We start from the raw sequence: 144,179 nt of genomic DNA on the forward strand, positions 1-144,179 counted from the left end.
AGAGAGGATAGGAGCTATCTGCCAGGATACTCCTCGCCTTCTTCCTCACCCTTACTGTAAAAAGTTGAGTTAAGGGCTTGTGGGGTTTGCCAACTATTTTGCTTGCCATTGACACAATTCTAGAAAGTTTGTTCTTAAATGTACAATTTAGGTGACCATACCAGGCAGGAAGATGAGAAGTTAAAACACTCTCAACAATAGTTTTGTACACTGGTTCTAAGAACACAGAGGCCGCTAAGTTTTCTGAGAAGACAGAGTCGTTCCAAGCATCTCTTGAAAATATACTCTGTAATTTCAGAGAACCTCACCTGGGAGTCCAGAATTGTGCCAAGGTATTTAAAGTTTTCCACAATTCCAACATGTTGGCCATCAAGTGAAACTGGCTGAGTTTTCAGATCTTGTTTTGTGCAGATAATTAGTTCTTTTGTCTTGGCAACATTTATTTCCAGCTGGCTAAGGCGACACCATGTTTCAAGGGCCTTAGTGTGAGCCAAATAGGCAGCTTCATCTAGAGGGTCTGATTTCTCTAGGAGGCCAACTAAGGCCATGTTGTCAGCTATACTTAAACATACTTAAACAGTCTAAAGTGTTTCTCCTTGATCATAAATTCACTGGTAAGAAGGAGAATAGCACAGGGGAAAGAACACAGCCTTGTGGGCAGCCTGTGCTCACAGTGAGCACATATGACATGCTCCCTCTGACACAGACCCTCTGTGGGCGGCAGGAAAGAAAGTTTCTGATCCAGAGGACTAACCCCGTATTGATGTTGAGATCAATGGGCCTTTTCAGGAGAATATGTGTCTTCACTGAATTAAAAGCTGAGCTAAAATCCACGAATAGAACCCTGGCATATATTTTACATCTATTACATTGCATCTGTTACATGACCCTCCTCACATATAAAATTCTGTGTTGACCTGACAGGTTTTGACACTCTACTACATTCTCCAAATATAAAGACTTACCTGTCAGTGCTCAAATGTCACCATAGTGAAGACAGTGCATTACAGCTAATACTACATGCAGTATATTCACCAAGAACCAACCTTGCAATTTGCATCACTTGAATGGCATTTACAGTGCTGCTCCTAGGCAGTGGGGGGATTGTGTTGTGCAAGGTGGTTGGCCGCAGTGAAAAACCAAACCAGTGTTTTACCCTGTACTTCAACCAGTAGACCTTCTAGCTAGGCATATTAAGCTAAGGCCACCACAGGCAGCCCCCTCTTTACACAGGAAGTAAGGCTGGGTGGCTTAGAGAGCATTTCAAAGGAAACGCCATCTCTCAAATCCAGCCTCAGTGGAGGAGATTTAGCATCTCCAAGAGGGTCCTGGGAGAGACAAGGTCAAGGTACATGATCTAAAGGGATCGTCCTTTAGAAGGGAAGGGAGAGGTGACAGCCTAAGGACATCTACCCTGGTCAGATTCCCGTATTCTGATTGGTCGGATTTAATGCCCTTTTTTTCCAACCTCCTTCAACCCTTACCCATGACATTTCCTCCCAGCTTCAGAGATCTTAGGCATGCAACCTTATCATATTCTGTGTATGAAATGTGAGTTTATACATTTATCTTAAACTTATAAAGGGTGATGGATGAGTATAAATGAGAGCTGTTTATGTATTTTTGGTTGTTTCCTCAATTTCCTTTTTAGATCACATGCAGCGAGTACAGGAATGCTGCAATGGTTATTTCATTTCTGTTCAAGAAATGTTTGCTAACTGTACAAACTGTAGATGATTTATTGTCATAAATTGATGCTGGTTTGTGTTGTGGAAATGGAATATACTTCAAATAATAAAATGACAATTTAATATGCCTTTGGATTCACCTTGTAAGGGTAGATCAAAATGACATAAATGGCCTCCTTTCAGCTATCCTCTTCTGCACTTGACTACTCTATTCTGGAAGAAAGATATATTTGTTCACTCAGTCCACCATGAGAATGCAAATTGATTGTTTAGATCTGTTTCAGTACATCTTTTCCTGTCTATATTTAAGACTGATGATCTCATATCAACACCCACATATTTGTCCACATATATGCTCACATCACCAAGAGCAGTTGCAGCAGCAATCTTATGCTTGTCCACTAATGACAATGGAAGGGTGACTGAGATCTAAAACTACCTTGTGCTATATTAACAGTGTGGTATCCCAACTGGCTGGGGCAGTTATGTAATTGGTATATAATAATGATGTGGAGAAATTAAACCAAAAGATGGTGCTCACATCTGAAAGCAAATACATGTGTGTAAAGCAGGTAACTGATATCAAATTGAATGACACCTAATTCCTTACTTCATGGCTGAAGCAGAGTCACAGTTGACTTAAACAGTCACCAAGAACCTCTCTTTTCCTCTTGTTTTACCTCAAATCCTCTTTTCCTGTTAAGTGCTACCATATGTAATTTCTCAAGGGACAGCACCATGCAAAAGAAAATGTAATACTTGATTCCCCACTGTGAATGTAAATCACTACATCAAAAATGGTCCAAAATAAACATGCCATTTGTGAGCAGAACATGCTCAGTGACAACAGACCTCTGTTAAGTGTGAAAAATACATGACCAATTATACTCACACTTTCTTTTCTCAAGTAAGGTTGCTGTATAGTACATTCAGTCTGTTTCAGTCCTCTCCTAGAGCCCTGTCACCAGCATACACCAGTCTGTCTGTTTTCCAGTGTCCCATTACCCATTTGCAAATACTGTAATTTCATCTGAATTATTTCATCTGAAATATTCTGTGATACTTAGAAGGTTATACAAGGGCATTTAATGTCTGACATGTAAGTGGTAAGTATTAGCACATTGAGTGTTTACCATTGCATCATACCCTCCACATATCCAGGCACTCTGTGGCATAACAACCACATATCCCAGCTAGTCTCCACACAATAGATATCACATTCTGAGCTGCAAGTCCATTCTAAACTCTATAATTATGCTATATCAGACACATTTTTTCTGGAATGTATTTACTGCATAAATAAATCAGAGAATAGAATCATTTACATTAATAAATATACAAATATATTTTGTACATAAATATGTAAAATAACAAAAAAAAAACAAAGACAGATTGAGATGCCTGTCATCTTACAACATCCAATAAAATCAGGTGTTTAAAATTCCTTCTTTTATGCTTCTGCTGAGAAAATGTTAATGTAGAAGAAAAAGAGAAGGCTAACATAATTATTAGTCTACACACAAGACTCTTGGGTTTTGCACCAGGCTGCCCTTGCACAAGTGAGAGGAAACTGTAACCACATGAAAATGTGTCAGAAAAACAAGTCAACAAAAAGACCTTCAATTGAATGTCATTATCGTAACCTTCTGTGTGAGTAAGGAGGAAGTACGTGGAACTTTGCACAGTTTGGTTCGTTGAGTTCATGTAGAATGGGGAAGGTGAGTATTACCACTTTGTATGTTGTCGGTTTGCAATTTACTTCAACTTTTAAAAACAAGGAAGATTGTTCTTTGGCTATGACTTGTTTTCCTGACAGTTGTATCACGTAAAATATGATTCTACATGACAAATTTTTAGAGGTATACACAAAGACACAAAGGTTTCCTCCTTGCCTGTCAGTATCGTATCACTGGACATTTATCTATATTTTATACCTTATAAAGTAACATGGGCAATTCTTCATTGGACGTTTCTGTCTTCTTTCAGATTTACATCACCTGAACATGTTATACTGTTTATCCAGGACAGCTGTGACATCATTTACTGTTTATTACTGTATGCATTCTCAGACATTCATACACACACCGTAGGGTTTGTATTCACATTCTGCATTTTTCATTTTTCTTTGGCATAGTCACAGCCCTGGTCCTCCTGGGTGCTGAGCACTTTGAAGGTGACTGTGCTGGGACTGCTTGCAGGTACTGGTCCTCTTCATGAGGTTGTGATGTAATTTCATTCCCCTGAAACATGCATTAAACACTTATTGATATTCAGTACTGATTAAGTTAAACTGACACAACTACCAGTACGTTGGTGGGATGAATCAAATTCTTTTCCATGCCTGGTTCCAGCCTCTTGTCTGTCTCTTTCTCCGTGAGATTTTTACTCGGAGAAGAGAAAGAGTCTGATGCAATAAAGGTACAAGGAGATGATTAAAATGGCAAACGTCTTGACAAACGTCTTTGTGCGCTAATTCACATCTTGCAACACTAACTAAATACCACAGAATCAATCACACGTGCAGACCCTGCTGACCTCAATACTGTAGCACAGGAGTTTCCGCACTGATCACATTCTGGGGCACGTCAGTTGCTCTGTGGGCTTTATGTACCTGCACTGTGCACTGTATGTAGAATCATGTGTTAAGTAGTGTAGTAGTGTGTTAAGTAGTAGTACCTAAATACTAAAATAGTATTATGATTCAGTATATTGTTAAATAAACTTTAAGTTGCTTGTGCCATAAGACAAGAGAAGCTAATGGAAATCATCATGTCTGTAATGCTGACAATACTGTAGTGCAGAGATGCAAAACAAATGCATATTTGGCGCACAGAAGATGCCAAAAAATCAAGATGCAAAACTGCCATTTTGCAGAATAGAAAACTGCAAATACATTCAACAAAAGCATTTATTGCCTTCAAAACTTTTAGTAGAGACACAAAAATCTGGAATCAAAATGAGAAAATAAATTTCTTTTTCATTATATCAAATTAAAATTAAATTATTAAATTGTGAAAAACTAAATAAAGCTAAAAAGGTCTATTGGACTACATCTGTTTAGTAATTCATGCCTGGGTTTTTTCAATTTTCATTCACATAAAAAAAAAAAACTTGACCAGACAGCATGAAAAATGCCTTGTGCACCAGATCCATGCCTGGTAGGCCTCAGCATTGATACCATCATATCTCTTCCATGGCCTAAAGGAGGGCAGCTTGCATGTAGGGATGATGGTCTTAAGCCTTCCTCCACTAAGCAGAGAGTAATTCCTCAGTCCCATTTAGGAGAGGTGAATATGGTGCAGAGAACACCATTAGTATGTGTGGCTTTGCTTCAAATCATTCCCATATGCATGTGAAGGAGACTCATATGATGTCCCACATGATGATAAAGTTTCTCATCCTCTACTTATGTGAGCTGCTCAGAATGTCCATACAGACTCACCAAGAGATGGTCCCAATTGTAGGACCCTAAAACTGCATGGCAATATTTAAACATACTTTGCTGAATGGCTGTGCATATTGTGACGTTAACACCATATTATCCTTGGACTTCAGGTTGTCTGATAAAGTTTTTACCATTGTAATGAGAGACTGTGTGAGGGAAGGGAAGAGTGTAACACCACAGAAGACCAAAGCCCCCAGAGCTTGATTTTAGAGCTTTTCGGTGTGTCACATACACCCTGCCCTACTCTTTCAGCTTCTTCTGTGTTTTCAAGTTGGCTTTAAAAAGCCATCTTACTGTTCTTCTTGTTATTTCTTCTTCTTCTTCCATCTGATCTTCTGTGCATAACTCCTCCCACAGATTTTTAGCTACACTTAAGAAATTTGGCCAAAACCTTCAACTAATATGGCATTGTGTTGTTTGTGTGTTTTTGTGTCATATTTTGTGATAGTTATGATTTTACATTTAAAACATTTCCCATTGACTAATGCGGATAGAACATTCAGAAGCTGAACATTCTAACCCGTGCAGCTGATGTCACAATGGGCTGGCTACAGCGGCCACAGACACAGACCATCTCTTGAGCAAAGGTTGCACCAATTAGCAGCTACCATGCTAGGTTTTTTCAAACCAGCTTAAAGCTTGTCCTCAGACTTTCCTTTCTAGTTTTTTGCTCTCCCTCTCCTCTCTCAGCTGACTTAAACACCTGCAGGTGTGCTTCTCCCGATAGCCACAAGGAACAGGAGTCATTTTCTGCTGAAGTTCCCCATGCTGCCACCAGATGGAGACAAAGCTCACACACCACACCATCTCTTCTCTGTTTTGACAAAAATATACATGGGGGTTATCACTGGAATCTAGCTCCTTGGTCCTCTGCAGATAGATAGAATATGTTACAATACTGTAGACTGTAGACTGTGTAATGATGGATACAGGTTTGTATCATAGAACACATTTTACTGTATTCAACATAATATGACGCAGCTAGTGTGAAGCTAATTATTATTGTATTTGCACACTAAGCTGTCACAACATGTCTTCTATTAACAAAGAGGGGAAAAAATGTATATTCATTTTCACAAGGGCAAAAAAGGAGCAGAAAATGAGCAAAAGCAAAGAAATTTAAAGCTTACAGAATCAGGAAAGTCTGACTGTTAGCTCTCTTACTGTGAGAATAGAGTGGCATGAAACCAAGAACTGTTGCATCCCAAAGGATCAATACCTGAAAACGTATTTAAGGAGAGGGGGTATAATTGAGTTTTCTGTCTGTCTTGAACTTTTTCATTAAAACTGGCATCTTCTTCTTTTACAGCAGTGAAGACCATTTCCACCTCATCAGAGGAGCCTCATGTGATCAGAGCTCTGAGGGGAGATACAGTGATGATCCACTGCCCCTATTCTTCCAAAGACACTGAAAGTATTAGTGTAACTTTAAAGAAGAAATATGTAGCATGCCGTAAATGGCAAATTGACCATAAATGGATGGGCCAACCATGTAAGGAGCGCTTCAAATTGTTGTGGGAAAATGAGAAACAAAAAATCTCTTTCACACTGGCAGAGCTTCAGATAAGTGACTCTGATATTTATACCTGTGAGGTGGAGAGACTGACACCAGCACCAACAAAAATTTTAAATCAGAGCAAAACACATCTTTATGTAACAGGTAAGTAAGAATCATGTTTGTTGACAACAAATTCTTTTTCCATAACTTCAAAGGAATACTGCACCAAGTGACATATTGGTGAAATATTCCCTCTGATGTTTCAAAAATAGCTTAGATTCAGTATTACTAATATAATTATGCTTTATATTGGTGGAATACAGTGTGTGTAATCTGCCCTGGCTGCACATTAACTCTTTCATGCCCAGTGCTGTGTATCTCTGTTCTGTGTGTGCAGCCCGCCCCACAGTGTCCGTGTCCCGTGTGGAGGGGCCCAGTGGAGCCCCCCTGCTGATCTGCTCCTCTCAGCACTTTTACCCAGAGGCAATAGAGCAGGTGTGGCTCTGTGACGGACAGCCCCTCAATGCCACGCCCACACACAGAGACAGCACTGTCAACACAGACGGCTCCTTCACTCTCAACAGCACCCTGTCTCTGCCTTCAGAGCACACTGAGGGTGTGCTGTACTCCTGCTGGGTCAACCACTCTGCTCTCAGCCTGCCTGTCATTGTCAACTATACTTTTTCTTCTAATGGTGGCAGTGGAGGTCTACTCAAAGGTCTGTTCAGTTCAGTAACTTGGTCAGAAGCACTTGTGAAAAAAACAAGTTTAAGACTAAATTATCTGAGCAACATCAAATTAATTATGGGGTTTTGGCTTATTGTTTTTGTTTCCATGTTTACCAAGAGTGCTACGCTTAAAATGTGTAATGTTTGAATGTAATGGTTATAAGCTAAATATGAATACAGAGAATTAGTGCCTGAGCTGTAGTAATATACTGTAAATATCAAATTAAAGTTTAGTGAAAATGTTTGACTGCTTAGTGAATATAGTGGATCCTTGTTATGAAATAGTGGATCAGATGTTGAAATATAAATGTTTAACACTTTAACATCTTTGCAGGTATAACTATTGCAATGGGAGGTGCAGTGATCTTCACTTTGTTGGTCATTACTATTGCACTTATCATTTTTATCCAGTGTACAGACTTCAGTAAGTCCTTTGTTTTTCTGGTTCTTAAATAGGAACATAGATTCATCTGATATCACGTTTTTTAAAACAAACCATACATGAAGAATCTCAATCAAATTATTGTATGCCTACTAAGTTTTGTGATTTCGTAACATCGGTGCTGGAATTCATGTCTGAATAACAAACTGTTTCTATTTTTGTTGCTTTTTTTTCTTAACAATATGTTACATTATTTTATTATGCACTGATGTACTGTGCAGTACTGAAGGAGACACTGATTTGTTTTGATATTTGCCATTATTAGATATCTGATTATTTTTGCAGTAAAAACCCATGCTTTCGCTCCCAACAGCAACAATGAACTGTTCATAAAAACATTAGTCAATCATCCAAGGTTTAGTCTTACTTTCAAAATGGTAAATATTTTCAAATTTGCTATTAAATTTGAGTATAATTCTGACATTAATCATATAGTTCTGATTGGATAAGAGCAGGGGTACAGTGACAGACCCATAAAATTCTTTTTTTATATATATATACTTTTCAGAGAAAGTTCTTCACTGTGCTCCAGTAGGTGCAGCTCACACACCTGCTCAATCAACAGAGATCCAAATCTACTCAACGCTGGGGAACCACCGACCAGTCCAATGCCGTACCATCCAGCCAAACATAACCCCACTCTAAGACACCGGTGACACCCATGGAAAAAAGCAGCATTCAATCCAAGTTAATGGAAATTGACTGCCATTCTACCTGCTGGATCTTCCATGCAAGCAGGATGGTTTCTCAAATAAAGCAGCATATCCCTCAGCTTTTACACTTCAAAACAACATAAAACTTAACACTATGCTATGTCAAGACTGTCACACCAACCTATAACCCTATTACATGTATTAAATATTTCCTGGCGTTACATCAAAACTGTTAGACAAATTTTGTTAGGCAAAATACTTTTAGAGCACATGACTTACGGCAGAGGACAGGGTATCTTGCATGTTGCAGCCAATTTGTTGCTCAGTGATGCAGAATCTGGAGCTACTTTGTGTTCAGAAGCAGACATCTAGTTCAGACATCTATGCGCCCTTTGCTTGTAAGTATTCTTTAAGTGGCGAAATGTTACTTTAATTACTCTGACCCAAACTTTACTGGAAGTAAGAGGAACACATGGCATTTGAGTCTAGTGACATCAAAGTGTCCCATCCAGAAGGTTACAAAAAGACAGTCAACATGACGTTCTTGCATTCCATCCTACACAGGTAACCCTTCAAATATTTTTTTTTAATCAAAATGTTTTTATGTTTTTATTACTGTTGTTACCTTTATGCGACAAATAAACTGTGTCTATGGAAGTGTTGCCATTTATTCCTGGTTACTGAGTGAATTTTGTCATATCTGTACCTAATTGGCAAATACATTAGGTATCAACTTCACATATTTTGTCTACACTCTTCTGCATGTCTTTTGATAGATGTGTCTTAATCTGCTTGCCATTTAAACATATTTTTCTTGCCTGGCTTCTCCCTTCTGTAAAGCTTGGAGTACTCCCGGCTCTTACATCCAAGTTCCGCTTGTGTGAAAATATGACAGAGAAACTTTACTGCGATAAATAGTGAACTGACTCTTCTGTATAGAAGCTAATATAATCTGTTTCCTGTTTTTATTTCATTATCTCCACAGTAATTTCAGTTCTCTTGTCCAACCAGAGGATATTGACAATTTGCATTAAGTCCTCAAAATATGTCAGAGGGAAAGCTTTGAATATCTTCTTGCCACACATTGTCTTTGCTCTGTGTCAATGTAGTCTTAAAGAACACCAGCAGTTGTTGGGAGTTCTTAAATTCCCTTTCACCCGCGTTTTCCTTCCGAACGCATTTCGGCGGTGGACCAATGCATAATTCTCCTACCTGTTTTAACTGCAAGTTTATTTTTACTATTCCATATTTCCAGTTTTAGTTTATCACTTATATGTCTTAAAGGGTTGTATTGTTTTGTATATATTCAATGAAGTGCGCTGCTTAGATGAACTTTAAAAACAAACAAGTCCTTTCTCAATGGAGAGGCGGAACCTCCGTACATTAAATTGATGGTTGTATCGGCGGTCATTTACTGGAGCTCTTTATCCCTGGACTGTTTATAGAAACGCTTTTGAATCAGCATCAACGTGTGTATACAAAACAAAAAGAAGGTATGTTTTGCTTTTTAGTCGCTGTCGTGTGTGATATAAATTCAGCTTTTGATATAATGCTGTCATGTATAAAATAGCTCGTTTATTAAATTACACGGGATTTTGAAGTGTAGATTTCTTGCTGTTGATCTAGTCTAGACTAGCCACCAGCTAGCTAAACTAGTTAAATCGAAAGTTAGAGAGCCAGCCATTTAGCTAGCTAGTAAGAGGAAGGTTAGGGGTAGTATGGGCCAGCCACGCTGTTTGTCAGTAATTAGGCTAGCTAGCTAATGTGAAAACGTACGTTTGCATATTGACACTATTTTTGAGTTAGCCAGATAGCTAGCACTGAAAACAGCGGAGTCAGCAGCTGCACGTTCGTGTGTGGCTAGTAGCCACTTCTGTCATTGTGGGTTTATAGATACTCTCTGTCATTCACCAATATTAGCATCTAATGACAATTATGTGGTTAGCTGAATGCTGTCCAGTTTGTCAGCCATGATGTCCCATGGATTTAAAAGTAGTAAGCAAGACTTCACATTTGGACCATGGAAAGTTACTGCTGCAAAAACCCACATCATGAAATCTAAAGACATTGAACGGTAAGAATCCCCGCAACTGCTTATTGTCATCATTTTGAACTTGTACAGATTATGCTTAGCAAGCAGCAGAGGGAATACACTTTGTTCGTTTATTGTCTATACCTTTCTTCCAAATGATTTTTTTTCATGCAAACTCAGTTATGGGATTTGCATTATTTAACCACCTGCATGAGATTTGATTGCATTTTTGTCTGTCTGTAACATGCCAAATGTGTGCATCTACACAGGATAAAATCTTAATTATTACTTTCATCACAGCCTAGCTGAGGAGATGCACATGCCATCCCTCCCTGAGATGTTGTTTGGGGACAATGTGCTGTGCATTCAGCACACAGATGGCTTCGGGATCGAGTTCAATGCCATCGATGCCCTGAAGCGTGTCAACAACATGCAAGACTCTGTAAAAGTGGCTTGCGCACAAGAGTGGCAGGAAAGCCGGTAAGGTCCTGCTGCAGGCTACCAGGAGTTGAATAATGTACAGTAGTGGGTACTGCCAGAGGGTGAATAATGTACAGTAGTGGGTACTGCCAGAGGGTGAATGATGTACAGCAGTGGGTACTACCAGAGGGTGAATGATGTACAGCAGTGGGTATTACCAGAGGGTGAATGATGTACAGTAGTGGGTATTACCAGAGGGTGAATGATGTACAGCAGTGGGTACTACCAGAGGGTGAATGATGTACAGTAGTGGGTATTACCAGAGGGTGAATGATGTACAGTAGTGGGTATTACCAGAGGGTGAATGATGTACAGCAGTGGGTATTACCAGAGAGTGAATGATGTACAGTAGTGGGTAGTACCAGAGGGTGAATGATGTACAGTAGTGGGTAGTACCAGAGAGTGAATGATGTACAGCAGTGGGTATTACCAGAGGGTGAATGATGTACAGCAGTGGGTATTACCAGAGGGTGAATGATGTACAGCGGTGGGTATTACCAGAGGGTGAATGATGTACAGCAGTGGGTACTGCAGGGGTTTAATGATTGTACTGTTACCCTCCATATAATAATCAGTTCCACATCAACATGGCTCCTCTTTTTGTGGAATTTACAGTGCTGATTCAGAACACTCCAAAGAGGTGGTCAAACGCTATGACTGGACGTACACCACAGATTACAGAGGCACCTTGTTAGGTGACGACTTGAAGATAAAGGTAATTCCTGCTTTTCCACCTTCTGACTGATTTCATAAGCACCTTCTAATGGTAACAGGCAGTCACATTATGCGCATCGTTATGAAGGGAGGAAAGCTGCAGTTTTCATGTGTCGCTCTGCTGTGCGTTCTCTTGTTTTGTCTTGCACTACACCCTTTTTACCTCACATGTTCAGGCGACACCCACGACAGAGCGCATTGACATGGAGAAGCTGAAAGCACGAGAGCAGATCATGTTCTTCGAGGATGTTCTGCTGTTTGAGGACGAGCTCCACGACCACGGGGTCTCCATGATCAGCGTGAAGATTGTGAGTGACGGGAGTGGCTGTCGCTCCACAGACATCCAAAGCATCGCTTAACCCATGGGAGGCTCAGAGCACATTCAGTATCTCAAAATATTCTTTAATTCTGTTTAGAAGGTCAAGGCTACCTTCAGACGGTAGGGTGAGAGTGATTTGCTAGATTCAAACACCACCTCTTTTTCCTGTTTTCTCTGATACAGAGGGTGATGCCCACCAGTTTCTTTGTACTGCTGCGGTTCTTCTTACGAGTGGATGGAGTTCTGATCCGAATCAATGATACTCGGGTGTATCATGAGGCAAGCGCACCCCGCAACAGCAGTGCTTTTCTGTGTGATGAAATGAGTTTTATCTATCCTGTAGAAGTTCTGTACTGTTGTAAGTTAGAATTGTTTCACAAATGGCTGTATCATATGGATGTATTTGAGATGTCATTATGTAATATGTATAATGTAACAATAATTTATTTATTATCTTATTTTGCCTGCAGGCTGGTAAGGATTACATGCTGAGAGAGTTCACTACTCGAGAAAGCAAAATTTCAGGACTACAGGTAAAATATGCTAAATCTTATGTAAAAAGTAATTGAGGTTGGATTTCAGTATTTCACTAAAGCCGTTTTCACTGCAAGTGAAGTTTCATGAACACCGGACAAGGTCCGGAGAATAGTGTTCGGAACTTGGCCAGAATTGCCCTTTCACACATGTAGCACACAACAGGAGATTGTCCATGACAGACGCGTTCTCACCTACAGGAAATACTCTGGTTTGGTTTAGGTGAGGGGCGGCGCCTGGGCAGAGTGTGCAGGAGGCAGGACATGACGCAAAAACTACGCTGCAGAAATCACATTGGCTGTATTCGAAACTGCCTACTGCATACTGTGTACTGTGTACTACACAAGTATATACTGTATACTACATGCTATTTTTCAGTGTAGTACCCAGTATGCGACCATTAATAATTACATTTGTAGTATGTTACATACGCTTGAAATCATTGCGAGTTTAGAAACGTCCTGATTTACTTGCATTCTCACAAGTGTTGACAAGTTCATGAAAAGCATTCGCGAGTGTGTGTTTTCTTTTCAATATCTTACCTTTCGGTGGTACGGGCACATAATGTGGCACGGAGGAGGAGAATGCGAACATAGCTATTGTACTTTTGGGTAGCCTATAAAAAAATCACACATAGCCATACAAATGGTGCTACCGGTACACATAATTTATTATTAATTATACATTTATTATAACAGGAAGGTAAGTTTTTGTTGTTCACTATGTAATGTTAGGTTCGCGTGAGTCGCATGACAGAAACGTTATCAACACGCCCACTCGCTCACGGTGGTTTCTCCGGAACATTGCCTTCTGTATTCACACATGGGCTCACTCCGACATGAGGCAGACTTTTTACTAGGGAGCTGGCAGAACGAAGTCCGTCACATGTCCAGTCCGACTGATTCGGACATTTGCGTTCTCACATACAGCTCCTCCGGCTAAGGGCCGGATAGGTTCTGGCATCCAATGCATGTGTGAAAGGGGCTTAAGGCTGTGTTTTTGTATTGAACAACAACAAAACAGATCATCTAGACAAACCGCATGTCAGAAACTGTGAAGGAGGGCCTTCACCACCTCTTTCTTGGACTAAATGTCAATTGTCAATTACTTGTTAATTGTGTCATAATTCATTTGTTAGTTGTGCACTTGTGTTAATTTGTTTAGGGAGCCAGCCTATTCGGCCCATCTGGCTAAGGGCCGGATATGTTCCGGCGTCCAGTGCATGTGTGAAAGGGGCTTAAGTATTACCTCTGTCCTACACATGGTGTTGGATAAATGTGAGAGGTACCAGACCTCAAACTACACACGGACAGACTGTTGGAATTACATCGGGGTTGACTGGTAAAATGGTACAGACGGTAATTTGATTGCTTCGGGTTCTACTTTTTAAAATCCAGTCTGCTGTGCTGCAGACTTGGTCTTTCGGCAGAGTAACAAACTGTATGCCTGCTGACAGAAGCTGCATGCTACAAAAGGATTGTACAGAAGTTCTACAGGACAGAACTTCTACAGATTGTACAGACCATCTACAGAAGGGTACTCTTAACCACAGATCCTTATTCACAAAACAAAATGTGGAAGACACACCAGACTACCTGGCTCTTTTTGGCCTCTTGGATCAAAGGCATAACTAAAGGCACTTTCATTTGGCCCGCTGCCTTGCCACTGCTGCATTTTAAATAAGGATATTCAGCTGAAGATGCACGTGTGCAAAATATTTTACTATAGTGTGCTTTGGGGAAGTGATTAGTGTAAGCATTTATAGCTTATTCACTAATTGTACCAATTTAGGCATGACAGTTGTTTTGAACAATAAGCAGCATACACACACGAGGCCTAGGAAATGAGATGAACACAACACACTTCAGGGAGAAGTGTGTCGTGCTCCAGAAATTAAAATGGCTCCGGTTTACCACTCTTTTCCTGTAGCATGTTCCACCTGCTCTGTTCACCGACCCCAACGAGATCTCCCAGCACTTACCCCTAAAGCTGACGGAGTGCGAGAAGCTGGAGTTTCCTGAGACAGGGTCCACGGACGCGCCACAGTGACGGACGCAGCGATCCGGACAGGCAAAGCAGGGGGAGGAGGAGGTGTGAGTCCAAAGCTCAGTGGCTTCATCCAGACTCTTCAGCGTGGCCGTGGGGAGATCTAGGCAGAGTTGCCCCACTCTTGAATGACTTCAGCACCTCAGACATGGAAGAGCCACAAAAGACTTTCTGAAACACAAGAAACTCCAAACCAAGCCCCTCTCCAAAAACCCAAGAGTAGACGGAACTTCACGTTAGCGTAGTCAAGGGTCTTTTGTTTGAGATTTGCGAAACACTTGCGTCATGAGCACTTGTAAAAGAAATGTCCTCGTTATTTGTACTTAATCAAATGTAAAAGAATGATACATATTGATCTGCATTTTTCTGAGGAAATCCAGTAACTTGGGGTAAAGACTTTATAAATCACAAAATTGATCTTGGCATTTTGAAGTGGAAGTCTTTTTATTTCCATGTATTGATCCTTATGATATAACATGCAGGTAGTGGATGCCTACTCAAACTACTGGTAATCTGGGTCATTCGTGCATACTGTAAAATTGATGTATACAATTATCAGCCGTCACAAAATTAAATACAGTACAATTAGGTTGTATTTTTTTAAACACAAACATGATTGACTACTGCAATTTATTGCTCATTGTGGTAAAATTAAAATACATTGATGTGGTAGTACATATAAATAATCACTGCCACATTTGACCATTTTTTTATCAATAAATTATGTTGTGTTGATAATTGGCCTATTATTTGTGAAATACTGTCTACTGAAACTTTCATTTCATGTATGTAGTAATGTGACTTTTTTCATTGTATTTGGGAGCAGAGAAGATAACCATTGTGAGTAAAAGTCAATATCGTTAGTATAATCCTGTGTTCTTATTGAATGCATTAATCTCAGATGTGGAGACATTTCATGCATTACCACAGAAAACATTTTTACTTTTACTTTTAAAAAGGGCTTTGCACACAAATCTAGACATTGAATTTAATCTATTTGGCTATATATTGGCTAAATATATTTGGCTATATCTATCTATTTGGCTAAATATATTTCCCAAATATATTTCTTCAATACAAAATAATGTATTTCAATTTTGACAATAACTGTAACTTTAGTATTGAATTGTTTATTTCTATTGATTGGATCTCTCAGCAGTTTACATTAAATTTTCATTGCCAGTGGCAGATTTATATAATTTAAGTGCAGTTTTAGCATGGCAACGAGCATTTTAGGAAATACTTTCAGAAGCGATTCATAACACCTCCTTGTCACACTAAAACTGGACCACTAACTTAAACCGAAATGGAGAAGGTTTTATTGAGAGATCGTCACAGTACTGCATTGTTGCACGAAGAAGGGAAAACAGAGTGAAATACCTCTCATCACATTTTCAAGGTGGGGTAACTGAAGCACAAAATATGTATATAGTATAGCGAAACGCATAAAATCGATGAATAGATTCCCGGAAGCTGTCTAAAACGGATGAGGAAAACATAAAGATCATATCTTTAAGTAGGGTAACCACGCGTTCTCTTTTTCCCGGACATGTCCTCGCTTCGGGACCTAAAACATGCGTCCCAAAAAGAGGACATGTCCGGGAAAAAGAGGACGTATGGTCACCCTACTTTAAGCCGTATAAACAAGACAAGCATTCAAACGCCAAACGAACTGGCATAAGGTTGAAGTTTTGTCCATCCACCATCCATCAGAACTGAGATGTGTTGTAGTAAGAAAATCTGTTAGTAGGGGGAGCAATGTTTCTCTATAGCAGGCACATCGGAGCATAAAAACGCAAAACGTCTAAGACTTTAAGACAGCAGTCCGTTTAATTAATGGATTGGACAAAAATAACTTATAAGCATCGCAAGTGAGCACCCCTGTTTCTCGTTGCAAGCTGAATTACACCTTAAATGCATCGCGGAACCTTCTATGACAAGATTTGTTTTCGGTCGGACAATATTCATTGTAGTAGCGTGCACATCGTACCGGTCACATGCGCTTTGTGGGTTGATTTTGTGCTACGAAGAAGCAAGTTAGGTACTGTAAGTTTCTATTTTCACGCGTTGACAGTCTTCAGCGAATAACTCTCTGTAATTTGACATTGATATTTGAGGTTAAGAAATTCCAATAAAATTCTGACATTGCTTTATTTAATAGGTATATGTAGCTAACTGAAGCTAATGTTAGAAAACTGGAATTCGCCCTTATTTTGTTAGTAAAGTAGCTGGTATAAATGGTAATACCTAACTTTAAGTTATATCATTAGCTGTCATTGGTGTAAGTTCTAAGCTGTTTCTGTTTAGACTTAAGCATTTTCCTAACTGGCTCATAGCTAGCTAAATTGCTATATTACGCGTTTATTATTATGCTTTGCCGTATTTTGTTTCATGCGACTTAGGCAACTTGGCATGTTAGGAGACATCCACAGGTAGCAGCAGCCAGCTGCCTTTCTGGGTTTGTCCGATTCACTGTATAGATCTGATTGATGTTCTAATTTATTTAGAAGTATCTATTATGCTGATGGTTAAATGTGTCGGAGCAGCTACGTGTTTTACCGATCAATCACGTAAAGCAACTAAACTGTCTTTCAGCCACTGATGCCTAAGAAAGCAAAATCAGCTGCAACAGTAGCCTGTGAGGAGGAGGAAGTCGTCCCCTCCAAACAGAGAAAGACAGTCCCCAATGGCGTTCCCTCCCCCCTCAGTTTTGACAGCCCGGCCGGCCTTTTCCAGAGCCTGATTGCTCCCCTGGGCGTAACAGAGTTCTTCCAGGAGTACTGGGAAAAGAAACCCCTGCTCCTCCAGAGGTCGGACCCTGGCCTGGCCACCTACTACCGTTCCCTCTTCCAGCTCTCTGACCTGAAGGAGCTTTGCAGCCAGGGGATTGAGTACGACAGGGATGTCATCCTTTGCCGCTGTGTCAACGGCAAGAAGAAAGTGTTAAGCAAACAGGGTAGGGTGAACCACAGCCAACTCAAGAGGGACTTCGACCAGAAAAGAGTTACTATACAGTTCCACCAGCCGCAGAGGTTTAAGGTGAGAAGTGAAACCCTGATGAACTCTTTTGTCCCCTTTTTGGCGTAAAATAAAGTCTGTCAGTGACGTGCCATGAAGGCTCACAGAGCAGTTGGATGGCTTGAACTCCCTTGTCTTTATTGTCCTTAATGGGAAACCTTAGTCAGTGTGTTCTTTGCCATGTCCAGGATGAGTTGTGGCGGATTCAGGAGCAGCTGGAATGTTTCTTCGGCGCCCTGGTTGGCTCGAACGTGTACATCACCCCACAAGAGTCTCAGGGGCTGCCCCCACATTGTGACGATGTTGAGGTGCGTCGTGGGATGGGGGACGTGGGGGATCTCACTCTTCAAGGAGTTTGTCTTGCAGCTTTGAGACGGTGGTCCCTCGCTTTCTACAGGTGTTCATTCTGCAGCTGGAGGGGGAGAAACACTGGCGACTGTATGAGCCCACGGTACCCCTGGCCCGCGAGTACAGCCTGGAGCCAGAGGAGCGCATCGGCAGCCCCACTTATGACATCATACTGAAGGTACAGCTCAGGCCTGGGCCCGGTTTGTGCAGATATCTGTTATATCTCAACAAGTGTACTCAGTTGGAAAGATCACAACACCTACAGCAGTCATAAAGGCTTCAGCTCAGAGATCAAGTATACACTAGCAGTGGATAAGTCAGGGTAAGCTGCTCCTGCCAGATCTCATAATTGCTGTTGTTTCTATCCTTTTGAGCGGTAGGATATGGATACATATTGGTAAATAATGTCCCGTAACCTGAAAATCCCCTGGAAACTTGATGTTTGTTTGCTTCTTTATCTCCACAGGCAGGTGATTTGCTGTATTTTCCGCGTGGAACGATTCACCAGGCAGACACTCCGGTGGGGGTGGATCACTCCACCCACCTCACCATCAGCACCTACCAGAAGATGTACGTGGGTCCCGCTAGTCATCCATAGCATATCCCTGAAACCGCACAAGGAGGCTCCCGCACTTTCACTAGCACAGTAAAACCAGGGTTATAGAAGGTTCAGCATGAAGTCAAGGACACTAAGGCAGCAGGTTTTATCCATAATTTAGGGTGCTAATTTGAGTGATACAGCAATTATCCAGCTGTAAAAATCAACTATATGTAACATATTAAGTGTCTCTGGATAAGACACCTGCTAAGCAATTAAGTATTGTTAAAAAGTGAAATTCAGTAAACCCCACCACATCTGTTAGGGCCTAAATCAAATGTAGTTAAGCAAATGAAGTCTCAGTTTTATCAAGCATGTAACTCTGTCACGTGTTGACCTATGTTGAAGGGGCCACAAACTGTTTTTCCACATTACTCCAATAAGAACAACTATTGAACCATTTGCCAGACCCATTCATATGAATGCAATGCAAAAACACACACTCTTAACTGGTTGTGTGGCTACCCAAGCACAAAAGAGCACCCCTGAACTGAACTGTAATGCATCTGATTAATGATTCACTGCAGGGAAACCTTGCTCTTCATGTCCATGTTATTTTTTTTTTCTTTATATTCACCTCTCTATCACTGTGTCCCAGGTCCTGGGGGGACTTCCTGCTGGATGTGTTTCCCAGCTTCCTGTTTGATTCAATGAAGAGTGATGTCACCATGCGAGCGGGCCTGCCCAGGAAGCTCCTAACGGTCAGCCGGCCCTCAACAGCCCCTGCCACCTGTGTGCTGTTTTCGCTGGCCCTCTGCAATAACACAGCAATCAAAGCAGCAACACAATGCTTGGCTGCGGAGTTAACCGCGGGGAAAACCGACCTGGACGGAAGTCCCCCCTCGCTTATTTGCTTCTCAAACAATTGAGATTCCGTCGAAAACCTAAAAAACAGTCACTACTGAAAACAAGGACTTTATAAACAAGTACTTCATATATTTTGATAGCTTGTTGCTGATGAAATAACCAACAGTATGTGGGAACATTGCCATAATGCCTGGAATCCATCTTTCCTGTTTTTTTCCCCACCAGCTTTCCTAGCCTGCTTTAACTGTACAGCTTGTGCATTTCAGTGCCAAGTCATGTTTGTGCAGAAGGTACTGAAGCATGCCCAGACAGGCTTTATATTATCACTTGCATATGTTTGGCATTTGGATTCAGAGATCACTCCAGGATAGAAACTGGTTGGTTATGCGCATTATACACAGTCTCAGAGGTGTCCATCTCTTTAGCAACAAACTGTTTCCATTCGTAGAATTCACGAGCCATGGCTGTGTGAGAATGGCAGCGATTTACCCTTATATTATTTTCTACTAAAAGCACTTCTGACAGCAGTTATTTCCTAAAGATACCTCATGTCATGTCTCTAAAAGCTTTCAGGTGAGTAGAAGAAATGTAATGGTTTGTCCTGTCTGGATGTGTTTCCTTGAAATAGGATGCCAGCCCGGATCCAGGCGCTGCCAGGCAGCTGTCCTCGTTTCTGAGGGAGCTGGCAGACAGGATGGAACAGGGGCAGCAGGGGCAGCAGGGGCAGCAGGAGCTGAGGTCCACGGGTATGAAGAGGGACTTCGTGTCCAATAGACTGCCCCCGTACCTGCAGGACGACTCCGCCATCATGCCAGGTTAGAGAAGGGTGGTCACTCTGTGGGATCGTTGCACGTCTCGATCTAGTGATAAGAGCGTGGTGATGGACTCCTCTTTGTGTGTGTGTGTGTCTGTGTGCGTCTCTCACAGCTGGGAAGATGCCTGCGCTGGAAGACACAGTATTTATGCGGTTTCTAGACCACATCCTTGTGACAGTGGAACCCAGTGAGGAGAGAACAGTAAGTGTGCTTTGACAGCAGGATCAAATGATGTATTGTTACCCAAGAGCTGCGCTAGGAGCTTTTTCTCTGCTTGAGCACTGACAGATGTGTGTTTCTGTTTGTGTTTGTGCGTGTGTTTAGGATGAGGCTATGGAGCTGGCAGTTTTCGTACTACACTCTCTCAGGAACAAGAGGGAGACGCACATGATGGGAGTTAGTGGCGATGAGGAGGAGGAGGAGGAAGAGGTAGGCCATTTCCCATTTCCATCCTCTTGAACATGAACAGGCATGAAACCGAATGATTTATCAAGAGAAACCAACTTCTCGAGGGCAAAACAGTAGGCATAGCTCCACATCAAAGGAAGAATATTAACGATGTTAAGATCACATGATTTGCTCCCTAGACAGGAATTTTAAAATATAATTTTTATCTTATCATAAATTTTTACATGCACATCTAATCTGATGCAGGGTAAAAATGGACATCATTGGAAAGTGGTACTTTTATTCTTACATTAAGAGGTGGATGATGAGCCACAGATCTGAGTTGCTTTTGTTGTCTCTCTCAGAGTCAAGGTCTGCGCTTCCCCCTCTCTCACCTCCCGGCCATCAGACAGCTGCAGAGTGGAGAGCGCCTCCTTGTGGACAAGCTACCACTGGAGCAAGACTCAGACAGACTCAACCTGGCCCTGTCTCTTTGGAGTGAGGGACTGCTGGTGGTGTGTTAGCTGAAGGCTCACAGCCAACTCTTGTTTACAATTTGTAAATTATTAAAAGCTATCACCGTCTGGCCAATCTTCTGCGTGGTGTTATTTCCAGAGTGTTGCTGTTTGCACGTCTCTATTCATAAATATAGGATTGAAGGGCTGCCCTGTGCCATCTGTCAGGGAAACTAATACAATACTGAAGAATTTTGAGCTGGTTCCCGTTCCCAAAGGTATGGCTTTAAAATTGTTTTAAATTGTAAATGAGTGGTAAAACTTCATATGTCTGTTTCTGTAAGTGGTACTCAGCACTCATCTTCAGAGATATCAGGGAGTGTGGTGCAGAACAGTACGGTAATCCTGTCCAACAGAACAGCCAATAGCCAAGTATGACGGTCTGGGGAGGATTGGTTGCTAAACTCTTTCAGTGACGGATGGAAACGTGATTACAGTTCTGCACTGATGAAGTCCTGAGACCTCACTTGATTCCCCTGAGCTCTTCCTGGCGTGAAAGCATTCCAGCTGGACCATGTGTGTTATGCGACCCCTGTGAACAGCAGCAAGTTAGAATCTTACCCACCGTGCCATGGAAGCTCTGCCCGCTGGACCTCAGTCACGCTGAACATAATGTGAAATGATCTGGGAATACCTGTGGCATCGACAGTATGACTAACGAACAGGCACATGATTGTCTAGGCACTATAAGAGATATGGGAGAGAACACAAGACAGCACCTGCAAAAAGGTGAAAAGCATGTAGCCAATGTGCACTACAACTGGAACTGCTTCCAATGGTTGGCACACGTGCAGATGCACACACAGACACACAAGCTTCCAGTGAGGTTTTGGATACTAAGGCATATATGTTGGATACTGAGGCAAAGAGCATAACCAATATGTATATTATTATTTAACCTAATTCATCCCAGTCATTCCTTATGCGTATCTGTACCCACACACATGGGTGTTAAGCAGGTGTGCCCATTTTATGTCTGTTTAATGTTGATGTCATGGAAGATATTACCAACACGCAGTCATAGTGGAGTCCTGAGCCACATCACACTGTAGTACACACATTTCCAAGACAAAGAAATTATCATTATGTCACTCTTTAATAATATTAATTATTTTAAAAACAGTGCTCTTAATTACATAATATATTGACAGCTTCTCTTTACTGTACATATTACCATTTAAAATCTACAGGCACCCATCGTTTCAAAATATTTCCAATGCATCCGTTCCTGAATATTAGTGTTTGGTTTTCAATCCAGTGAAATGACCCTTATTCCCTGAAAAACACATCTACCGTATATTTCATTTGCCGGGGAGACACCATCTTGGGTGGTTATTTATCATGGACTGCTGCACTCTTCTAAAGACTAGAATCGCTAGTAGGAGCAACTTCCTGCATATCACTGAAACAGAGCTATATTAAGTTTTAGCCGTGATATTTTTAGTTAAAATCACCCCTTGCAGCTGACGGCTCGCTCTAGACATTGTCACACAGTTTCATCCTTTAAAGTGAACATTGTCCTGCTAGTGCAAATTTGCTTTTGTAATTCCAATTCTGAACAATCAATCAAAACAATCAATGTTTAAAATAATGTTTACTCACTTGGAAAGTGAGTGGCCATGTTCGCATCCATGATGTTCTTTTTAAAGGTAACAGATTGCCATTTAAGTCCCAGCGTTGAGTCGTTCAACAATGAGGTGCTAACACAGATTTGTTTTGGCTGTGACATCTCTCTCTGGGTCAGGATTAGATTTGGGTGACCTCTCTCACTTGACAGAATAAATACGGGGTTTTTGTTGTCTGTCTGTTTTGGTGCTGGCAGCACACTCCACAGGTGACTGCCGTAGGGTTTCTGGAACCTGAGATTAAACTAAGAGGAGAGATGAACGATTTACAGCAAAGCAGCTTCTTCTTCCCAGCTCATGAGCAAACGCTACCTCTCCGCAGCGCCGGTTGGCCTTTTGCCAGGAACTCTGAAGACCCGGGTCTGACGAGCAGTTCTGCACCCTGCTTTCTGCTGAGGGTGCCCTTAGTGTCACCGGGATGGCCCTTCTCGCCCCGGCCGCTCCACCTGGAGCTCCTGGGCAGGATCTCTACATCTCAATGTCCCAGTACTGCGTTATCTGATCGGCTGTGAACTCGCGGATGACCAAGTGGTCCTTGTCAAAGCCCGTCCCACCTAAAAACACACACAGCAAACAACCCCCAATTTAGTGCATATTTGCTCTAGCGCTGTTGTAATTCTGTTGAAGGGCAATGCAACTTCATGTGTCATTTTGACACCATACTTAAATAAAACGCAGGAATGATCTACTACCAATGCCACTGAGCCAGTTGCTCCTGTGATCTTTAATTGCTTCTCATTAAAAAACTGTTGACCCTGTTTCCCTGAATTGAAAGAGGCACGTAAATATAGTTTAATTCTGTGTTCAATTTGAAATGAACATGAGCTGTGGAATATCTCAAAGGAGGATGAACTCAAACTTGCAACTATTTGTATTGCAGTTTGAGTTCATTTTGCACAGTAAGCTGGGCATTATGTTGAATGGTACTACATAAAGTAGGCAAGCCTGACCTGGTTTTTGGTTTAATTTTGGAGCGATGCTGAACAGCGCTACAAGTTTGCACCTGCACACAAAGTCAGCCATGTTCAATCAAACAGGGTCGGTGAGAACTTTTTTTCAGAAATATGGCGTAGGGCTCACCGTTGACGTCCAGCACGAGTTTGTGGCTGAGGTGAGACGAGATTGTCCCGTTCTCATTCAGGCTCCATTTCTGGTGCGTGCGCCCGTGCTCAGGCCAAAGGGCCACCCGGGCCCCTGGAATCGCCTTCCCTCCAATCACCGACAGACACGCCTTGCTGGCCTTCACAGACGGAGCACACACAGCTCACATACTATTCCTCTATAAAAGTCCTTAAAAGCATTTCAATCTAAAACCTGATCTGTTACACTGACAGTATTTAAACATTTCATTCTTAAAAGTAAGTCAAGCCTGAAGTACATTCTACCTGTACATAATCTTGTACGTATACTTTTTTTAGATAAAGTTAAAAACACATATTCAGGTACAAGGTGCATGCAGTGCTATAAACCTGTTAAGACACTTCTGAATTTTGTGTTTTGTGCACTACAGAAAGAAACAAACATTGCTGTTTTTTGTCAGCTCAACAACAACTCTGAATGACAAGACAATCATGAGAATCTCTCTGGTATCGAATGCAGTTTTAAGCATCACCTTGAGGTAGAGGGCAACATTTGCTTCAACTTTCAAAATGTAGTTTGGTACCTGGCTCATAGATGTGTACCCTCCCCCTCCAATTCTGAGACCAGGACCCTCACCTTGCACTTCAGGAGTCCTCCAGTGAAGATCCAGTGTTGGGTGTCGAGACCTTGGTCAGGACTAAGGGACACCTTGGCAGGTGGTGAGCTGTCCTTTATCATGTCCGCTGTCAGCACAGAGCCCTGGGCACGGCTTTTCAACTGGATGTACACCTTAGGCTGGGGAGACATATAGAACCATGTTATGCTGATGTTAATATATTTACCATGCATATCTCACTCACACACACATAATATATGTGCTCTGAAGAGAGATATATATATGTATACACACACACACACATACGCATATATGCAGTAGTGACTAGTTAAGATATTTTTTCACCATAAAATATATGTGCATATATATGTATAATATCTAGAGAGATAAAAATGAAGCATAGAAGCATGATGTGTTCTATATAACCAATAAAAAAAAAGAGGCCATAATATTACACAATGGCTTTACTCAAATCTGCTTTAATGCAAAGTAAGTGTAAATCACTGTGACCTCATTTAGGCAGCATTTGTCTTGCTGAGGGAAAAAAAAAAAATCTGAACAGGCTCCAACAGCGCGAGTCGCTGCGAGTGCTATTTATTTTGTCTCCGACAAGTATAAATATCTTTCTAGGAACTCCTGTTTTATCGGGGCCATCCAGGCCCCTGCTCAAAGTCCCCAGCAAGCCGCACTCTCCCTGATCTGAGCCGCAACAACAAACGGGGCCTCGTGCTCCTGGTCGGAGCCGAGGGCTGCGAGAGACAGATAAGGTGGCGATGATTTCGTCTGTGGATTCAAAAACCCGAACAAAAATAAAAAAAAAAAAAACAACCAAAAAAAAACCCCAGCCTGCCCTTTCGGGTTAACAGCGGCGGCCTACGCGGTAATCGAGCGCCTGGCTTCTTGGCGCTAATCTCCTGCAGCTCAGCCTGCTCCTACCGCGGGCGGCAAAATGCGAAGCGTGCAAGACGATAACGTGAGCCGACCGCGGCGCTTTGACGTCTCGGCTTTGGCTTTACGCTTGCGCCGCACAGCGGCATAAAGACGTTCCGGGGAAAGGTTTAACAAGCGCAGCCCAGTCTGTTCCCCGCTTTCCCTTTCCAGAATAATCTCCTCAAGGCAACACTCCTTGATATTAAAAAGTGGAGCATTCAAATTGGCACATCCCTGAGGAACATGTGCCAGGGAACAAGCAGCCCAAACAGCAAAACTGTTAGCTAAAGAGGCAAACTCACCTATTCACAGACAGTCGACTGACTCGGTTATAGGCAATATTTTAACTCCACTGTGTTCCATGTTCTACACTGTGTTAACATGTACCGTCCCTAATATGGCCTGTCTTGGTCTTACCTGTCTCAGAGGATGCAGAGAGCCGATGGTGTCCCAGCCGCTGCGATCACCCCACGCCGGGAAATCTCCAGGGTGCAAAAGCATCTGACACCCCTTAAAGTGTGCATATTCATACACAACCCACCTAGGGGAAAGCAATCAGACACATGAGTATTCTTCTCCAAGCCACTACTGTATTTAAAGCTTCCCAAACGGAGCAGGGAGTGCTGAGAAAGGCAAAGTGGTCGTTGCCTTTTTGGTCCAATGAATCTGACCGCTGACATGTATTTGGACTTTGGAGTTACCGCGCTGCACGGCTTTGGATAAATGCGTCAGCCATAAAACCGGGAGGAGTGACAACGAGGACTCACAGCCCACTGTTGACTCTGAGCGACTGAGTGAAGAAGTTGTTCATGGTTTCCATGGGTGTCACGGCAACAGTCTCCAGGCCTTCAAATGACTGCAGTGAAAACAGGCTGATCGAGGGGTCTGAGAAACTCTGCAGGAGAGACGCAACGTGGCGATCAACTTCAGAGCAGTATCAGCCTAGATCAGCCTTCAGCTGAAACGAGCTGAAGGTGTGCAGCGCACTGCTGTCATGCAGAATAAGGCAAAATAAAGGTATTCGTTTCTCTCTGGTTTGTAAACTCGATTTAGAAAGAATCGATTTAGAAAGCAGCTCATGTAGCAAGATGGCTGACTTACATATGGAATGGGCTTCAGGGACCTGATGGATGTCGTCACACAGCCACAGGAAATGAGGTCAGGGTAAAGTCCCTCCCCCAGGACAAACTGGTTTCCAGCACAACCTTCCTCATCAAATAGGAGCCAGCTGAACAAAATGCATAGCGCAGAGTCACCGTCACAGGCAGAAAGCAAACAGGCAAGTCATACAGAAGGGAGGGCAAGTCAGGCAGGCGCCCAGTATGGACTGGCGAGCCATCACCACGTCAGCAATTCCTGTTCGTAGCTGTCGTGGCACGATGTGGAGACTCACCTTCCCCGGATCACCTTGAAGGACTTGGGAAGGATGGAGCCACAGTCTGATACCTCTGTCTCGTACTCCTCACTGCTGCCCTGGTAGTGAGGCTGGCTATAGGCCCGGAGCTGCGGGAGAAGGACTGTCTCTCATTCACTGTAGGAAGTGCAGCTGCGGCATTGCCCCATGCAGCTTTAACATCATTTTTGGGTTGTTGATCTACACAGACCAAGGGTCTCGAGTAGGGTAGACCGAAGGTAGCCATCTTCCTGTAGCTTATCTGTATTTTTCTCCTCAGTTTTTCATTTATAATTTCACTTTCCAGTTCACAGTACATCTAGGCTTACTTTCAATTAGGCATGCTTCATTAGCATTTGAACATCAGCAGCACAGAAACAGTGCACTGTCACTCTACTGACATTGTAACAGGGATAAACTGTGAACCTGTTATTACGTCCTGGTTAATTAAGCTGAAACATCGTTCAGCGGTATAGTATTGTGAAGGATGAATTCTGTCTCGGTTCATTTCCTAAGTGCTTCTTGTCAACAAAAAATGGTTAACTGTGAATAATACCCTTCTCAAAGACAGGCTTGGTATTGTTTTTTTTTTCCCCAAGCAAAAACACATACCAAAAATTTAGGCTCTCCACTGCCCCACAGATCCTGCATAAAAAACACAGAACAATGGAATGTCACCTTGAGGTAAACAGAAATTCCTTAATAATAAATCAGCTGGTATACCTTGGCGTGAGTCATGCAAATAAAGAACTGCAGGAACAATCCCTTGAGAAACTCTGCTGCCGTATAAATATTTGTCTCGAAAGGCGGCTGTGAGCAAGTTAATATCACTGTATGAAAAAAAGGCTGACGCTGATCCGAATCCCTCGCGTGCCGAGCCCTGGCGCAGGCCTTCCTCAGTCGCGGCCCCGTTTCCTGACCTGGATCAGCCCGCTGGCTCCCCTTCCTCGCGTGCCGGTGGCCGCGGGTGAGCCGGGCTCCTGTGTCACTCACCAGACGGACCGGCCTGAGGGATGCCGCCGGGCCGCGGCAGTCGCTCCACTCCAGGTCACCGGGGTGTGTGCCCTTTTCCAGGATGTGCTGCTGCCCGCAGAAGGACGGCTCGCTGTACGCCACCCACCTGCAAGAGAGGAGGCCAAGACGCGCCCTTTTCACTGTGCGCTCCACTGTCTGCTGCCCGTGGGAAGGAACGCTTAGTTTACAGCTAACAGCTACAGATCCTTCTCAGCCCTGCCCGCTGTCTTTAAAGCGAAATCAAAGCCCAACAATGACAGGTTTGTGGCAGTGAATGCTGTTCAGGCACATCAGCTCTGGGACAAACTTGACAGCGAAGGAACATGCAGTCTGCAGATGTTATATGAAAAGGCACTATGGAATTAAGAGAGATTTAGGCAGACTTGTTCAGCTGAGAGCCCAGGCACAATAAGGACTGTTAACATACGGCAAAGTAAGGGGCAGGACTTTGATAGGTGGAAAAAAAGTGGATGCATGCAAAACTGTGGTGTGTGGAGTTAGTAGATAAGGAGAGAACAAAAGAGCACCGGTGAGGCCATTTTGGACCTGTCAGCCCACGTCCTGAAACCCGCGTCAGTGTCCCATACTCACACGCCATTCTTCACGCGGATGGAGGCGGTCCCCCCGGTGGGTCTGATCCGGCCCAATTCCGGGACATCAGAGTCAACGATGTCCGTCTCTGCAGCGTCGGGTGAATCTGGTCCCCCCAGCAGCGAGACTGAGGGCTCCATGAAGTCCTGTAGACAGCGGTCAAACAGGGCAGACATAGCTGTGAACACACTTTACAGAATCCGCTTTTCAAAGAGCCTCTCTTTCAGGGTCTCAGCTTACTAGCAAAGCTCTATTAATGCACTGTTCAAGGACGGCAGCAAACTGTCTTCGGTTTATAAAGAGAATCATTAGCCTATAACCTTATTTCTTTATAAATATCACATAATCAGTATTCTCTTCGCTCTCCTTTACTCCATTTCTAAATCCTTTCCTTCAACCAGAACATCTATTTTTGGATGTTTAAATTAGCTGAGAAAAACCTTCACCATGTTTATATGAACCATGACCATGAACTTGAATGCAAGACTTGTTAAATCAGAGATTGTATTGTTAGTAGTTAGTAAGAGGAGTCTGAGAAATGGCTGCTGGCACCATTCCACTCCTGGCCAGCAGCTGATCAAAGCAGCCGGTTACAGGAGACCGTCTGGGGACAGGCAGCAATGAGGAAGGAATAACAATAAGGGTAGCAAGGTAAGTATAAAGCAATTATCGTCACCAGATTAATCCCATTAGAGACAAGACCGGGGCAGGAGCTTCCTGAAGTAAACACAGACAATGCAGCCGCAAGCTCCTTCCTGCAGCAAGTCACTCGTCCTGCCACGTCTTATTTTCGGGACTACTTTAAGCTGCGGCAGAACCGGCCGGTCTCTCTGCGCTGTGGAGCATCTGCCTAAGCGCGTCTCACGCGACCCTGCTTGCCTGCTGTCGACAGACTAGGCAACGGAGTAGGATGACGATGAGCCAGCCCGCTTTTGCGCCTTCTCAGGCACGCGCAAACACAAGCGTAAACACGCTAACTCTTCCCCGCTGCCAGGCACGTCACATGCGACCAGCGCCAGCGAGCGCAGCCTGGGGCTGGCTTTGTAACCCCTTATTCCCCGCCCTCAGTGACGCCCGGGCGTACTCACTGCCTGGAGGTAGCGGAACGAGAGGAGGACCCGGTCTGACCCGCCCAGCTGCAAACAGTCCCCGTATTCACCCTCCTCCAGCAAATACTGCCGTCCTTTGTAGCCCTCTCTGGAATAGCCCACCCAGCTGTGGAAAAACAATGGGTCATGGTTCACATGTGGCTTAACGTCAACCTGCACTCGTAGGATACAGCCCTGTGAACACAGCGCTGCAGATAAGAGCAGGATTTTCAGGAACAGAAGCGGCCAACTGAGGGAAGTAGTGGCAAACAGACAAAGTATCATAACTAAGATCTTAACATCAGAAACACCACAACCAAACTACAGGAGGGTCGTATGCCGGTTTAAGTTCCAACCAGTTGCAATCTGTCTTAAAAGGTGTATATATTCAACTTGCTGCATCTATTTCTCTGTATGTATTCCCCAAAATATACATTAGGACATTTTTTTAAGAACATGGCAATTTTGTCTTATTTTCTGAAATGAGTAAATAATTGGGTTAATTAAGTAATCCAGGGTGGAGGCTGGAGCAATAACCAACATACACATGGCCCTCCAACACACACACACACACACACACACACACACACACACACTTCCTGTTACACTTGGCTCTTGTTTGCAGAGGGAGGTGAGATTTTTTTCTGCTGTATACTGTTTAGAGTGCCACGGGCTGGAGTAGCATTCCAGAGTAATCACATGACTGTGAGATTTCTGCACGGTTGCACCTGAGAACAAACAGACACGCCTTAGAAACCTCCACTTCAAGTATGTCGCAAGGCCTAACCCACACGCGCAGCCAAGGCGCTGGCGAGACTGATCCCCCACGCGGGCAGAAGCTCTGCTCGCTCTCAGTCTAACAGCATTACAGAAAGGAGATTGTGGGCTGAGCCCTGAATGAGGAACATCTTCATTAATCAGATCCGCGGCGAGCCAGCGCACATCTGTCACTGTCAGCTGCCGTGACAGAGGGACGTGGATGCGGTGACGCTGACTCACACTCCACCCAGCACTCGCAGCGACGCGGCCCCCCGCAGGCCCTGCAGAGCCCCGAGGCTCGGCGTGTTGTCCCCCAGCTGGCTGCTCTGTCCGCCGAAGGACGGCTCCTCGTACACCTCCATCTAGAGGAGGGGGGGGTGGACACACACACACACACACGAATCTCAATAAACCAGTCCATGATAGCACTCCCACCAGGAATTCCTGCTATTTTAGAACTGCAGTGCTAGCTAGTGCAGGCGACAAGCCCTTACCCTGGGATCCAACGGCCTCTGTACTTTCAGCCCACCCTGTGAGGGGAACAAACACAGATGAGACCCGCTTCAGCAGCTCTGACAGCATGCCACGCCTTTAATTACTGCCTGACCCCGAGAGAGGAGCCACCACCGAATACCCAGCCCCTGCGTATTTCACATCATCTGCTATAAATCCGCCACAGCCCAAGGTCCTGCCCCTCTCCCCGACAGCACAGAGAGCCGTGCTTATGGGGGTAAAAAGACATTCCTTATTACTCTGGACAGAGAGAGAAAAGGAATGACGTACAAGTTTAAGCGCAGATCAATCCATCCACGGAATAATTATCATAATAGCATTACACAAAGTATGCGAGTTGATGTCAGTCAATTTATGATTGTTCATATTCAGCTACATGCACTGCTATATAAAGGCTGGGAAAACTGCTTGCCACAGAGACTGTATCCAAGATCAGAACGTACGAGCGGGTATTGTATACAGTACACAGCACAAACTCTAAAGGGACGCTTGCCCTCCGCGTGCTCCCACACCACCGTGCTGAAGGCTCACCATTACTAGGGGACGCAGTGACCTCACGCACACGACAGGGGCACCGCCCGGGCCTAGCGTCTGGCTGCCATCCGCTTCCAGCACAGTGTAGTTCCCACGGAAACCTGCGCTGTCATAGGCCACCCAGCTGCGGAAGGAAACAGGTCACCATAAGCAGACGAAATTGACAAGCCACCGCATCCAAAGCTACACAAGTGCATTTTCACAATTCTGGACCACTACTCGACATCCTGGAGGTTTCTCACAATCCCATGCAGTGCAGTGTATTTAAGACAGCATCCCCACCTGATTAGCCTCCCCATTGAAAACCTGATCGAAAAAATATGGTAAATAAGAACTGATTTGCAGAAAGAAGGTGAATTTTATAGCAAGATAAGTCTAGCACAGACTAAAGGTAATAAATGCAATAACTTCTTATAAGTTACAAGTAAATATTCCAAAAAAACGATCAGGAAGGGAAATGACTCCATCGTTAAATGAACCCTTTCAGCCAAGATGTCATAAGAACACTACAAAATAATTATTATCACTCATTACAATTATGTGTATAATTCAATGAATGCCCTTTCATTCATTTCAGTCAGACTCATTAATTTCAGCTAATAAGACCAAATGGACTTCAGAAGCAAGACTATCAATTTCATAAAATGAGAAAGAAAGCTAGCAGTGAAAAGCTGGTAAATGGTATTCAAATGTTTTTTTCAATAAATAGAAAACAAACACGCATCCATTGTGTTCCAGTTGCTGGGCAGAGAGCTGGATGGTGCCTCTGAACGGTTTTTAACTCTGATTGAATTCTTTCGACAAAGAGAAGCCCCGCTGGGGAGAAGAGTGTACTGTCCATTAAGCTCTCAAAGCACAACAAAAACACGGGCACACAGAGAGCACAGAGCTTACCTTGAATCTCATTTTTTAAGAACTCCCCAGAGCAGTATTCAAAAGAAAGCGTAACAGTGAGGGGGTTATATTGGCAAGGGCAGATCTGAACCCTTCTCAGTGATACTGCTCTCTCAATGAAACCCCTCACGGGAACTGCAGATGGGCACTACTTTTCTTTAAAATCCCAGATCATCAACCACCAGATCTTCACTTGTGGGTGATTGTTAAACATCAAACACTACAAATGTGACACCAACACTCAGAATGGGATGTATAATACCCAAAACAGATACAATAGTTTTTCTCATCACTAATTAATGAGGCTGAGTGGTAGCAATTATCCTTCAGGTGCATCAGATGCTTTTAAAAAGATGTGCTTGTGCTATGACCTTGTTTTGACAAAAACCATAGCTACATTGAAACCCTGGTCCTTTGACTGATTTGCAAAGATGAATCTTTTTGGAACCAGACAAAAGGCATGAATTTAATTCCTCTTTACTGAAATATTCATGTTTACTGAATTTTCATGTTACGTTACCAAAAGCAGGGCCTAATTACCTTAGATACAACTACTGAATAACATGAAAACAGAATTCTGGAACTAAGACAGCACAGTAAAGATTTTATGACAGAAGCAGAAAAAAAGTGAGGACTTTGATATAAGAGTTATGAAAGACAGATGTGTTTTGTGAGCAAGTCTGACAGGTACTGAATTCCACCCAGAGGTACTAATTTCTGTTGAGAAGCAGCCCACTGGAACTCCAGGTTAGAGAAATTCATTCACCAGCTTGAAGCCTCAGAGTCAAGTCGACATACCAATACAGTGACCTGCGCTTATGACTTAATTATATATTAGCAGTTGTTATAAAACAGCAAACTGATATATAAACTATGGCCATACAAATCTACTTTTAGAAATTTTATTTACTTAAGCCTTGCTGTACCAAGTAATCCTGTGTATAAACTAGACCTGTATCTCTTCAGTAGTCTGGAAGTCTCAATTTTTACAACTTCTATAAAAGGCTAATGACCAGTCAGAGGCCAGGCCTGGCAAATGGCAGCTCTATATTTAGAGCTTTATTGCCTTCACACTAAAGGAGTTTCTTCACTGAGTGAGTCAGCGAGAAACCACATTACAATGCTTTTATACCAACAGGCAGGGAGTGGGCAGCAAGTCACTTAGGACAGCCAACAGACTACTCCCACAAGCATTCCTGCACACAGGGTTTGTGCCATGAAAAGGCAACCTAAGGAACAGCTGAGCAGGAAATGGCCATTCCTGGCATGTGTCCACTCATATGAGGAAGAACTGTGACTCAGCACACACGCCCATCGGTAGTTATCGAGTGGAAATGCAATCAAATAATGGACTGCTGTCCAGTTGGCTTTGATATGTGCACAGATGGAAGCATTTGAGATCAAGCTAAATGCTGTCAATGCACCGGCCAAGGCCACTCTACTTGTTTTTGCTTTTACTCCTTCCCCACATCACTCATTTCAGACTCCCAACACCATGTCTGGCTCCAGCGCTGCTTAACAAAACAAACCCTGTTCTATTTTCTCGCGGTTCCCTCCTCGCGTGCGATGCGCTTGCCAGCGGATGCTGCTGCTCTCTGTCAGAGTCCTCCTCCCAAAAAAATCAATCCTCTTACCATCCAGACTTGACGGAGAGAGATGGCAAGTGGACAGCTCCGCGGGCCTCCAGGCCGTCGACCGCCGAGCCGAGGTGCTCCAGAGTCCCCCCCTGCGCGCCCCTCCGGTGGATCTGGATTTCTGGAGGACCATTATCCTGACAGAGAGAAACAAGTCCCCCAGTGCTTGGAACAACTCCAAAGGCTGCTGCGAGACTGATTCTACACGAATCCCCGATCTAATGGCGGCAACCCTTGGGGGAGGGAAAGAGGCTCGAACGGAAAATCGGGCCCAATTGTCAGGACGGGATCCATCTCAGTTGCGCCTGTGCTACTGCTGCGTTTCCTCAGAATGCCTTACAACGAGCAGCTCATGCCTGACAATATCTCACTACGGCCCCAACGGACACATCGAACCTACACACAATGTAAAGCAAGACACTGCTGCCAAAACAAACAAACAGAAAGGTTTCAGTAGGAGGTGTTCTTTGTGTGTATTATGCAGGGGCATTAGTAACAGAGAGACATTTGTTGTGCTTACATGTATGATCTGTAAAGTAGTGGTTTATATGCCTATATGGGCTGGACATTTTCTGGGTTTAAGAGTCTGGAATAAAATCAAATCAGTCAAGAAAAAAAATCAATCGATCAGTACAACTTCCTGCTGGCACAACAGACAGGATGTTTGCTGCATTTAGTTTTGCAATGAGGGAATGTTTCTAGAATAAGCAGATGGAGAAATACCTTGACTGCTCTTCTGATGGATCCAATTTTGATGGCACTGGAGCTGCTTCCTGGGTGGCCAAGGTCTCCAGCATGGGACAGGACCTTCTCCCCCTCCTCTAGAACCACGCAGGGCCCCCTAAATCCTGGCTCCCGGTACAGCAGCCAGCTGCGACATACACACAGAGTTCCCACATCCATGTCACACACACAGAGCGCAGTTACAGCGCCAAGGCAACCTGGCCACACCCCCCTCAACACACAACACAGGCTGAGAGGAGCATGGAATAAAGAGGACTTTTCCTTGTCACTATAACAAAGGTATGGGTGGGGAGGGGGGGGTAGGGGTTCGGGTCAGACTACTGCGATAAAAATAAATGGAAATCGATCCCATCCTCTACCTCTTGCTCACACTTCCTGCACATACATTAAGCCACTCACTCAAGCCTCTTAACAACAAACACAGAACATAAAACAGGAAGCTCAGAGAGCCCAACAGCAAGCGCTCTGTTGCCTGTGGAGTTTAATACGTGAGAGGCTCAGCTGGAATGAAGCTCTTTATCTGGGGAGAAGGTTACTAAGAATGAGCAAACATCAAGGGCACTCGATGCCTGCTCTGTGTATATGCACAACAGAGGCGATCTGTAAATGCTATGCAAACAGTCTTCTGGGTGTATGAGCTGGGCTTGCTCTTAAACCAGTCATTTTCAGGGAGTCTCTGCAGGTTAATCATTGTCTCCTTTCATAAATAATCGATCAGGACCATTGAGGACTCCTTTGAACCAGTAGGAGTCTGTCTACTGGCTCAGGGAGCAGAGTGTCTCTCAAACGGCTCGTGGTCGGCTTTTACCGATTTTATTTCAACCCGCACTGTGACAGAATCAATACCTCCCATTAGGATCAGCCTTGAAATAACGCATGAGAAAAACGACTGCATCAAGCGGCTTAGTTTGCTGGTTATGTAAGTGGTGATATAGCATGTCCAAAAAAAACCCCACCTCCAACTGAACTGGAATCAGGAGCCTAACGCATGGGGACACCAGCCCAGCCGATTCCACTTTCCTGAGCGGACTCCCGTTCACCTGCAGCCCACTTCACACACTCAGCAAAGCATCCCATTCCGGCGCTCAACATGAGAAGCGGGCGGGTGACGGCAAATGGTTAACAGCACGACGACGTAACTCCGGTCCTCCCCAAGTCGTGCTCACAAGGGGTCAGCGCCTCGCTCGCCTTCCCCACTATTTTGTTGTGGGAAGTGAAAACGTGGGCCTGAGATGAAGCCTGGCGTGAATAATGCAACAGAAGTGGGGCTCTGGGGCAAAGTCTTTGGACGGAAATGGAAGGTGGGCATCCATTAAGCATGAGGTGCTGCACGGGTCCCAAAATGCACAGGGCAAAACACAGAGCGGAGGGAGCCGAGCCTTGTACGGCGAGCCGTGGAAAGAGAACAGCAAAAACGCAGCGCTCAAAATGCACATAATAAAAGTTGTGCAGAGAGTTCAAACTTCACAAAAGTTACACACGAATTCTGCATTTTCAACACTGGCCCTCTGCTACCGAACGCCAACCTCTGCCAACCTCTGCTACTGTAAATCTTCTCCCCCTTTGAGAAACAACAGGAAATCCTTAAACCTGTAATTCCTTTGGCCACTAAACAAATTCCATTTTCCCCCACTAACCATCACATGATACTCCGTTCTGAGCAAACGATGACTCTGTCTGCATTATGTCTGCATTTACTCCTGGAAAGGAAAATGAAGCACTGCTTATTTTAGAAATGGTTCCAAAAGCTCTCTGTCAGAAGTGGGATGGCTGGCTGCGAGGCCATCGGAGGCGTGCCCGGTGTGTGAGCTGTATGAGGGACCCCCAGGTTAGGTTGACCCTGGTGTGAAGGACCCTAGAGATGGGTGAAGCACGGTGTGAGGGACCCCAGAGACGGGTGAAGCACTGGTGAGTGGGGCACCCTGGGATGGGAGAAATATGGCAAGAGAATGCGTGAGGGACGCCATGGTGCGTGAAGCGCATGGGCGCGCTTCCCGAAGGGGAGGGCAGTGTGACGGAGTGCCGTCACTACGGTTGAGTATGTGCTCTGACTGCCATACCAACGAGCCTGGCTCTTTGCCGTCGCGGTCAAAGTTGCATGTTTGGTACCCCGTAGACCCGGGTTCAAGGCCGGGCGGGGCGAAGGGCTGCTCTCGCCCTTCGCTACACTCTCCCAAACATATAATTACAAAAAAACTCTTCTTCACCCTGATCAAAGTTTTCGATTAGCACCCCCGCAGTCGAACACTTAAACAATAGCTGAATATTCATCATTATAACTTTATAAAGCAGAGAATACTCTGAGCATCATAACTTAAAAAAAAAAACATAGAGGGATGCTAAGAAATAAAACTTTATCTGTGGCCCTAAACCCGATTGGCACACATGTTTGTGGAGCTCACGCACTTCTGTGATTCATAAGGATCCCAGCTGCTGAGGCCCCAGCACAGAACAGTTTCTGTCGTGATCTAATGTTCAGCACATTAACGGTGCCGACAAGGAGAAATTAATCTTTGGTGGCGCGGAGAGGAGAGGCATTTTAAGCATGGGGAGAGCTGTAAGGCCGAACACCCCAACACTGTCATTACCATCTCAGGAGATTTGCACTGACTCACCGGCCCGCAGGACCATCACCAGAGAGAAAGTTTTGCTAATGCACAGAGTGGGCTGATGAAAAAAACGCAGATGCCACGGCTCTCTGGGTCAGATTACACCGGGGGCACAGCCGTCATCTTAAATGTCATGTAACAAACCTGATGAGACTTCACAGGACAACATTCCCCTTTACATGATGATGCGTGACACAGCAACCCCCCCCCCTTTCACAGAGAATGCTCTAAACTGCATTACTGGGAGTCTGACTGGGTGGGTGGGGGAGGGGGGGGGGTCAATCTGTAAGGTGCAAGTGTGAAGCAGGTGGGGCGGGTGTGGTACACTGTGAAACGTCTGTCCGCACGCGGCCTCTTACCATCCTCTCAGCACTCGGACTGAGGCCCCGTTCGGGAAGGCCATCCCCGTTGCATCCTCCACGTCCGCATGGATCTCCCGTCGTTCCCCGGAGAACGTCACGCCTTCGTAGATGTGCATCTGCCAGGGCACAGATCGGAAGAGGCTCGGCCATTAATAAGACATCGCATCTTACTCTGTGCGCTCGCTAAAGGACCACAGCCTATAAATCAACAACATGGCCTGTATGAATAGATGATGAGGCAGCAACCCATTAAAAAAAAAAAAAAAACATGGAGCCACAAGGCTAAACAACTCAGCCGTATAACATCCCTGCCATCCCTGACATCTTTGTAACAATCGCTAGCTTGGCTGCACTCCATAGAATATTGACAGAAACAAAGAAATGCACATCTGCGAGAAGTAAAGGGTTAATGTGAAAACATAAAGAAGGAGAGAGAGCCGCCTGGCAGGAGCAGTGGATTTACGGAGCTTGCGAGGACAATGCATGGCTTGGTTTTATGAGACGGGCGGGAGCAGGGCGGTGGCGTGGCACGAAAAAGTCAAGCAAAGGCTCGTGGGCCTTATACCGAGCAGCGGCAATCTGACGGAACCCGCAGGCACCTCCACTCCAGTTTAAGCTCTGAGCATATGTGTGAGTGGGTGTGTGTGTGTGTGTGTGTGTGTGTGTGTGTACGCGGGGGAGGGGGAGGGACTCCAAATCGCAGAACCAGCCACAGCACAGCCCCAAGCTGTCATTACTGAGCCCTGCTTCTTCTATTATTAAGCACGGTGTTTTTTTTCCCCCCGTTCTTAATCTTCCAGAAAACAGGGCCCTTTCTTAAGTAGTTTAGGACTTGTTTTTGTCAAAAGGTTTTTGCTGGTGAAAAACAAACGGAGCGCTGTGCAAGCGGGTCAGAGGAAAGAAAAAAAAAAAAAGAGTCTGTGTTTGTTATCGCTGAGGCCATGCCATTCCAGCGCGGAGGACATTTACTGTATTGCGGAGCAGCACAATCTATGCAAAGTGCAAGAAGTCAGTGCTTTGTTCATCAGCCAGAATGGATTGTTTGGACCACATGTGAGGGAGTGCGCGGAGGCTGGGGGTTCCCTTTATGCATTGTGAGCAGGAGCTGGATAGTTTATGCAAAATAACGAATCATTTGTTTGTTTGGCAACCATGTCTTCACTACTTTACCAGTGCTGTTCATGTGCAATCAAAACACTAAAGCAACTGTGTTTCATGTTCCTGGCTCACATTTGCATTTTGGTTTCAGGGGTCATGGAGGGACAATGGTGGCCGGCACTCGTGTTTCATCCGAGAAACAGAGACTGAAGTACCCTGACGTGTACTGATTCAAGAACTACGATCCTCTAAAGGGGAGAGGACACCAATCACCCTCGCTAGGCCACTGTGTAATGAAAATCTAATTTACATCTGCGGCAGGCTTTTGTAGAGATTAATACTCTCGGAAGAGAGTTGCCCTAGTTTCTCCAGCCCAAGGTATCATTACAAAAAGAAAAGACACTGCATGTCTGGCTAAAAGACAGTGGCTTCACAGCTGTATTTCATGTAGTTATTTGGAGACAAACCGACCTTGAGATGAAAACAACAGGATAGATTCGGAAGAGACTGATGATTGACTAACAGTTACCAATTAAGAAAAAAGCACTGATAACAGTCTTACCTGTGAGGGCCTTGGGCTGACTTTTCCTGAGCTCTTACCAATAACATTCTGCAAAGAAAGGAGAATCAGTAGAGTACCCTATAACAATACCCTGTGTAAAATAAGCTTGCATATATTTCCAGAACTGAACCTTACTGTTTGAGTCAGGACTGCGGTGCCACCGCTTTGGCACAGGTTGGCCTGAGAATGAGGCTGTTTATTGTCAGTATCAAGCGCAGGCAAGGATGATCTCGCAGATTTCAAATATTCATAGAATGGTGTGCTTGAGACAGCTGTGGAGTCAGGTACAGTTGAAGGCACCTGGTCATCTTCCAAGAGCAGACAAGCAACTCGTGTTGAGCCAGCGGGATGGTCAGATGAGCTGAAGGAACCAGCTTCATCAGTAACGGCCAGGTGTTCCGGTGACCCTTCCTGATTGTCGTTCTGTTGGTGTGCCAGCGTGCTTCGGTCTTTGTCGTCTGCATAACCGTCTTCTTCTGCTTGGTCTGAAAGGCAGCCCCACAGGGGCGGGCGCAGTGGGGGAGAGAGGTCCTCGGACGAGTCCTCGTAGGCGTCAGCAAAGGCACTGGACTGCAGGCGTTCGCTGACGGACTGCAGGAGGGAGAGGATGGAGGACGCCTGCTGCTCCACGCTCCTCAGGTCCTCCTCCGTCACTGGCGGCTCTTGGAGGTCCTCCATGGATGCCTCCTCCCTGCCGCACTCCTCCTCGAAAATGGGGGACAGGGAGAAGGGGTAAATCTTGCCCCTCCGTGTCGTCGGGCTGAGCATCGTCCCTGTGTCGTTGATGAACACCGCGTCTGCCTCCTCTTCCTCGTTGATGATGGCGAAGTCCAGCTCGTGGAAGCGGTGGAGGTGCGGGCCCGGCGGCTCGCCCCGGCCCACGTTGAGTGGCAGGTCGGGGTGCACTTTCTTGCCAGGGGCGGCGAGACCGGGCGCCCGGCTGCTCACGTCGTCATGAACGGCTGCGCCCACCACACGCCGCAGTGCCTCAGAGGTGCGGGGCTCCTCAGCAAGGACGTGGCAGCGGTACGCCTTCACTGCGCTCCACTGCTGCGTGTCGGGGTCCAGGGCTAACGTTAGCGTGCGGTGCACAGGCTTCTCCGAGTCCTCGGGATGTTCCCCTTTGCTGTTTGTATGAACGCTTCCTGGCTCAATATGTCCATTGTCTTCTTCGCCTCCTGAATCGTCCTCAATGACAGTGGCTAAATAGCCCTCAACAAGTGCAAAACTCTGGTCTCCTGCACCTGTTGTTTCCAACAATGCCGGCACATCTCCGGTTCCGTTTTGGTCTGTCTGGCAGATCTTTCTGTCATGGCTGTTCACCCCTGCTTCAGAGCTGTCCTGCAGGACTTCATTTCCACCTGTTGGACCCACCCCACTTTCATCCTTTGTGATTCCTAGTTTTACCGGTACTTCTGGTACTTCCTCTGAGTTTTGGAAAGGTTCTGATAGGTTTGACTGGATGCGATCCTCATCAATTTTTTTCATGTGCTGAGCTCTGCTAGGTTGGACAGCATCTGTAATCTGTGTTTCTCTATGAAATGTTGTGGCATCCACTGCGTTTCCTTCAACTTGCATGAAAGATGGGTTTCCATTATTTATTCCATTGAAATTATTAGGCTTTTCAAGGTCAGCTTTGAGTTTCATTGTGTCACTCTGAAATGTATCCTGCTGTTGAGACGCCACAGTGCTCCTAGAAGAACTATTTAAACTTTGACTCTGTCTATTGCTTTCAGTTGTGTCTTTGGCTAAATTGAGACTTTTGCTCATTGCTTGTCCTCTGGCTTCTAAAGATATTTCCATGGAAAACTGGTTTTCACCTTCAATGTGATCTACCTGTGTGTCATCTTTGTTCACTGCAACAGACTCCAACAGTTTAGACACATCATTTGATTTTTGAACTACCTCGTCACCATCTGCCTCCATACTCCCTCCACTCAGGGTAACTGATTTGTTCTTCTGAGTCGTGATGCATGACTTAGTATTACTGTTTAATGCTGGATCCATTTCCTGTTTGTAACAACTAGTCCAGTCACCTCTAGAGGAGCTATGGATTTCTGAAGGGAGAAAGGCCTGTGGCCTCTCTGTGGAGCACTGCTCATCCTGCCCCTGATCTGAAAGGCTGATTGGAGTACTCAGAGAACTAGGATCCGTGTTAAAACCAGGATTGTTTCTGATGTCAGTGTCTGAGCCAACGATGGACTCATATCCTGAGGACAGGGTGGATCTGTTCCCTTCCATCAGGGTTCCGCTGAGGCCTTGTGTCTGCTCCACAGCTAAGTAACAGCCCTCCCCTTGTTCTGTCAAACTCTCCTGCTGTCGGTACGCTGGGTTAAGGTAGCTGTCCGTGTTGTTGTCTTTTTCAGGTAAGACAGGACTACTTGCCTCCTTGGCATTTGGGAATGTCCCGTTTTCTCGTTCGAAGCTCTCAATTTTCTGGAGGGCGGCGAGCGCACTTTTCAGGATGTTGTCCACCATCAGCTTTGACTCGTATTGCAAGGCCTCCTCATCAGGACCCGTGTCCTCTACAGGGTCTCCCTCAGCCTCGATCCACTCGCCCTCCCCTTCGCCTTCCCCGGCAGCCGGGACATATTCTTGCACACCCACAGCCCACTCTCCTGGCATGGGGCCCTCGCTGTCCTCGGCCTCCTGCATGGCTGACGGTGAAATACTACACCGGGCGGACTGGCAGCCATGGCGACGAGACAAAGCGGCAGCCCCGCTGGGGGCGGCGGGCTGGTGTGCGCCTGCGGTCCCCCGGGCGCACCCCACCGCGCTGAGCGTCACATCGCCAGTCTCTGAAGGTGACCCCGCTGAGCCCTCTCGTGGAGATAGGGTTTCCGCCGGCTCAGCCCCTGCTTTTGTGTCCTTGGTGACAGTCTCAGCCATTGCCTGTGTGGCTTTCTCTGCTGAGCTCCCTGAGGGACTCTGCCCAGCCTCACCGCCTCCCTCTGCAGGGACCGTCTGCTTATCAGAAGAGTCCTGTTCAGCAGCAGAGAGGAAGGACGCAGCTGAAACGGCTCCAGGGTGAGAGTCTGTAGTCTGGCTTCCTGTGGACGCCAGGTCTGGCTCCTGCTCTTGGGGTAAGGCACTTTGGCTCTGGCCGTTCTCCGACGCTATAATTACTGGAATGCTACCAAGTCCCGGCCTGGTGGGAGCAACAAAATCTCCGTCCCTGACTGAAGCCTGGGCTCCTTTCTGATTACAGCTCGCACATTCTGAGACAGAGAGCGCAGCTGCTCCCTGGCAGTCTGCAGCCCGAACGTCAGTCCGAGCGCCTTGTCCCGGGGGCGAGTTCACGTCCACGACGTCGCCGGCGCTCTGCTGTACCTCCTCCCCCTCCAAAATGGGAGAGTCCACCTGCACCCGATTCCTCCTCCTCATCTTCTTGATCTCCCTCAGGCCGCGGTACGTCCCGTAGGTGACGACGGGGGGACAGGAGAGTGCCAGGCGGCGCCGCTGCTCCTCACTGGCCTCTCCCTCGGCCTGCTCATCGGCTGCGCCCGCTCCGCACGCTATGTCACCCTCCTCACCGGCTGCTTCATTCAGGACACTGTCCAAAGACACAGAGGCGGAGCAGAATCAGCCACAGCAATTTAGCAGCACTTCAGTTTCTACCCCCTCTGCTGTCCTACTAAGGACCTTCCCAAGTAACAAACATCACCTTCTAGCAGCCACTTGTACAAAAGTTCAAGAATGCATTCATGAAAAGTTTACAATCGACAACTAATAATAGATTCTCCTGCTATGCAGGATCTGTATGGGGTTAAATCTACTACACATGTGAATGTTGAATATGAAAAGGAAAGAGGCTTTTGACGGCCCCACCCCCAGGAGGTCTAATCCTAAAGTCGTGCGGTATACTTAGCAGAGCTCACATAATGTTCCAGAAAACCTGGCCAGTCGCTGTTGAAAAAAAAAAATGAAAATACTGGCAGCAATTAGGTGCTCCACTGCCTATTGAATTCAATGGTGCTCAGGGTGTTTTCAATAAAAGCCCAGCACTCCATTCCTGGCAGTATGCACTGACTATGAAGTAATTACATCCAATTCGACAACCCCTACACCCAGGGCACCCCTGTAGATTTACATTTGAACATTTCAACTTTTGACAAGACCTTTCCTCTCACCTATGTTTGCTGCCTGCCTGCTGTCACTCAGGTATGTATGGAAAAACTGATTCTGAAACCATGACAAGCACCCTTCAGGTTCTGCTTCATTTCAAAGGATGTAGTTCTTCATAGAGATACCAAAGAAGGAGACAGAGCTCAGTGGTTTCTGCCTAAACCTGCAAAGATTGTTATATCTGTCTGAAAACCATTAATCCAATGTACAGTCTAAGCAGAAATACACTGAAATAAATTGTATAAACCTTACCATGCCTTATTTGTTGTGTGGTTGAACTAAGCATCTCATATTCTGTGCAACCTCTCTCTCAATGAGCCAGATAATTACAAATCCTTAATAATGTAAAATAAAAACTTTGTAAAACTTTTGAACAATCCAGCTGATTTACTGCAGTTAACTTGAGCCACAACAAATAAGAGATGTCTGGAGAAATATGATTTTGTTTGCTCGTGGTTCTCCATTTCTGGAACACCTTTAAATTTTTATGTCACGAATACTCACAAAGCCCACAAAATTACTTACAGTACAACAAGCGAGCTGCAACGTTTTCAGTAATAACACACTTCCGGTAGCATTTAAATAATTTAACCAGCTTCAGCGCTGATAACATGAAAAGAAGCAATCGTGGCATTTGCAGCAACCTGAACCAAACAGAGAGCTTTAGCATGACGGTGATAAGGAGAAAATCCTGTGAGGGGTGGGGGGGTGGCATACTTCATGACAGAGTATGAATAAATATGTAGAAGACACTAAAAATAAACCTGAATTAAAAGCAGGAAGTTAATTCTGGCTGTGTAGGTGGCATCAAAAAGGATGACTGTCAGTCTGTCAGGCTATGCAGCTCCCCGTGGCAGTGCTGCCTCGTGACTACTCCCCACTGCGTGCCCAGATCCTGGCAGCTGTGGATGTCTGTGCACATGTTTAAGCGCTAATGCGTGTGTGAGGGCACGGACCGGGGTCTATGCTATACTGTGTGCATGAGTGTGTGTGTGTGTGTGTGTGTGTGTGTGTGTGTGTGTGTGTGCATGCACTGCTGCTCTATTGTGTTTCTGTGCCTGAACGTTCCATGCGTAGGTATGGAGTGGCTTTTGCGTGTTCGTGCATGTGTGTGTGTGCGCGCGCGTGTGTGCGTGTGCGTGCATGCATGTGTGCATGCAGTTGGTTGTCCTGTTCTGTGTGCAGGTGTATGCGTGTGTGTCTATGGAATTGAATGTGTTGCTGTGTGCATGCAGTTGGTTGTCCTGTTCTGTGTGCAGGTGTGTGTGTGTGTGTGTGTGTGTGTCTATGGAATTGAATGTGTTGCTGTGTGCATGCAGTTGGTTGTCCTGTTCTGTGTGCAGGTGTATGCGTGTGTGTCTATGGAACTGAATGTGCTGCTGTGTGCGTGCAGGTGCGCGTGCATGGAGCCACCCGTGCTGCTCAGTGCGTGTCCACACGGAGCTCACAATGCTGCTCGTTCCGGTAACTCGCACTCTAACCCCACTCCCCCTCACTGCTAAAGCCATTCAGGCCAGTAATGCTCTTCCTGTCTGCGTCTGGGACGCAGTGGGAGGAACCTGCGCGAGGCTTTTCCACTCTCGGCCCCGACAGCCTGAGTGAGTAATTGCTTCCCTGGCTGGAGAGGGGCGGCTGAATGGGGGGGACTGTAGCGTGAGATCGGTCCTGTCTGCGTCTGGATCAGCGGCGCACATGCCTCACTTTCAACGAATCCGATCCCGCTCCCGCCCCACCCACAATTACGCAACTGCCAGCGTCGCCTGGCTACACAGAGGTCCCTTCCCAACACGCTGGGCCACACCCTGCGCTGTGCAATTATCCGCGATCACAGACATCCTCTGCACACACTCATCGGCTTGGCTCCACTGTGCTGCGTGGAAGACTCCAGCAAAACGCGTGCACGCACTTTGGGTCCCACCTGCAGGCACACGCCCATATGGTGAAGACTTCTCTTCTGGAACGATGGCGCTTTTTAGGATTTCGGACGCTCACAGTTAACGCTCTGAAATGCACGCAAAACAATGCTTTCGCCTGATTAGTTCCTACATGCTACACGCTACACACTAGCAATGCTTTGGTCTTTTAAGAATTTACGTACCTGCCGAGAACCGAGAGCAAACCTGCGACCTCCACTCCCACCCCCGAGGAGTTCGAGAACCACTGAGCAGGTACATATTCTCAGCGCTCACCTCCTACATCAGCTCTCTCATGACTGCCGTTCCTCTTATCTGTGATGGGCTGCGGGCTCCCAGAATCATCCCTGGCGCGTCTCTGGAGCACGCTGTCTCTGCCGCGCTCTCTCTCTCTCTCTCCTTGATTCTATTTCGAGACCGTGGTCAATGCGGCTGTATTGTCGGGGACCCACCAGTGTTCGGTATTTTTAACAGACGCGAGGATGCCAGCCGCATGAAGCACTGCCTCCTGTCCAATCTCGCAAGATCAGATTCTGTCCAGTTATCTAGTTGTTGTTGCATTCAAAACCCACCCCCCCAACTCCTTGCCATATCCCTCCAGCGTGTTACTGCCACCAACATTTCAATTAATTCTGGTTTCTCAACGGGGCCCCCCTGTTTGTCGTTCTCAGAGTGGCCACTCCGCTCTCCTGTAGTTAATTGCAGAGCTATGAATAGAACGCTTATTGGCCTACTTCTCCCAGCATGAAAAAAGAGGGTCTCACCTTTGCTGGCAGATCTGTCGCTTACTCATCTATCAGAGCCCTGTGGCGTATTCTGTCATTGCTCCTCAAAGAGCCCTGGCTCCCGCAGAATCAAGGCAACGCGCTCGGCTGCTGTAACACCGCCTCACAGAAGTCTCTAACCTTGCCCCGCAAACACACCTCATCGCAAAGAAATCCATTATCCTTGCTCTATTCACTCAGCTCCATTCAATGAATAATGTGGAATTCTGCACCCAGCTATTCAGAATTCTCTGTCCACTTATTAAGCCAGTTAACTTGACTGAGGTCCGATCAGGCAAACTGCTCTCCCAAGGACAAATCAGAGAAACAATGAGATTCGAGCCTTGATTCTATCAGGCAATTTCTGTCAACAAAAACTTGCAGTCTAACCACGAGAGGTTTCTTGGAGACAGAGATACTGTCTCTACGAGGTTAGTCACCAGACTGGAGCCGATCCAGCACTGACTGGTTTATTTTGCTTTCACACAGATTTGTCACAACGGGGGCTGGACTCCAGCAGAGATGAAAGATGAAGTGATATGCACTATCATTAGTGTAGCCTGGTAACACAACTGAGCAGAAATGGCTTAAACAGCTGCAGAATGTATTTCACTTCTGCACTTGGGGATGGCGAAGAGTAAGGCAGATCAGATCAATTTTTGCCTGTGTGTGTACGGACCACTTATCCCACACAGGACTACGACAGGGGCATGTCACACCGGCACATTGATCATTACTTGACAAAACACCCCCTTGGCAGACACCCACAGCCCCTGGGAACACAGGAAGACCACATGTGAGCACTGTCACCTGCGACAAATCATTTACGATAGATGCAACTTTCACCTTGCATGTCTACGCCCAAATAGAGCAGCTCACATGATTTTGTCATGAGTCTGCGGGTCAGACCGCAAGACCACTTAAAGAAATTTCTGAGCAACAACAGAGGAATTGCACCAACCTGGCTGACAGCACAGAGACGACAGTGACTACAATGGAATGCTATTGTGCTTTTTGTTGTTGGTGTGGAAGGCATGTTAAATCTCAACATTTTTCCCAGTCCTTTGTGGTGGGCGGGCCTGCCCACCAACTTTAGAACTGCTCTGGCTAATCGTTCTTCATCACGTCCTGAAGACAAAACTACGCAAACAACATTAATGCTGTTTTAACTTTATTTAATACTTTCAGTTTGACTGTTTGTTTCCCTCCTGTGCTCTTTCCCATGCATTTTGCGACAAGCAGCGGTAAACTATTTGTATCAATTAGGTGTGGTGTGATGTCAAACGAGCTCCGTGAATTTGGTGTATAAGCTGCAACAGCTACAGCCATCATTACATGCACAGTTGCAGACAAGCTTTAGATTGGGACACACACAATGGAGCAATTTTCATATCTGCCGTTTTGAAAGAGAAGAGGAGTAGAGCAGACCACTGGGTTAATCGTGATCAGATGTGGAGATTGTCGCCTGTTTCGGAGAGCACCACGGTGGTTAGGAGCGGATGACATAACAGCAGCGGCCACATGGTGACAGCGAGGGAATTTCAGAACCGGCTCCGTCTGTCTCCCACCTCCCTGAATGAACTTCTTCAATAGCACTACGACTTAAACATAATGATGCTATCATGTTACTTATCTACGTGTATAACCCAAACACTTGGCACCATCAGTTACCTTATATAACTCTGATAAACACCGGCCTTAAACACCTCTGGATCTGATAAGCACTGATAACACTGATAATGACATAGTTTTTACTGAGACAAACGAAAGATTCCAAAAGCCTTCTTCCTGTAGGACCAAGTCAGGTAACACAGGCTTCTTTGCGCAGAGATTTCACGCATTTCAAAGCCCGCCGATTTCACCCTCATCTTCACGGGTGGAACCGGAACTGCTGGAACGTCAGTTCAAGCCAGGGAACAAGCCCGGCACTGATAGCACAATTGACAATATTTAAGAAAGTTCTGGAAAGCGTCATTGTAAAAAAAAGGAGCATTCATTTCCAACAGAAGTCTTTTTGCTACGAGTCAAGCCTCTGCCAGGGAACTTGTGTGAGCACCCTCTCATGGGTACTAGCCTATGGGGCTTGTTTGTCCTGCAATCAGATGATGCAGGGGACTGTTAACCCACACCACACCCTTACCCTCGCCCATGCCCAGGGGTATTTTAACTCTCAGCTACAGTCTCGCCCCTGCTCCTCTAGCTCTTGCTTGACGCTAATTAGGAGAAAGTCCCCTTTATTCCTTTTGAAGTTTTTACCTCAAGTTAATACTACAATGCTAGCATTGTTGTGTGTGCGTTTGTGTGTGTGTGTGTGTGTGTGTGTGTGTGTGTGTGTGTGTGTGTGTGTGTGTGTGTGTGTGTGTGTGTGTGTGTGTAAAAATGTGTACACACGCCCACACACACATGCAAGCGTGCACACCCACACGCACACTCAGACACACACGAAAATATAGTATGACCTTTATTATTATTCAATTATGTCATTATCACAAAGCTCACTTCCGTAACCTCAGGGTGAGACCAAAATGCTTTGAAGTCCTTCTTAAAATGACTGCAGACCATCAGAGTTACAAACAAATACACAGCTAGGATCACATTCTATCACTCACTATAACTGGCTTGCAGGATTAGGTGTGAGGGAGATAAGGACAGCTGTGGGCAGTAATACTCTTGATTGCATGTATACCTCTCTTGGAACACCCGCACACATGCACATGCAGACACACACACAAACACACAAACACACACACACAGACTGGAAATAAAAGGAGCAATATACTTACAGGTGCTGCGGTCCCTGGAGGTCTGGGTGTGCGTGTTCCTCTGGGGTCTGCGCTCCGCTCACTGACTCCGGATCAGCCGGCATGTGAGGCAGCTCTCCAGACTCGCTCTCGCCTCCCCTCCCTCCCTCCCCCTGTTCCGCGTCCGTCCCCCGCCCCTCCTGACGCGGGCGGTCAGCGTCCGCCTCTCCCAGTCGCCTCCCGGACAGGTCACAGGGCTCCCGGCTCCCCTCCGGCACCCGTGTCATTCCCGTGGGGTCGGGGTGCGGGACCGGAGCCGCCGCCTCCGCCTGCTGGAGCTCCTCACTTGCTGGCTCTGCCTTTGATGACAAGTGGAACAGGCTCCCCAGCCTCCTGAAGAAGGCATCTAGAGGTGCTGTGGGCGTGCCGGGCCCCGGGGCTGCAGGCGACCGAGGGGGCGAGCTGGAGGGCGGCGGCAGAGGAAACCCGCCCGCATCGCCGAGCACGCTGCACGCCTCTCCCTCCTCTTCCCCCACTTCCGCTCTCTCCCGCTCTCCTTCCGAGCCGTGGAACGTCTGAGAGAGAGAGAGAGAGAGCAACAGCAGAGGGGGTGAGGGACGCGGATGAGCGCGTTAACTTTCTCACCCTCCCCCCCGAGTGGCAAACCGCAGAAAGGGCTGAGCAGGGAAGAGCTGGGAAACTTGCACTCTCCCCTGCCCGCTCTCACTCTCTCGCTCACCGGCTTGCCTTTTACAGAAAGGGCAGCTATCTGATGCAAATGTGTCTGAGAGGCAGAGAGCTCCCCTTCCCCCTCCCCCACATCCCCCTCCCCCCAGCCCGCCCCAATCTGCTCTTAACTCTTTCACTCCCGCACAGCCTCCACGCTAGGACACCGCATAGATAAGGCTGGCAGAGGGGGGGTTTAAGTTTCATCCAGACACCCTCTCCACTGGACACATCAATCAAACACAGCCTAAGCCGCCACACAGATTATGAGCTCCTATTTTCACCTCGTTCTCATAGTGCTCTTCACGGGGGTTGCAGAGTTCATGGGGAGATAAAATTAATTGCTAACCCGTCTGTCTGTATTCAGTTTCACACAATCACAATCACACACACACATATTTATTTATCCAACTATACATACATATATATGCATATATAGATAAATTATGTATATATACATATATTTGTATATCGATATACCTATATATATTGTGTGTGTTTATGTGCATATGTGTGTCTCTGCGTGATAAATAATATAGCTACACACACAAACGTACATTTACACTTACACACACCTACACACACATACACACACAAATATCTTAAATTTTATGTGTGCTTACTTCTCCCAGGTCAAAAAAAGATTACAGAAGCCTTTCCTTTGCTAACGATACCCCCAAGCAGCCACACACCATTTTGAGATCAGACGAGATTTAAAGATTACGATCTGACCAGGGTGGCAGAATTGGGGGCACCTAGTACACAGCTGTTGTCCAGACACAAAGGGATACATGCTACAGCGCACACATGTCTAAGTCTGTCCTAAAGTGGACTGGCTCCCACTGGTAGATACCTACCTATGGTTGAATCTGGCCCCAAAGCACTGAGCACAAGGCAGGCCTAGATTTTATTTTATGAATGACCTGAAGCCAAAAATACCTCCGATTAATGCAGTTTACTAAGGCTGCACATGCACTCACAAGCAGGGCTTCCCTTACCATTGTATATGGTGAGTCACACTCCTGGTAAAAAGACCCCGCTGTCTAGAGAACAGAACTTGGGAGGATATCACCAGTCAATAAGATAAATGGCACTTATGGTCCACATCACTGTTAGAAAAGCAAAGACGCAATATCCACTCTCACGGGTAAGTCAACATTCATTCAATACAACTAAAAAGCAGCAAAGAGAAAGTAATGTGGTTAGTGGCAGAAACCTGAGACGCCATCTTTTATTTCTGAAATCACGTTTGTTTCTGTAAAACCTCAACTCTCTGCACAATCATACGCAGAGTGTGCAATTCGGTCCACAGGGAGGTGCCCTGAGTGCTGGCCCAGAATGCGCAAATCCTTAACCATTATGGGCTACCAAACCAAACCCATCCTGGAACAGCAAGGCCCAGTGATGCTCTCAGACATGACTGCCCACATCATGAATGCTTTAATGCTGAAACTAAACAAATTAATCACTCCAAAGACAATCCTCTTAATGAAGAAAACTTGCAAATCTTCAGAGATTCAAAAGTTTTATTTATTTATATGTTTATCAGCACTAAAACCTAGAGATTGCAACCACGTAATTTAAATCAAGAGACATGTTTGGTATTTTTTTATATTCATTTATTTAATAAACTCTAATTGATATGGACTTTTGAATAGCTAAAATTAACATTATTGCTCATAGATAGAAAATGCTTACATTATTCAGATATTAAAATAGCTATAACCAACACAATGTAGTATATAGATTGCAAACATTAATTTGTTAATTCTGTGTTTGCTGGGATAATGAAAAATCCAGCAACAGGAAAAAAAAAACGCTGCTCTTACGAAATTAAAACAATACAGTACTGAGACAGCAGAATAAGCCCACTCAAGAACATCAACATCAGAGATCTTTCTAGAAACTACAGGGCATAGTGACATTCTGCCAGGTCTTCTGCCTGTTTACTTATACTGTCCTGCCCATCAACTAGATTTGAAACGGTACCTAGCTAACTGATTTGTCCCCTCAGTATAGGTAGATTTGAAATCTCCCTGTGATTAATACATTTCATGAACATAAAGTATGACAGTAAACCAATTAGATCTGAATATTAAACATATACATTATATTATTATCTGACATGGTCGTAGCTGGCCAATGAAAACAACAAGGGGAAATGCAGCATACCTCCAACATCCTTGCAGAAATAACTGTTAAAAAATAATGGGCTAACCTACAAAGATACAGATCACAGGCTGTGGAATGTCTACTTCCTGGTCCTTTTTTGAAGTAGCACGCCATTTCAATGTTACAATCGAACGTGTGAACATTTTGTAGATTATGTGCAGGACTTCTCATCAGGTGTGGACTCAGCGCAGTGTATTTGTAGCTCCATGAACATGGCACTGGTGAACCCCATCTTTGCTCCATCCTCCAGTACCAATCCCAGCAATGGCTGAGACTTCAGGCACAAGATGTTTAAGGAGAAACTTTAAGGAGGGGGAAGGGGAAAACAGAGAGGAAGAAAAAGAAGAAGAAGAAAATTGCAATTATTGGATCTCAACACACTTTAGAGAGAAAGCAGGGTGTTGTTCTATCTATGCTGTCACTTGGTAAAATGCCCTCGATACTCAAGATAAGCATTTGAGGTGGAGAGGGACAGACCAATTCAGCCAATCAGAATGGGAGCTGGTAAGATGGCCAGAGTGAGGATTCTCCCTACACACTGGGGAGCCCATTTAGTTTCCATGATAGGTACTACAGTAGCATGTTATAGTACTGCATGTCACGTCCTCAGCCGTCACAGCCTCAGATAAATAACTATCACATGCCTCTGTCCTCATGCGGGGTCCATACAGACTGATCCAGCTGGCCCGGTGGGCGAATCGAGCAGCACTGTTTAGACTTGCTGCGCGACTGTTCTCCACATTCCATTCTCTATAAACAAAAGTGACAACGGCAGCATTGGAAACGAGGTGAGAGGGAATGCTCCGCAGCTCCCTGACGAAGCACGAGAGGGTGGCGAATTAACACACGCCGAGCCCCTTCCCGACCCGAGCCTCCTTGGCCTCTCGCGCAAACCCGCCGCTCCTCCTCGCTCCCTGCGACACGAGGGGCAGGAAGCACACACGGGGACGTGAACACGCGGAGGCAGAGCAGCAGGCCCCTTTGCAGCAGATTTTGATGAGCGTGTTCCTTCCTCACGCAGCCTCGACAAAGCCAACAATTCAGAGGGAGACCAACCTTAAATGCCTTCTTGCTGCTGACCTACTTTATTTTCCATACGCAGCCTTTACCACAGCATAATGACACAGGTTTCACCATGACCCTGGGAGCCTGTGGAACAAAAGCTTTGCCCAGGTAAAACTCACGGATCACTGCCTCGGTTGCTGCGTGTTGTGTGCTGTCTTGGGAAGTGCAACACAAATGCTGTTCTTGTTCTAAGCAAAACGATGCAATCTCAATACATAGTTATTTCCCTCAGTTTTCTACATGGTTATGTATACGCTTCACATTTTGTTTTTCAAGGCAAACACTTCCTCTCTTTGGTTTCGCAATGAATAGCGCGGTGCTTCTACACACACAACATCTACTTAGGGTACAGTACAAGCTTGCACTACCTCTGCCAGAACAGCAGTTAAAGTTGCAACTAAAATAATCATATTCTTGCCCTGAAGGACATGCATCTCATTCAGATTTCAAGCTACACTGGAAAACATCAGGTTTCCTTAAGGCTCTTACTTCCATCCCTCTCAGCAACACCTTGATCACATGAACGAACAAGCCAACAGAATGCCCACGGCAAAGCTGTGTCTGCAAGCCCAGGCACACATGGTATATGTACTATCATCTGGTCTTCATTTAAAAAATATGGAGGAAATTACTGCATGTTCAATGTTTTCAGGCATACACATGCATAAAGAAAATTCCTTCGCCAGCAACAGGGTCAGCAAACATCAGCTGAAGATATGCTATTTATTCCTGCCACTGATGCAATTGATGTCAGGTCCGTTTCACTTCCTTGTTAATGAAACAGACTTGGGTCTCCTGTGTATGCACTCGTGAATTAAATTTCCACTGGCAGCCTGTAGGTCATCTTGTGCATTTTATGATCATTTTCCTTATTTTCATTATTAGTCTGCCAGTTACACAAAATGTCCCCAAATCCTATAGCATTTGTTTGGTTTTTACAAAACTGGACAGGTTTGTTGCAGGCCATGGAACTTCTGTTCATAGCCAATGTTCACATTTGCACCCATTTGTTGAATTTTGTGGTAGATGAATTGATGCTTGGCATCTAGAATTTCATTTAAAAATTCTCAATATTCATCAGCAAAGTTATTTGCAGGTAATTATGCCATATATAAATGCACAAACATGTGGTGCACAATTGAGGTGTAAAGTAATAACTGTTAGATCTGTCAGCATGAAATCTGGTATACATGTATTTATTTCAGATAACAACATAACTAAATTTCATATAGGGTGAGAACTATCCTTGCACTGTCCCTAGAATTTTAATCATTTCTGCAATTAAATATCTTCTGAAGAACCACTGGTAGGACTAACCTAAAACTTGGCACATTGCATAAATGTTACTCATAAAAATGTGCAACATGTAACAATATGGATTCCATGATAATTTGAAATATTAATTTTACAAATAGAAAGAGTCCTCTCATCAAATTTGGTGTCACAAGTCAGCCAACTTAAAAAAACAAGAAATCTGACTTCCTTGCGAGGAGATCTGTGATTTAAAAAGTAAACGATAAACAAGATTTTAAAAAATTGAGAAGATGGGCTTATTTTTTTATTCATACTCTGAGTGGCTATTTAAGATTCAGGTGGAGGGTCTCAGCCAGTAAGAATCGAGCAAAGTGATTGCTGAGGGTGTAGGTGTTCTATAGCAAAGCAAGACACCTATTGGCTCTGCATCGCTTTGCATGGCTTTACATTTCACACTGCTGCCAGTTTGTACATTTACAATAAGTGAGAGAATATCAAATGTTTGCAATGACCTGTCTGACCTCTGAGTCCCTATATCTGTTCTGTGATTCTTCCTCAGATGAAAAGAATCTGCATCTCAGTTACAGAGCAATGAAGAAGCAGCCACCGTACAGCGTTATAGAGCGGTGGAAACAGCACATTCTGAATTCACGTTGCAAGCTAGTTTAAAATTATGAAGTAAGTCATACTATGGCCAAAGCTTCCCTTGGTTCTCACAAGATTTAAATGTGAAGGGAAATTCATTCCTGATTTCTACTCTAGTATTTTCAAAACATGCAGAATGAGGATACCGTGTGTATAATACAGGTAACTACATTTACATACTGATCTCAATCCCTTCATTTCCAGCACTACAACCCCAACAAGTAGCAGAAAAGCCCTGCAGCTTCTATAGAAAAGCATGATATGCCTTCTGCAGACGCTGGTAACCTGACTTTGGGATTGTCGTGGCAGGTTTCTCCATGGGGATTGCATCACACACAGAATCAGGCAGCACATCCAAAGCAGGCATTTCAGAACACCTCGTCTTTGTGTGGAATCAACAATGGACTAAAATACCATAATTTGCTGTACTCATAACTCAAGCTCAATGAATGAAAAGCTGTAGATTGAAGTACCTGTATTTTTTGAGAAAAAAAATGTTTTTAGACTAATGTCATCCTCATGGATATTTTGTAGCTTGTGCAAGATCTTTAAACAGCCTGTCAAACAAGGCACAGCGTGCAAGCAAACCTGCATATAAACTTAAAAGTATGTAAATTATGCATATTAATTTGCTTAAAAGGCTTCTTGCCCTCAAGTACTCCTTAACATTACAACCTTAGCTAACCTGTCTTCAGTTAACACTGAAAAACATTTCAGTGTTGGGTTGCCTTTTTCAGTTTCTTGCAACTTATTAGTTTTCTTCTCATTGCTGACAGATGAAGGGAATGTCAATTTAGTCCAAGATCATGATGTGCGTCATGCAAGTAGTGATCTGCTTTGGGAGCCACATCTTCACTGCAGAGGACTGCAGAAACTCAACTAGATAGACTAGATTACACCATTAATCAATCTATTAACAAAATACCATATTTAGAACAGCCAAAAAAGGACAACCTGAAACTCCCCACTCAGCAACACCCACATCATGTGCTTATTCATCAGGGTTCATTCATCAAGCCAAACTCTTCTGCTTGTAGCTTGGCAAAACAAATTCTACACTGACATCTTTCCACAACTCTAGGGGGGTAAATCAAAAGATTCCAAAGACTGAATATAATACTGCCTTGTCTTACATATTTGCAGGTCTGCTCCCCTAAACTAGACTGAAACTCATTTCAAACAGCACCACACCACCACCTATGCAATAGCTTTAAAAGCCCTGTGATTCAGAAAAGGGTGACAGAAAGCAATGCAGGGCTGCAGTGTTTCCCCTTAATCTGGCCATTTCACTCTGTACCCTACGGCACTATCCATCCTGTACCTTCTGCAACCGTCTTCAGCGGATCCCCGCAGGGGACTGAGTGCTCTTTAAGTGCTCCTGATATAGCTCTTCCTTGTCATGACCCCACACCCCCACAGGCGCTCAAACATACACAGACACACACGCACACACACGTGCGCAGGGGGTGCGCACCCCTGCGCACACAAACGTACACACACATACACACCACCTCAACAATGCGCTCAGCCACTAGCTTGTGCACACCACCACACTGTCAGGCAGCGGGGGGTGCCGCAATATAAAGCCTGCACCTACGGAGGGCCCCGTAAACACAAGGGGGCTTTCAAAGCAATCATAAACCCAATAAGAATGTAGAAACTGGGACACAATAAACCAGGACAGCTTTGTTCATGGAAGAGTCTCTGTATGTAGACTTTGTCCTTGACTAAAAACACTGTAACTTTCCATTCAGATGGGGAAAATGGCATTATCTGGGAAAATGGGAACTCTGAAAAGAAGGTCTGCTTCAGCAGATTTTAACTGTTTCTGCAGGCAGTACACAAACCAAGAGATAATGTCCTATCCTAAGTCTTTTGAAAGACACATCAGAAATAGCTGTGGCACAGGCACAGGAATATCAGCTGTGATGTACACAGTCATTAGAATGGCAGAGTTTTAACAGAACTCTATTAGCACGGTCACTGCAGTGTTTGTTGACATGACAGCCTCTAGCTAGAAGCAAGCCTTCCCAAGCACACCAACAACTACCTTATGCCGCGGCTTGTTTGTCATCATCATGATGTATATAGGGGGGCCGTTCTGAACTTACGATCATAGAGCTAGTGTTGTTCATAGTTTCCTTTAATCTAACCTGAGAGAGACTAGCAACTAGGAATATTTTCTGTTGGAGAATGGTGGCAAATGGAATCTAAGGTAGTGATATCTGCATGATATCATCATGGTACCAGAACTTTGTATGTAAGCAACAGATATGGATTACATTATCAGTTTGTTTATATTTTTTATTCTTTTATGTTCCTAACATTGTCTGGAGCAGGTCTCTTTTGATTGAAGACTTTAAAGACTAAGATCAAAAGTTTCCAGCACCTGCATGATGTTATCTGGATTACAAATGCAGAATGCCTGCAATGAAATAAATATGCACCCCTTAAAATGTCCTGACTGAAGTTAAGATTCCTCCCTGCATCAATGCAATTCAGAAATCCATGCACTGCCCCAAACCAGGCCACAAAGAGAGCCCCAGGCCACTTCTTATGCAACAAGCCTCATACAAATTTAAGTGTGCATTCTGTGTGCACCAAATGTAACATTGTGCTTTCCATCACAGGACAGCTTTACAAGAAAACCTTTTTTCCACACACCATCAATAAAATGTACAAACCCAATATTTAGAGTGGAAATGTCATGGTAAGCATTTTGTGTTACAAATTGTGCCTCAAAATTAACCACTCGCAATATCAGGTCTACCAATACCAGTCAGCTAAATTCTGTATTTGTTTCACGGGCCCAACTCTTCAGAGTTACACAGGACATACCTTTGATAATTCAAGGACAAGTTCCTGCTGGGGACTGCCTTCTCCCGACTCAGCACAAGGGCTTTTGGGCTCATCATCTTTGACATGCGAGCTGAAAACAAAGCACCAGAAATAAACAAAAACAAATGGACATGCAAAGCCAAGATCAGGAGACAGACGGCCCAAAGCTAGCAGAGATCTCATATCAGCCTGGTGCTCCAACTGTTTCCACAGTATCAGGTTTATATATGTCTCCAGGGAGGCGAGGGGTTGGGGGGGGGGGGGGGGGGGGGTCCAGTCAAAAGAAGAACCTGTATTCCAAGCATAGGTAGTATTAACACAGTGATCTGCCCAACAATTGTGAATGACACACCTGGTGGTTTGACTGTCAGAGAGTAACAGGCACGGTCTGAGCTGTGGAGAATGAGCTGGGTGTGACCATATAACACCTTAGGCCGTCATAAGTATAGCTTATGATCAGACATAGTTGAGGGGAAAAGCATTTTTTTCCAATTCATATAATTAGGCCTACTACTCCCCCTAACAAATGAACCTTACAGCACTGCATTCAGTACAATCATCTTGCTAGGTCATAATCCTCTTTAAAAGTGCCCTGGTAAGATGTTTTATGATTACTATTATACCGGAAAATCATATCTGTAGGGCACAATGTTAATTTTGACGACTTCTGTAACTAAACAATGCCCTTAGTCTACTTAGAGTGGTGTCTGATGTCTTTAAACCGGCTGTGCCTGGCACAGTAATTCACTGACTTTCGCAAATAGGACGCAAATAATGATAAATTAAACGCTGCTTTGCACTTCTCAACATTCTTAAACAGTTGTGTAGTGTGGAGCTGTCAGTCATGAAAAAGCAGTTGTCTCTCCATTCGCCGCACCGAGCTTATCAAATTGATTCTTTTTTACCTCGCGTATAATATCTCGACAGCGCTTTGAGCCGATGAGAGCATACGAAACTATGAAGCTAGCTACTTCTTGAGCCGATTAATATTCAGTTACAAGACCGCGTGTGTGACGAGCTTCGTACCTGATATCGCTTCCTTCGATCCCTGTTTTCTGTGGTTCTTGTGATTTGCTTCTTAAAAATAGTCTCGAAAAGTTTCTGGCGATGTCTTCCTGCCATGAACTTTGTCTTTTCATACTTGACATTCTGGTACTGAAGCATCGGTTCGCATCTGGACACTGACTGAAATGTCTCGATGGAAACTGCAAATGCTTATCTTAAAGCGCTGTCAATTACTTCATACTTCGTACTTACAGACCAGCAAAATACCACCGCACTAAACTCTTCCCGTTCACTTGAACGCCTATACCCAGTGGGAAGGCAGAAAAGGCGGAGTCAGTTAGCTCGCTCAATGACCAGTGTTACCATCAGTAAGGTTTGAACTGCAAGAGTCTGTTTTTGTTTTTTTATGATCCCCGAATTGCTTGTGAAGTGTGCATTGTATACATCAACACTGGAAGATACCTATGCGTTAAAAGACAAACAAGGGAACAAACTATCTGTGTGGACCTTTAGCTGTAGCCTAATGCAAAAGATGGTGGCAATTAGGTTACAATTTCCTTATTTTGCTGTGGTTCTTCATAAACGCATCATAAACCAAGTGACGACAGTCGATCATAAATATTGAAACTAGGGATTATGTGAATAAGCCTTCCCCTGTGCGCGGGGAGGTTTTGGACTCCGATCACAGCCTAACATGTCCAACGTGGTCAAAATGCAACATTATTCCTAGTGACGTTGTTACAAATCGCCCTGCCTTCCTAAGGGGCAGTACAGGGTTGCACGAGCGGATAGTGGGGGCGTTCGTCCATTTGAGGGCTCCGGAAGAGGGAGGGAGGCGGCAGTGATTACAGACGTTTCCTAATATATCTGGACTGCTGCCCGGGACCATAGATCTGTGCTCTGGAGTGTGGAGCCGAAAAGCAATCGCAACTGGGGGGCGCTTCCTGTTAATATCTGTAACGGAGCGACTTTCCCGAAAGCTGGGTGGCAGAAACAAATGCAAGGATTCATAGCTAAGAGCGATGATGAATGGCTGCCTCCCCCAGAGAGTGACTTTTAAACTTTGCTTTCGCGGGCGAATCGATTTCGTTTCCTCTGAAGTTTTGCCATTTTCTACAAATAATAATTAGTGGGGTTATATCAACCGGATTTTTAAAAACCGTAGTATTGTATACTATCATAATATCGCACAATATAATATAATGTGTATAATATAATATAATGGAAGTAGACTAGATTCCACTTTAATTTGAGTACATGCCAGAGCCTCAGGTACAAGAAAATTCAATTCGAATGGCTTCATTAGCAAGACAAACATGAAATCTGGGTTGTTAAATTATTTTAAGTATAAATTTTACAGAAAATAAATGAAATTGTAGCACAAATGTGACCCTTTGCGCACAAGAGCAGAAAAGCGTAGATACATTACGTGAGGCTTATAAAAATCTGTGACCTTTAATGCAAGTATTTCCAACAGCAATAATACAGTATATGTCACATATGTGTGCTTATGTGATAATATGCAGTACGTAGTACATTTTACTTTCTCCCCCATTGGATTAGTAGTTAATCCAAGTCTACCTTAATTTATTGTGGACATATGTGTGAATTTCACATTTTGTAATTAAGTAGCATTAGGACTACTTCATGGCATGACCACGGCTGTCTCTGGCAGGGCAGGGCTGCTCGTTTAGGAAGGTATATACAGCACCCAGTTGTTAAGTGCAGAATTCCACATGTTCCTGCTAGACTATTTTCATCATATTCTTTTGTGTTTTTATTACAGCATTTTAATGAGACTGATAGCCGTGTTAACTAGGGGGTTTCTATGTTTAAAAACTTCTTGTGGCACAGCACTGTGGATCCAAGAGAGTAGCTGGAGGGGAATGATAACAGTGCTGGGAGGAGGTGTTGCCAGAGCTAGGCTATTGAGTGAGCCTGATCACGTGGACATCACCTTTGTTGTCTGTCTTTTGTCCCGAGATTCAGGTTAGCTGACAAAGTCTGAAAACAGAGGCAGAGAGCGAGAGAAATGAATTTTCCTTTGTTGAAGCAGACTGCCCAGAGATCAGATCAAGTCACACGTGGGAGCGATTTTCAGCCAGGACAATGCTAGTGTCACAGGCACTGCCACCTCCAGAAGCCTGCCAACAAGCGCTTCTTGAACACAGAAAGGCAGCTGTGCTTTCCTTGTTAACCTAATAACGGGCACCTGCAGCTGTATGGCTGTACGCATAGTGCGTACCATGAGATTCCTGATTTATGAGTGCTCCACGAGAGAGACAGAGAGAGAGATGTATGTATGTGTATATTTGTCATGCCAATAAAGCTGTTTGGAATTGAAATTTGAAATAGAAAATTGAGAGAAAGAGAGAGAGTCTGTCAGAGACATTAAAAAAGGAGGAGACAGAACACTCGTTGAAATATGAATGGCAATGGCTGTAATGTTCAATGTGGCGGTTGCATTAAGGGAAGTCCTGCTTTTACACCAAACAGCCTTATATAGGTTTACTGCTTAGCTATTTAAGTTATTTCACTTCTAACATAAAATAAACTCCTTAATACTTGAGTTGCTACTACAGGCAGTACTGTGCTTTTTAAAAAATTATTGTTGATAATGTAAACTAAATAATAATGCCTACAAATGACTAGATAATAATCACAATAATGAGTGGGGGAGCTGGGTTTTCTCTGGAGAGAGCTTACTTAATAACCTTATCTCTTTGTGGTATAGGTCCAAATACACTTACCAGTATAACTGCTTCGTCTTTTACGGAAGCATGATTGTGGATCCACCCACTTTGCCTGCTTGCTGTCAAACCTCTCCAGCCTTTTTTGCAACCTCACTTTATGAGGCTGGAGGGTCTTCTGTGTGCGGTACAGCGGTATGTGGCATGAAATGCACTTTCTAAGGACACTTCCTTTACCACATGCCACTGCTTGAACAACAAAGAGAGAGAAATTGCCTAATCAGTGCATGAGAATTGAGAGATCCATGATATTATAAAAGCAGATTTGTAACTTATAAGTCATAGTTTTACATGTCGATATTCATAATTTAAGTGACATAAGATATTATAAGATTCTTTTACATTGAAATACAGTGTATGAGTGTGACAGCCTAAATACATTTTTTGCACAACATGTCAACTACTATTAACCAAACTTTATCAAAGTTTCAGAACAGGAACCAAATGAACCAACAACCTACTTGGGTAATTCTAGGGACGGCCCAAAAGACAGAATAGAATAGCTAGCTTACACTACATGTCAGATTCAGAATTAGCTTGTTAGCTGCACACATGCTAGCTGCACATTTGGCAACACTGTAGTCAGTCAAGTATGGTCAAGTCTTAGCTATTTAGCTAGCTAACAAGCTACACTATATGGACAAAAGTATTCGGATGCCTGAGATTACATTGTACTGACACTGTATTCAAATACATATACTTTAATATGGAGTTGGTCCCCCTTTTGCAGCTATAACAGCTTCCACTCTTCTTGGAAGGCTTTCCACAAGATTTTGGGGTGTTTCTGTGGGAATTTGTGCCCATTCATTCTGTAGAGCATTTATGAGGTCAGGCACTGATGTTGGACGAGAAGGCCTGGCTCGCAATCTCCGTATCAGTTCATCCCAAATGTGCTGGATGGGGTTGAGGTCAGGGCTGTGCGGGCCAGTCAAGTTCTTCCACACCAAACTCATCAAACCATGTCTTTATAGTCCTTGCTTTGTGCACTGGGGCACAGTCATGTTGGAATAGAAAAGGGTCTTCCCCAAACTGTTACCACAAAGTTGGAAGCATAGCATTGTCCAAAATGTCTTGGTATGCTGAAACATTAAGATTGCCCTTCACTGGAGATAAGGGGCCTAGCCCAAACCCTGAAAAACAGGTGTGGCCAAATACTTTTGTCCATATAATGTACCTGGAATAAACCTATCTATCACTATAGGTAACTATTTGTAGCTATAGCAAGTACAGCTGAGAGGAAAGGGTTGGGGAAGCTGCTGTTAAAATAGCCCGTTGTATCTTTTAAAGTAGCTAACCTTCCTAACCATAACTGTTTAGTTATTAGGTATTTAGCTAGCTAACGCTCGCTAGCTCCCTACCAAGCTTTAAATAGTAAGCCAGTTAGCTATTTAGCTATTAGCTCCCTACCAGGCTTAAACTAAGCACAAATAAATCTATGAAATGTGGATGACAAAACGTTTTTTTAATTACAAGGGAAACACGTGTATTGACAGTAGAGTATGACAGATGGTAATTTCGGTTTAACCATATCAATAACTATTTAAAGTTATGAAGCGGGAAGAAATTCTTACCTCTGTATAAGAAAAGCGCGGAGTGGAGTGAATGACCTGTGTTTCCCGGGTCCGACGGACTCACTTGTAATTAGCCACTCGTAATTGTATCACTGGCTTTCTGATTGGCCTACTTGCTGTAGCTTCATATAGTTACCTATAGTGATGGATAGGTTTATTTCAGGTAGCCTGTTAGCTAGCTAAATAGCTAAGACTTGACCATACTTGACTGACTGCAGTGTTGCCAAATGTGACGCTAGCAAGCTAACTAATGCAAAATCTGACATGTAGGCTAGTTCAAGTAAGGTAGCTATTCTAAAGTCTGCATCCAGGTAATAAGACTGGAGGAAACGTTTCTTGTTGCTGCGTTGCATTGATTTTTTGTGTATGTGTGCATTGTGATAAATGATGGGATTCAGTGGGATTCTGATATGTGGAGTGAACTATATGCTGTGTTTCTTCTCTGGTGAAACGGAATTAAATTGTTTTTACAAGATGCATCATAGCCTATGTTGGCCAAGCTGACTTCTGATTCACAGTCTTGATTAGTTTTTTCTTCTCCTCTAACAGCTTTTATCAATTCCAAGGCACCCACCTCGTCTTCTATTTCTCTATTTGTCCTGCCATTTCCTGTCTATTTGTGTGTTCTTTTGTGTGGCAATGACCACAGCAAAGGGCAAAAATAAGGAAGGGTGACCATCCTGCAGGTCACTCTCCCAGTGCCCAAACATGGGAAGGCAAGGGGGAAGGAGGAGAGGACGACATACAGCCTCAGCTACTGGTAATAAGCTAATACTTATCTGAATTCTTGTGGTTAATTGATTAATTTGTTATAGCACTGAGTGTTACTACAAATTAAAATGTTGTCCATTCTTTGATATTAGATCCACCACCTCAAACTCTGTGTTCCCTGCCTTCACATCCCTTTGATTCAACTCCTACTCCCACCTCAGAGCCAGAGCTGACTCTCCAAGTGCAATTTGGTAAATAAACAGCAATGACTGTATTTGTAATTATTTGGTTTCAGGTTCAGTTTAATCACTCAAAATAAATCTTTTGAAAATATCTTCTTTCACAGATGTAACTAATATTTTCTTTACAGAAAACAACATGGCAAGGCTGTCTTGCCTTTTTACAACATGAGGAGCTTCAGAAACCTTCATGATCCTCATTATCGTGGTCTGTACGCCAGAAAAAGTCTACAGACTGCTGGAGGGAGTCCAGACCACAGCATGTTATGTGGCTTATTGATGGAGAGGCCACTGGTCATCAGTCGTGTGACCACTGTGAACAGCCTGCAGTGATAAGGTTTAATCATCTTAAATAAAATTTGAAGTTTCATTTAACAGGATACTGAATATCTTACAATTCCTCAGTTGTTGAATATACTTCTCCACTTTACTGTAAATTGCCCATAAGTGTCTTGAATGTCTCCCAGAACAGTGTCTGTGTGGAGATTGTGATGTACTGCATCACAGAAAAAGACCACTCCACAACAGGGAGAGCATGATATATGGTAAAGTCAATGTAATAATCTGGTTTACAATAACCCCCTGTTTTAGCAAATATTCCTAGAGTAAACAAATATTGATTAATAAGCATGTTTTCTTTTGACAGACTGCATTTTGCCTACTATTAGGCCAACTATGTGTACCTGCATGGGCACTGAGAAGGCAGTTGAGGCTAAGGACCCTGTAATATTAGTTACAATGAATGATAAAAATAAAAGATTATTGTGCTGTGTTTGCATTATTTAGGAGCAGTATCCTGTGACGTGAGATAACGACCATACTCCTAGGATTTTGGTTTTGATTTTTTTGACAGGAGGAAGTGTTTCTGACAAGAGATGTCCGAGAGAAATTCGGTGATCTTTGATCGCAGTTTTGGAACATTAAGCCACGTTAAGTATTTTAGAATGTCCCCATATTTCTCCTCCAGCTAAATGCTTTTCAATAAGGCTATGTGATCAAAGGTCTGTGAGGAAGTACTCAAACAATTCGATGCGACTGGGAGAAACTTCAACTAGGTAGGCCAGATTTAAATATTCATTAATCAGTCAGTGGTGTTTCTCTCTGCGTACGTGGTCAGGTTTCTGTGCGTACCCTGAGATGAAATCCTGCAGGCGCCCCTGAACATAATAACTGTAGACTGAATCAAGTATTGGAGAAAAGATGCTATCAGATATCCAGTGTAGTATACAATTTGGAGAACCTACATGATATGTGTGATTAAGTTGGCTAGTAAAAGAACTGAAATAGGCAAGGGATAGAATAAGATGCCTTGCCTGAGTAAGCCCTCTTATCATTGTCAGATGCTGAAACACTTGTGTATGCTTTTATTTCAATGCAATGATGTCTCTGCTAAAATCTGAATCAAGCTACCATATGGTCAAATATGGTGCTGCCAGTGTTTTAACACACACAGTCCTAAGAGAATGCATTATCCTTGTACTTTGTAAATTATACTGTATGAACCACAGGGGATTTCAAGACCCACCTCATCTTTAAGGTTCTCTGTGGTTGCCAGCACACCTGCTGTCAGTCTCTACTTCTCTAGGTCCACCTCTCTGCAACCTCCTCAAGCAGGAGGCACATTACTAATTATTGTTACTGCTGTTGTATCGTGCAATCATAAGACTGCTACAGATTTGAATTAGTGCACAGCCAGAGAACTCCTTTTGTCCGTTCAGTGCATTTAACGCCTGACTTAACCTGTTAGCTATCTATTATCCAAACATCATAGAGATATTTTGCTCGTTCTTTGCTGATCTTTCAAGCGCTCGATCCTCATTTAACCTTTTGGGGAGTAGTGCCACCTCCTGCTTACTTTGGAAACGTCATTTTTGTTAGTAATCCTAAATATAGTAGTTCTTACTCCACCCCGCTCCCAATGGAGTGTGTGTGTGTGTGTGTGTGTGTGTATATATATATATATATATATTTAAGTAATGTAATTGCGGAAATAATTTATATGCGTCACAGAGTTAACTTATCTAATGGCTTCAACTTTACATTAAATAGACGAACACAAAGCACTCAGATCGTTGCGAACTGGAGAGTGATGCTTGAATCACTAAAGTTTCTTTGAAATTTCAGTTTTTGACATTCGATTTTAACACGTCAAGCACTTACTGAAGGAGACACAAATACAAATAGTACTTAGCTGCCAAATTATAATAGCGAGATCATACAAATGCAATACGTTTGTTTGTTTGAGTTGGACGTATAATTACTGATGACGTTATCACGAGAAGTTTCAAATGAACTGGAACAAAGATCAGTAATCAGAGTAGAGTACTTCCAAGTTTAATCGATAGGGGTCGCATTCGACTCATTTTTCCTGTGAGGTTTGTCTTCAAAGGCTTTACGTTAAGGGAATGTTGAACGTGTACGTTTGGTACACGACTGTAACTATCCAAGTTCGCTACTTTTATAGATGCAAAGATGCAGATGTTTGCAGGGTTACTTAGGCATTGCTTCTAAATGCTGTTGGTAAGCAGAAAAATTGGAGAACTATGAAAGTATATAGTAATCCTTCAAAAAAAAGTGCTGTGCATGGTAAACTCAGCCTTTTTCCTTTCTGTCCCGATCCCCCACCCCACCTATGGTGGTGGAATGGGTTTTCTACTACTTTTAAATCTGCAGAATCACTCAGCATCTTCCCAACCCCAACCAAAAACACACCTGTTAAGAGAACATCAACCCCCTTACACCCAGTATAAGATAACCCAATAAGTGTAATGTTGTACAGCATATTCCTCTATCAGTTCATTTTAATGACTGTATGAATATGACAGTATGACATTACCATTGATCCCCTGAATCCCTGTTTGTTACCATGTGAATGTGATATAGGGTATGTAAGTTGATCTCGTGGGTCATTGTTAAGAATAATGTGCTTGATCCTGGAGTGAGAAAAACCATGCATATATATTGGTCATAAGGATAAATGTTAAGGAAGCATGCATATGCTGAAACAATACTGTTGTGTTTATTTAAAGATTGATGCTTATTTAACGTATTCCTGGATGTTCTGTACCTATGTTACTGCTGCCTCTGTTGTATTTAATATCCTGGTAGTCTTGTGACTGCCATTATTATTATTATTATTATTATTATTGTTTCTGTTTTTGCTTTGTTGTTATTGATAAATTCATTTCCATTTTAACCGTCAATATATAATATTTGCATTACATTTACATTTACATTACATTTTTACATATGCAGAAAGATAATGCACTCAGTTATAAATATTTAGAATATATGCAAACAATATACAGTATAACATTATTGTGTGTGCATGTGTGCAAAGGGTTCATATACATTTTCTGATTGGATCATAAGGCTGCTTATTCTTCAAGAGTTGAGTGTAAAATGTTCTTCTTTAAGCTTTTTTGCTGCATACATTTTAAAAGGTAGAGCAATTGGAGTGAGCTCAGCAGTAAGCAAAGGAACACTGTTGATTTTAAATGCAGATAATAACAGTAATTTTTGCTGACATTTTGTAAAACAAAACATGGGTGTGGAATCTAACAAAAAAAGTATGTAATCTTGGAACAAGTAAGGATTTAATTGAATCCACATTTATTAATACGAACCAGAAAATGAGTCTGACAGCTACGTCGCTCCTCTTAAGGGTATAGGAAACAGAACTCGTGTAGTTTAATTATCTGTTTATTTTAACCTTAATAAATCTTAATAGCTAGGCCTGCGCTCGTAGCTGTGAGGAACAGCGGTGGGCATAGTGTGTTTATTGTAAGTGTCCGACACAGCTCAATTAGAGAGAGGCAGTCCAGTCCCTGTGTGATGAGGTGGAGAGCTGGCAGGCCCACAGCTGACTTGTTATTGTTATCTTTACCTGTTGGGGGTCTGTCTGTTTTAATGCAAATTGTCCATCTGGTCTTTGCGTTTGGGTCCTGTGCAAATAGTGGATTGAATGTTGGAGCAGAGCACACATGTCTCCCGTCTACCGTTCCTCTTCCCACGAAAAGCCACAGGCCACATCTACAGGGGCCAAAATTACCCCAAAATTACCCCAACCTGACGAGAAACACCTTGGAGGGGGGGGAATCATAGGGTGATCCTCGCACTGAGCCATTGTATTCACTGTTTTTTTCCCTCCTTTTCAGGATTAGCACAAAGTTAAAAAGCAGAGAGTCATTATTCATTCCGCAGTACAATGTATCATTTACAATAGCCATGTCATCCTTGCTTCATGAGAACCCACAGCACAGAAACTGTATGAATGATGGGAGCCATGTCAGTGTTACTTTAACACTATTACAACAGACAATTCTAATTCAGCGCAGGCAACATTTTCTCACATTTTTCTTTTGGGGATAGGTAGCCATTTAAGAAAAGTACATCTTGCTAATGAGTCCTTAAAGTTTGAACAGCTGAGACAATCTCTCTGGTAGTCCCACTCAAAGCATCTTTCCGCTCCTGCAGAGGCCCAGATTCTGTCAGTGTGAGGCTGAAAACACTCTGTCTATCTGTCCACTGCAGGTCTCTATAAAAACAGACTCCTCTCTCCTTTCTCTCTTTCTCTCAAACACACACATACAGATCACTTGTTGCACGTCCCACCTCTCACGGGAAAAATAATAATGATAATTAGACTAGCAGTCTGCTAATAATGAAGTATGTGATGGAGGCAGGGTAGTAAGGAACTGCAGGATTCCAGGCAGAGGTCTTGTACACCACTTCTCTCAGCAGTTCACTCTCAATGAATTGCTTTGGCCAGACTTCTGTAATGTAACTGGAGGCATTGAGGGTGCTGTGTAACTGTAAGGGCAAGCCACAGCTCAAGGATTTTTTTTTTTTTTACAAAGTGGTGTGTGCATCAGTGTATGCTAGCAATTGTCTGTAGTACAGTATATATAGCTTAACATCTGCATCAGTGTGTGCTAGCATGTGTTTGCACTGTATATGGCTTAGCATTTGCAAGACTGCACTTGTGCATATCTGTGTGTATGTGTTTGCATTTGTGTGTGCATGTATGTGTTTGTAGAGAGGATAACAAATGAGGCTTTACCCAGCACTGACATGTGTTGTACAACACACACAAAGCCGGAAGCCATATGTCTGCCATCAGACGGAGAGCAGGGTCTTGGGGCCACCTAACTGACTAAGAACTATTAGTCCCCTGGGTTTCCAGGCTTCGGGATAAAAGGGAGGCCGGAATATTATAGATGCAGAACTACATTTTCCAGAGCAAATCTTCCATCCCGTGGAGTATTGATCCTTAGGCCTGCATCTCATCAAATGTAATACCTCTGCTTTCTGGGGAGAGTGGAGCACTTGTAAAATATTATTCCAGTGACAATGAGATATTGTTTCTCTTGAGTAATCAGTCTGTGTGTGTGGCATAGCTAATGAAAACATTCTTAAATTCCAGGGTTCTGGATTTTCCTTTTCCTGCTTTTTTTTTCCTCCACTAATTCAAGTAAAAGAAGAAAAAAAAAACAGAACGATTTATTCAGCCGTTGTTGCAGTCATCTTCTCTGCTTGGACTCCGTTTTGCACCCGCTCCTGGCCCGTGCGTATGCTCATTTGTGAAAATACACCTCGCCTCTGCAGGGTTAAGTAAGGCTAATTAAATGGAGGGCTCTGGTTTGTGGTGGGTGTGGGTCACAGGCAAAGGGTCAACACAGACATAGGATTTCCAGTGGACCCAGCTCCAAATATGTTCCACATGCTGGTGTGATTGGGTCCTCCACACAAGCTGCCACTTCAAACAGGGCTGGAGTGAGATCCCCCCCACCCCCCGGATGTGGAGCCCTGTGAGGTACGGTGCGGTCCAGGAGCTGTGTGTCGATGTATCATGTATGACCTGCTTGATTCTCCAAGATCCCTGTCTGCCTGTGGCAGTGGGGGTGTAGGTGGAAACATGTGGATTGCACACACCAAACAGAAGTACACACAAGTCACCTGTCAGCACATGGGCTGAGCACAGAGCCCACACAAACAAGAGAATGCATTCTATGAATTCTACTGTATGTCTTGAATTAAGGCTCCACAGGTGCAAGGTCTAAACTGACCACCATTCATTAAGTCATCTGTATTTTACCCTTCTCCACAGAAGGAATAACTCGCTGGTGCACAGTTGGAGGAATATCAATCGCTTGGAAAAACAAGCGCGGCAAACGGTTATCGGTCACGATGGCGCGCTTTGCCACATTTGAGCGGAGCACTTAAGGCTCATCAAGTGGCCCTAAATGACCAGTTTAGATGGTTTTAAAACAAACTGAGATCACTTGTATGACTGCATAAACAGCTAGTGGGACTCTTACTGCTTTGCCATTGGAATAAATGACAGGGTCCATTAGGGAGTCATTAGAATTAATAGATGGATAAATGCGTCACTGACGGGGCTATACATTTGCAGGTGATTAACCACTTTTGCCGCGCAATGTTTTGCTTACTTTACACCCCTGCTGCAGCCATGTGCTGTGGAATCTTGGGGATTGCAAAAGCAACATGGCGACTGCCAGAACGACAAAACCATTAGGGCTTCTCAGCCGTGCCAAGAGTAAAACAGCACCTAATGCAACAAGACACAACAGCTGGAGTTGGACCCCCCCACTGCAAACGCAGACATTTGTAATCAAACAAGATGAAAGCGAGTTTAATTGCAATCAGTCGATATTGCTCGATGCATGACTCACCAAAGCATTTCCCAAATAGTGTATCTATGCAGCAAAATATCCGCTATGTCCCGTTGGAAGTGCATCTAGCAAATGGTTTGAGCTTGAAAAGTTTGACATCCTAATACACAAGAGAAATTTTTCACATACAAATGGAACATCACAGTATCATTTGGTATGGATTCATTGGAACCGATTCCATTTTGGCCTGGAAGACCCAATTCCTTTCAGTCCATCGGCGTCGGCATTTTATTTGATTTCCTCATGATAAGACAACAGTTTTCTGGCGTCTTTTTCCGTGGTAATGTCTGTCATTTATTTATGACAAACCCGATTAAAGTATAAAAGCTGTGCAGGAGAGTATCAATGGAGAGAAGTCGTACACTTGTTCTCGTCGTTGCATCATAGCCACTAGAGGATGCTAGAGCAGCAGGTATTGGCTGAAGCGATATTTGTAACTCCATAAGAATATGTAACTGTTCTGAGACCATGAATTGGATATCGCGTAGGCTCCTCGGAGGTGTGAAAGAGAGAAACGGGGGTCATGTATTGTCATCAAAACAAAAATACCCATTTCAAAAAACTACTCTCAATTTCACAGTGTTTGACAAAGGCACCTGCTATTTTTTGTCTGTGTTCCTTGCCTTTTAAAATTGAAGTAAATTTTTCTAACCAGACTACATGCTGGGAGCAGGAATGTTCAGTCAGAGAATCACAGCATTAATAATTACAGTCTTGTAATGGTTTCGTGTTATGTTTACAAGAATATGACTTAAATGTATGTACATTTGCATTGAGCTGTGCTAACTCTATTACCACATACACGTCACATGAAATGTTCTTACTGTGTTGCAGACTTATGGTGTATACTGTCTATACCCGCTGATGTATTCGTTCTCTTAGTTATTGTTAACACAGACTGCAGTCAACTCTAATGTGAGATTTAATCACATTTGGAAAATATATTCAATAAATTATTATTAATAATAATAATAATAATAATAATAATAACTATTATTGGTATTAGTAGAAGAAAATTCCTAATCATTCACAATAATACCATTTAACCTTATAATAATAGTTACAATAACTGTTTCTTGAAAGGTGAACAACAGTAATATAATACCCGCTGTTGGATATAAGCATGAAGTTAATTCAGCCGACTTCTCACTGAGTCCGACAATAAATATGTTTCCATTTATTTTTAGAAGGACTTCAATCTGTTCGATTACACATAAGCATGTATCAAATTAAAATAGTGATCTAAAGCTGGTGACTTCAATAACTCGAATTAACCGAGTTTTCAGAAATGACCTTCTTTGACATTACGACTTCGTTAGTTGATGACAACCCTGAACATAACTTCCTAAATTACGGGTTACAGTCAAATTAAACATTGTTAGTAGTTCATTGTCGTCTGAAGAATTGATCACATTTTGTTGTTGCTCAACAGGATTTAAAAATATATAGAAGTAAATATCAATGAAGCCACGATTTCACCAATTAGGCAGTGATGCCAGATAAATAGCCTACTTCGTTAACATATCTTAAATTCAAGTAATCTAGACAAGTATCATCATCATTATTATTATTATTATTATTATTATTATTATTATTCGGTTTTTTTATGTTTACGATGGCAAACAATGGCACAATCACGGTGTAATCCTAACACGAAAGACAAGTGAAATAAGTCAACCTATTATTTACTAATAGCTCTTTTTACATACTACGCACGCGCACAGGGATGATGCGTGAAAAGGGGGTTAAAGGTAATTAATTTCTGTTAGTATACCGTGCAACCATGATAGCATTGCTTGCTTTTCGTCTGCCGTTTAAAATGTTAGAGTATGTTTTTTTTCCCTTCCAGTGTGCTTCTACAAAGAATAGAGTTATCTGAAATATGATTGTTAATATCCCCCCTTACCAGAAATCATTCAGAATCTCATTTATGAGTATCTTTAGCAATATCAAAATGGAACATGTAATGAGCTCTGACAACCTCTCGCTTTAGTTCCTTGGGTAATGTAAACATATTAATAGGGAGAACATATTCCACGGCATGTTTGCCCTATGTATCGCGTTACCTGGTACGTGTTTCTGCCCGCAAGTTAAAAACCAAAGAAGAATGGGATTAAAATTATGATATATAGGGAAAATTATGTTCTAACAGTTTATTTATTTATTAGTGTGACTTTTTTTAGTATTTAGCTCAAGTTCGACTGAGGTCAAGGATCACGTTATTGATTCAGCAAGGCCTCGGAAAATATTAGCCGCCATGACAAAATAACCACGTAATGCGGTATTGCTTTAGGCAGAGGAGTGGAATATCCAGACAAAATGTGGACTTCCGTGTCCCAGTCTTTTTTTTTTTTTTTTTTTTCAAGTAGCATGGAGAATTTGGTAGTGATGTCAAATAAAAGCAAGAGGGACCGACGCGCATGTGCCGGAGAAGTTATATTTAATTACCTCTTTGTTTCAAAACCAAACGAGCTATTTTACTTGTTTAATGAAGTTACAGTATCAGCAATAACCAGCACAATCGATAACGACGTAGGTATAATTGCAAACATGAAATTGTGTTAATAGTGTTGAATTTTGGTGTGTTTTACAGTGGATAACGCATGGGTTCATGCAGTGGGGCCCTAAATCATCTGAGGTAGAAAGTGGCAGTCCAATAATTTATGAATCATTTTAAATTATGAATTCAATTCATTTTCAATTTGTGCACTGCATATTATAATATTGTCATTTAATTTGTTACGGAAATGGATGGAAAACGTGTTTAATTATAGGTAAGTTGAATTTCATTACGCTGGAAATAGGACTGTAGGTCTAAAATCTTTCATGCTTACTTTTAATCAGCAGACAGGTTATAGGGACAAGAAACATATAGGCCCAGAGAGGACATGGAAGAGATATAATACTACCATGGTGATCTGTCCCCTGTGTGAACTGGGCGTCAAACCCAGTGTGTCCATACAGGTGTGCAAAGGCACTGTCACTTGATTAGATAAAAACAACAAAGACCACAATCTCTTAGCACCACTGAAATACCTCACCCTTAGTTTCCTGAAACTAATGCATTCCATCACTTGTGTACAAAACACAAATGTAAATTAAGTGAAGTGACCTGCAATGAGTGAATATAAAAGTATATATTTACCTAAAAATATTTAAATGGGAGTGCAATAACTTCAGAGGATTTTGAAAATGATAACCGCAAAATGAGACAAAAGTTCATTTGTAAACCAAATCACAATAGTGAAAAAATATCTTTGCAGTGATGCGGTAAATCGATCCATTCACCAACAGAAAAGTGATTATAGTTCTCCAATAACTGTGTTTACTGGACAGATTAGCCTCTCTGTTCTTTTATATGAGCTTCAAGCTCTTTTATACAAGAATCCCTCTCTAAAGCTGGGACTGCAGCTGCCCCATCAGTCGGCTTTAGCTCTTTTTCCAAAGGCTTTAATAGTGCTACCCAGGGGACCTGTGTGTGTCTGAGTGTGCGTGTGTGTGTGTGTGTGTGTGTGTGTGTGTGTGTGTGTGTGTGCGTGTGTGTGTGAAAAACAAAAAAATTTAAATTACACTCTCAACGAATAATGTAGGGAAGGAAAAATATTTTTAAACAACAGCAAAGACACTTTTTTTAGCTATGGTTGTCCAAAGTGACACTTTAAACCAAGACTGACAAATACATCACTTTTCCAAGATTAAGGGATATTTGAATATTCAGTCCAACTACTTTGACATGTAATTGGAAGATTCTTTTATTCTTTGTCATCTTCACATGTTCTTACTCAGTACATTGTGTAAAAATTGGAAAAAAAATGTAATACTTTTTAAAATGTGTTAGTCAGAATCAATTGCCATAGCAGGCAGTTAAAATGCATTATTGATCTTCAAAAGGATTTTAAAAAGAAATAATTCAGAATCCTCATGCCATTATCAGTTTAAGCCAGTCTTGCCTTGATGACAAAGCTCTACATGCTTCATATCCAGTACAGCACAATTCCATAGTTCCCATCTCTAAAACGTGTGATGAATCACAGTAAGTTCAACATCAACTTTGGAGAAAACAGTTTCAAGCTTGATTGTGTTGAAGCTGCACCAATTCAGAAATGGATTGTGAACTTTTTTTTTTTTTGCATATGGGGCCAGAGATTTAGAGGTGTTAGAGCTGATTATAGAAAACTGTATATCAAGATCTATGATATTCCAGCGCATGTGACCAGGAAACTCCCTAAAAACTGTGGATGGTCAATTACTTGTCTATGTGTCTGATGCACACGTGTATGATACTGTAAATATCCATGCTAAAGTGCTACAGTTTGTGGTTTGAGGATAGGACACTTACGTTAGGGTATGGGGGTGTATCAGATGAAGCACAAATTGGTTTTAGTCAGACTTTGAAATTAGGGCAGTGTCACTCTCTGAAAGTAACAAAGCTTCACATTGGTTATTGAAATGTAAGGCCTAGCCTCTTCATTTGGCCTAGGTCTCATCGCTGAGGGGTGGGTGTGTGCTTGCTTCTGTCAGGACTGTGCAGCACACTTCTTTTCAAAGGGCCCCGGGGGAGGCCTCCGTATGACCCCCATTCAACCGACGAGGCCATCGCGTACAGGGCAAAAGCAGGTCCATCATGGCGTGGTCCAGAGGAAACAGCAGAAACAGAGGGGAATGAACACAGTCTGAATCGCCTGCTCGAAGGCACGGGTGCGTATGACAATGCGCAAACCGCACGCAGTATGTTTCAACAGTCACCTGTCAAAACAGATACAGTTACCAACACTGCCCTTCCTCACCACCTGTGGAGGAGGGGATGATTGTTTGCATAGAGCTGAGCAAATTTCTCTCTTCTGTGGAGGCTATTCTGTGTGCGCTCGCCCCCTCCTCTTCAGAAGTGATAAGCTTAACACACTGATATTTAGGGAATAGCAAGCACCTGAGTTTATTTAGCAGTGATACCACAGCCTTCGCATGAAGGAAACTGATTTGAGTCTATTCTGATGTGTGAGAGGAAATATTTACTTAGCTTTTCAGTCTTTGTGAGTGCATAGTTCCCTGGTAGTCAGCGCCAGATAGTACATCATGGGTCTGGTGTGTCTGGAACCAGACTGGGGCAACACACCAACTGGAAATGAGGCTCCAGTGGAGAACCCATCATTACCAGGCCCAGTCTGGTGAATGTATTTTTCTCTGACAAAATGTCTAAAGCATGATAAAGATGCATTTACAAGTGTTATAGCCCTGCTAATGCTAAATCTACAGAGCCCACCTGCACACCTTGGTGTGTGTAGTTGACACCATGCAGGGGTGTACTGGGAAAGAAATTCAGACCTGGACTTATCCACTAGGACTGGCCCGGGGGGGGGGGTGCTCGGGAATTAAAGTCAAGTTCTGTCTACTACAACTGAGACTACCTCTTAATTAGTTAATGTGCATGGACTTTACAAACAATTATATTCTTCTGAATATACGTCACGTAGCAAGTTTTATATCATCGTGTATCATATGCAGCTAGCTAGCTAGGTACAACTAGGACATCAGCGGTCCTGAAGTTCCCTTTAACCCACTAGGCAGCTAGCTTGCTTGCCTTGAAAACAGCACAGAGGTAACATTGAAAACTTGTCTCGTTTTATTTAGTGTTAATTAAAAAAACAGCAGTGACAAATGACAATGCAATATCTTACTTGGGTTAGATCAGCACGTTGTTGGTAAACTACGCAACTAAGCTCTGAACCAGTCGTGACTTGACTTTGTCAATGTCAAAGTACAGGATTAAATACGAACTTGTGTCATTAAAACTGCTGTGCAACATGCCTTAACAGTGAAAGCAGTCATGAAATTATAGTATCTTGTTATTGAAATAAACGTTCATTTCTCAGTCCTCCCAACTGAACCGTTTCATCAGATGATAGGCACACAGAGAGGGCCAGTAAAGAGACAGACAGGGCCGGTAAAAACTTTATGGATATTTGGCGGTCCCCCGGCCCACCGATGTGGCAGCCCACCCGGATTTGTCCCGGTATGCCCGATGGCTAGTACACCACTGACACCGGGTCAGGAAAGATGCTAAGTGTGCCCATGCGTTCTGTGGTTTCACCTTGCGCCCAGATCGAGGATATACTTCCTTTAAAAGGTTCATCTTTCCAGGAGTGACTTGCAGCAATGTGTTGCTTGCTCTATGTAACATTAAGAAATCCTGTCTCTGGCCTCCTCTTTAAAGGTGCGTGGCGGAGAGATCGTTCTCTTTTCCATTCAGCAGCTCTGGGTAATTGGTCCTGCCGCGTGCAGAGGGAGAAGCCTCGGGCCTAAGGCTTGAGCTCCAGGCCAACGGATACTCAGACTCAGCAGCTGGGCTTCCTCTGGGAAATCTGACACACAGGCAGCTATCCCCAGACCTCCAGGTAATAACGTGCTACTGATAAATGCCACATACGGGAGGAGGTCGACCAGGAAAAGAAAAAAAAAATAAAATAAATAAATAAATAACATGAAAACTCTAAAAAGAGTCTTTGTCAAAAATGAGTCCTGTTCAGTTTTTTTTTTTTTTTTTTAAAGAAAGGGAAAACTTGAATAAGAGTGAAACTACCTACAGTGGAGTGTCTGCAGATGCCTGGATGTGTGTGCAGATGTGATGGGTGTCTGTGCAAGAGTCTTGCTCACACCCTACGAATGGGTCTCGCAAATTGCCCTACAGATGATGCCTGCTTCCTCTAGGCTGACGGAACAGCCAAGCCTCTTCCCCTGGTTATTAGTGAAGACCCTCCTCTTGTAAAACAGTAACAGGCCATACTTCAACATCACATCAGCATGCGTGCTTTTTCAAAGCTTCAGTCCACTGCATGGGAGTATGCGTTTGGAATGGGGTAAATGCGACAGATGCTTCCAAAATGTCATCCATAACAATTTCACATCCCTCAGGAGGTTTTCTAATACTGTATAATTTTCAAATATTTTTTCAAAGTGAATCAGTCAAAGCATCCAAGATACATGTCTTTTACAACTGTTGAGCAATGATGACATATAGACAGAACAAAGCCAAAGTAACAGAACGCAAACTAGATGACAAAGATTGGCCAGTATGACAGCATAAGCGTGGAAAATAATAATCAGTTTGAAAGTTGTATTGACCTTTTGTAAAAAAGGGCCTTTTTAAAGGGCATATTTTGAGATGAGGGCTTTCTGTCACAAATTATAATATGAGCAGAATACAATTCCAAGTGTGTGCAAAGTTTTTAACCCTTGTTTGCATATCAAAATTTTAACTGTAAACACAACCACCTCTAAACACTGTAGAAATAGCAAGGACTGAATCCCACTCTGGATTTCAGGTTAGGCAACTTCCTTGGAACTGGTTAGAGTAGTTTATGTATTTTAGCAAGCTGACTTCAGACAGGCAACTAGAGCCTGAAATGTTTGTAATGGCAAATTCAACAGTATTAAAACAAAGAGTATATTATTATTGCACTTCTGTGGCGCACAGCTCCCCAGAATGCATGCAGGAATAGGACAGGGAAATAAATATCGGACACATCTGCTTTTAAAATTATTTGAATATCTCTAACTGGGAGGCAGGACTTTATTATTTTGGTTGGCACAGGGAGCCGGAAATGCTCTGCACCCTCTTGGTCTTTTCTGATCTTCCAAAGGCAATAAGGGTATAGCAAGTTAAGCTTGGTGTCTAGTGTGTCTCATGGCTAGGCCAGGAGTAAAACACTATGACATTGAGCAAGCACTGGAATAGAAATCAGTGTTTCTCACTACATACAGTAGGTCAGTCTTTATAAAATGACAGAATTACATTACAAAATCATAAGTAGAATTTATATTTATTTTGAACTGAAATGGAAATGTTTAGACAAGTGCTGAAAAACACTTATCTATTATTTTGCCTTTGTGAGGAAAAGTGCACATAAATACGCGGTAAATTCCTTGCGTTATCCTCCACAGCGGCATCTGCCGAATAAACTTTGGTGTGTGTTTTTTTTTTTTCATAAGTCAGGATAATCCTTTTTTATCCTCTGCTCTGATCAGATCAAATCTTCATCCAGCCACTTTATGGCAGGTTATGGGGGCAGTTAAATGTTGAGCTCTGTGTTGGAGAGAACCCAGACGCCTCACACATGCAAAGACAATCCATCCTGAATATCAGGTTTGTAGTCAGTAAGTATCACGATGACTAAAGGTTTGATTTAATCCCTATATTTTATGAATTATATCTTTATGTTTTATTTGGAGGAAAGTTGGATATTCCAGACATGTTTAAAATGAGAAACGACCAGCGATGGTGTTACCCGAATCAGTACCTAGCAGCATGCACAGCTTCATAGTTACAGCATAGCACTGTGACCAGCCCTCAATGTGTCCAGTGTCTCCTGTCTGTTGCCCAGTCTATTTGGAAGAACCCCATTTTAAAGACCACAGTATGGTTCAGCGTGTAATTATTTCAAATGGTCACATGGACCATGTGCAAAGTTGTTGCAAGATAAGCATAACAGGAAACAGAGTGTTGATGGGAGGAGACTGATATCCAGATGTTAATTTGGGCATTAAACCCAGTCATGAATCATTAATCATCTCTCCCTCTGACGTCTCGTATATTTTCGTTTTTCAAACAAATTGTAGTATGATTTTGGAGAAGTACTGATTTAATTAGGCATGTACATATTTGCCCTTTCTTTTCTGGTAGTTATTAAGCTGTAGTCGACCCATTTCTGTGGCTGCACAAAATGAATATACATGAGTTGGAACTTAGAGCATGATAATACTGTTTATAAGTAAATGGCTTTTTCTTTTTTAATGTATCTTTTCCCTTAGCTAATAATTCTGTAACTCTTAGACTTGAAATGCTTGCTCTTTAAGCAGAATCTCTCTGGCAGTTAATTATTGAGCATGTTATTTGTATGTTAACTGTTGTGTGTCTGTGGCACTACCTGAATGAATGCTTACAGTAGTGCACTTTACATACCATTTAGTACTCCTAAACGATTGTTGCACTCAGAGGTTTGAAACGTACGGGCAAATGTTGGATTGTGGGAAACAGTTGTGGAAAATGGATATATGTTGATATAATTTGCATACAGTTTTGGACTTTTTCCCCATTTCCTACTAACCTTTTTGGTTTATTTTTATTCACCATTACTAGCTATTTCCCTGTGATTCCCTCCTACACTGAATTATGTCAAAAACAAATACATTCCTTCCCAATTAATATAAAAACAAATAAAATAAATCTTTGCACATGTAAGCTTTTAAGAGAATTCTTTTAAGTTTGGTTGGATCCTCCAGAACAAACTTTCCCTCGTATAAATTGTATGATATCAAATGATGGAAGTAAAATAAATAAAAAGTACTATTTGTATTGATTTGGATACTTGCAGGTTTATTTATGAAAGACCACTGCAGCTGTTACATTTTTGCTGGGCAAGGGTAGCAGTTCCAAAGGAAGAACTTACCACTCTTCAGCTTGGGGACCTCTCTTCACCTAAGGTACAGCCACACTGGACCAGTGACCTCATTGAGATCCACACACCTGGAAGTGTGAAAGTTTAATTAGTGTATAAATTCCACTAACAGGGGTTAATAAGGTGTTAAGCTATTCACCATCTCTGTGCTGTTTCACACACACACACACACACGCGCGCACACACACACACACACACAAAGCTGGAGAAAGAGGTCAATTGTCATTAAGAAGGAGCATGTTCAAAACCACACCAGCCTCGTTAAAACAGGAAGCAAGCTTTCGAGGTGAGTTCTGGCAAATGGAAGTACAACTGGAAACGGACCACGTAGGCCTAATATGATTAGATGCTTTGTGAAGAAGGACGTTGAATGTTAAGAGCTCATACGATGTAAGGCCGGCAGTCTCGGAGACACTGACAGTTTTTAATATCCAAAGAAATCCATACAGTCCGAAGCAAAAAACTAAAATGTAATTTATTAGAGAGAGTTGAAATGGGTGGGCGTGTTAGGAAACCACAGGCTTTGGCGAGCGAAGAGTAGGATTCAGCACCAGGATTTTCCATATCGGGGTTTCACTGTGTTAATCCATCAGCGGTGACAGCCGCGTAGAAAACGATAGCCTGAGTATCACAGCCAGCGTTGAAACATAAATAAATGAACTGATTACACTCTTTAAAAGGCTGCCCTTCAGCTCGCAAAGGACTTCGAAATTTTCTCGAGGGCAATTATCCATCTCAGATATTTTGCGTGCCACAGCCTATGTGGAATCGGGCAAGATTCTCAACTGAAACGTGTTTTAGAGAGTTTTATGAGGAAATGTTAAAGTGTTCTTGCTGTAAAAATAATGTTGTATCAAACATCGTGCATAATTAACGGTGTAGTTCTGAACTACACCAACTGTCTCGTTCATACTCGTACTAATTTCACAGAGTATTCCTGAGCGCGCAGTTATGCGCACGATTAAAGAGCTGAGTTGTGTCAGAGCAGTGACCTCATGCCTCCTTCATGCGAGAACTATTTTGAGAGGACACCCCTCTCCCCCATCATTTCTTTCTTTATCTCTCTCTTTCCTTCTCTCTCATGTCACACTTCTTCTCCAGGGGAGACTGTGAGTGCTTGCTGTCGGCAGTCTCCATTTTCGATGACGCTCCTCAGAACCCGGCTTTCATTCGGGGGAAGGTGCTGACTGTAGAGCTGCTGCTTGTTGACAGCTAGCTGCTTCCTGTAGTGTCATTGCCGCTGCTGGCAAACAGGTGATGTACACACGGACATCGCACGGAAGGTATTTTTCTACCTTTTAAAAACCTTGTTAATATCATGGGTCACCCTTACGATGTTAATTCAAATGAATAATTAAAATTTGTTTCAGTCAGCACGAAATGCCACGTAATTTTATTTAATGCTTAGGACCATTTATGTGGCAGTTGAAGTCAAGTTTATTGCAGAAGAATGTCTAAACAATGATAAGAAAAATGACACAACGTGAATGCTCATTTCCATTTTGTTTTATTAATTAGCGTTATGGCTTTGTTGCTGGGGGACTACTACTGAGTCTGATGTCAAACCAAAAAGCTATAGTCATGCTTATAAACACCTTGACCTTTTTAGACTTACACGACACATTTTTTTTTCTTTATGGGATAGTAAAATTTGTGGTAGCAAGTAAATTGAATTGTATTGATTTTCCTTTATTTTGGTGAGTAGACCCTTCAGCACTAGTTCACACCACAGTTTACCAATATAGATGTATACTGAATAAGGGAGAAAACTGACCGCCAGTCCATGATTTGAAGTTCTTAAAATTTACATTTTATGCTTTTGCAGTTGAAGATGGCAGTGCACACTTGCTTTTTAGTCTCATAAAATTATTTAAAAATCATTTAGTCATTCCGACATCAAACTGACTGGCATTTATCCTATTTTAGGCCATAATTTGCGTAGCATTTTTTAAATAATTTGAGACTAAACGAAAAATGCTCAATGCCACAGAACTCCGTCTCTACAGTCTACAACTTGTTCAAATGTTATTCACGGGCACAGGCATCTTGTGTGTATGTGTTTATATATATATACGTGTGGTACAGACACATTAATACAATTTGAAAATTATCCTGAACAAAGACTTTAATGTTACTAAAGCACTAAAGCGTTTGCCTCCCGGTTTACCTACCAGACCCAAGCGTTCAGGGCTAAAATAAACGGGATTATTGTTCACAATCACAAATGTAGTTTTTTTTTTTTAAATAGGCCTACTAAGCAAAGCCGTACTGTTAACCCAATGACATATGCGTATACTTTGGTCTTTTTGCATTACTGATCTTTCAAATGCGCCGAAGATCCATTAGTGGATTCACTTGATCCGTTGCATATTTAATTCGTTTGAACAGTAAAGAGTAGACGGCTTGACGTTAGACTGAATGGAAAGCAGCCTAATTAAGAAAACAAAAGCGGTCTTCGTTTAGTAAACTGAGTTAATTTGTGATGGGGTCTTGTTAGCATATTAATCACTTTATACTAAGAAAAAATAATTTAAAATTTCAGTCAATTTTCCAGTTAAGCAATACAAGATACCAATAACAAATTAATAATTGAGGTAACATGTGCATGTGCTCCGGGTGACGCATGATGTCTTAATTTACCTTTGTCTTGCATGACAGTGAAATGAGAAACTGCAAATCTAAAAAGAAAGCTCTTAGAAAGTATGCCAACGATGCAAAACGTCTGATTTCAGGAACGAGAGTGAAATATAATATAAATTATGACTCTCAGCAGATGTGCATCTGCATACATGGCCATCAATTAAGGAAGTAAAGAGCAAGTCTTGGGCCATCAAATCAATTTGAATACTGAACATACAAATGAATTATGTAAAGGCCAAAACTAGGGAGGTATCATTCAAAGCACACCGTATTCAAATTGTAATATTGATTCCTCCAGTTTGGCTCTACGAAGATGAGTTTAGTTCGTCCGAATTAAAATATTATGCGATTGCATTCAAGACTAGATCCCGTTGATTATTGACTAGGATTCAACAGGCCCATGACAACATGAAAAAGATTAATTAAAATAATTGCAACAAAATACTTTAACTTAAACTAAAAATATATCCAAAATTTTCACAATTAATATTCTGATCCAAGAGAAAATGTATGTAGATAAACAGTTTCAGTTGCACGATGTGGGATATTAATAAGATACATACAAGAAGGAAACGCAGGACTAGCCTACTGTTTATCGGTTCTAAATGCTGGTCAAGTTCAGGTGTTAACATAAGGACAGTGTGGTTAAAGCAAGTAAATTGTCTCGTAAAAGCTACAATTGATGAAGCTTTGTCGTTTGGTTACTCATTACTGCTCTGTACCTTGCTTCACCCAAGGCGGCGGAGACATTGTGACGTAACCGTTTGGAAATGGGCCCTCCTGCTCGCGCACCGCCTCTCCCCTCTCAGTACGTCTTCACTTCTGCGAAAGGAATTAGCGGGTGCTGCTTAGAATATCATTCCATCTTTTAGGATTATCGACCCCGAACAATGCAGGCAAGAAGATCTGTGTCTGGAAGAAGAGATCGCAATTACTGACAGTGAAGGAACTCCATGCCTTGTATAACAACTGGCTTGGGTGTGTGGCCATGTGAATCTGGCGCTGAAATGAAGAGATAAAGACCTAGGAATGGTTTTCTTCAGGGTCTGTGAAACCAGGAGGAGTTTTGCGTGTAAAGAAAGGCACATATACACAGTTGTTAGCAGCGTGTCACCCGGGATTCTCCTTCAGTGTTGACTGAAGGCATCTGGCGAACCTTGGACGAATTGTGAAATCCAGGTAATATAGCTTTGTCTACCGTCTCATAGAAACGCAGTTTTCGTACATCATGAGTGCCTTCGAAAGTCGTTTTAACAGATTTCAATTCAAAGAGAAGTCTCTCAGTAAACACCAGAATGACAATATTTACAATGGATATATCAGCAGATGTGGGCATGAAGAATCTTCTTCCCAGTTTTTGTAAATTTTAACGAACTGGAACATCCTGGATAATGAGTTTTTTGATCGCCTTTTTCCCATAAACACCGGAATTAAAACGAATTCAGTTTTCTTTCCAAGGCATTTGGAATACCCTGCATGTTTTCGAAACCCGAGTTAAGGTAATTTACAGAGATGCTCTTTTTGTAAGATTTTATTTGAACTAATCCCTTGTACCTCATCAAACCGGGCGCGTATCGCTTGGAGACCTGGCAGACGCTAAACATATAGGCTATGTGGCTACCAAAGCCTCAGGTAGTTGCTAACATAATCCCATCGTATTGATGACTTGGGTGCAACATGGAAACCGACACACGCTGTACATTCCGCCTCTCTTTTTCAAATGGTTGAATAAAGCATCGTAACAGAAAAAGTTAACTTTTGTGGACTGTATCGTTATGTCTGTCAAAAATAATTTGCAGCCAATGACAAACAGGGATTTTTTTCTGAACTAAAGACCAGTTAATCTGTTTTAAATAATGGTTTTACCATGTTGTCTAACAATTCCACACATTTTCCCTGCGACAAAGATATGAGGATCAGTAATTCTAAGTGTGAGAACTACGTGTATTTAATGTTTTCACATTTTTATAACAGACGCACATTATATCAAACATATATTGCTCTAACGAATATGACCATATTCTGATTCAGAGATAAAGTGGTACAAGTTTAAACCTTTTTGGATCCGAAGAGGAGGGCGCTTTGTTATGCAAGTGGTATTATTTCGCATCAGTCAGAGATGAAGGAAAAGTCCAAGAATGCGGCGAAGACGAGACGGGAAAAGGAAAATGGAGAATTTTATGAACTGGCGAAATTATTGCCATTGCCCTCGGCAATCACCTCGCAACTGGATAAAGCTTCCATCATCCGCCTAACCACCAGTTACCTGAAGATGAGGGCCGTGTTTCCCGAGGGTGAGTTTTACAATAACGTGAGGTGAAAGTATTATGAATATTATTCATAATCATTACAGAGTCAATGGGCACTTGTTAGTATTACTTGAAATATTATTTGAACTGTACTTACAAATATGAACTCGTTCTTTTTTTTAAAGTGGTTAATTGAAAAACATTTTCTACAGTTGTACTAAATGAATTGAAATGCCACTGTAAATAGCCTTAATGCAATCCATTAATCGACACACAAATATTGTGTAATTTATTGATATGTTTTTGTTGATTTAACAGCCAGTCTGTCAATTGATTGTTTTCAATTAATCCTATTCACGTTTTTACAAAGTATTTTAGACAGACAGACATTTTACTATTATAGGCTATTTTGTGTAAATAATACCGAACACGTGTAGTTTTTGGAAAGTGTAAATGTCCGTCGAAGTGTATTCAAAATGTTTGCCTTTGTCATTGTAAACAGAAGCCGTCCTTTTTAGTGAATCCTAAAGACAGATGTCTGGACAATCACAAACTTACTAGAGGAAGTGGAGAATTATTACATGCATGTTTTAATGTGTGTGCTATTTATTATGATGTTTATTACAGACACCGCGTACAAACACCAATCCTGTATTATTTCTTCCAATTCCCAAAATAGTAGTTTTGGATTATAAATTAGTATAAATGATCCAATTACCTCAAGAATAACGACCACTTCATTATGCCGGATCCAAGAAAATAGCTCCCTTCCCGTTATAACTGATCTGTCATCATTCGTAATGTCATACAAACCTGAATCTTGTTTTTTCTGTGTTGGTGTTAAAACGTATAGGACCCGTCAAAAACGCTGTTAAAGGTGTTTTTCAAATGAGATATGTCCATTCCCCTGTGATTAAAACATCATAGTTTCTGATTCGAAACATTTTAATTGCTTTAGTTTAAGAATACAGACAAAATATTGAAAAACAGCAATGGTTCCTGTTTTCCTTATTAATTTCTTCGTGGAGTTTGATGTCCTCAAAAACTCCTTTGTGACGTTAGGATACGTTTCACAATCAAAGCACAAAACGCTAAACTCGTTTAAGACAGTGTTACTTTTTCTTTCGTGAACATGTTTATTTAAATTGTTAATGATGGCATTTCGTAATCTGAATTCAACTTTGGAGAACTGGTACTGAAAAAAAGCATTGATGTCACCACAAGTTTAATTAAAATGAGCAAACTCATCTTAATCTCGTGTGTGTGTGTGTGTGTGTGGGTGGGTAAAATGTGAATAAAGCTATAGCTAATAATAGCCATTTTTTCATTCTGGAGTAAGTAAATATATATATATATATATATATATATATATATATATATATATAACTAAAACGTGTGTGATATAAAATGGAAGATGATCACATAACCACCCATTTGTTTGTTTTAGTTTAACATATTGTTTACATGTATGTCGCACTGGTAAACCAATATATCAGATCTTATAAAATCACATTTTATATTTGCCTTACATGAAATGGGTAAATGTATACAAGAATTGATGGTGAGTAGCAATGATGCAATTACTGTGAACCAATGGCCAGCTGAATGTTAAAATTAAGTGTCAGATGAGAAAATGTATCTACAAATAGCAGGCCTACATTGACAATACCAATACTCAAAATTATTGTGACCACTTATGGGTTATTTTGGATATTTCAGTAATTCTCTGAAACGTGTTATCGTTTATTTCTTTACATAGTCTTCATTTCCATTTGAGAGGCAACGCGACCTCCATACCTGCAAATGTTTAATGATGCTCCACATGTCAAATGCGTATTCAGAAGTAAAATATCCAAAGTATTACGTAATTAATTTCCATTGTCATCCCCCACATTTTTCTGCAATCAGTGTGATTTTGTAATTAAATCACGATTAGGCTAATCTGAAGTGACACTTTGTGGGAGCTGAGGTCACTCATACCTAAGTCCTATGTGCCAAAATATAATGCAATCATTGTGAAACAGGGGTCATCAGAGCCTCTATTTTTTAAGTGGAAGAACGCTTTGAGCATGTGCCAATGCGTCAGCGCTGCTTTAGGCTACATTCATTTCTAGCTGTCAGATGCTAATAAACAAAATTATGCATTGTGTGTACTTCTCATATTCTCGTCCTGAACATTGCAAGGACTAAACGTGAAATGTCCTTGTTCACTGGAACACGAAGTGATTTTATACGGCTTGTGTTTTTAGACAGTCAAAATGTTAAATATGCATAGTAGCCTTAGGGGAAAAAAGTTGGATTTAGTCTATTTAGCTGAAAGTTGTCGGAAGTCAGGCACGAAAGATGCTTAGAGTATAACAAGTCCATTCTATTTTAATGCCAATGTCCTATGTAGTAATAATAATAATAATAATAATAATAATCGATCCTAGATGCATTTTTTCCCCACAAAGCAAGTCGTGGCAAGACAATACAACGTATGGCAACAATGTGTTGTACATATAAGACATTTTCTAAATAGGCCTACACCTACTGCTGAGTAAAAAAACGTTACGCTGCTGTCGCCAGCTATACTGCAGGTGAAAGTTGTTTAAAACAACTGTCCCAGACACTTATCGTGAGGTCCATTCCGCTGCCTTTAAATCATATATTGGAAATGGCCTACCATCTGATGGTAGCCATCCATTTTTGACTGGAGACGACTTGCGGGAATTACAATTGATTAGCCCCTTTTCACAACGTCACGATTTTACATGATTTTTCGATTAATGCCTCATTGTCCACATGGAGTGTAATGATGGCAGTTACAATTGTGTCTTGATTTAAGATACGCTAACGAGCCCTGACTAAACCAACCTTGATCAATCCCTCTTATCACAAACTACAAACTTACTGCATTTCAAAAAGAGATTCTTTATGGAGTGCGAACTCTAAAAAGTACAAAAGTTACTACTGGTTGAAGATTTGTCATTTTTGATTAGACGGGCGGCTGAAACTTGTCACATAAACAGGTTGAGACATAACATCATATGAGGAGGGCCATTTGGACCAATGAAAATCTATTCCAAAACAAATCGATGTATGGAAATATCACATGGAAACATGGAAACAAATATTTTGACAGATTATCTTTCTATTTATTTGTTTAGTTACATTTAGTTTAGTTATTACATCGCGTGTGTTTTTATTTCCCATTCATGGGTACAATATGTACATATTTATCAGTTTCCGTTGTCATTCTTAAAACAGCTCAGGGAAAGAAAATTATACACTTCGTCAATATGTCATAAGAGATCTGGAAGAAAATATGGAAATGGACGCCTTGAGACCTTTTCTATAAAGGGCAAAGGTGGTAAATCACTTACCTGTGGGTTGGTGAATTCATTGTTCTCAGACAAATTGTCGACGCTTTTGAAGCTCAGTACTCAGTACTTTATTTTGTATGTAGGCCCATGCCGGTAAGGCAATACTCATTTTCAGTTCACAATGCTGTTGGATGCTCACAATGCTCACTCTTTTTCGTTTTAGTATGACATGGTGCTGTTATTGGACCACAAAACTAAAGGCATTAACGTGCATTGATAGCCAACGCAAACTGGATATTGCCAAAAGGTTTACGATTGTATTCATTTGGTGATGAATCTGCGGGAATTGTGAAGCTGGAGTTGGAGAAGGAGTTTTTAAAATCTATTTGATGTACTGTATATACATGTAGGCCTATGACGTGTATGATTCTAGACATGCATTTTATTTGACAAGAATAAATGCTTCCAGCGGGAACGCAGAATTATTTTGAGGCCGTAGTATTCCCTGTATTCTTCATAAACAAGCCCAAAAACCAAGTAGTTAGCAGATTTGTCTTGACTATTGTAGATTGGTTCTCTTAATTCCCTTGGTTTCCTAACGTAGATAAGTTGTTTCTTAGTTCTCTTACTCTGACCGGAACCATTTATAACATCACCTAGAAATGTGATCCATAAAACGTTTGATCACCGGGAAACAAACTGTCGTAATTGTCAATTGACAAAATTACATCAAATTTATTCTCAAATAGATTTTAAAAAATCTTACCCTTTTATTCTTTCATTGTGTTACTTATGACCGTATTATGGACTATAGCCTATAAAATAGACTAAACAATAAAACGATAATAGAACAGGCCACTACTGTTCGATGTCAAACATTTTAATGGCAGTATTTTCAGATGAGAAAAATTTAATGAGCTACTAAATCACCCCTTTGCTATGAGTATTATAAGTCCACCCTCAGAGAATAATGCAGGTCTGATCATCACGACTTAATAGAAACCAAATTTGAGGCCTTGAAAAGAGCATACAGTCTTGGTATGTAATTCTGGCACATGGTTGAAATCGCTAAACTTCTAAATTAAATATCTTATTGATCTGGTAATTTATCCGATACAAGATGAATGAATGAACCCGTTACAACAACCTATACATTGCTAAATATAACTTAAGGAAATGTAGACTTCAGAAATAGGGATGATCAAAAGTAAAAAAAAAAAACCTTCATAATTTTATTTTGTGTTACCAAGGGGGTGATTCAAAGTAAAAAAAAAAAAAAATCAAGCTTACAGCTACAACACATATTTTGTTTATTTCAGGTTCAGCTGAAAGGAAAAGTTGTACAGTGAGAAAAAAGTGTCATTGGCTTTGGTTTATTATTGAAATGCAATGGAGTCAAAGTAGTCACCTTTAGAACTTGAAATCTTACTGGAATTAGGATAGTTTGAATGAATACTGATTTAGATCAATCAAAAGCATCAACATTTAGCAATGAGAAGAAAGTGCTACTTAAATGTTCTTTGTGGTACAAATGTTACATTTATAGTAGCCTTGTCATTTTGTCCCCAAACATGCTTGATATTAGCGTACTGCTTCAGTAAAATAATGAAAGTCTTTAAAATGAAGTCAAAGATGAATGCTTAATTTGAAAGTACTACATATTATAGTTAAATTGTTAACAACTGTGAATAATAATCATGTTTCTAGTTCTACTCTGTCTGCACAGTTTTTGAACTACGCTTGGCATTTTTATCTACTAAGGCTGTTCAAATTTCCCTAGGAAGCAGCTTTTGCCAAACAAGAAATAATAATACATAAAAACGTGTGTTCTCACTACTGCTTTGTGAGATGTGAGATTTGTGAGATGTCTTTTGTGCTTTTATACTTATTTCCAATGTGATGCAACTCCATTGTTTCGTAATAAATAAGATTACATTTTTTGATCTTAGAACATTTTTGTATCAAGCCATCAGGAATGAAGTACCCAAAGACTGGAGATGACCATCCCTGGTCTAGTGCCATTTGTGTTAAAATAGTACTCTGAATGAAAGCGTAAGTGATAAACCAGTCCTTTGAGAGCGGGATCTTGTGCACATACTTCCCTGGTGTTCATAGCAACAAAGGGAATGTACTAGAGCACTGAAGAGCCGAGTGTTTGGCTCAAGTCGGATACTGGAGAGTGCCAGTATTCAGGAATGTCTGCTCGGTTTAAGGTGACTGATTGGAGAATCATCTTCTTGCATGCAGGGATAGGGGAAGCAAACCGATTTTTCAGGTGTGTGTTGAATAATGCAGAAATGCAAATATTTGTTCAGACATCCACGTAATCCTATATTTCTGTTAGACCAAGGCCCAGTTTAACAACAATGCAGTTTGTGGTTAGGTTTAAATATTCAAATTAGCTAAGCTCTCATTCTTAGACATTGGCTGTACAACCTCATGAGTTCAGCAGTCACTAAAATGGAAGCGATATAGTTTGAAAATGTACTTAATCAAAGTGCCAACTGCAGTTGTAGAACTACTTCTTGAAATAGTTTCTGAGCGCAAATATTTTTGGTGACTAGAAATAACTCTTTCAGGTCTCCTGAATTACTACTAAACCTTTTTGTGTAAATATCAGCAGAAGTCTACATGTGACTGCATTTGAATTCCAGGAATTCTCCACCCAAATTCATCCCATCAAGACCTCCACAGTCCATGGTGTAAGATATAGTAATGTCATTTCTCTCCAGTGCTGTCTTTCATAGTTGTCAGGTTCTGTGCAGTAATTCCCAGCCTCACTGCAGCATTCGTTGCTACTTGATACTAGAGCTGTTTAGTTTCTTGCGTAAGCCATAAGCCATAGCAGTTACAGCATAGATAAATGCACACATACATAAACACACACATGTACACAGACATCCTATATACATGTGGACGTACAATACATATGCAAATATTTTTTGTGCCGTAAAGGTGATTGTGTGCTCTGGCAGTGTACGGCATAGTGACAGAGAGAAATGAAGGACACTCTGTGTGGCTCTGGGTGAATGCACTTGTGTGGCTCCCCATGTCAGCCAATGAAGCCAGCCCCAGAAGCCCGATCGGCTGCCTCTCTGAAACAACACGGGTGCCATTAAGCGCTCACTTCAACTGTTGAGGCTGGCCCCGAGCCATCCGTTAAAATGGAGCTGGAGGCATTGTGTCAACAGCGCTCTGTGTGTCTTTCCAGATGAGTCGTGGCAGTGCCAGAGATGCCGAGATGATTTGTTGCGAGCTGTGAAATCTCATCAATGAACGAGGTGTATTCGGCGCAGCTCAGAGCCAGTGGCAGGGGAAGGGCTGGGTGGAGAGTCCGTCATGAATGGGAACAGTTAGAATTTGTATTTTTCTCCCATTTTTTTTCTAAAGGGGGGCGGGGGTAGTTCAACATCTGCAATGCAAATGTATTGTGATTTGGCAATTATTTCCAAATGTTCTGTACGCTTTCCTCGTTCCTCTCCACAAATGGCAGTCCATTAGAAAGTACGTTGTAAGGGGAATGCAGTCACACAACCAGGTCCTGTGAGGGCGGTTGGTCATAACGGTCAGTGTTCATGGATATGTTAAGAGAGAATGCTGGGCTGCTAGTAACAGATTATGTTATTACATTATCGTTATTTAGCAGACGCTCTTATCCAGAACAACTTATATAGGTCACAGTTTATCCCATTAAACGGCTGGATATTTCCAAATCTGAGTGAATCTATCAGTACAGAAGTAGCAGTTCGGCTAAATCACAGCAATGGTGAAAAGTGAGCTTTTCATACCGCTTTCCAAGAGTTTGGGGCAAGCGGTAAAGGCCCTGCCCTCTGTGCCCCCTACAGGTCTCGGAGAGGCGTGGGGGCAGCCCTCTCGAATCAGCCCATTGGACAACATGGCCAAAGAACTGGGATCCCACCTGCTCCAGGTGACCATGCTGTCTCCATCCTCTAGATCAATGCTACACACAACAGCGGACATACAACCTTTTCGAATACAGATTTGTTGAATATTATTACAAAGATCTGCTATAATGTGTAAATGTGTTTTACTCATGTCATATACGTGTCTGAGTTTTCATGGACAAATTATTAATTAAGCTGTGGCAAGAGAATAAAAATCTAGGAAGCATTCACACATACTTGAGGTTAAAGGACATTTTAAAAATAAGCTGTGACAAGTAGCAGATGGTAAAGCATTATGTAACAGGGATGAATGCTGTTCCTTTTGACAGTGGTATGAAATAGTAGAAATGTAAAGCATCATTAGGTAGAATTAGAGCAACACATACTTCTCTGAGCCTACGTAAATTTACTGCGTTTGTTCCATCCGGTGTGTGCGTAGAGCTGGTGTGCTTCATTGGAATCCTTCAATAATAATGTTCTGTTTTATTTTTTTTCCAGACTCTGGATGGCTTTGTGTTTGTGGTTGCCTCAGATGGTAAAATCATGTACATCTCAGAGACTGCCTCTGTCCATCTGGGTTTATCACAGGTGGGTGTGTTGAAATTTTCAGTTACATTTCCCTCTCAATTACATTTCCTCTGGACTGTCTCTCCCATTTCAAATTTGATCATCATTATGTATTGTATAATCATAGTAACACCAAACAGTTATAATAATAATAATAATAAATATAATACTATCAAGTTCTTTAAGAAAGTCCTTATCCAAAGCAACTTACATCGTATAATATCAAATCCAAATAAAACGAAAGAGGTAATACTAAGCAATAGATATGCAGTTGTGCTGCAAATAGAGCTTGAAAAGACAGATCCCCAGGATGCTGGGGGGGGGGGGGGGGGGGGGTCTTTGCACATGTTGTCTGTAGTGTATGGCATTCTTACTCAAATCAAAGCTGATTGTAGAACACCTGCTCCCAGCTACAGGGATTTTAATTACTGAATTAGACAACTCAATGCAGCGCAAAGGTTGCCCAGGTTTGATGGACAGGAATTAGCAGAAGACACTAACTGGTGCTGGCTGGCTTCGTGTCCCTGCTGTGACTTGCCATATACCGTTTGTGACAGTCTGCAAACCCCACAAAGCTCTGGTGTGAACGGCGCTTGTGAAAGGCTCGTGCAAGGCTTGGAAACATTACAGATCAGCCAATGATTGATGTCCTTGCAGCTCGCAGGCAAAAAAAGGTGCAGTCCAAACAGCTGCAGTATGCACAGGGTGCACACTGGCGTTACAGGTGGAAGGACTCATTCCGGCAGTGCAGAGGGACTGGGGCAGGCTGAGAGAGAACTGTCTCGCTCATGAAAAGGGCTCGAGACTCCACCTGTTACAGGCAGGGCTCTGCACAAACAGAGGATTTAGTTGAGCCACAGGAATCAGATCCACTGATTTTCCCTGTTCTCGGCGGATGTGAAAAGCACGCAAAGAGCCCTCCCGGTGGTTTCTGTGTTACCTTCGGTTATAATGGAGGCGTGCACGAGCGTCTCGGAGGGTGGCAGCTGCCCTCCAGAGCAGAATGAGAGAGCTTTACTGTGTCTTCCTAAAAGTAGCACTCTTTGTGAGACAGCAGTTCGTCTACAAACACAGATGAGATGTATTGAATTTTATTGAAGTGCATTGTTTTGCATTCAGAGAGGGATGCTGGAGGGGCTGTCAAATATTTCCTTTTTATCACATTCATTCAGAGCATCGATTCAAAAGTAAAATTGCAGGGGGTGATTTGTTGTGCTAAAATGAGCACCTGGGCTTGTTGTTAAACTGTTATAATGAATTTATAACAATATAATTGCTATAATGAATGGAAGGCTACTTAACATTTTTTTTTTTAGTATGTGCAAAATATTTTCCTAATGTTGAATTGCAAAAAACTAAAATGTAACAAGCAACACAAAAGACAAAAAGTAAATGTTTCACTGGAAATGAGGCTAGGTGCCTTTGCACAGCATGGTTCTGGGGTGGTGACTGCACGGTGGTTTCAATGGTGCTCTTCCAAACATGCTGAGGGGATTGAACAGGTCAGAGCACATCTGCTGAATGGCCAGCATGAATCATTACCATTATCAGCCGGCTCCTGTCTCCTACCTATTAAGGCAGGCGTTGTATTCGAAGAATCATGAGCGCTGACTGTATCATCAAGCACAGTTTCCTCTGCATGGGTTTGCACATGTCATTATCAAAAAGTAAGAACAGCAGAGAAATCGAGACACGTGGTTCGTGAGCAGAAGAAGAGGAAGGATATTCCCCCAAATGGCTTGTTTATGTTCTTTGGAGCATTCATGATCATATTACCAAACGCTTTGCTCTTGATTTTTACTTTGTAATAAATAAATGTTAATTTTTACATTTTACATATGTTTTACATTCTGGAATTGCTGAATTTAATTAAGAAAGCCTTGGGAGAAACTGGAAAAAATGAATGTCATAATACTTTCTTGAATTCATCACTCAAACGGCATGAGCTTGAATAGAGACAGGACTACTGTGAGTCTTTTGCTCTTACAGTTCAAAGAATGGAAGGGAGTCAAGTATGCCAACATAAAGAGCATATGTTTGCAGGGGAAAGGAGAGCGTTGGCCTTGGTGAGTCGAAACTCAGAGCCCTTAATGCTTCACCTGAGCAAACTGCAGAAGACTTGACCTGACAGGTGCTGCGCGCAGACAGCTTTCAATAGGAAGCTTAAGGGTGTCAGACGGTGAGCAGGGGCAAGCTTGTTCTTTTCACACCGGGGCCATGCTGTCAAAACAAGCGCCGCCATTCAGACGGTATTCAGTACACATGTAACCGTATGCAAATGGTTCTGCTGTCACGCATGTGGCAGGAACACCTGCATGGCTGAGCATTCAAATGCAGTCTCCTGCGTGCGCGCTCGAATGCTCGCGTACGGTGCGCCCAGCTCATTATTACGCTGTTAAACCTGGGAACCGGAGTTGGAGTAAAGTCTGGGTGACCAAACGGCATGCATTACACCGTTGAATTTATTCCTGTGGGGAAAAATGTACGTACCAATGTCCAGCTTTTAGGAGGATTGCTTGTCACCATAGCAACATTCACAGGGAGGTTTTTACAGGGCAGAGTCACCTTGTGGGTGAAAGTAAGTGTATGTTTTCTGTCAGCAGCAGTCTGTCATGTAACCACTCCTCTGTGACTGCATCCCTCAGGCAGGTCTTGCACATGTTGTTCTCCCATTCCTTCACTCGTCACCGTTTGTGTGGCACTTTACATACCCCAAAGCCACAATGCTCTTTAACTACAAAGCTGGGATTAATCCATTGGACTGATGCTGTGAAGAAACCAATTTGTACTTGAAGTGCTGAGCAGCGACCCGCTTTGGTGTCTGATCCGACCCACAAATTTGGAAGGAAAAATAGATCAAAGTGTAACAAGGGACGTTGTTTTGTTTTCACATGCAAATTCCCCTTTTTTCATAAATTAACCCCTCTGTTCCCTGTCGCCAGCCTGTTTAGATCTGCTGTTAACTTGGGCGCTCAGCTGAATGGGGCGCAGAGATCGATTTCAGAAGCAGTGGGAGGTTTGCCCCCCCACAGCACCCTACACAATAGGGCTTTGTCTGAGGTGATGTCATCCCAAAAAATGACACAATACTTATCACAAAACGCCAATCATAAAAGGACTGTCCTCCCTCCCAGACACTTCATCACTGAGGAGGTGTAGTAAGGGGATTAAATAGCTATCAGCAAATGATGAGAATGAATGTAAATCTTTTCAGTTGGCTCAAACTCCCTCATCCCTGCGGAAAGTTCTATGCCTGTTTGGGAGCATGACAAAAAAGACACGCATGCCACTGAATCAGGTGGCTGTTTCAGCTGGAAGTGAAATGTGAAGTCCACACATCACTGCTTGTGTCTGCGCTTATCTCAGGTGGAGCTGACCGGGAACAGCATCTTCGAGTACATCCATCCATCGGATCATGACGAGATGACGGCAGTACTGACTGCCCATCAGCCCCTCCACCCTCACTTCCTGCAAGGTACAACCAGAAATCAAGCAGGCTTCATTGGGATGACCCATCAGAGCTCAGTGACTGCGTGCTGATTTAGCAGAACTATGTATTCTAGTGCTGTTCACCGTTTGCTGTACAGTGGTATTAACAGATTTTTCCGGTATTCATGTCTGCGTTCAACTGCATCACGCCATTTCTCAGTAATCATTTGTCCTTAATGCAATTCTGCTTTTATGACATTTGTAGAATTTTACATTAAGATCTTTAATACATTTTATTCTACATTATTAATGTGCCTTGTAGAAATCTTGCCCAGAGATACATGGGGTATCTTTTTACATATTATTAATTTATATTGCTAGATGCTTACCGAAGCAATTTGGCTTCAATGCCTTGCACAGAGCTACAGTAGCAGTGTCATTGTAGATTCAAACCCGCAACCTGCATTACTGCTAACATCCATGTTAGAATAGAACATCTGCGGGTTCTCTTTGTATAAGAATAAAAAAATGCAGAGAACCATAAAAGATGTTATTGGTCTGCACTATAATTCAGTGTACAATTCAATGTGTACTGCACAATAATGCAGAGGTTGAGCAAAAAAAAGAAGTTTTCCTCATATCTGAAGGCACACTGTCATTATTGTTTTTGAAAGGACATTACCTGTCAATGGCACTCACAGGCTACAGAGTGCCATTCACTGGTGAAATTTAATAAGAGTCGGCCCTACAGGATTACCTGGCTTTGACCATGCAGAGGGCCCAAGCCCACAGCTGCCGCTGAAGCATGGGCGAGCTGGAGGAGACTGCGTTAACATACGCTGTTTCATTTTATCACCGGGAGGACCGTGTAGCTTAAGCTGCACTGATGCTTATATTGTTGGGGGATTGGAGGGGGGGTGGTGGTATTGCCTTTCTCACGACTTGCGTGTGCTTGCCTTGCAGAGTATGAGATGGAGCGCTCCTTCTTTCTGAGGATGAAGTGTGTGCTGGCCAAGCGGAACGCCGGTCTGACATGTGGAGGCTATAAGGTGGGAGACGGATCTGCCATATGTACCATATCTATCTTGTGGTGAGCGCCTTAGATCCCTGACTACCAGAACTAAACTCACATTCAGAGTTCTTTGGTGCTTGACATTTATTTTTTATACCTATTTTACTTATGGAAAACTAAATCAGATACTTTCATGCTATATGGTACTATATGCTGCAAATTACATGCATTTGATGGCAAGATTAATGGAATGCCAACAAACGCATTCCAAGTTCTTAAAAGAATGGGAGGACAAAGTATGGTTGGTTGTCAGACCGTGGAAGCATTGGGCTCAAGGAAAAATGTCTCGTCTTTCAGTGAGTAAGCGCTGTGAGTCTCTGCAGCAGCTTAGTTCTTTCTGAGAGCCCTACCTGCATGCCTTCATGCAGAAGTCTCTTAGAATGGATGGGTTTCCCCTGAAATACATCCATCACAGTACTTCTCCCTGGTAATTTTTTTTTTCCTGTAGAACAGCTGTATTCCTCAGCGTTCCGCAAAATTTCTCTCAATCAGCGCTCTCCATAAATCAGCCAATGATTGCTTCGACGATTTACTTTTTAAATTTACTCAGGCAATAAACAAGCCGTTTATGTTAAGTACAGAATAAATCATCCCAGACTGGGGAGTGCTGCTGAGAGCTGGGGTGCGCTGCGCGGGTAAACAGGAAGTGAGAAAGATAAATAGAGCAGAGCAGGTTCCCATTAGCGCCGAAGCGCGTGCTGATCTCGGCAGCGGCGGGTGGGGGGGGGAAGCGGCCTCTACCTGCTTCAGGCAGCAGGTGATGAAAATGCTGGGTCACCGAATGAAGCCAGTGCGTGCCCCACCGCTCTGTGCAAAATGTCCTAATGTCTCAACTAGCGTCTGATCGATATGAATTCACTTGCTTTTTACAGAGAGATAACTGATGAATAGAGCATTGTGCTTTGGGTTATTACTGATACAAAGCATGAGGTTGTCTACTCCATAGATACAGAAATGGTAGACTAGAACTGGGGGGTCCACACTGTCCACAGTAGAATCATCTTCTAACTCTATGATTGAAACTGCTTTGAGTGAGTTCTAGAGCATGTTGTCTATGAATGACACCGTCTAGGCTTTAATGGACAGGACTGTGGAATGCACATACAACAGAGAATTTAATCTGAAGAGGCAATGATGTGTATGTGGTTTAATCCCCATGCCCTCCACCCCTGGCCCCCAGGTGATCCACTGCAGTGGGTATCTGAAGATCCGACAGTACGTGATGGACATGGCGCTGTATGACTCCTGCTACCAGATCGTGGGGCTGGTGGCAGTGGGCCACTCACTGCCCCCCAGCGGCATCACCGAGATAAAGTTGCATAGCAACATGTTCATGTTCCGTGCCAGCCTGGACCTCAAGCTTATCTTCCTGGACTCACGGTAAGGGCACCCCTGATTGCACTTCTTCCTGTGTGGAGCACAGCTTGTTATCTTCCTTCTTGTGGTTCCAGTAGAGTCAGCTTGCCATTTTACAGGAAATACCTCCCACCGATGTCGATTATGAGTAGGTATTGGCTAAAAAAAAAGTACCTAAAAGGAAACCATGTTGGTTACAGCTATATAGCATTCTTGAGTGCAGCTGTTATGAACACATACCATTTATTGCAAGAGGCACAGGAAGCACTACAGTATATGTGAAAGTACTATACAAAAGCATGATCAAATTAGTTTTAAATAATAAGCTACTGAGAGAATAATATTAAATAAATAAACTATTTCCAATTGTTTGTCAATCTGTTTAATGTATTTTCACATCAATGGATAATAGAAAAACATTTACATTTGATGAGCATACCTTTTCATTCTGTAAATAATTTTGGAACCAGTTGAGATGGTAATGTTCTCTTCCTTGGTTCAAGTGTTTACCTTCACAAACCACACCTTAACGCCTCACACTTACCCTTGTGTGTCACAGGGTGGCTGAGCTGACAGGCTACGAGCCCCAGGATCTGATAGAGAAAACCCTGTATCACCATGTCCACGGCTGTGACGTGTTCCACCTGAGATATGCCCATCACCTGCGTGAGTCCGCTGCAGTCACCATGACCACCTGAGGACTATGACCATCATTTATACCGACAGAGAAAACTAAACCTGGTGTTTCCCACTAGAACGTTTCTAATGCATTGTGGGAACATAAACATCAATGTATGCTTTATTGTTTAAGGCAGCTGGGGTTTTCAGTTAGCAACCACAAATAACATGTGGGTTGACTCCCAACCAAGTCCGCAGAAAGAGTGGGGCAGCTCTGTAAATTGCGATTTGCAATCACATTCCAGGATTTATGCTAATCAGGATCTACGAAAGACCCCCTCCGTGTCTGGGATGCTGCGGGTCGGGGCTGGGGTCGTGCCTAAGAGGAAAGCCAAGGTTTCCATACTAATCAGACAATACAAAGCACTCGTTTTTATTGTTTTATTCATTCACACAGTTACATTCACAGCAGCGCCAGTAGACATTATGCCTCTCAATAAGCTTGGTTATTTGAATTACAAATGAAATGCTACTTTGGTAAAAAAAAAAAAAAAACCTTTATTGAATTAAGCGATGGTGATGTTGTGTTTTGCTGATTTATGACAAAGTGTTTCTGACACGTTTTTTGTTTTAAATTACAAGACACAAGCCACATATACAAGCCTTAACGCATTCATATTCCCTCTCTGAGCTCTCCATTGACACCCTGTTGTGGTGTGTTGTGTTGATGGAAACATGCCATAGGAGACTAGTGTGAAGAGGTTCTTTCCCGGCTTGTCTTGCAGTACTCGTGAAAGGCCAGGTCACCACCAAGTACTACCGTCTGCTGTCCAAGCATGGGGGCTGGGTGTGGGTGCAGAGCTACGCCACCATCGTGCACAACAGCCGCTCCTCACGACCGCACTGCATTGTCAGCGTCAACTATGTCCTAACGTGAGTGCCCCCCTCTGATTCCTCTGAAGTGATTGGCTATAAATACACCTAACACACCCTTTCCTTTCCACAGCTTGGTAGCTATGCTGTGGACTTCTGCTGTGAGACCCAGCACTTACATTAATTTCTTGGTGTGTAATGCTGAAAGCCAAACTGTGTCTTCACTGCTACTTGTAGCGCTGAGTTTTTTATGCTTTCTGTGGTGTGTAATGCTGTCACAAGCTCTGTTAGCCTCTGGGGTGTCCCATGATTTCTATGGTGTCCAGTGTTGAACAATCCGTGCTGCGTGTGGCAGCCATTCTATATTCCACCTGCTTTCTGTGGTGTGTAATGTTGAAACAAGGGCTGTTTTCATCCAGGTCCTCTAGATCTCATAGCTGACTATGGTGTGTAATGCTGAAACAAGCTCTCTTCGCTTCCAGCCACTCTAGATTTCACATGCTTTCTATGGTGTGTAACGCTGAAACAAGCTGTGCTGTGTGCTGCCCGCCACTGGCAGCTCCAGTGCTGTCAGAGGTCCCGCTGTTGGGTGTGATGCTAAAACAGGCTGCTCTGTGTTCCCGCAGGGAGATTGAGTACAAAGACCTGCAGCTCTCCCAAGACCAGACCAGAGCTGCCAAGCCAGGCCTCGCCTTCAAGACCACACTCACTTCCTCTCAGGACTCCCGCAAGCAACTCAAAGCCAAAGCAGTCAAGATCAAAACCAAACTCAAATCTGCTCCCTACCCCCAGGTAAGGTTCAGTTTCTGTTCTGCCGTAAACACCAAAACAATACAAACTGAATACAAATGGATGTTAGCAGTTCCGCTAACACCCCATCGTGAAGGGGCAATGATGTCTTCATGAAAGCAGTTAAAAACGAACAGCTTTGGGACTCACCTATTCATAAGGCAGTGTCTTTTCGTATGGTAACACCAGTGCAAGATGCAAAAAATATAGTTTGCATATTGTAAAATAAAATGGAATGATTCTGAACTGCTACACCAAATTCAAGTTAGCTTTATTGGTCTGACAAAGTAACACATTCAAAAAAGCAAATAAAGCATTTATATAAAAAAATAACAATTAGGCAATAATTATGTAACAATAATGAAATAATATATTGTACAGATACTGTGATGCCCTAGTTTCTCATTCACTGCACTTCAAGAAATTACCTCAATAAATGGGACAATTCAAGCACTATTTCTGTTAATTTCGTAGCCGCGGGAAATATTTGGTTTTCACTCCTCGACTCTTTGTCTCCAAGGCGAACAGTTCCTTTCATCCAGACAAAATGGAGTGCTCATCTCAGGCTTTGAGCTGGAAGGAGAGCCCACCGTACAGCCTGACCCCCTGCCAGGAGGCAGGGGCCATGCCGGATGGCGGCGAGGTGCTGTGCGGGGCGCCCTACGGGCTGGCCTTCCCCTTCCCTTACGGACACTTCCCCGCGGACTCCCCCACGCTGGTCGGGAGGAAGCTGCGGCCGCCCCAGGGCTCACCCTGCCAGGCTGCGCGCCAGCTCTTGAGCTCCCTGCAGGCCCGGGGCGAGGGCCGCTGGAGCGGTGCCAACCCCTGCTCCGCCCGCCCCTCCAGGCCCCTGCACGGCCATGGCCTCAGCACCTCCCCACTCCCCTGCGCCGCCACATATCCAGGTACCGCAGCACAGCACCCCCCGGCTTCAGCCCAGGGGACTCGTCCGGGATAATATGAAACACGCACTAAAGCCTTAAAAAAGTCACAACTTAAATGCTCTTCCACTGTCTGCCTGGCAGGATACAATATCCCCTTACTGACCCTGCCAAGTCTGAGATGAGGCAAATCTAATGATTGAAGAAAAAAAAACACCATTTCCTTAATGGCGGTTAATTAAGTTTCCTGAAATGGACTGATTTGCTGCCATCTCTCTGCTTTTCTCTCAATTATTATGCACTCATTCTCTTTAAGACCTTGAATGAGTCGAATGTACCATGCATTCCTATGCAGAGCAGCACTGGCGTAAAAACAACAGTTAGCTGTGCAGCTAAACCTTCTTACAATTTTGCGAAGTGGATCTTATCTTATTCTACCATGATGGTCACTTGGGATTTAGAGAGGAGGATTAGTGGAAGTGCTATCTGTTCGTTTTTTTTATAGGGGTGGAAAGGGAAAATTCAATAGCATTTTATTTCTGAAAAGCTATCACTCTTTGGCAAAGAAGCAGGTATGCCCAAATATATTTATGGATGGCACATTGTCTCCACAGTCCTAGACAGGGATGTTTGTGAGAGAACCCGGGGCCGAATCTGCTGCATCACTCAGTGCATTTTTTCCCCTGATGTCACCAGTTGAGCTCTACTTGCTTTAACGTACCATTTCATCTCCAACCGCAGGGCCTACAGCCAGCAGAAGATACGCCAGCGAATCGGCGCATGAGGGCTTTTCCATCTGCTCAACCTCCAGACCTAACAGCAGGTTCAAGGAAGAACCTTACGAACATAACACGGTTGGCCAGACCAAGACAGAGGCCAGGCTGCACACTCCTCAACAGGTCATGAAAGAAGACAGCAAGATGCAGTTCATCCGAGACCCCAAAGACTCCCTGGGCTGCGTGGAGAAGCCCCTCCCCGGACCCCTGGCCAGCCCCCCGCTGAGCAAGGCCAGCTGCGAGCACCCCAGGCCCCTCCACAGCCTCAGCCAGCACTTGCCCATGCAGGTGGTGCTGGAGCAGAGGCGGAGGCTCTGCATGGTGGAGTCTCAGTACGCACACCTGGCCGAACACGCCGCCCTGGAGCAGATGGATAACAACGGGGAGCGCGGGGCCCCCAGGTTGACGGAGCAGGGGGGCGAGGAGGAGCAGAGGATGTTCATGGGACAGGCCCCTTACGTGTCTCTCAACTTCCACCACGTCCTTGCCAAGCACGGCTCCTTCCAGGCACCGCCATATGCACTGGCGGGCCATTTAACGGACAATTACGGCTACAGGGGGGAAGAGGTGAACCCCTACATCTACAAAAGCCAAAGCCCTGCCTCCAGTTCGTCACCAGAGACTCATAGAGAAATCCCCCACTACATTGGCACGTCTGTTATCATCACCAATGAGAGGTGACACGCTCCAGGTGTCACAAGTGGGCTGAGAGGAGTCACCTGACCCTCCCATGCCCTGGGACTTATGCTTAATTACTTTGATCTGATCAGATGTATGTTACCAGAAGCTGTTACTGTAAGAGGTGCAAGACGAGACACATTTTTCTAAGATTCAGCCCTCACACATACATTGTTCAGCCATAGTTGTTAACTGATATTTTATACACTATGAATAATGTACCAATGTCAGACTCCTCAGAGGGGAAGAAACTGTAATTTCAGGTTTACTGCCTGAACATTTTATATTTTTGCAGACTATTTAGCGGTTAGCATATTTAATGTATTGCCATCCTAGTTCTAACAGTTTTGTAATAGAATACCAATACTTATGAAAAAAAGCATTCATAAAAAGATCACCAAAATCTTAAACCTGGCCTGGAAGTGTAGACAGATGAAAATGCTGAAACTGTATCCAAATTTTTTGTTTTCAGAGGCAATTGTACTGAGCTGCTGGAGGGTAATGTGCATTCTGGTTTTTGCTCTAAATTCTGTTCCTAATTATTTAATTACCCAAAACCTCAAACCCCCTAAACTCAGTATTTTTTTATGCTTTTAATAAATGCTACATTGACCCTCTCTGGGAAAAAACGTGGACATCTCTCGTCTTATACCTTTCAGCCTCTCACAAAAAAAAAAGAATAAATAAAAAGGTCAACAGAAAAAAAAAAAATGTACAAAAGGAGTTTGGACCACAATTTACAATTGAGACAGCCTTGAGAAAGCTTTCTTTTGTGTTTTCAATTTAAAGCATTCCTTTGTGTTCAGCCAGATGTGAACACTGCGTTAGATACAGTCCAACCCACAGTTTTATGATCACTGACAGCTACAGTACTGCAAGTGCTGTGCTGTTAAAAAGGAACCGTTATTATTAGTTGACCACAACAATGGTTCATAAGGACCACACTGCCTTTTTGTTATATTGGTCTTGTTAGACTAATGTTATTGCATTCTGTTTTAAAACAGTAATGTGAAATGACGTGTCAGGAAGAGATATACAAACCCAAGACATTACACTGAACCCAAATATTTTTTCCACGAAAAAATATTGAGTTCATATATTTTTTAAATATTTTCCATTTTCCTTGACAGAAACCCAAACAGTAGTAAGTATAAGGTACACTATTTTCAAAATCTGTGCTTCTTTTTAAATGCTAAATTGAAATTAATAAGCTTGACAAAGAATGGTGAATAGGGGCAGTTGTTCATGCTATTGAAACCACGTCATTCTGTAAAGTCTGACACAGGGATTCTACTGCCTTGCTATAAACCTCAACACAATATACTTATATGACTCCATTGTTCATGCAAGTGTGGGATTTTGCCCTCTGGTAAAGACGAGAAACATGTAATGTATGTATTTATTCTTGTGAAATACATAGCAGCTTGGCTTATTTATGATGTAAAACAGGGGTCTTAACATGCATTATAAAGGGAAGTTGAAACTGCATTGAATAAAGAACAAAATGAAAAAACAGTAGTTTGCTTTCGATCTCAATAAAATAAAATCCAGAATGACATTTAGGCTCATATTTTTTTCCTTCCTGTCTGCTTATAGATACTACAACGTGCTGGCCTATGGGTGGGAGCCCAGTATTGCATCATTAGAAAGTCCAGACATGCAGCACACTCAGATGGATAATGCTTTGTATTACATCATGTTTGCCTCATTAAATCATTGTTTCACCCAAACCAAAATTTGCTTATTTATCCTACCATCATTGAATGTATTGTTTTGTTTTGTCAAATGTCCACCTACTGTAAATGCCTGGCCTGTTGACACACATACACAAACAGACACGCGCGTGTGCGCATACGCACAAATCCGAGCTGATGGGTTGACGCTGTGCAGTACCTCAGTCACTTCTGCATTTCATTAGCTCACTGAAAGCACATGAGAATAGTCCTGGATTGTATCAGCCAGCTCACACGGATGACCCTAATTTTGGTTTGTTTTTGGGGAGTTTTCCCCAGGGCTGTAAAATGCTGAAAGTCCACCTGCCTCTCCCACCATGGAGGTACATGGTGAACTGATTAAACAGACCCCAGTAAGTCCAAGCCAAGGATTTAGACAGAGACTGAGGACCATCAGGGATCTGCAATGATACACTCTGGCCATCAGCACAACTGTTACAGACAGGAATTGATTGAACAACATTCCATGTCACTGAGCAACAGAGGACTTGAGATACATTAAAGACCATTTTCAAAATCTTTTGTACTCTTTTCTGGATCTTCTGCTGGGTACAAACTGAGAAACACAAGATAGAAGAATGCCTGTAGCATAAAAAAGCAACATAATGTGACACCATTCAGTATCCCAGTCTTTTAAAAAGGCTTGCTTCCTTTCAGAGTGCTCATTTTGCTGGCTTTGTACAAATACAAGTGGCATGCTGCCGCTATGATGTGTGCTAACCAAAAAAAGGAAGGGACTTTTAGAAATGGAAAGATATGATTTTGAAGGTGAGCCAAACGGTTCCACCGTGCACTCCTGGCAGTCTCTGGGGAGGACAGATTGAGATGTGGTATTATGCAGCCAATATTAAAGAGCATAGATTTCTTTTGACCCCCAGAGCCTTCCAGCCAAATTGTTTAATAGGATATTGAGATGGCGGCATTTATGGATCCGAAGGTGAGCTATTTGCTTAATGAACTTTCAAACTGCTTTAGGATCGAGGAGACGGGACTTGGAGTTACCTCTTAAAGCTGGTCCACACACCAGGGGCCCAGGCTGAGTCTGTCCTCTGAGAGGGGGAGAGCAGCAATTCCTACTGTCATGGCCACACAATTCACAGGCGCAATGACAAAACCAGCCCTTTGTGAATAGTCAACTTCAGCCTTATTTGTGAAAAGTGGGCATGCAAAAAAGTAATGGAAAAAACTAAGAATAACTGCACCTTTGAGAACTGAACCCAGGAAGAGATTTCGAGTTAATTCAGAAATCTAGTTTGGATACAAGGCTTGAAAGAAGGTGGGGCTGTGTACAGCTAGCAGGGCCTGCATGCATATTTTCACCTCATCTGGCTAAGATGAGCCAATGGCTTTAGGTGCTGAAGACAAATGAAGTGTCCTTTAAGAGCCCAGCAATGAGCCAAACACAGCAGTCGGGTCTCAGCATAGGAACAGGGCCCGCCCACCCGCGGCCCAGCACCTCACGCCACACTCGTCCAGAGTCCACCTGCAATGAGGGGCTCTCCCACACTTCATTACCCGCGGAAGAGGGGGCGGGAGGGGGGACGGGGGAGGGGAAGCAGGGGCAGTAAATAGTTGTGGCGGCCCACTTTTCTCCCAGATCCACACGGGCGGCTGCTGCACTCAACATGTTTCCCATTAGAAGCTCCCCACAAGCACTGCCCCCTGCAGCAAGCACGGGGGAGCGAACCAGAGGAAACGTGGCCTGCCATTCAAGTGAATCCTGCACCCCGGCCTCAGCTGTGACTCAGCCCCCAAATTACTTTTCCCCCAAAGTCACATTTGAACAGAGACTCGCCACCGCTGCGGGAGTGACAGCACTTGTGGCGTGAGAAACAAGGCTCTGGCAAACCTGTTAATGTGCTCTAAAATACTTAGAGGCTGTTAATAGCACCCTGCACTTCAACAGCTACGAGGTCAGGAACCTGACGGATCGCACTCAGTCTTTTTCCCTCTCGCAGCCACAGTGTTTAGCTCCATTTTATGCTCCTGTAATAGTGAAGCTGAATCAAGCATTCAGGGCGACGTTCCAGGGAGGTCCACAAGCTATTAATAAACATTAACACACAAATGCTTGCGCAAGCAATTTCACCGTTGTGTTATTCGTTGACGTAAACCATTACTAAAGACATTTTAGTGAAGTACATTTTGCAGCAATTTACCAAGATATACAGCTCATGTCAAAGTTGTACAAATGTGGGAGATTATGCAATCACCATTTCATGTGAACAACCAATTTGGGGGGGGCAAATTACTGCAGGACCAGGTATGCAGTCTTATGCATCAGGCACAATCACAGACAGCTAAATTTCACCAAAGAGCAAAATCTTCCCAAAGAAAAGAAATATGCTATTTGTACTTCAGACTAATTCAGATCATGTAAGAGTAACATCACTGAGTGTGGAACAAAGGGCTATGGTTATTTATGGGCTCAGAAACTACAAATGTTAAACAAAAGCTATTTACACTGTCCTTTTGAATATGAGCCAGCTTTCTGGTAGTCTATTACAATGTGTTTGAACTCAAATAACACACTTGCATCAAACAGTATGACCTCACATGTCAATAATCTGGCTGCTCAGTTTTGGTACATTTCCAGGCCACCGAGACATGTTTGACATGTTAATGACCATCGCATACACTTAGACAAGCCATCCTCAAGACCAACAGAAAGAGACACACAGCCATGGCCGAATGTTAAATGTAAGGGTATTTTGTTTCTGAAGCATTGAAGTTAAGGCTGGTGACAATTAGCCCCACATGTATGTATCCTTAATATATTATTGGAGAATGGAAGATTACTTTAGAAATGACATAACCAAAACAAATCTCTTATGTGGTTTCTTTAAGTGTTGATATGAAATGACAGCCCAATTAATATGTTCTTTTACACTGGACAGTAAAACATAACCTTCAGTGATCCATCAGGTACAGAGTTGTGAAATATTTGTCATTTTGATAGAAATTAGCCCCTTGTTAGCAACTGCTTGATATAATCTACAAAGCTCATCTGCAGCATACAGGACATCTCAACTTTCATTTCTATAAAATAATTACAGTTCCTCAGGTATCATTAATACCCACATCTTAAGTGGAATAATTTATTCCATGTTCCCTAGTGTTTCAATCAATCTTCAAAATAGGAAAATAGCTGAATTAATTTCAAGGGAGTATTTGCTACCAGAAAAGCTCGTCTTGGGCAATAATAACATTGCTCCTAACGTATTGACCATAATAGCAGTTTTTGTCGATAGGTGTCAGAGTAGCACTTGTGAGACCAGCGGGGAACGGGGTGGGGTTGTTCGCCCCGATAGTCCAGCACAGTCCTAGTGGTGCTTAGTGACAACCAGGTTCCTCAGCATGTCGAAGGAGTTGCCATCGGGCTGCACGGAGACCACGCCCTGTTCCTCGGACTGCACCTGCAGGAAGCCGTTGTCATCCAGCCCCACCACTGCTGCTCTGGGCCCGTCCTCGCTCCACAGACGCACCTGTGTGCCACTGACACACGACACACAGCATAGGTCAGAGGTCACCGAGCACACTTGCCCAGAACAGCTGCTGTGGGCCCCCAGAGGGAAGGATGCCCTTAGCATTAGCATTCACACACATCACCAACAATAAGTATCAATGATCTCAACAGTGCAGAAATAACAGTCATTCACACAAACAGAGAGACACAAAGAGTCACCATAAATCAACCACACATACTGAACAGGCAGAGGACTCTGCTGCTGGTTACCTGTGCACCCATCTCTTGTAGTAGAGGGGCAGGACTGCCTGCGGTCCCCTCTGCTGGAAGTCGGAGATGAGCTGCTCCAGAATGGTAACGGTACGCGCAATGAGCTGGGCTGTGCTGAGGGGCTCCAGGGAGGTGCCCCACTCCTTGTTGTGCTGCACCACCAGGTCATTGATGCAGATGGTGGGGTTACTGTTACTCACGTTGAATCCACAACCTGGGGAAACCAAGTCAAATCAATGCTGGCAACAACAGAGAGACAAACCACTGTGCTGGGGGGGCGGAGCTGAAGGGCACAGCGGAGCACGCCATTGGTTGGCTGCAGGGACTCGCTCATGCTTAAAGGGCACTTAGGGTTGCACTCTGGAAAAGTACCAGTAATTTGCTTCTCATTATGATTTAACATGGATGTTTAACTGGAATTTATACTCTACATTCTGGAACTTTAAATATTAAATTTACTGGAAAAAAGAACTACAAGAAAAGTGCTTATGTGGAAATAGTTTACCACACACCAAGTCAGACGCCTTGAGAAAGCTGTTAATAAATTCTTGGTATATCCCACCATACATTTTCCCTGGCTTTATTTGGCCAATGTAACCCTGAGCCTTTTAATCGGACAAGGTGTCCCAATGAGCTTTTTAACTGGACAGTTTAGCACCAATGGGCATCCCCCAACACACTGTAACAACCCCTATAAAAATAAAAAGCCATTCATACAGCTTCGATGGAAACCTTACCAATGAGCAAATGGAATGTTGGTCCCATAAGTGTTGAGTTCACCAGGACTCCACCCAACTTCATTAGGTTACTGTAGTAAATGTCATTGGGCCATTTTACTCTCAAATCTATGTCCTGCAGAGACACACACAAATTAAATACAGTACATATCTAAATATCACATAATCCTACCACTGCCAAAAAATGCTGAAAAGATCAGTCTTTTCATTAAAATGGTGAATGCAGTGGCTCGGAGGTAACATCTGAATTTCACATCCGTTTGGTCTTCAGAATAGTCTAAGATTTGCAACGTTAGACAGAAATGGTGAGGAGAGCAATTACATTAAAACTGATTGCTTCAAACACTTAAATCTTAAGTGACACACCGCACACCACTCACTTGCGACAAACTCCTCTGAGCTTTCCATGGTTTGAAGACCGCTTTTACCCTGGCTGCAGCGCTGAGGGTTCAACAGCCGCACAGCTTTCTTCCCCCGTATTCCTATGTCTACATCCTCTCTATGGCAAGCCGATTTTATGATGTAATAAACCAAACCCGTTGGCTTTTAATGAGCAATAACGAAGAATGAAATATTTATGTCCCGCTTTGCCTGTTATTGTTTCGTGTCAGGTAATGCTTCCTGTGCCTTGAGCCTGTGTGTCACGAGAGCGCCTCGGCAGAGCGGGGCCATAAACAAGGCCCCTGTGACACACGGGTGTTTCTCGTCAAGGGCTGCGTGATCTGGGGCCACGCTGATTGGGTAGAAGCGTGCCTTACATGCCCGCAGGTTTGGAATAATGTCACTAGGTGTGAATTTGATAGGGAGCCACTGGGTGAGACTGTGGACAACGACATCAGTTAAACAGTAGAGGGTTCTGCTCAGCTCGTGGCTTTCAGACGTGTGGTCTGTTATCAAACAACCAACTGATTGCAGAGGCTGTGAAAGCCTGGGATAGTTCTCTTTCATTTCCTCCAAGGAGAGAGCAACACTGAACTCTCACATACCACTATTAGGGGCAGCAGTGTAGCACAGTGGTAAGGAGCAGCATTTGTAACCGAAAGGTTGCTGGTTCGATTACCTTCTAGGGCACTGCTGCCGTACTCGTGGGCAAGGTACTCAACCCAAAGTTGCTCCAGTAAATATTCAGCTGTATAACTGGATAACATGTAAGACTGTAACCCTGTAAGGCGTTCTCGATGAGAGAACCTGCTACATGATAATAATGTAACGTAACGAATTATATTCTTGTTATAAAGACAGCCCCATTTAGGACTGCTGACACAGCTCAAATTTTGCAATATCCATAATATCCATTTACACAGATGGAAATTTAGCCACCTTTGAATTGAGGCCCTTAATTAAGGGTTCCCTGTGACCTGGCTGTGCACCCTGTTTGCTAAATGGGACGCTACGCTGCTTGTGCTAGCTGGCCCACCCTAGCCAAATCGCCGTGTCCGCACAAGCCTCTCTGATGGATCCCCCTGCCCAGTGATGGGAAAGCAGAGTGGTGATGCTGAGTGGACGGGCGCCCGGGCCTTACCTCGTACCCGCTCAGGGTCCTCACCGCTTCCACCGCTGCCAGCGCAGCCAGGTGCTGCAGGAAGGGGATCCTCTGGCCCAGGCAAGAGCTGACCGGCACCTGCACATGCAGGGTGAACATGGCACACCCCAGCGGGCTCAGCCAAGCGTTGCCCCCGCGACCTGCGGCACAGACACACCCCCCCCCACCCGACAGATTCAATAGTCTCACACTCCAACAATGAATGACAAACTGCAGTTTATTACACATTCAGATGACGATTTCTGTATTAACAGGAAAAATAAACATATATACAACAATGTATATGATCTTAGGTCTTCTACATATTCTGAGTGATCCACTGCTGCAATAAGATTGTTTAATAAATCGCCTACATTGACAACTGAATTCTGAAAAACCTGTTGCAGATTGAAGGGACTATTAGAAAACATAAGAGCTGAACACCTTATTGTAAAAACTCATGACTGGGCATCTCTCTCATAATAACAGCCTCACTCGGCCAGAAACGCTCTCCTGTGGGGTTTACAGCCCAAAGGGTGAATGTTAAACAAACTGAGAGAGGTGGGAAGGACGGTGTTGATTGGTGGCTGTGATGGAAAACCACTGACCTCTGCCCTGAGTCTGCCGGGCCGCTACAGCTATTAACCCCACTTCCTGAGGCAACTGGAGCATCAACCTGCGGATCGAGGGGGGAGAAAAAGAGAAGTCGGAACAGAGGAGAAAACACCTACAGCTCTTAAGAGAGGGATACTGGCGCTGTGCTGAATTAACCACTGCAAGGGAGAAAGTGCAAATCCTCTGCCATAAAACCCTGAGCGATCATGCACGAGGCCAGCAGATATGTTTAGACAAGCTCAGGTAAGACGACTTGAGCTTCTATATGACTTGAGCTTCTTCCGGTGTGTCGAGCGGCCTGATGTGTGCAAGTTTGTTAAGTCCCAGCAGTTATTAGCTCCCTCTTAAGAAATTATTTCCCCCAGAGTAGGTTTGTGAAAACAAAACAAGAGAAGGGGAAAGCTGCTCCGTCACAGAGTCATGCGGCTCTGAGATCTCAGAAAGCCACTGGTGTATTCTCTGCCCCCCGGACTGTAATTGAACTCCTGACCTTCCCATCGCTGGGTTCACATCCCCGGTGCAGCCGTCAAATAAAATCCCAACTTAAGAAAACAAGTGTCCACTTGACCCCCGTGTCAACACGTATACATTTCCTCCAGGCCTCAGAGAGCCCCAGTTCAAGGTGACACTAGGGTGCCACTCACAGGTTACTGCACACAACCTTCTTTTCCCTAAAAGAAACAGCCGGGGCCTATAGTATTGGGACATCCGATCCAGCTGAAGGAACACTACCTTTTTTTCACCATTAATCAAGTTAACCACCTGATGTACAAATGAACCTGCGTCAATGCAGTGAGAAATTATGAAAAAAGACATCAAGGTATTGCCTCAATATCAAACGTGATTGAATTTAACATTTTACACATCTAACCAAATGAAAAATCTCAACAGAAATCCATGGACACTTACTTTGAAATGACGGCAAATGTAAATTTAAATGATACAATGCCACTGTGGTCAACTGTTTAATCAAACGTGAACATAAAGAAAAGAGAAGTCCTTTGGAAATGTGAGGCTCAAGGCTCCTCAGTGGTAACATGTTATACAGTGACAGCAGGTCACAATAAAACGTTTTCATAAGTCTGAACAAACAGCATGCTTAAATACCAAAGTGATCATGCCACAGCATTATTTTGATCTTGTCACCAACCGTAAACCCTGAGCTCCTCCAAAATCATATCACTCCAACATAAACATTTTCTTCAAATGAAGGAAACAGTGCCATGCTCAGATCGGTGAAAACTTTGCTTCAGATGAAATTCTCTTAAAATGATTGAACAATCACTCTGAAATGACTAAAATGCTTTCAATACTTTTTCTGAGCACCTCAGATGGAGATATTTGCAGGTTAATGTTTGTTTTAAAAAAGGCCGTGGGCTGTTCAGTTCAGCCTACATCCTAAGGCACTTTTCATTAATCAAGTAGAAAGTTAAATATAAACTACATCACCAGCAGAAATGTTAACTTTGGAACTTAACTTTCACCTAAAACACATGCATTTAAATGACACCAGTGAGTCCAATTGGATAATATTTGAACTACGTTAAATTCAGTTGTTGTTTCAGCATTTACCACCTACTTCAGTCAAAGGCAGGTAAATATGTTCAGTGGCAGGAAGTGAACATATTGAGAATATTCCTCGAGTGACTGGAAATTTAAGGTGACGCAGGGAAATTGACTTGGAGAACAGGACAGTTTTTGGTTGGAGTCAGGGGGTGGAATGCAAACAGGTGTGAGGGTGCCTGCCACAGTTAATATGGCAGTATGGATTTCGCTGAGATAGTATGAAAAAGAGCCAAATGAGAAAACGGCACTACTGAGTCCCAGAGAAAGAACCCCAGTCAAAAGAGAGCACACTGTTAAACAAGCTCTCACCTAAAGACATGGATCCAAAATATGGATTTTCTTACATGCAATGACTTCCTGGATTGTTATCAGTACTGGTAACATCCAGGGGCTCTATTCTTGGTCAAGTGGGATCCATTTCAGTTTGCACATGGACATTCATGTGCATGTATGTGTGTGTGTGTGTGTGTGTGTGTGTGTACATGTACACAGATTAGATTTAAATCAAATGATTTGTTTTTTGTTTTTTTTTTTTTTGTTGTGGTGGGGGGTATGTGGGGGGAGTTGCAGAGGGACAGTGGAAGTGATTTCGGTATAATTGCTTTCTCCACTTCAATTCAATCCTTTTGTGTTAAAACGGCTCAATCCCAAGTATATGCGGCCACCTTGGGAAAGAATGCGCAGTCCCTCGGCCAAGCAGAACGTATTTGCTTTTTTCCCCCCTGGCAGTTGGATGAGATACACTGTCAGTAATCTGAGGAGAAATCTTTGCACAATCTATCATTTACAGGGAAAATGAATTTACCCAACAGATTAGCCACGCAGACCTCTATTTAGTTGGTAGTTAACAAAGATTCTAAACCTGGCAGGGCTCAAAGAGAGAGGGAAAAGGGTGCTTTTCTAATGCAAAGGGACTGTGTCAGGGAGGCAGATTAAACAGTTCACTATTAATCCTCTGAATTCGCCTGGCCACGTCAACCATTTCCAATACCTTGTTTCGGGACCCTGTTTATTAAGAGAGAGCTTGGGGGATATCCTCGGATGAAAATTCCCATTTTGAATGTAGTATGTAAAGGGAAGATCTAAACCTTCACATTTCAATGAGCTGGCTATCAAACTATACTCATCAGGACGATGACCACAGACGACCTGCCATCTGCTGTATTTAAAGTTTCTGATGGGCCTACATTCTGATTTTTGTTTATTTAATCATTCATTTATTTTGTGAACAGAAATCATCTACAACAGTCAGTCAAAATAGAACTGGTCGTGACTGTTAGCATTTGCAAAGCTAGTAATGTCACGATACATAAAGGACAGGTAGCTAGAAGAACAAATGAACCAAATCTGACACATTCTTCCATTGAGCGACGTGCTCTGGCCATGAGCACAGTGCACTGCTCCTCGCGTTAGTGTCTTTAGACGATTCGCTTCGTTTCAGGCAAATGCATATAATCTGAACAGCCGGCTGCAACCATACATTTGGAATTACTTCATAACTTAATTATTAGCAGCAAATGCCTTGATCCATACAAATATGTCAAAAAAAGATTCTGAGAAGAAATCTGTTGGAATTAGAGGGAGAGAAATTGAAAAAAGGAGCAAAATAGCTATATGCTGATCTGCAGACTGAGGAATTTCTATTCTCAAACACGTAGTAATTAAGTTGGACATAATGGCCCAGCGGCCAGGCAGCTGCCACCATGTGCTAAATGAGGAAAAACCAACAAAAACAGAAAACCTGGGAGGTTGCGACGTCAAAATCCTCCACAAGCTCAAAAACTCCACTCATTCCTGGCATCCATCACAAAAGGCCTTTTTTCCCCCCCTTAAAAATCTGAATAATTTATGGTGAAATCTGTTGTAATCAGACATACAAGAGGGCACAGGAAATAAAAAGCGCAATATCAGTGAATAGCCAATTTCATTAAGGGTTTTTATTTTAATTTAGGTTTTCTTTGTAACAACACCCGTTGTCGAAAAACCATAGGTTGTAATTATGTATTAAATTTGTAATGTATTAAAATTAATGGTCCAATCAGCTACTGTACAGTACTACAACTGTATTTAGTATACATACAACGTGCAAAGAAATCACTGTGTATATTACCATACGCATATCTATTAAACCTTTCCTGCACCTACACGGAGAGACAGGGCCTTCTCCCTGCCTCCCCCCGGCTCGGTGTCAGACGCCCTGGTTTCTGGGCAGGGGTAACAATGGGCGCTCTTGAGGCCAGGTGGGCAGCTGGCGGCGGGTTCCGGTCCCTGTCTGCAGGCGGGCTGTGCAGCCCGCAGGAACATGACCTCCCCGGCGCTGAGGCAGGTTAAGCAGCCCGATCGAGCGCTGCACCTAATTGAGAGCTTTCACTGTTTGGCAGGACCACCAGAGAACCCTGTGCACTTGTTCGTGACGACGGCAGCTCCTTTGCAAATCAAGCCCTGACGAGCGCAGACAGGGGGCCCAGCTGGCTCTCTGGAGTCCTTCAACCAAATAAATGAACTTTTAATAAGAACATCAGCGCCTAACAAGGCAAGGAAGGCCAGTCATGACCTCTTAGTCAAACCGCTAGTGTACTTGTGCAGCAACTAAATTGAGCGCACCTAAGGGAGTGTATGATACAGCTTTGTGTGTGTGTGTGTGTGTGTGTGTGTGAGGTTTCAGAGAAAAAAAATAGAAAAGTAATGTAGCTATTGAACAAGGAGTAAATCAGTACTTCAAAGGAAATGCTATGGTAATGATAAACATGCAGGATGTGCTGTACAAAAGATGATATAAGGTTTAATGTACTACTTAAGCATTTTTCTATAGGTGACTACAGCTGAGATCCTCCATATTCTTCCACTTCCACTAGGATTCAATACTAAACATATTTTTCCATCACAAAGTGTATCAGTCTTCAGTTAACCATCATGTCTGTCTAACTAGTAACAAATAACTATTTGACTAATAGTATAGGTATAACATGGAAAAACGGTTTAACAAGATATAATGAATTAAACCCAAAAGCTTCTCATTAAAGTTTCCCAATTAGCAGTTAGTCTTTTCTTCTGAACACAAAACGGATGAGGGAGTGGGGATTTAAGGTCACTGGTTTTCAAATGATGAGGCCAGCATTCTCATTAACACCAACAGTATACACCGCACTTGCTACCCAGCATGCAGCTTTAAAGACTGCAGTGCTGAGCAGAACCACGCACCTGCGCCAGTCAGTGGGCCTGCCCCTGTGTCCCGTGAGAGACTGCATTTGCTGCATCTCATTTGCATGCAATTACCTTATTAGGTAGACTATTTAGAGTAATCAGTTTTAGGGATGGGGGCAGAGAGAATGCACTTGGCAGACACAGAAGGGGAGAGCTGAGCTACCGTCAGTGAAAACGAATGGCACTTCTGTTATTTTTGTGAACGGGCGTAGCGTGCTCCAGGTTGGCGGGGACCTATTACCTCAACTGCACTTGCAAATTGAACACGGAGCAATACGATAGGAGACTGCAGACAGGCATAGATGTGAAAGCGAAAGTAAGTAGGATATGTCTCTTGCCAGGCTCTGCTGATGTCTTCCAGGACCACTGGAATAGCTTTTCTCCGTGCATTCTAATGTCCTCTGAAAGGGCAGCACGAGACCGACAACTGAGTGCTTTCTTCACTGGCTGCCCCAGCATTTGATTACTTCCTCATTGTGAAGTAATGTACTGAATAATGGAAGGCATGAAAATACCATCACTGCATGTTCCCATAAACCCCTCACTGAGCTGTCCTTTTCTACAAGTTATACCTTTCACTATAGTATTATTGATAAATGTAAGTGTTGTCTATCTTGCTACCTTACACCTTGTCAAAACAGAAGCCAATGAACAAATGCAGAAATGAGAAAATATGGAGACCTTTATTTGGCTTGTGATAGTTACTGTTTTCTTGACTGATTCCATTTTCGGTTTTCCCCCTTCAGACTTAAAGCTTCCTAATGAAGTCCTAAGTGGAAGTGACCGTTACTAACTAGCTACAAGAGAAACCACTGCAAATATGTCTCAAGAGGCAGGAAAAAAAAATGCTAACATGCCAAGAGATATTAAAAAAGGAAAAAGGCTATGTAAATAAACAGCAAAAGTTAATTAGCTATCTAGGCAAAAAGTGAATAAGCAAATTGTTGACTCCTGTTCCATAACCCATACATAGCAAAAAAAAGAGTAACGAATCTGCACAAAATGTGCTTTAAAGGTATGCTAAATTTGCCTTAATTTTTCATGGAACTGAAAAATAATGTTAGCTAGTAACATTAGCTAGCTAGCCAGCTAGCTAGTTACCCTTAAAAGGGCATTTGGAAAAATGGGGAATAGCCATCTGCTCACAGTTTACAAAGGCCAAGGCCTAGAAGTAAAACCAATGTCTGAGAAAACTTATCAGTGTTAGCACTATAGCTGCCTGTGTTGCTGCATATTTATGCAAGCGCATTATCCTTCAGAGAGAGAGGGAGAGAGCACTTCATTCCCACATGAGTAACAACAGTTTTGAACAGAGGGCCCTTGGCATCCCAGGCATCTTGTACTTGATCAACTGACAGTAAAGACAGCATTTTAGACAGTAAAGAGGCATGAAGGCATGAAGGCATGAGGCGTGAAGTTAATCTTCCATTTCCTCCCTTCTTGTCACTCTTCTGGAGAGCCCATAACTCTTCAATATTTTAAATGCCATTGTGCCCATAAAGTAATAGTTGTTAATTATGTTTTAAGTGGATTATGTTTGATGCAGTAAACTCATCTTGTACTGATAAACACCAACCAGACAACCCTTTGCAACAGATCTTATTTAACCAATAGTAGGATTATTATCTAGGCCAAATCCATCACTTTTGCATATCCCTGCCTGTATATGCCTACTCCCTCTAATACAGAAGGGTGAACAGTTGAGGTAAATGGATCCAATTATAAGTACATAAACAACATATGACCATATAGAATAGAATTTCATGAGATCTAAATTAAATAAAGCGCCACCTTTATTTGTTCTGCACACACAGAAATGCGAATCACCCTCAGATGATGTGGTTTTAGCTCTGTGATAGGTCTGAAAGTGACTTCCCAAAACAGCACACATGAAGTGCCCATGTTTCTGGCCTGGGTGAGACAGAGCCACATCAGGTCCTGCAGGAGTAATCTGCTGCTGGAGCCTGGGTCGGAACGAAGAAAAGGGCTGCATTGTCTGCGACCCACAAAGAGCCAGTCTAGGTGGAAGGTTATTTTTACCCCCCAAAATATCTCTTTTGCAGTCTCTTTCTGCCCCTGTGTCCCTCCTGAAATCAATCTTAGCCAGATTAGCATGCAAAGCACCGTCAAATTAATTTCTGAAACACAAATATGAGATCAGCCTTGGATCACACAAAACATCTCACTCCTAAACACAGTAATGCTCTTATACGCTCAATGAGAGACTGTCAATAAAAGAGAGGGTGGGGGGTATGGGGGGGGGCCGGGGGGTGGCCTCAAGTGAAGAGCAATCTATAATAAGGCTAGCTCAGCCAGCACAGGCAGCAAAGCTGGGCGCTAATGCATTCCTCTAGAAGTTAATCTCATTTTGAAAGCACATCCACTGAGAGGCACAGAGGTCGTCTGTGGCTGAGAAACCAAAACTCCATTAAAAAATTCTCAATAACACCCACAAAAAGGAAAAAAAGAAGGAAGAAAAAAGGCACACAATTAGCAATTAGATCCCAACAATGGCAGATTTTTCACCGCAAGTGCAAGTTATCAAACGCGGCCATTCCTGCGACTCACCTTCAGCTCGGCTTCGTTTTGGGGGTGGAAAAAAAAAAGCAGCGCGTTAATCCTCTCTGTTTCACTGGGAGGCCTGGAGCAGCCCAGATGTGACAGGCCGGTCTCAGAATGAACTGAGATATTACCCACAGCCCTCGGAAGAAAGTTTTCGTGAAAAAAAAAAATGAAACTTGTTAATGACTTGTTAATGGTTTATTAATGACACCCAACGGTATTTGTTAAGTCTAGACCCAATAGACCCAAGTCTATTTGTGAAGCTGTGGTTAAAGTTCCAGAAAACAGCTAGGTTGACATTCAAGGGTGGAGCACACCCTTTCACAAAATTCTTCATCTGAATTGTTTTTTTTTTTTTTTTAATAAAATCACCTGTGGTTAAACCTAATGATGGCTAAGGTGAAAGGCTGTGCAAAAAAAGCCTTAAAAAAAAGTTTTCAAAATTTGACTGTTAAATCTGCAACATTGGAGACTTGCACAGACACATTTTAAAGGCTGATTTTGTAGATGACCTAAAAAGCACAGCCAGGCCTGCAGACTGGCAGACTGCTGAGACATCTAACTGCAGACACCTACAGAATGCTTTAGCTCCAATTCAGAATGGATATCATGCCATCTGCTATATCCATGACATTTCTGACCCTTTCTTTGGACATCCTGAGTAATCAGTGCAACATTCCTGTCTATTACCACTGCACATTGATAAGTTCCTGACTAGAGGTAGCTAAATTACCTCTGCGGTAGTTCCTGTTGTTATCCAAACACCAAGCGGATTATAATTCATGCTCAACTATGTTATCCTTGCTTCCTACCAAAGCATTTATCAGAAATGTTCCACACATAAATATGTTATACACTATAACACGAGAAAAAAAAGTATAGTGGCTGAACACTGAACCATTTTCATTACCAAAACTAGCAGTTTTGGGAGGCATTACTTGAGTGGGCAGGGAAGATAGAGCAATGGAGCTCTATCCACAGAGATACGGCAGAGTACCAGCTAAAGCACTGCATGGACCACCTGTATCTGCTCAGACAATTCCAAGCTGGGTCGCTCCATTTTTAAAGTTGAGACCCCAGCATAGAAAGATCACCTGGAGGCAATGTGAAACAGCCCCAGAGTGATGGTGCATGACAGGGGAGTGGTAGTGTGTGTATTCCTGCTCTGTCCATTTATTTAGCTATGAGGTTTTTTTTTTTTCAAAAACATCTGGACATAGTATGACAGGAAGGCAGAAACAAGAAACAGCCTCGCAGAGAAGAATTCCTCCATTTTTGCCAGTGACTTACATGGTCACAAAGAGGGGTCAACTTCTATTCACCATGTGAAAAGCTATCAGCTGCACAGGTATTTTCTCAGTTCAATGAAACCGAAATGATCCAATTTCCAATTTTACGCTAAAATTATTTTTGCTGGCAAATTCCCTTGTCCTTGGAATGATAAAAACTTTTTTATTGAGCAGAATGATGTAATACTGCTAACATCAGCAATGGCCGTTGCTGTATCTGTCCGATCCACACCATCATTAGATCGGTGTAGGGAGGGTAATAAACACACACTGTACAGTAATAAACAAACCAGACCCTCATTTCCACTGGCACCAGTACAGGTACTATATATGATACTGCGGCTGTACTAAAACTGCCAGTGTAGTCGCAGTAATTAGCTTTCTTTCAGTTCTGTCTGTTTAATACTAATTTCTTGTGCTCCTTCCATCGATTCTGAATGGCCTCAGATAGTTTGGTTGTCAGAGATACTGGCAGATGATGTCTCATGGGCACCATTATTGCAGCTATAACTGCAGAATTGTAAAAAATAAATAAATGTATGAAAAGAAATCTTTAATGCTTTTTGCAGGATGGACTGCCTTTGTTGGTTCGTTCTGATGCCTGGACCACGCTCACACAGCCAGAATACAGCCAGAATTTCTCCCGGCCAAAATACATACTGTAGCTCACAGTAAAGGAGCAGTGATTCTCCAATAAGGCCCAATAAGGCCTTCTCAAGCCACCTGCTCTTCAGTAGAAAAGATGAATCGCACGCTGAAGTCTCAAAGCCCTAAACAGCTACAGTAAAGTACTCTTGTTAAATTTTTATATAACTAGTGATGTGATTACAGGCATAAAGGAGAGCACCTCCAGTCTGTGTTATGCAAGAGCTGGTGCCATCAGGGGAAGGCACTGAAAGCCAGCAAGAACGCAGGTCTCTTGCAGCATGTGGGCAGTCTCGCCAGCGGTCGAAGGACCGGTGTCTCCATGTGGAAGCACAAACGGCAACAGTGCCACAGTTACCACAATCAACCGTTTCATCACGGCTAACCAGCCGGGGATCATTGTCTCCCCGATAATTACAACAAGTACAGAACAAAGACATACAAAGTAGCATGTCTGCACATGAAAGGGGGGAACCACATCTCCCAGCAGAGAATCAGAGCTTTTAAGTCAAGACACCCCTTTTGTTTGACCCTGGTGAGATACCTTCCAGCCAGCTCTCAAAAGCCTTTGTTGGGACCAGCTGAACCCCAAGGGTCACTTACCCAGGGCCTGGGGTCAGGGGGATAAATGATCACCACCCAAGTCATCCATATGACAAGTGGAGAGAAGTGGTAACAGACACCCCCAGACTGGGAATTTTCTCACTGCTGGATTAGGCCACCAGTCACCTTGTTGGGGACTTGCACCAAGCAAAGCTGACAAAAGAGGATTTGGCTCCAAAGGAACCACAGTCACCCACACCACTCCCACTTTAAACAAAAAAGGATTCCTTGGCCATTTCATATCAAACACAGCAGATAAAGATGTTTCCCAACAGCATGCTCCTTGTCAATGGGGATTGAATGGGTTTGGGTCGATTTGGCTATGGAAAGAGAAAAGTCTCCCTTTCGGTGGGAAAATTGACTGATTCTTCTGATGTATATTGACTAATTGTGATATCTTTATCACCACTGACAGTTCTCTGAAGACAGTATTCCTGCAGACTTCCTTTTTTTACGATTTCCCCAATTCTTCATTTCCAGTAGAATTTCAGGTAAAAAGAATAAAATGAAAACCTTATCATTCACAATTCACACTGTTGAACAAACTCTGATTTCAGTGATCAAAAAATCCACCTCTCAAGTGCAATCACCATCCAAAGTAAAAGACAAATATATCTCAAATTAAGAGCTCTCAGAGATTATTCCTCACATCGATGCTCATTTTAAAAACTGGATTTGCAGTTATTAGCATAAGCATATTTGTATTGATCTTCCAGACGCAAAAAATCCCCGTTATGATCAATAAGGTAAAACTAATCTGTAAATGTGATTAATTGAGCTAATCCTGTTTCCTGAAGAGCACTGCCAAATTATCTTTTTCAAATAGCACTCTTTGCGCTGATCAATGAGAGCCGTTCTCCGCAGGCCCGAGCCGCAAGGGCGCGATTCCCGTTTCCTTCTGTGCCCTGGAACCCAAGTCGGTTCCCCAGACAAGAAGAGCATGTCATCAGAACCAGACCGCCCTCGGCGCAGTGACACCCCCACTGATGGCTCTCTTTGCGGCCGTACAGGCCCGGTGGAAGGTCACAGCTACTGTTGTGAAGCGGTTTTCCTACACCACGGCTCTTTTTTTTTTTCCCCCCACCCCCGACTTCTCGACTCTTGCTGAAGACACTGCCTGTCATCATCGATATCTCACGCATAGTTTTTTAAGGCCGTTTGGTTTGTGGGCGCATTACTGCTCGCCCTAATTGTGTTTAAATGAAGAAAGTGGGCCTATACCCTAGCTCCACAATAACACTTAATGCTAGACTGACCCCCTTTTCCCCTTTCTCACTAGCACTAGCCCTTACCAGCCTGACCCCCAGTTTCAGCTTGTTAGTATGCGGCTCACTGGAGATGTAAACTTTTACTTTAGCATACCAGGCCAGATGTTGGGAGAATATGAAATGAGGACTTTAAACATCTGCTTACAATTTGAGATAATTGGAGGTAGAGCATGCAAGGTCAATTGGACCAATTTTATTTTGTGTACAAACCTGCTGCAGTTATTGCCATACTCTTTTTTTCTTTTCTTTACAAGGTTCGTATTTTTTACAGGAAACAGGACCTAATTCCATACTGTGTCAGTTTTGATTGTGGATTCCCTGTCAAAACAAACACTGATTGCCGGGCCTTTCACCAGACAGCCACGGCACTTTGACCAGAAGAACCCCTAATTCAGCATGTTTGTCTCATTTGCACTTTCAGAGTGAGTGAGGCGTTGTGCTCCGATCTGGAAATAAGGCGCTGTGTATATATCTGCCCAGCAAAATAATCTCCCCTGCTCTGCACAACAAAACTGCCAGCCCAGAGTTTTCACAAGCAATGACCTCTGACATATCTGCCTATGCTGAAAGCACGGACAGCAAAAAACTACTGTAAGTGTGTACATGGTGGGTTGGACTGAAGATGTTTTGGTTGCTGGGCCATTACCACCAGACTGGCATCCATTTCATAATAAATAAAAATTTAAACTCATTATTTAAACCTGCCTCGCATTTGTAAGGTTCCATGCCGTCTGTTATATAGCGGTTGCCGTCGGTTCCATGTCTGCATTTATGGATGTTCTATGAATGGTTATTTTTCAGCCTTCGACACCCTCTTATGCAGCTTTGGCCTTTCTGAATGAACCTTCATTGAATAAAAATGGAAAAGTAGACCCTTGGGTTTTGTGCACTAACTTGACAACTGCACCAGAGACAGGGAGAAGCACTGACAAAGAGAGGCAAAGTGCTCCAGGCGTAAGGATCGGATTTTCCAGAACAGGAAAAGCATCATTAAACCGTTCTGACCACGTAGCGTATCGCGCTGGAACACCGCAGGTCTTATCCCGTCCGCTCGCATGTGCTTAACAAATAAACACTTCCACACACTTAACAACCACTCTGGCAGCCGACTGTCCTTAACAAAACAATACATTTAAATCGCTGTCTGGTCAAACTCGCCCACCGGAATAGGCACACATGTACCTGCATGACTTTTCAAAGGTTCTGATAATTAATGTTCATAACCCATGGTCGCTCTTTGGACTAACATTTTTATCGTACATGCCAGTAACTGCAAACTGATGTTCGAAAAAATCGAAGTAAAACATACATTTCTTACCAAACTGATATAGAGCATTTGTTTATAAAAAAAAAGGGAAATACACAAATAAAAGTGCGGTGTAGCAGGTCAAAGGACTAGCTGCCTCTGTACCCTCCGTGCGGAGTGTAAATGTCTATATTACGCACCGCTCGGAGAGAGCTGGAGCACAGCGCTGTGGTTAGGCTCGCCGAGCGCCCCGGCGAACTCCCGGGGTATTGAGATTCCAGCTTGGTTGTGACCTTGTGAGAACACGATCCTCTGTCTCGGCTCCCTATTATTAGCTAGCTCCTGGCCAAACAAAAGCCTAATACTCTGGACAAACAGACAGCTCCCACCAGCCCAGCACCGCTGTCAATATCGCCCGTCTTCATCAGCTCCCCCAACAGATCGCTTATCCAAGCATTTTAGCCCCGAACCAATGCTTCTTTTATTAATCTCCCGCTTACCGCCTCACCATTTACCTCCAATACATATATAAAATAAGTCTGCTGCTGTTCGTGGAGTGCAATTTAATGAGTTATTAATCTGTAATTAAAGACAGTTCTGGGAATTAAAACTTTGATACATTTTGTAGATATTCAGATTGCGTACTAAACTATAAAAAGATTCGCTATAAAGCCCATGAAAGGAATTTGTTATATTCAACTAGCCTTGGAAAACCCAAATATTCCATTTATCTTTCCCCCCCCCCCCCCATTTAAACTATAATTTGCCAGCCCATCCTTTTTTTTGCCCGTGGCATACAGCTAAAAGCGACAAATATTTTCAACTATCAAATATCTGAATTATGATGGACACAAACTGCATTCTTTGGAAAAATTACAATATAAAATGTAAGTAAAGTACAACTGCCATATAATGCCAATATAAAGAATATGGGCTTTCACAAAATATTTCATAATTCTGCATCTGTTGTGAAGAAACAGAAAATGTACAGACTGTAAGGCTCTGTATAATATGAGCTACACACCATAAATTAGGTGTTGCATGGAATAATGTAGCTCTGTGTTCACCTTAATATATTCTGAACCTCAATTTCTGCTTTAATGTAAACATAATTTTTTAATTAATAATAATTAGTATCTGACTGATAGGTGGTGGTATGAAATTGATGTTCCTTAGCAACAGTTACTGCTACAGCTTAACCAAAACAACAAAAAAGTATTAACACTGGAATGTACAGTTAATTGCTGTTCAATGCCAGATCAATTATGTCCATAAATTATGCAGTCTATTTTCACTTCCCGTTTTTGGGTTTACTGAGGAAAAAAAATGACTGCACTTAATACAAGAAAGTATTATTATTTCTGCACTTACATTTGGCCAGTAAGTCCTTTCCCCTCTTCCTGAATTGGAAATATTCCCTCTTGTATTAAATAAACACTTTATAATAAAGGAAATGGTTATTAAAGCAAAGGGAACGGTTTACTGGTAAAACTGGTAAAACTCCAAAGAAAACAGTGTAAAACTATACATGAGATCCTGTTCTGTGACTGGATATGGCTTCTCCATTGACCACCTGCACCGCGACAGCGTGAATGAACATTACGGTATGGGATGAGATGCTGCGCGAAACTCACAAAAAAGGAAGCTAGCAGGAAAAATCATTCCCAATGAACTGCGGATAAAACGAACACAATGGTACCGGTCGCAGTCATCATCAGCAAACCGCTATTCGGAGACTGTAATTCATATCAATTGCTGCCGAGAGCGAGCTAACGTGTAAGGCGATGCCAAAGAAATAATATTACCATTTAAGAGAAACAGGGACAGGGATATAGGAGATGGAAGTCAGGCAGACCAAATGAAAACGTCCTCATGATAGCATTAATTTAAATTATAAATTAATAACTCTCCCCTGCAATGTGTAATCTTGCATAAACCTGAGTAAAAAAAAAAAATCAAAGAAAAAAACAAAAACGACAGGAATCTATGAAAGATACTTACGTCAAAAATAATACCATTTAATCAGACCGTAACGTGGGACATCTGGAAATTAAACGAATAATCAAGGGATGTGAAATCAAACTTTGCCGTTTTTTTTTTTTTTTTTTCAGTCTGCCCCCATCTTTCCTCCATTTCGTTACCTTACAACCTTAATGACAACACTGTCAGTTCCAATCACTTCAGCGCAGGTCTAGAATCCATTTTTCAAACTTTATGACAGGTCTAATAGCTTCCACCTGTTTCTGGGATCCCGCCTGTTGACTGGCAAGTTCCCAGTAAGATGTGGAGATGTAGACAAAGACCTCTATTAGGTGCAGCCTGCTTCTACTGCTGTGAGGTCATTCAGGCATTAAATTAGTTCCAGCCCACTGGCCTGCCCCCCAACTGTATGGTGGAGCATGTCTTGCTCTCTCCCCATCTCTCTCTCTCGCTCTCGCTCTCTTTTCCTCCTCTCCTCACTTGCCACAGCAGTGCCTGACTGCACGGTCCTTTCAATTACAGAGCGATAAAACTGATCACTTTGCACTCTGTGACTCAAAAAGGCCTCAGCTCATCGCACCCGGGGGCTGGGAGTGAGGGGAAGCCAGCGAATTCCAGCTCTGGCCTCGGCGGATCCTCGCCAGGCGTTCCGGGATAACCAGAGCACCACGAGAGCCTGTCAATCCCCCCCCTCAGCCCCCGGTGTGAGATCCGGCCTGGTGCACACATTCGACCCCCTCCCCCCGGCCCGCTCCTGCCTCTCTGACCCGGCACAGCTCCGCAGAGTCAGGTACATTACCCCTCCAGCAGGTCCATGGTGGTGGGGGTGACCTCGGCGTACAGCAGGCTGCGGCCCAGGGTGCTGGTGTCCAGGTTGAGGCTGTAGGTCTCCAGGCTGAACTGCTCAGAGACGACCTCCGGGGGCTCGGTGACCAGGGCGAGGGTGCCCTCTGGCAGGTCCAGCTGGGACTCGGCTCTGGAGACCACTCTCAGGGTGACTTTGGGAGACCGCAGCTGGCCCTCTCCGTCCACCTGCGTGCGCAGCCATTTCAGGACGCTGCTCCCAGATTTCTGCTCGCGGGGGAGAAATTACATTTCATCATTACATTTTTCCCCTACTGTCTTTGTAAATGCTACAGTTCAGATTTCATTTTTTCCTCTTAGAATCAAGCATATGATGACAACTTGATAAATGGCATTGATTTGACACACCAGATGCAATTCAAGAGAACTTTATACACCTCAATCTGTGAGGCCAAACAAATACATCAAATTGGCTGGCCAGTGAAACTGCATGCAGATTGCAAATATACTTTTGAATGTAAAGGTTGTAAAGAAAAAATTCAAAGAAGCACTTTATTTTATTCAAATTAAATAAGAGTCTTAAATGAAATACATTTTTTTATTATCTACAAAATACTCCTTTTTCACATATCAATGTTTTATTACCTTCTCCCACAATATTAATCAGTGGTAGTCAATGTTTAGTCAAAAGTAATTCAGGGTTTTAATAATAAAAAGACAACAAATAATGCAATAAATATATTTAAGTAGAGGCTTAGCTAGACATGCTTAGCTGCAGGAAACTTTAAAGTCAATATGAGAATAAAATATGAGAATATGAGATAAAAAATCTGTATACAAAGATTATGAATGTAAAGTTCTACACAGAAAGTCAAAGACATGAACAGAAATTTAACTTATACTTCAGTCCCTTACAATATAGTCAATGATGTAAATGTGCTCTCCTGAACACATTTCCAGTGGCCTAAATCTTGCACTAGCTTTACCCATACCCATACTGTGTTACAAAAAGCTGCAAGCCCCTTGAAAGCTAATGGCGGAATTTAAGTTTAAGCTCTGTCATGGGCAGTCATTGCTTTGTAAGGTCCTACGGCACACATGGATCACTGATGAAATACTGGCAATCACCAAGCTGCTAGAATCCAGGAAAGCAAATACACAGAACTGAATCCATCAATAAGGATTTCCCCAATCTTTTAAGTCATTTCACACATACAGTTCAAGTGAATCTGGAATAATATATTTTGTCCATTAGAGACAAAATTTGCTACCTGAATTCATTTCTAAAACGACAATTCACTTAGCCAGGTCATGCTTTGGGATATATTTGAATAAAGATCTATGGGGTAGAATCTGAGTCTCTGTTTCTGAGTGTCTACTCTGTGCAAAGCTCTCTATCCTCCAGAGCTCTGCAACACCCTCCGTGAGGACAAACAGGATGAGTTATACGTGTTTGTTTAGCCGGCCCCGCGGTGGCCCTCCGACAGCACACACCAAACTGCATCCCAGCGGCTTCGCCGAGGAGCGCTTTGTTTAACCTTAGCACCGGAGAGGAGCTGCCCGCTGAGGCGGGGAGCCCCTCGAAATGAACAACGTCATTATACAAGAGTGGGTCCACCACGACTCCCACGTCCAGCCCCCGCTCCAGAAAAGCCGCCTGGCACCTGTCTGTGAGCCTACGGGGGCTCGCCTTAAAATGTGCCGTAAAATCGGGTAAGGGGAAAAGGAATGGGCCACCCCATGGAATGGAAGCCCTGGATTGGAGAGGGCGCGAGTTAGAGGTGTTAGTGAGAATGTCTTAAAAGGGCACCACAAAGAGCAGGGGGAACCGATGACTTCACAGTCACCTGCCTGGATACTGTCTGGAGTAGAGCTCAGTATGGAAAGCGTGCTGTAATTAAAGTCAGGAAATGGAGGAAAGGTGTAGTGAATCATCCAGGACTAAACTCGTCCCCTGTTTGTGACCGCCGCCCGGGGGTTGGCCGAGGTACCTCGGAGACGGACGCTCAAAGTCACGTTTCTCCCCATTCAGGGAAGGACTCGTGGGGGGTGGGGGGTGACAAATGAGAGGAAGAGGGAAAAAAAAAAAACCCTTTTCAGCCACCATCTGGTGCCCAAACTGCATGATTAGCACCCAGGGGTTGTGAAAGGACAAGGATGATAGCCTAATTAGGTGAAATCCATATTTGGTGAATACAGTGATGGTTAATCAATTAGAATCGCTTATCTGCAAGCCTCAATTATCTGCTTTGTGCAAATTACAAAAGGATGGTGGGAGGGGGGTCTCAGGGGACCAGTTCAGCCACTGTTAACAAGCTCCCTGTCCCCCCAGCTTTCCCTTCATTCAGAAAGGGGAGGGGGGACTGAACGGGTTTCTCAAATCAAAGCACAAGCCAAGGACAATGGGCCAGGACACACAGCTCTATTGCTCTTCTGAAGAACACGTCAGGGCTCTTCCTCTCTGCTGTACAAGTCACAACAATCACAAAATGTCACTGAATGAAACAACCCTGCTTTGCTATGTACTAAAACATGAAGCCGATAACAACATGATCGGCACAGTGATGGCAGCTTTGGCTTTTTTTTTTTCTGAGAAATCTGAGAGTTGCCCAACCAAACAATAAAACCGTTGGTACAAGCAAGGTGCTAATGTGTTGCACTGGTGCAGTTCACCCAAAACGAGGATAATCGGAGCCTTGATGGACCAGGCCAGCGGTGAGTACCCCCCCCACCCCCTCTTCCTCGCCCAGCGAGCGAGCGATCGGTGAGGGGGAACCCGACCTGCACCAGCACAGGCCTCTCAGTCTTCAGACCCGGTAAGGTGCACACAGCGCTCACTATTTGCCCACCCCCCCCCTGCAATTCCACAACCAATCTGGAAGCAATCCTGCAGGCAGCAGCTTTCATCATCTGCATGTTTGTTGTAACAAAGTGGCTGGGGCAGGGGTCAGATGTCGGAGTGAACTCAAAACAAACCCCATAAAAAAATAATACTATAGTTGGGCTTTCGGAAACACCATTCTCTGTGCCGGGCTAAAAGGCCAGCAGGGCCAAGTGGCTGTATAAATGAGTAACTTAACTTGTCAGAGTCGTTCAAGCACCACATAAGGAATTGTCTGCAAACGGGTGACATGAGCCTCGCACAGCTCTGATACACAAGCAAGCTCTTCATAATCTCACCAGAGCGCTGTGGAGATTTAGAATGTGGTTCACTGTGCAGTTGACCACAGGTTATTTCCAATGCTGTTGCTCATATAATGTAAATCTATTTGAAGGTTTTGCATAAGAACTCAAAGTCTGGTCTTAACATCGCTTGCCCGATTTTACACCTCTGTATATTTGACATCCTAGATACAATATAGTTACCACTTAATACATTAAGCTAAATCAGTTTAACTGACCGCTCCATCTGATGCGGACTTAATTCTGTACGTAACATAAAGTACTTCAAAATCGTATTCTTCATCAAAGTGCTTATTGTCTGAAGAGATGAAGGTGGAAGTTGGCTGCCACCTAGTGGCTGTTTCTATGTATTGGCTGATTTGGGCAAACTGAGCGCTTGTTTTTGCAGAAGTAATGGAACAACATATACACATTTATTATGCATAAGTCTGTATTTGTTTATATAAATATATACATGTATATTTCTACAATGCATATATTTACACATCCAGATAGGCCATATGAATAAAAAGATTTGGGTGGCTGTAGCTACAATCATCAACTGAAATAATCAAAGCTCTTACAATTACAATTCAGTTACAATTCAGTGCACACTGAAGTAATTACAGCTATTAGCTTATATCTCAATCATAAACAGTTTAAAATGATGATATCCAACAAACGGTGAAATCCTATACCTGGAAGACCTTTTCTGGGGCCACCTGGAAATTAATGACACCCTGTTATCAGTCCCATCTGGTAAATAAGGACGCACTGCGAGTCTGGGGAGATCGTAAGCTTCTGAGGAGAGCAAATGCACACCGTGGCAGGTGTGAGATATGGCAGCTCCTCTGTGATCCATCTCGAGCACTGATTAACGCGGGCTGTGCATTCCCTACATATCTCTGGCCGGGGCCATCGGCGGCCGAGGAGCGATCTGAATATCAATGGCCAGTGGGCCTCACAGAGAAACAATAGAGGAATCAGCCCAGGCCAGCCGAGCCGCAGCTGACGTAGCCAGCCGACAATTTCTGGCTGCAGCGTGGCCTGCCCGCCAGACCTTCCCCTTAACTATTCGCTGACTGCCCTCTTTCACAATGCGGCTCATAATTGTCCATGTAAATGTTTATTATGGCAGCCAAGTAGAGAGCTGGCCCAGACAGGCCGGACATGTGGAAAACATTTTGCACTCTTAATGCATGCAAATGTATGTCCAATATATGCAACAGCTTACAAAGTTTATATGACCAGAGGGCCCATCAGAGCGTGTCTGACCAGGATTCAACGCAAGGGCAAACAGCGCCGGTGAAAAGGCGGCTTTGATCGCCAATTGTCAAGATGGCTGCGGCCGAAACTAACCAAGGAATGAGCCGTTTTTTACTCAGCGTAAAAAAAGAAATAATAATAATAACAACATTAAAAACCTGAAGATGTTTAAAATAAAATGTGAATGTTTTCCTAGTATCAGGTTTCCAGTAGAAATCATCTCCAGGGTCTAGAGTAAACTCAAGAACGTCATGTCACTACTTTGTCTGGAGTCTTTGCCGCACAGGTTCCCAAAGCTTTCCAAACCCACCACTCACTGAGCAGCCAAAAGTGGAACCGATACATTGTTTCAGCAAGAACTGTGACATTTAACACTGGTCACAGAGGTAACATCTGTTTGGTAAAGCACATTCATTTTACCGCAGTTACTTTTACAGCAATTTGTGACTGTTGAGCCTGACAGAGACATGACCACACAGCTACACGTCAGAAAAAAGGGTAAAACATAACTGGATATATGAGTGTCATTTTCTTTGGAATCCGATTTAAAAATGAATCATGAAGATGTACTGCCAACTAAAGTTGAGTGAGAAATTCAACTACATATTTTGGCGTCTCAAGATAATAATTACGAAACCGAAGTGGACTCCTCAAATACATTTTCACAGTAAAAGGGACGTAAATCTGATAAATAAAAGGCCGCAAAGTTCAACTGGAAGCGCAGCTTATCGACAACATAAACACAGGGTCATCTGGAAACTGAATTATGTGACTTCATTAGCCAGGAGGCAGTAATTACACTGCAGACTGACAGCATAAGAGCTTCTCTCCCAAGTGGCAAGAGTATCAAGTGGAAAACTTGTGGCCAACTCGAGACAAATTGTTTTCCCTCCCCTTCTGGTTGCTTGGAACTTGAGGGAGTCATTGTTCATTTTACGAAGTGGCTCTGTTCATTTTTTGTTACATCGTTTGAGGTGAGGTAAGCCCCCACAAGCCGTACAGGGTCAGATGAAGTCTGTGCACGAAAATTAAAACAAAGCAAAAAAAGACAAACACCAGCTGTGATTAAAAAAAAGGTTTCATCAATGAATAAAACGAGGGCGGAGCCCTACCTGAGAGGTGGAGAGGAGGTAGACGGGGCTGGGGGGCGGAGTCTGGCTCAGGTCACAGCTCAGCCCCAGGAAGCTCAGCATTTCGGTCAGCACCTCGTAGCGCCGGGCGTTGCTCACCTTCAGCTCGTCGAAATCCCGCGGGCTCTGCACGTCCTGCGAGTCGGGGGCCGTCTCCAGACGGACCTGCATTCAGACAGAGATGGGAGGGAGACGGTGGAGACAGCACCACAGAGCAGGCTGCCTCCATCACAACAGAGACGGTGCAGTGAAACGTCTCGATCCTCAATATGCAAGAGTCATCTTCGACAGCTGAGACAAGACAGATGTGCTGGTTTTATTGTGACAGGTCAATTGGCCAATGTTATCTGCTGGCATATTCCTTTTAAGAACACCAGCATCAGGTGAAACCAAAACCAAACAGAACTGTGTCTAATTGATCGCTATGATCAGTGTGATCCTCGACATTGCCTACATGCTTGAATGGAAATTCACCAGCTGACGTGTTCTGAACTTTCATTTTAATTTTAGGATTAGAAAAAAACTAACCATAATTACAGTTTTTTGATAGATCTACAATTACCTACTGAAAAACTCTGCCCTTTTAAACAGATGAGGAGATATAACTACTTTCAGCAGACAAGAAGACAGCAAATTCACATCTTGCTCAGTAAACTCTTCGCATATAAGGCTGCCTTTGCTGAAACAGCATGGACTGGCCATGAGAGTCCTTTAGAGGGACATGTCTGGAAACCTGGACAGGAGGACTTCCAGCAGGTACCTGGCAGAGTATGGCTTCCCCGCCATTGTCCCCGTGCGTCACCCTCACGATCACCATGTCCTTGCTGTCCCCGCGCAGCTCGCCCCACAGCTCCACCTCGCCCGGGTCGTGGTCGCCCGCCACCCGCTCGAACGCCCGCCCGCTGCCGAGCACGCTCAGCTCCAGCTCCGTGGTGTCGGCCTTGGTGAAGCTCAGCCGGTGGATCCTGTTCCTCTGGCCGCTCCGGGGGGCGAGGGTCAGCCCCCCGGGGCAGAACGTGGAGCAGAGGCCCAGTACCTTGCCCCCCTTCTGCAGGTAGCGGAGGAAGCGCTCCTGGAGCTGGGGCGTGAGGGCCTCGTCTGACGCCAGCACCAGCAGGAGGGCGCTCTCCAGCCAGGGCTCGCTCAGGGCCTGCTGGGGCCGCAGCGGATACAGCGCATAGCTGTCCGTGTCCACGCACTCGGCCAGCAGGGAGCGCACCTGCCGGAAGCGCTCTTCGCTGCTGCCCGCGTACACCAGCACGTTGGGGGGCTTTCCGCTGACGTTCACCCTCCTGGTCTGGCCCGCGTAGTCCTCGCCCTCGCCCTCGCCCCGGTCCGCGTCCCCTCCCGGCTCGCCGTAGTCATCGGGGAGGTCCGGGATGTTCTCGGCCGAGGCGAACTTCACCGAGAGGATGGTGCTGTTCTCCAGCTCCAGGCACTCGTGGCAGCTGGAGAGGTGCAGGTGATGCCCCTCCATGTGGTGGTCTCTCACGGAGTCCTCCTCCTCTCCCCCTGCCTGTCCTGCCTCCGCGCTCAGCCCCCCTTCTGACACAGGCAGCTCCCCTGCGCCCCGCTCGCCCTCTCCCTCAGTGGTCGCTGACGGCTTCAGGCCGTTCTCCCGAGCGAGCCGACGCCTGCCCTCTTGCCCCGCCTCCCTTTCCTCCTCACAAGGCGAAGGCTCGGATAGCACTATCTCTGCCGGAACGCTGTCCGATACGAGCTCTGTGTGGTCGTAGCTCTGCGGCTGTTTCTTTTCAACCAGTTCTTGAAGTGCAGATTCCCTGAGCAGGACAGCTGGAAAAAACACACACAATAAAAAGATTTTTTTTCTATTTCTAAATCATTTTCTATTACTGACAGGGCTTGCAGCTTTTGGATATTATTACTTGATCATATGCATGCTGACATAACTTTCTTGATTTAAACATTAATTTCACCTATTCTCTTTCATTATCTGAAATGGTACATGTACATGAAGGAAAATTAGTGACTTTTAATTGCACAGGGTTTTCGCCACCAACATTGACCTCCTGTTCCAAAAATAAAAGTACTGTCAGTCTGAAATGATTGACCATCTCTTAGATGGCATTAGGATGATTCATTAGAATGACATGCATTCTGAACACCAGGGGTGCTGGGTATTAAAAAAAACAATGGTATTACATTACAGCCATCTGTGTTTTCCACAGCACACTCTGTCATCATGTGACCTCACCTATTTACACAACTTAGTGCATAAATATCAAGCTGCTTGCTGATTTCTACCCTATCAAGGTAAAGCCCATCAGTAGCCTTGAAGACCACCCCGCAGACCTACCCCAAAAATCTTTTGTGCCACATGGTCTGATCTGGAAACAAACCGGGTTACGAGGTTCTGGTCTGGTGTGAAGGAGAACCTTAACCTCACCCCCAAAACTGTTTTTGGTCAACTGTTACTTTGTTAGATGTTTAAGGATTGTTGTCTTTCCATTTCCAGCTTTGTCAATAACTGAGCTCATCAATACATTTCATCTGGACAGGTTAATTACTTGTGATTGTCAATATGTGTGGTTTACTTGTAGACAATGAACCCATTGGTTAATGAGCCACACCTGCCTAATTAAAGCCATGTTAATACAGTGTTATGGCTGGAGAGCAGGGGCCTCTCTTTTTCAGTTATGTGCTCAGGCTGGTTTATTCTGTTTGATGGTTTTTAAAATTGTTCAATTTTGTTCAACTGAACTCATTTTCGCAAAAGAGGCGCTGGTGATGCTAGGGAGATGATATTGTTAAACTCACAGACTATCTTTTCTGGTATGAGTCCATTGTCCACCTGCAGCCGGTCTTCCATGAAGGCCACTCCCAGCCTGCTGAAGTTCTCCACGCTGGCCTCAGCCACCGCTTTGAATGGCTTCCCGGGGCTGCAGGCCAGCGGCAAACAGTAATCTGACCACTTCAGCACCTGAAAAACAAACAGAGGACAATTAATGGCTGCGTCCACTCTGGGCAGGATATCCCAGCAAGGGGTGCCTGCCCCTTTAATCCAAATGCCACTGGAATTAAAAAGCAGTAAATGCACACAATGGTCTTTGAACCTAATCTGTAGGTAGAAAATGTATGGTATCAATGCTGCTGCTAGCTTTATCATTCTGATATTAAAGTACTAGAAAACACAGTATTTCTAAAGAACAGCTAAGAACCTTTTGAAATTTCACCACCTTGAACTGTAGGAAAGAAAACCAAGTTTGTGTATGCAAACTGTACAGGTTCTTTTTCCAAGCAGTCCTGTCAGTTGCCTAAGCACACTGTGTTTTCACAGGATTTAGGGGAAGATGGGTGAATAAAGGTGATTCTCCACCTCCCATACTACTGAAACCATGGAACACTTTACTCGAGACACAGAAATCAGCTGCTGCCTTTAAGAAGCATCTACGGTGACCGGACCTTCAACCGTGACTTCCCAGAAACAGCACAAAGCTTTCTCTTTTCAAGGCCTCTCAGTGAACATGCACGCCATTAACATTGAGCTGGGTTTCATTGTCCAGACCAGTCACAGCTAGACTCTGACAAAAGGTGAGGAAAAAACACGCCCAGAATGAGACAATGTGTGCCTGCTCAGGTTGCTGACCAGAGGTGACAGCTCTACAAGTGAGCTCTACCCTCTGTAGTAAGGGGAAGAGCCTCCCCTCCCCACCACTAATCTCCATCTGAGATAGAGGGAGGGGTGCAATGCACACCTAATCAAATCTGGAGAGCACAGAAGAGCCATAAGGCTACAATGGGGGGATTAGGAGATTGAAGCGGGTAAAGGTAAACGCTATCTCCATTCCAGCCAAAGATGAAAGAAGCAACAGACACCCCTCACTCTGATAGATCAGTGGAAGGCTGATGTCTTCAGCCAAAATACCATTTGTCTAGATGTCTCAGATGGAGTGGTACTTGTTATTGACATGCTATACTGTCCAGCACAAACATGTATAACTGTCTTGCTCAAACCTTCGGATTTATTTCAGTGGCCACCAGTGTTATGTTGTGTAAGCATCAACAAAATCAAATAAGTTTTTTTTTTTTTACTTTTTACAAATTGCATTGTAGTTTAGATTCAAGATGTATCTCAAGCTCTACTTTTAGGTACAGCTTTTCTACCTTACACAGGAGAACGAATCAAAGAGATCAATAAGAGCATCCATCCATACTTTCTTATTTGATGAGGTAAGCGACTTTACATCCACTCCTTGCGACGCGGCCGCCTCTATGACGAATGCAATGTTGTCTGACCTTGCACCACAAACCACAGGAGATCCCAACAGCAGCGTCCACTTGCTGATGTCTTCGCAAGCCTGGGAACAACACAAAAGTTCAGACAAAAGTGCTAGTCAGTGCACGGTGTTAAGAATTCTGGAATATTAGCTAGTAATTTTTTGCTGAGAAGCCTTGCACATAATTATGAACCCACTCTATTGGTTAGAGTTTAGCTAGATGAATAATGCTTGTGTGGCAAGGGTTAACAGCAAAAGCAAGAAAGACCCAAGTACACATTTGTTCATTATCGACCGAAAACTGTAGCTCGGCAGCAGATCTGTAGTTCGGCAACATAACCAGCTAACGAGGCCCGCAGCCTTAGTTACCTGGCGAATTCAGTCACTCAAATTAGAAAAGAGCACGGAAATAACGCTGCTGAATCTGACCATTCACATTTGTGTCACACAAACGCGATCAAGGCCTGAGCTAGATGCACTGCACTGAAATAATTTGTGAAGTGTCACATGACCAACAATCAAGTCAGCGAATCACCTGCTGCTCTGTAATGTGAATGACCTTATTGCCCAACTTGAGAAAAACGGTATCTTCAGCCAAGGAAGGACGCTTTTGCTGAATGAAACTTTGGTCGCCGGTGTGCTGCTCACTCTGTACCGTCCCTGGTCTCACGGTACAGAAGGCGAAACTGTTTCTAGCTCCGCACAGTTTGTGCACTGTGCTCCGAATAACCAGTGCGTAGCACTTCTGAAAGCGCACCCAAAGGTAGACGTAGCACAGCGTTATGAGCATTTTTGTGACATTGGAAAAGCCTTTCTGGAGCCCATCTGGCTTCAGGAAGACATCCTCATTCGTCCTCGCCGTCGCTTCCCTGTTGTTGCCGAAACGCTCCTCCCAACGTGTGAACGTCACCAACAGACAACGGTCCGCCGTTCAGCGTGGAAAAGACTACATACAGTTCCTTATTTCGCCGCTGAGGGGCGACAAAAATGACTTTATAGGCTATTAACTTCTTCAACGTTTAGGTTTAATATCTTCATGAATATACGTATTGTTTTAAGATGTAAATGTGAGTACATGACTAAATGTTACTCACAATTTCCGTGATTAGAACGAATTAACGTTCCTTTTCCTCGAAACAAAAATGCCTGAAATATGTGAATCGTGCATACGTGTTCTGGTTTTCCGATTAATCTTTTATATAGGCTACAAACTTTTATATGCTTGTCTGAAAGTGCTACCCAAACAATGTGCTTTTCTTCGAATAATTATGTGGTACAAATATCTGCGAAACGTGAAGGTGCTCGAAAAGCCAGCTAGAAAACCCAAGAGAAATCTTTTCCCCTTTCATTCACAAGAACCCCCTTGTTTATACAAGTGAACGGATCAGATTGGAAAGCCTTGATAAACGGCGTACCTCCCCGGAGCGCTCTTCAGTTCAGGAATTTGCTCGGAGGAGGTCAGTCCAAGAGTCAGGATGCTCCCCCTCAACGTGGATATGCAGTCTGCGGCACACACGGTCAGAGCGCACGGAATGCGATCTCATCAAAGCTGCAGAGCTACAGTAGCGCCCGTTGACCTTGAGCAAACGAAAAGGTAAGGTGAATACCTATGATTTAAAATAATAAATGCCATCCACCATCGGTAATTTAACTGTTGTCTTCTTCTACGTTGCAGTTATCCTGTCATATGGAGACCTTGGGTCCTAACAGATAGAGAAGTTGGAATGCGGCAGGAGAAAGTAAATAATTTAAGGACTTTACCGCATAAATGTTCAGCACAACATGGCTGCATATATCATGAGATTCATAATGTTTAAATATTTACACAACGGTAGGTCTGCTTTAAGCTGAATGCGTCTCAACTTACTCTTTCGCAACACATTAGCGCAATGAGCCGTTCTCAAAAGGACAAAAAGTTTGTCTTCTTATATTCTTGTTTGTTATATGTTTACTTGCAGACTCGCGTTGTTGTATTATATTTGCTGATTATGCTTTTATTCATTTACACTTTATTTGCACATTATTGAATATTTTGTTATTTCTAGCCAGAATCCGGCTGTGTGGTGTCACAACCTAAAGGCGCGCTGGGATTTCAGCATCCTGTCAGGTTTGTACTTTATTATCATATAAAATATCTAAACATCCCCCATAACCGACGATGGTAAGGAGGAGTAGGACGGGTCATCAACATGGTTATTGAAATAACAAATATCCTTTGAAACGTGGGCATTTTATTTTGTTTTGTTTTTTGGTTTTGGGTGAAATTTCATTATACAAATTTTAACTTCTACCCATTGTTTGAAATTGGATCATCTCAAGAACAGAATTTCCCGTAAGCATTCAAGTAAAATCATTGGTATAATGACCGCCATGAGAATAAAGCTCTTGGGTACGACAGCAGTTCATTCAAACAGTTTCTTATCCAGGTGTTTTCAGAGTCTCACGGGTATAGTTTATCTTATTTAGTGTGGTTACTAAATTGCAGAAGATCATAAAAATATTTTGACAATAAGTATATTATAACACTTGTTTATTTGAAATATCTCAACATTTAAATGTTGATATGTTTTATTAATATATGTGGTAGAGTGATAGGCAATCTTGTAATTCCCATCCTTATATACTGTAATGTAATCTGTATGGTCTGTAATACTGTAATAACTCATTATGTATGACCATTAGGCTCTGCATGCCCAAGTCAAGGACCCAGGAATACCTTTCTTATCTAGGAAAGAAAGTTCTGGCCAGCTTCCCCGTCCAGGCCACCCTCCACTTCTACAATGATGACTCAAGCTCTGAGGAGGATGATGATGATGATGAAGAACAAGAGGTGGAGGAAACTCATTCACACAGGCTAAACCGCAGCACCTGTTCAGTGCCGGGTGCTGGACCAGGGAGATAGCTGCTGTTTTGGAAACATGAAGATGAATAGGCAGAAGTGGTGCAAGAGCAGGTTACAGGAAACATGGCGTGGCTGTGTCAAAGGCTAGAGAGAAGCATCTCGCGCTCTGACAGGAAATGGAGGAGGGCCAGCCTGTGACCATGCAGAAGTGATACTGTTTATACTCGGACGCTGTAAACAGACCTTTAACCTTACCATTTCAAATATTCTTTTACAACATCCTGTGCACTCAAAACCATGGGGTGCAAACTTTGCATGTCAATGGTGTCGCTTTTGACAAATAGCCAAAAAATGGCTGAGCAATCCTTTCTATGGAAAGTTATCTTTTTCTTGGAAGAGAGAGGAAAATCCCCTTATTTTTGGCTGATAACACATTTGGAAGCTCCCTAACTTTTTTTTTTTTAATTTAAGTGTTTACTACCTAGACTGATGTGTCATACTTGTGGGATGTGGTTCTGTGTGATGAACAAACTGTAAATGTCTACTGTGAGTTTGTATTAGTGGTGGCTTTGTTCCAATTGCTTTTTAGAATAAAGTTTTTTATTTTCAAATGTGTATCTGTTTGTATTTTTCTACTATTGGACAAATACTATTATATGTATTGGTATCCAAAACTTTAAGTTTCAAATGACAGAAATTTTTGCTAATAAGGTGGACTGTCAAACTTAAGTGAACCCTCCTCATAGCAAGGCTCATACATTATCTGAAACACTACATGATAAAAGTACTTTGAATAAGTACTCCATCATTTAACAATGTTTCTTGAGAGGTGAGGACAGCCTTAAATCAAGGAAACTGGTGGGAAAACTGGAAACATCAGTCTCTTGATAAGAAAAAAACAGACAACTAGTTAGACATCATACCTACTAAAATGTCAGCAAATTAAATTTATATGTAATCCTTAATCTTTCAAGAGATATCTTTGTTTTTGGATTGTTGGTTCTGTGTTCTTTTGAGTCCAAATTACACTTTTTTCATGGAAGATCATAATGTAAATTTTTTTCATACTTTGGAAAAAGAAGTAAACGATGTATCTAAGGCAGAGCTGCTAAACTACAAATTTGTGTACACTGAAGTGGTACATTTTAGTTGACAGGGAGTTAGGAGAGACTGCCATATCCAGCCAGCACAGGGGTGGTTGCAGCTGACCATAGAAAGGCCTGACCCTGTGAACTTAAGATCCTCAGGTCATGGCCCTTGTCCCCAGCTCTTCCAGTGCTCAGAACAATGCAGGCCCTGGTTATTGGGAGAACCAGATTCAGTGATGCATTTCAGTCTATGCCAGAAAAAGGAAATGGTCTTGTGAAGAAGAGAACTGAGATCTACTTCCACATCCTCTCTCAGCTCTCCCCTTACTTTATTGTCTTTAATGTCCTTGCTGCCAAACCTGTGGTTTTTCCTGGCCCTTAAGGAGTACCTTTTGACGTCACTTTTAAATGATGAATGACATGGCCATTTAGCGAGCCAGTTTGTCACAAATTTGTATCATAGCAGTATAAGATATAATATTGGAAGAGAGGTCATAATCTGATCTGAGAGGTCTCAAAATAGAACTTGACATGAATCCACAAGTGTCATCAGATATGTTTTATACCAACTAATTTTGCAGTCTGTACAGACAAAAATGCTGTGTAGACTAGTTGATAACATTTAACTCTAACCTTACCGTTGAAAGGATAGCAAGATGTAACAATGTTTATTAACCAAGACCTGGAATGACCACAGTTCACATTTAGTTCATAAGAAGTTGGGAATTATGCAGAGACCTCTTCAAAGATATGCTATTAAAGAATATGTGTGATAGGGTAAAGATGGAAAGATGGATTGGACACTGGTCACTAATTTATCTGATGACAGAGGTCACTGATCAAAGCCCAGGCAGGAGGTGAGCCGGGGGGCAAGTTTAGCCATCAGCTGACAGTGAAGCCAATTGCCCTGGAAACACTAGTGGGTTTTCCATCATTGAGCCTGGCTTGGTTTATGTGAAGGGCAGTGGACACGGTGGCGCACACAAGGTTAAACACTGCTCGGCCATTTGATCTGAGTCCTGTTTGGTTTTGATGCGTTATCTCCTGCAGTGGCTACTGAGGTCCCCAGGTCTGTCTGGAAAGGGGCATGGACGAGAGGGGGTTGGACAAGGCTTGGCTGGCGGGAGGGTTAGTGGTCAGACTGATTGAAGAGCCCTGGTGAAAATCCGGCAGATGGAGAGATAGGGAATCAAGCATTTCACTTGCGGTCGAAGCAGTTCAAAGGGTCACGAACTGGCCTGACCCTGTCCACACAGGCACCAACAGGGAGAAGTACCAAGATGCAGAAATTATAGAGACCTTAATTACAGTAATCCTTTAATGTAATGTCCAATGAAAGAAAATGATGAGTCACACTTAACTTTACTGAAGAATTCTGAATAGGTAGTACTGAAGTGCATTCTGAGGATTTAACTTCAGGCCTTAACTCTCTACACAGCAATCTGAAACTTGTCAATGAACAAGATCTAGTATGGTGTTTCTCTGACTTGGTCCTGTAGACCCATTATATTCAATCAGTCAAATAATGTACTAATTTATCTGTATGAAAATTTTTATGGGGCACAAAAATGTACAAAAACAGCTTGGAAAAAAAAACTTTGCACTTTCACCTTTTAATCTGTAGAACCCTAACACTTCCATCAACATATTTCGTAGAAATCTTACAAAAATAATTCTTAATAGATATTACATAAAAGTAAGCATCCAGATAACAGCTCTACCAGCCCAATTAATCAAATTGTAAATTGTAATGAAAATCAGCATACAGTTTGGCTTTGGGTTGACATCAGATCTATTTCTATTTCTTTTTTTTAAATTAGTTTTCATCCTTTCCATACACAGAGCTAACCCTGGATAAAGAAAGCAGTTGACAGTGATTATCATCAGACTCCAGTGAGTTTATGATGATCTTAGGCTGGGGTTCATCTGCAAGTCAAATCTTTGTCCTGTCACAGGCAAGTGATGGAAAAGCTGCATCTAAAACCTTGGTAAACTCCTTTAGTGCGGAGAGATGCCAGTTACCACTGCAGGTTTACCTACAGGCACATGCCTGAAGCCATCACAAGGTCACTAACTCCACCCACAGGGTCGTAAGCAACAATCACAGAACTGACACCTCCAATACCCAATATAACTCTGCCAATAAGAACTTACATAGATAGATAGATAGATAGAACTGAGCCAAATTGGTTGAACTGTCAGTGACATTGCACTGGCATTTGGGACTGAAAAGCCAGCTAACACCTCAAACATTTTTTAGTCACACCAGCTAATTGTGCCTGGTACACATACGAAGATTCTTGAACATTGCTGAGTGTAATGCAATTACACACCGACATGCAAGCGTTCTGAAATCAGGGAATCAAACTGTGAAAACATAAACTCCTAACAATGTGCATCTTGAGTTAAAATAGGTACATGAACGTCTTGTTGAAATAGCCTAATTTGTTTCTTCAAAAAGCAATTTGTTTTAAGACATCAGTTACTTTTTTTTTTGGGGGGGGGGGGGGGGGGGGGCTCTTTGACTGAAAGGCATCACCATGGCTTGTAATTTTTGAATCAGCTAGGAAACCCCTACTTTACAGCTCTACTTCTGCATTACTGAAAATACAGCTCTACACACTGCACATATTATGTGCCAGCTTTTTCAGAATTAACAAAATCTCTGACATGTACATCAAACAGCAATATGTGGCTACATTTTTAATGATACAGAGAAATGCTGAGGACAAAATGTGAATGTTAACATTGGATTTTTAGGTTTATTAGCCAATATTAACTGTAGAGAGCCATCTGGGGGTGGAGAAAAGACACAGAGATAAAAACAAGGCTGTTGACTTACTGTTATCAGGTTAAATATTTCTTCTCTGCAGCCCACATATCCACTCAAAACATCTGTCAGTTCCTTTCTGCAATAGCCAGTCTCCAGCAGGTCTTACATATGTAACAGTAATATTTCAAAGTAGTACTTGCAGGTGTTGACTGCGAAAGTATTTTCACATTCAAAGTAAATGTTTACAAATGATGGGCAACATGAGTGACCAAAGAGAAGGGGTCAACTGGTTTTAACCATGTGAACAAGGTCACATCAAGTAATAGTACCATATCCATCATGATGCAACTAGCAATTAACAAACACTTCTCAAAGGATTACAGCAAGGTGAATGACAAAACTGATGACATACCACAAACACCATTTTTGCTTTAATTTGTACAACATGGAGGAAAAGGGGTTTGAGTGAACAACTGAAACTATATGAGAAATAGTCAGGCCTTAAAGAATCTATGCATTACATTATATTAGTTGCTTAGAGCATGCTCTTATTCACAGCAATTTGCATATCTAACTTAAAGTTACACTAACTTTATCAGGAGTCGTAAATATCATAAAATACCAATCATAAGCATTGTAATGGACACGTTATTTATTGGTAAACATTTATTGTAATAATAAATACATAAAGATAGTCACAGAACAGTTCACATCACAGAATGAAATAAAAATAATGCGGAGCATTACGATAATGTCTAGCAGTCTGTTTTTGGTTACCCACTCTTATGTATTTTATCTGACAGCATGTTTTCAGACTGATTACTTTGTGCTTTCTATGTAGACCAAAGCTTGCATTTCTTTAGTGGTGTTCCTGAGATGAGAGATAAAACATTCTATTCACTTCACTTATAGAAATGTCTTTTAATCTGGGTATTGCCCCTTTCTGACCATCTCCCACCTGCTGACTTCTGGCATAGCCATCTGTAGAAACAACAGAGAACACTCAGGTACACAAACAGGGCAGATCTGTAGTAAAGTAGTAACAATGTAAGAAAACAACAACATTACACTTTCTTCTTTTGGTACTTAGACCTGCAATGGGTTCATCTTTCACATACATCTTATATCACATCAAAGCAATGATCCCTGGGTTGAAGAGTGGAGCAGAAATAGACAAAAGATCACCCAGGCTCCAAGCTTTATCTACTACAATATGAGTGCTCACACTTGACACACCCATCAACAAGGTGAAA

The 144,179-nt window shown here is 43.1% G+C and overlaps 6 protein-coding genes and 1 long non-coding RNA gene across 8 annotated transcripts in view; 3 read left to right on the forward strand and 4 right to left on the reverse strand.

The window, feature by feature from the left end:
- Positions 1-9,876: 9,876 nt before the first annotated feature.
- Positions 9,877-15,149, forward strand: tiprl (TIP41, TOR signaling pathway regulator-like (S. cerevisiae)). The gene is made up of 8 exons (XM_036525342.1): positions 9,877-9,947; positions 10,400-10,528; positions 10,787-10,966; positions 11,582-11,681; positions 11,857-11,988; positions 12,183-12,278; positions 12,470-12,532; positions 14,463-15,149. The coding sequence occupies exons 2-8, from the start codon at positions 10,404-10,406 to the stop codon at positions 14,580-14,582; spliced, it is 816 nt and encodes a 271-aa protein (XP_036381235.1). The 5' UTR covers positions 9,877-9,947; positions 10,400-10,403; the 3' UTR covers positions 14,583-15,149.
- Positions 15,150-16,553: 1,404 nt separating this feature from the next.
- Positions 16,554-21,128, forward strand: riox2 (ribosomal oxygenase 2). Of its 2 annotated transcripts, none has more exons than XM_036525126.1 (10): positions 16,554-16,620; positions 17,175-17,618; positions 17,786-17,905; positions 17,995-18,123; positions 18,412-18,515; positions 19,142-19,244; positions 19,979-20,165; positions 20,278-20,366; positions 20,490-20,594; positions 20,918-21,128. In XM_036525126.1, the coding sequence occupies exons 2-10, from the start codon at positions 17,181-17,183 to the stop codon at positions 21,074-21,076; spliced, it is 1,434 nt and encodes a 477-aa protein (XP_036381019.1). In that variant the 5' UTR covers positions 16,554-16,620; positions 17,175-17,180; the 3' UTR covers positions 21,077-21,128. The 2 variants fall into 2 exon arrangements, with proteins under 2 accessions (XP_036381019.1, XP_036381020.1); XM_036525127.1 differs by having other exon boundaries at positions 16,564-16,625.
- A 1,062-nt stretch (positions 21,129-22,190) lies between these two features.
- Positions 22,191-50,383, reverse strand: LOC118774100. The gene is made up of 21 exons (XM_036523236.1): positions 50,363-50,383; positions 48,699-49,231; positions 39,249-42,666; positions 39,114-39,161; positions 37,451-37,569; positions 34,462-34,609; positions 33,739-33,875; positions 31,208-31,334; positions 30,658-30,693; positions 30,404-30,525; positions 29,405-29,531; positions 28,317-28,462; positions 27,705-27,831; positions 27,324-27,356; positions 26,712-26,821; positions 26,420-26,546; positions 26,086-26,213; positions 25,736-25,859; positions 24,409-24,567; positions 23,773-23,932; positions 22,191-23,246 (listed from the first exon to the last, which is right to left on the reverse strand). Exons 1-21 carry the CDS (start codon positions 50,381-50,383, stop codon positions 23,161-23,163), a joined length of 6,036 nt encoding a protein of 2,011 aa, XP_036379129.1. The 3' UTR covers positions 22,191-23,160.
- An 823-nt stretch (positions 50,384-51,206) lies between these two features.
- On the reverse strand, positions 51,207-58,620 carry LOC118774799. The gene is made up of 3 exons (XR_005004829.1): positions 58,383-58,620; positions 57,357-57,447; positions 51,207-51,856 (listed from the first exon to the last, which is right to left on the reverse strand). It is a non-coding gene; the product is annotated as an uncharacterized LOC118774799 (long non-coding RNA).
- Positions 58,621-84,538: 25,918 nt separating this feature from the next.
- Positions 84,539-102,972, forward strand: sim2 (SIM bHLH transcription factor 2). Its single transcript, XM_036523237.1, has 11 exons — positions 84,539-84,713; positions 91,819-91,901; positions 92,377-92,466; positions 95,812-95,920; positions 96,838-96,923; positions 98,127-98,326; positions 98,862-98,968; positions 99,706-99,853; positions 100,420-100,585; positions 101,103-101,487; positions 102,190-102,972. The coding sequence occupies exons 1-11, from the start codon at positions 84,539-84,541 to the stop codon at positions 102,918-102,920; spliced, it is 2,280 nt and encodes a 759-aa protein (XP_036379130.1). The 3' UTR covers positions 102,921-102,972.
- A 3,177-nt stretch (positions 102,973-106,149) lies between these two features.
- On the reverse strand, positions 106,150-137,095 carry hlcs (holocarboxylase synthetase (biotin-(proprionyl-CoA-carboxylase (ATP-hydrolysing)) ligase)). The gene is made up of 11 exons (XM_036525110.1): positions 136,759-137,095; positions 136,161-136,304; positions 134,764-134,926; positions 132,746-133,779; positions 131,968-132,150; positions 126,423-126,694; positions 111,254-111,321; positions 110,646-110,806; positions 109,124-109,238; positions 108,387-108,600; positions 106,150-108,145 (listed from the first exon to the last, which is right to left on the reverse strand). The coding sequence occupies exons 1-11, from the start codon at positions 137,011-137,013 to the stop codon at positions 107,974-107,976; spliced, it is 2,781 nt and encodes a 926-aa protein (XP_036381003.1). The 5' UTR covers positions 137,014-137,095; the 3' UTR covers positions 106,150-107,973.
- Positions 137,096-143,527: 6,432 nt separating this feature from the next.
- Positions 143,528-144,179, reverse strand: part of LOC118774359 (phosphatidylinositol glycan anchor biosynthesis, class P) — a 2,642-nt gene continuing 1,990 nt past the window's right edge. Inside the window, exon 5 of the mRNA XM_036523686.1 lies at positions 143,528-143,907. Within this exon, the coding sequence (XP_036379579.1) occupies positions 143,786-143,907 (122 nt within the window). The 3' untranslated portion in view covers positions 143,528-143,785. The remainder of the gene's footprint in view (positions 143,908-144,179) is intronic.

This window comes from Megalops cyprinoides, chromosome 3 (assembly GCF_013368585.1).
Source record: "Megalops cyprinoides isolate fMegCyp1 chromosome 3, fMegCyp1.pri, whole genome shotgun sequence".
In the NCBI taxonomy this organism is placed as follows: Eukaryota; Metazoa; Chordata; class Actinopteri; order Elopiformes; family Megalopidae; genus Megalops; species Megalops cyprinoides.

What these genes read in the sequence shown, in the direction of transcription:
- tiprl (XM_036525342.1), top strand. Translation starts at nt 10,404, where the DNA reads ATGCTGTCCAGTTTGTCAGCCATGATGTCCCATGGATTTAAAAGTAGT. An exon ending in AAATCTAAAGACATTGAACG is followed by an intron (nt 10,529 to 10,786) that starts GTAAGAATCCCC and finishes CTTTCATCACAG; the next exon opens with CCTAGCTGAGGAGATGCACA. An exon ending in ATACTCGGGTGTATCATGAG is followed by an intron (nt 12,279 to 12,469) that starts GCAAGCGCACCC and finishes TTTTGCCTGCAG; the next exon opens with GCTGGTAAGGATTACATGCT.
- riox2 (XM_036525126.1), top strand. Translation starts at nt 17,181, where the DNA reads ATGCCTAAGAAAGCAAAATCAGCTGCAACAGTAGCCTGTGAGGAGGAG. An exon ending in CACATTGTGACGATGTTGAG is followed by an intron (nt 17,906 to 17,994) that starts GTGCGTCGTGGG and finishes CGCTTTCTACAG; the next exon opens with GTGTTCATTCTGCAGCTGGA. An exon ending in AGGAGGAGGAGGAGGAAGAG is followed by an intron (nt 20,595 to 20,917) that starts GTAGGCCATTTC and finishes TGTCTCTCTCAG; the next exon opens with AGTCAAGGTCTGCGCTTCCC.
- LOC118774100 (XM_036523236.1), bottom strand. Translation starts at nt 50,383, where the DNA reads ATGGTAAGGGAAGCCCTGCTT. An exon ending in GTCCGAGTGCTGAGAGGATG is followed by an intron (nt 34,610 to 37,450) that starts GTAAGAGGCCGC and finishes TGTATGTCGCAG; the next exon opens with CTGGCTGCTGTACCGGGAGC. An exon ending in CTGCGAGTGCTGGGTGGAGT is followed by an intron (nt 29,532 to 30,403) that starts GTGAGTCAGCGT and finishes GTTTTTCCACAG; the next exon opens with CTGGGTGGGCTATTCCAGAG.
- sim2 (XM_036523237.1), top strand. Translation starts at nt 84,539, where the DNA reads ATGAAGGAAAAGTCCAAGAATGCGGCGAAGACGAGACGGGAAAAGGAA. An exon ending in GAGGGCCGTGTTTCCCGAGG is followed by an intron (nt 84,714 to 91,818) that starts GTGAGTTTTACA and finishes TGCCCCCTACAG; the next exon opens with GTCTCGGAGAGGCGTGGGGG. An exon ending in AGCGTCAACTATGTCCTAAC is followed by an intron (nt 99,854 to 100,419) that starts GTGAGTGCCCCC and finishes GTGTTCCCGCAG; the next exon opens with GGAGATTGAGTACAAAGACC.
- hlcs (XM_036525110.1), bottom strand. Translation starts at nt 137,013, where the DNA reads ATGCTCATAACGCTGTGCTACGTCTACCTTTGGGTGCGCTTTCAGAAG. An exon ending in TTACCTCATCAAATAAGAAA is followed by an intron (nt 134,927 to 136,160) that starts GTATGGATGGAT and finishes TTTGTTTTTCAG; the next exon opens with GTGCTGAAGTGGTCAGATTA. An exon ending in AACATTCCATTTGCTCATTG is followed by an intron (nt 108,601 to 109,123) that starts GTAAGGTTTCCA and finishes TGGTTTCCCCAG; the next exon opens with GTTGTGGATTCAACGTGAGT.